The sequence below is a fragment of the Ranitomeya variabilis genome, chromosome 2 (assembly GCF_051348905.1).
Source record: "Ranitomeya variabilis isolate aRanVar5 chromosome 2, aRanVar5.hap1, whole genome shotgun sequence".
Taxonomy (NCBI): Eukaryota; Metazoa; Chordata; class Amphibia; order Anura; family Dendrobatidae; genus Ranitomeya; species Ranitomeya variabilis.
The window spans coordinates 627078063-627222241 of NC_135233.1; the positions used below are offsets into that span (position 1 = coordinate 627078063).

The following is a 144179-nucleotide window of genomic DNA, read 5'->3' on the forward strand; positions in this document are numbered from 1 at the left end:
CACCCCTCGTTATACATCCCCCCCCAAAACCACACCCCTCGTTATACATCCCCCCCCAAAACCACACCCCTCGTTATACATCCCCCCCAAACCACACCCCTCGTTATACATCCCCCCCCAAACCACACCCCTCGTTATACATCCCCCCCAAACCACACCCCTCGTTATACATCCCCCCCCCAAAACCACACCCCTCGTTATACATCCCCCCCAAAACCACACCCCTCGTTATACATCCCCCCCAAAAACCACACCCCTCGTTATACATCCCCCCCCAAAACCACACCCCTCGTTATACATCCCCCCCCAAAACCACACCCCTCGTTATACATCCCCCCCAAACCACACCCCTCGTTATACATCCCCCCCCAAAAAACCACACCCCTCGTTATACATCCCCCCCCAAAACCACACCCCTCGTTATACATCCCCCCCCAAAACCACACCCCTCGTTATACATCCCCCCCCAAAACCACACCCCTCGTTATACATCCCCCCCCAAAACCACACCCCTCGTTATACATCCCCCCCCAAAACCACACCCCTCGTTATACATCCCCCCCAAACCACACCCCTCGTTATACATCCCCCCCCAAACCACACCCCTCGTTATACATCCCCCCCAAACCACACCCCTCGTTATACATCCCCCCCCCAAAACCACACCCCTCGTTATACATCCCCCCCAAAACCACACCCCTCGTTATACATCCCCCCCAAAAACCACACCCCTCGTTATACATCCCCCCCAAAACCACACCCCTCGTTATACATCCCCCCCCAAAACCACACCCCTCGTTATACATCCCCCCCAAACCACACCCCTCGTTATACATCCCCCCCCAAAAAACCACACCCCTCGTTATACATCCCCCCCCAAAACCACACCCCTCGTTATACATCCCCCCCCAAAACCACACCCCTCGTTATACATCCCCCCCCAAAACCACACCCCTCGTTATACATCCCCCAAAACCACACCACACACCCCTAATTATACAGCCCTTGCCTCTCACTTTTGTGCGGCGTCACCGGCAGTGTCTCATCACTGACTCGCGTCGGGCGGAATCGCTACTAATACCGGCAGGAAAACGGCATCCCGCTGCCAGGATCCCATCCCTTCTAGTCCGGCCGTCCTTTCTACGGTCGCTGCTGACGTCATTTTCCGGCGACGGATGTGCGGCTGTGCTGAGCTGGAGATTTTATGCAGTCATGGCGGTGAGAACCGGAGATTTATTACAAAGGGGGTAAATGCACAGGGGACATGAACGAATATTCTTCCCATAGCTGAGGCTCTGTAACCGGGCCAGTACCCTGCCCCCACTATCCTGCCCACATCTGCCCCCACTGCTCCCAGTACCCTGACCACATCTGCCCCCACTGCTCCCAGTATCCTGCCCCCACTGCTCCCAGTATCCTGCCCACATCTGCCCCCACTGCTCCCAGTACCCTGCCCACATCTGCCCCCACTGCTCCCAGTACCCTGCCTACATCTGCCCCCACTGCTCCCAGTATCCTGTCCACATCTGCTCCCAGTATCCTGCCCACATCTGCCCCCACTGCTCCCAGTATCCTGCCCACATCTGCCCCCACTGCTCCCAGTACCCTGCCTACATCTGCCCCCACTGCTCCCAGTACCCTGCCCCCACTGCTCCCAGTACCCTGCCCACATCTGCCCCCACTGCTCCCAGTATCCTGCCCCCCACTGCTCCTAGTACCCTGTCCACATCTGCTCCCAGTACCCTGCCCTCATCTGCCCCCACTGCTCCTAGTATCTGCCCCCCACTGCTCCCAGTATCCTGCCCACATCTGCCCCCACTGCTCCCAGTATCCTACCAACTACTCCCAGTATCCTGCCCACATCTGCCCCCACTGCTCCCAGTATCCTGTCCACATCTGCTCCCAGTATCCTACCAACATCTGCCCCATTGCTCCCAGTATCCTGCACCCACTGCTCCCGGTATCCTGCCCACATCTGCCCCCACTGCTCCCGGTATCCTGCCCACATCTGCCCCCAGTGCTCCCAGTATCCTGCCCACATCTGCCCCCACTGCTCCCAGTATTCTGCCCCCACTGCTCCCAGTATTCTGCCCCCACTGCTCCCAGTATTCTGCCCCCACTGCTCCCAGTATTCTGCCCCCACTGCTCCCAGTATTCCGCCCCCACTGCTCCCAGTATCCTGCCCACATCTCCCAGTATTCTGCCCCCACTGCTCCCAGTATCCTGCCCACATCTCCCAGTATTCTGCTCACATCTGCCCCTCCACTGCTCCCAGTACCCTGCCCACATCTGCCCCCAGTATCCTACCAACATCTGCCCCCACTTCTTCCAGTATCCTGCCCACATCTGCTCCCAGTATCCTACCAACATCTGCCCCCACTGCTCCCAGTGTCCTGCCCACATCTGCTCCCAGTATCCTACCAACATCTGCCCCCACTGCTCCCAGTGTCCTGCCCACATCTGCCCCCACTGCTCCCAGTACCCTGCCCACATCTGCCCCCACTGCTCCCAGTATCCTGCCCCCCACTGCTCCCAGTACCCTGTCCACATCTGCTCCCAGTACCCTGCCCTCATCTGCCCCCACTGCTCCTAGTATCTGCCCCCCACTGCTCCCAGTATCCTGCCCACATCTGCCCCCACTGCTCCCAGTATCCTACCAACTGCTCCCAGTATCCTGCCCACATCTGCCCCCACTGCTCCCAGTATCCTGTCCACATCTGCTCCCAGTATCCTGCCCACATCTGCCCCCACTGCTCCCAGTATCCTGCCCACATCTGCTCCCAGTATCCTGCCCACATCTGCCCCCACTGCTCCCAGTACCCTGCCTATATCTGCCCCCACTGCTCCCAGTACCCTGCCTACATCTGCCGCCACTGCTCCCAGTACCCTGCCCCCACTGCTCCCAGTACCCTGCCCACATCTGCCCCCACTGCTCCCAGTATCCTGCCCCCCACAGCTCCCAGTACCCTGTCCACATCTGCTCCCAGTACCCTGCCCTCATCTGCCCCCACTGCTCCTAGTATCTGCCCCCCACTGCTCCCAGTATCCTGCCCACATCTGCCCCCACTGCTCCCAGTATCCTGCCCACATCTGCTCCCAGTATCCTGCCCACATCTGCTCCCAGTATCCTACTCACATCTGCTCCCAGTATCCTGCTCACATCTGCCCCCACTGCTCCCAGTACCGTGCCCTCATCTGCCCCCACTGCTCCCAGTATCCTACCAACTGCTCCCAGTATCCTGCCCACATCTGCCCCCACTGCACCCAGTACCCTGCCCTCTTCTGCCCCCACTGCTCCCAGTATCCTACCAACATCTGCCCCATTGCTCCCAGTATCCTGCACCGACTGCTACCGGTATCCTGCCCACATCTGCCCCCACTGCTCCCGGTATCCTGCCCACATCTGCCCCCACTGCTCCCAGTATTCCGCCCCCACTGCTCCCAGTATTCCGCCCCCACTGCTCCCAGTATTCCGCCCCCACTGCTCCCAGTATTCTGCCCCCACTGCTCCCAGTATCCTGCCCACATCTCCCAGTATTCTGCTCACATCTGCCCCTCCACTGCTCCCAGTACCCTGCCCACATCTGCCCCCAGTATCCTACCAACATCTGCCCCCACTGCTTCCAGTATCCTGCCCACATCTGCTCCCAGTATCCTACCAACATTTGCCCCCACTGCTCCCAGTGTCCTGCCCACATCTGCCCCTCCACTGCTCCCAGTACCCTGCCCACATCTGCCCCACTGCTCCCAGTATCCTGCCCACATCTGCCCCCACTGCTTTCATTATCCTGCCCACATGTGCCCCTCCACTGCTCCCAGTACCCTGCCCACATCTGCCCCCACTGCTCCCAGTACCCTGCCCACATCTGCCCCCACTGCTCCCAGTATCCTGCCCACATCTGCCCCTCCACTGCTCCGAGTACCCTGCCCACATCTGCCCCCACTGCTCCCAGTACCCTGCCCCCACTGCTCCCAGTACCCTGCCCACATCTGCCCCCACTGCTCCTAGTATCCTGCCCCCACTGCTCCCAGTATCCTGCCCACATCTGCCCCTCCACTGCTCCCAGTACCCTGCCCACATCTGCCCCCACTGCTCCCAGTAACCTGCCCCCACTGCTCCCAGTAACCTGCCCCCACTGCTCCCAGTACCCTGCCCACATCTGCCCCCACTGCTCCTAGTATCCTGCCCACATCTGCCCCCACTGCTCCCAGTATCCTGCCCACGTCTGCTCCCAGTATTCTGCTCACATCTGCCCCTCCACTGCTCCCAGTACCCTGCCCACATCTGCCCCCACTGCTTCCAGTATCCTGCCGACATCTGCCCCCACTGCTCCCAGTATCCTACCAACATCTGCCCCCACTGCTCCCAGTATCCTGCCGACATCTGCCCCCACTGCTCCCAGTATCCTGCCGACATCTGCCCTCACTGCTCCCAGTATCCTGCCCACATCTGCTTCCAGTATCCTACGAACATCTGCCCCCACTGCTCCCAGTATCCTGCCCCCAGTATCCTTCCCACATCTGCCCCCACTGCTCCCAGTATCCTGCCCACATCTGCCTCCACTGCTCCCAGTATCCTACCAACATCTGCCCCCCACTGCTTCCAGTACCCTGCCCACATCTGCCCCCACTGCTCTCAGTATCCTACTAACATCTGCCCCCACTGCTCCCAGTATCCTGCCCACATCTGGCCCTCCACTGCTCCCAGTACCCTGCCCACATCTGCCCCTCCACTGCTCCCAGTGTCCTGCCCACATCTGCCCCTCCACTGCTCCCAGTATCCTGCCCACATCTGCCCCCACTGCTCCCAGTACCCTGCCCAAATCTGCCCCCACTGCTCCCAGTATCCTGCCCACATCTGCCCCTCCACTGCTCCCAGTACCCTGCCCACATCTGCCCCCACTGCTCCCAGTATCCTGCCCACATCTGCCCCCACTGCTCATAGTATCCTGCTCCCAGTATCCTGCCCATATCTGCCCCCACTGCTCCCAGTATCCTGCCCACATCTGCCCCCACTGCTCCCAGTATCCTACCCACATCTGCCCCCACTGCTCCCAGTATCCTGCCCACATCTACCCCCCCACTGCTCCCAGTATCCTACCAACATCTGCTCCCAGTATCCTGCCCACATCTGCCCCCACTGCTCCCAGTATCCTGCCCACATCTGCTCCCAGTATCCTGCTCACATCTGCCCCCACTGCTCCCAGTACCCTGCCATCATCTGCCCCCACTGCTCCCAGTATCCTACCAACATCTGCCCCCACTGCTCCAAGTATCCTACCAACATCTGCCCCCACTGCTCCCAGTATCCTACCAACATCTTCCCCCACTGCTCCCAGTATCCTGCCCACATCTGCCCCTCCACTGCTCCCAGTATCCTGCCCACATCTGCCCCTCCACTGCTCTCAGTATCCTGCCCACATCTGCCCCTCCACTGGTCCCAGTATCCTGCCCACATCTGCCCCCACTGCTCCCAGTATCCTGCCCACATCTGCCCCCATTGCTTCCAGTATCGTGCCCACATCTGCCCCTCCACTGCTCCCAGTACCCTGCCCCCACTGCTCCCAGTACCCTTTCCACATCTGCCCCCACTGCTCCTAGTATCCTGCCCACATCTGCCCCCACTGCTCCCAGTATCCTGCCCACTTCTGCTCCCAGTATTCTGCTCACATCTGCCCCTCCACTGCTCCCAGTACCCTGCCCACATCTGCCCCCACTGCTCCTAGTATCCTGCCCACATCTGCCCCCACTGCTCCCAGTATCCTGCCCACTTCTGCTCCCAGTATTCTGCTCACATCTGCCCCTCCACTGCTCCCAGTACCCTGCCCACATCTGCCCCCACTGCTCCCAGTATCCTGCCCACATCTGCCCCCACTGCTCCTAGTATCCTGCTCTCAGTATCCTGCCCATATCTGCCCCCACTGCTCCCAGTATCCTGCCCACATCTGCCCCCACTGCTCCCAGTATCCTGCCCACATCTGCCCCCACTGCTCCCAGTATCCTGCCCACATCTACCCCCCCACTGCTCCCAGTATCCTACCAACATCTGCTCCCAGTATCCTGCCCACATCTGCCCCCACTGCTCCCAGTATCCTGCCCACATCTGCTCCCAGTATCCTGCTCATATCTGCCCCCACTGCTCCCAGTACCCTGCCATCATCTGCCCCCACTGCTCCCAGTATCCTACCAACATCTGCCCCCACTGCTCCCAGTATCCTACCAACATCTGCCCCCACTGCTCCCAGTATCCTACCAACATCTTCCCCCACTGCTCCCAGTATCCTGCCCACATCTGCCCCTCCACTGCTCCCAGTATCCTGCCCACATCTGCCCCTCCACTGCTCCCAGTATCCTGCCCACATCTGCCCCTCCACTGCTCTCAGTATCCTGCCCACATCTGCCCCCACTGCTCCCAGTATCCTGCCCACATCTGCCCCCATTGCTTCCAGTATCGTGCCCACATCTGCCCCTCCACTGCTCCCAGTACCCTGCCCCCACTGCTCCCAGTACCCTTTCCACATCTGCCCCCACTGCTCCTAGTATCCTGCCCACATCTGCCCCCACTGCTCCCAGTATCCTGCCCACTTCTGCTCCCAGTATTCTGCTCACATCTGCCCCTCCACTGCTCCCAGTACCCTGCCCACATCTGCCCCCACTGCTTCCAGTATCCTGCCGACATCTGCCCCCACTGCTCCCAGTATCCTACCAACATCTGCCCCCACTGCTCCCAGTATCCTGCCGACATCTGCCCCCACTGCTCCCAGTATCCTGCCGACATCTGCCCCCACTGCTCCCAGAATCCTGCCCACATCTGCTCCCAGTATCCGAACATCTGCCCCCACTGCTTTCAGTATCCTGCCCCCACTGCTCCCAGTATCCTTCCCACATCTGCCTCCACTGCTCCCAGTATCCTACAAACATCTGCCCCCACTGCTCCCAGTACCCTGCCCACATCTGCCCCCACTGCTCCCAGTACCCTGCCCACATCTGCCCCCACTGCTCTCAGTATCCTACTAACATCTGCCCCCACTGCTCCCAGTATCCTGCCCACATCTGCCCCTCCACTGCTCCCAGTACCCTGCCCACATCTGCCCCCACTGCTCCCAGTACCCTGCCCACATCTGCCCCCACTGCTCTCAGTATCCTACTAACATCTGCCCCCACTGCTCCCAGTGTCCTGCCCACATCTGCCCCTCCACTGCTCCCAGTACCGTGCCTTCATCTGCCCCCACTGCTCCCAGTATCCTACCAACTGCTCCCAGTATCCTGCCCACATCTGCCCCCACTGCACCCAGTACCCTGCCCTCTTCTGCCCCCACTGCTCCCAGTATCCTACCAACATCTGCCCCATTGCTCCCAGTATCCTGCACCCACTGCTCCCGGTATCCTGCCCACATCTGCCCCCACTGCTCCCGGTATCCTGCCCACATCTGCCCCCACTGCTCCCAGTATCCTGCCCACATCTGCCCCCACTGCTCCCAGTATTCCGCCCCCACTGCTCCCAGTATTCCGCCCCCACTGCTCCCAGTATTCCGCCCCCACTGCTCCCAGTATTCCGCCCCCACTGCTCCCAGTATTCTGCCCCCACTGCTCCCAGTATCCTGCCCACATCTCCCAGTATTCTGCTCACATCTGCCCCTCTACTGCTCCCAGTACCCTGCCCACATCTGCCCCCAGTATCCTACCAACATCTGCCCCTACTGCTTCCAGTATCCTGCCCACATCTGCTCCCAGTATCCTACCAACATCTGCCCCCACTGCTCCCAGTGTCCTGCCCACATCTGCCCCCACTGCTCCCAGTACCTTGCCCACATCTGCCCCCACTGCTCCCAGTACCCTGCCCACATCTGCCCCCACTGCTTCCAGTATCCTGCCCACATCTGCCCCTCCACTGCTCCCAGTACCCTGCCCACATCTGCCCCACTGCTCCCAGTATCCTGCCCACATCTGCCCCCACTGCTCCCAGTATCCTGCCCACATCTGCCCCTCCACTGCTCCGAGTACCCTGCCCACATCTGCCCCCACTGCTCCCAGTACCCTGCCCCCACTGCTCCCAGTACCCTTCCCACATCTGCCCCCACTGCTCCTAGTATCCTGCCCCCACTGCTCCCAGTATCCTGCCCATATCTGCCCCCACTGCTCCCAGTATCCTGCCCACATCTGCCCCACTGCTCCCAGTATCCTGCCCACATCTACCCCCCCACTACTCCCAGTATCCTACCAACATCTGCTCCCAGTATCCTGCCCACATCTGCCCCCACTGCTCCCAGTATCCTGCCCACATCTGCTCCCAGTATCCTGCTCACATCTGCCCCCACTGCTCCCAGTATCCTACCAACATCTGCCCCCACTGCTCCCAGTACCCTGCCCACATCTGCCCCCACTGCTCCCAGTACCCTGCCCACATCTGCCCCCACTGCTCCCAGTATCCTGCCCACATCTGCCCCTCCACTGCTCCCAGTATCCTGCCCACATCTGCCCCCACTGCTCCCAGTATCCTGCCCACATCTGCCCCCATTGCTTCCAGTATCGTGCCCACATCTGCCCCTCCACTGCTCCCAGTACCCTGCCCACATCTGCCCCCACTGCTCCCAGTATCCTACCCCCACTGCTCCCAGTATCCTGCCCTCATCTGCCCCCACTGCTCCCAGTATCCTGCCCACATCTGCCTCCACTGCTCCCAGTATCCTGCCCACATCTGCCCCCACTGCTCCCAGTACCCTGCCCACATCTGCCCCTCCACTGCTCCCAGTATCCTGCCCCCACTGCTCCCAGTTTCCTGCCCCCACTGCTCCCAGTATCCTGCCCCCACTGCTCCCAGTATCCTGCCGACTCCTGCCCCCACTGCTCCCAGTATCCTGCCCTCATCCTCCCCCACTTCTCCCAGTATCCTGCCCTCATCCTCCCCCACTGCTCCCAGTATCCTGCCCACATGTGCCCCCACTGCTCCCAGTATCCTGCCCACATCTGCCCCCACTGCTCCCAGTATCCTGCCCACATCTGCCCCCATTGCTTCCAGTATCGTGCCCACATCTGCCCCTCCGCTGCTCCCAGTACCCTGCCCACATCTGCCCCCACTGCTCCCAGTATCCTGCCCCCACTGCTCCCAGTATCCTGCCCTCATCTGCCCCCACTGCTCCCAGTATCCTGCCCACATCTGCCTCCACTGCTCCCAGTATCCTGCCCACATCTGCCCCCATTGCTCCCAGTACCCTGCCCACATCTGCCCCTCCACTGCTCCCAGTATCCTGCACACATCTGCCCCCACTGCTCCCAGTATCCTGCCCCCACTGCTCCCAGTATCCTGCCCCCACTGCTCACAGTATCCTGCCGACTCCTGCCCCCACTGCTCCCAGTATCCTGCCCTCATCCTCCCCCACTGCTCCCAGTATCCTGCCCTCATCCTCCCCCACTGCTTCCAGTATCCTGCCCACATGTGCCCCCACTGCTCCCAGTATCCTGCCCCCACTGCTGCCAGTATCCTGCTCACATCTGCCCCTCCACTGCTCCCAGTACCCTGCCCTCACTGCTCCCAGTACCTTGCCCACATCTGCCCCCACTGCTCCCAGTACCTTGCCCTCATCTGCCCCCACTGCTCCCAGTACCCTGCCCACATCTGCCCCCCACTGCTCCCAGTACCCTGCCCACATCTGCCCCGCACTGCTCCCAGTACACTGCCCACATCTGCTCCCAGTATCCTGCCCACATCTGCCCCTCCACTGCTCCCAGTATCCTGCCCTTCCACTGCTCCCAGTATCCTGCCCACATCTGCCCCCACTGCTCCCAGTATCCTGCCCACATCTGCCCCCACTGCTCCCAGTATCCTCCCCCCACTGCTCCTACTATCCTGCCCCCACTGCTCCCAGTATCCTGCCCACATCTGCCCCGCACTGCTCCCAGTACACTGCCCACATCTGCTCCCAGTATCCTGCCCACATCTGCCCCTCCACTGCTCCCAGTATCCTGCCCACATCTGCCCCTCCACTGCTCCCAGTATCCTGCCCACATCTGCCCCCACTGCTCCCAGTATCCTGCCCACATCTGCCCCCACTGCTCCCAGTATTCTCCCCCCACTGCTCCTACTATCCTGCCCCCACTGCTCCCAGTATCCTGCCCCCACTGCTCCCAGTATCCTGCCGACTCCTGCCCCCAGTGCTCCCAGTATCCTGCCCTCATCCTCCTCCACTTATCCCAGTATCCTGCCCTCATCCTCTCCCACTGCTCCCAGTATCCTGCCCTCATCCTCCCCCACTGCTCCCAGTATCCTGCCCACATGTGCCCCCACTGCTCCCAGTATCCTGCCCACATCTGCCCCCACTGCTCCCAGTATCCTGCCCACATCTGCCCCCACTGCTCCCAGTATCCTGCTCACATCTGCCCCTCCACTGCTCCCAGTACCCTGCCCTCACTGCTCCCAGTATCCTGCCAACATCTGCCCCTCCACTGCTCCCAGTACCTTGCCCACATCTGCCCCCACTGCTCCCAGTACCCTGCCCACATCTGCCCCCACTGCTCCCAGTACCCTGCCCACATCTGCCCCCCACTGCTCCCAGTACCCTGCCCACATCTGCCCCCCACTGCTCCCAGTACCCTGCCCACATCTGCCCCCCACTGCTCCCAGTACACTGCCCACATCTGCTCCCAGTATCCTGCCCACATCTGCCCCTCCACTGCTCCCAGTATCCTGCCCACATCTGCCCCTCCACTGCTCCCAGTATCCTGCCCACATCTGCCCCCACTGCTCCCAGTATCCTGCCCACATCTGCCCCCACTTCTCCCAGTATCCTCCCCCCACTGCTCCTACTATCCTGCCCCCACTGCTCCCAGTACCCTGCCCACATCTGCCCCCACTGCTCCCAGTACCCTGCCCACATCTGCCCCTCCACTCCTCCCAGTATCCTGCCCACATCTGCCCCCACTGCTCCCAGTATCCTGCCGACATCTGCCCCACTGCTCCCAGTATCCTGCCCACATCTGCCCCACTGCTCCCAGTATCCTGCCCTCATCCTTCCCCACTGCTCCCAGTATCCTGCCCACATCTGCCTCCACTGCTCCCAGTATCCTGCCCACATCTGCCTCCACTGCTCCCAGTATCCTACCAACATCTGCCCCCACTGCTCCCAGTACCCTGCCCACATCTGCCCCCACTGCTCTCAGTATCCTACTAACATCTGCCCCCACTGCTCCCAGTATCCTGCCCACATCTGCCCCTCCACTGCTCCCAGTACCCTGCCCACATATGCCCCCACTGCTCCCAGTGTCCTGCCCACATCTGCCCCTCCACTGCTCCCAGTATCCTGCCCACATCTGCCCCTCCACTGCTCCCAGTACCCTGCCCACATCTGCCCCTCCACTGCTCCCAGTACCCTGCCCACATCTGCCCCTCCACTGCTCCCAGTACCCTGCCCACATCTGCCCCCACTGCTCCCAGTACCCTGCCCAAATCTGCCCCCACTGCTCCCAGTATCCTGCCCACATCTGCCCCTCCACTGCTCCCAGTACCCTGCCCACATCTGCCCCCACTGCTCCCAATATCCTGCCCACATCTGCCCCCACTGCTCCTAGTATCCTGCCCCCACTGCTCCCAGTATCCTGCCTATATCTGCCCCCACTGCTCCCAGTATCCTGCCCACATCTGCCCCCACTGCTCCCAGTATCCTGCCCACATCTACCCCCCCACTGCTCCCAGTATCCTACCAACATCTGCTCCCAGTATCCTGCCCACATCTGCCCCCACTGCTCCCAGTATCCTGCCCACATCTGCTCCCAGTATCCTGCTCACATCTGCCCCCACTGCTCCCAGTATCCTACCAACATCTGCCCCCACTGCTCCCAGTATCCTGCCCACATCTGCCCCCACTGCTCCCAGTACCCTGCCCACATCTGCCCCCACTGCTCCCAGTATCCTGCCCACATCTGCCCCTCCACTGCTCCCAGTATCCTGCCCACATCTGCCCCCACTGCTCCCAGTATCCTGCCCACATCTGCCCCCATTGCTTCCAGTATCGTGCCCACATCTGCCCCTCCACTGCTCCCAGTACCCTGCCCACATCTGCCCCCACTGCTCCCAGTATCCTGCCCCCACTGCTCCCAGTATCCTGCCCTCATCTGCCCCCACTGCTCCCAGTACCCTGCCCACATCTGCCCCCACTGCTCCCAGTACCCTGCCCACATCTGCCCCTCCACTGCTCCGAGTACCCTGCCCACATCTGCCCCCACTGCTCCCAGTACCCTGCCCCCACTGCTCCCAGTACCCTGCCCACATCTGCCCCCACTGCTCCTAGTATCCTGCCCCCACTGCTCCCAGTATCCTGCCCTCATCTGCCCCCACTGCTCCCAGTATCCTGCCCACATCTGCCCCTCCACTGCTCCCAGTACCCTGCCCACATCTGCCCCCACTGCTCCCAGTACCCTGCCCCCACTGCTCCCAGTACCCTGCCCACATCTGCCCCCACTGCTCCTAGTATCCTGCCCACATCTGCCCCCACTGCTCCCAGTATCCTGCCCACATCTGCCCCTCCACTGCTCCCAGTACCCTGCCCACATCTGCCCCCACTGCTTCCAGTATCCTGCCGACATCTGCCCCCACTGCTCCCAGTATCCTACCAACATCTGCCCCCACTGCTCCCAGTATCCTGCCGACATCTGCCCTCACTGCTCCCAGTATCCTGCCCACATCTGCTCCCAGTATCCTACGAACATCTGCCCCCACTGCTCCCAGTATCCTGCCCCCAGTATCCTTCCCACATCTGCCCCCACTGCTCCCAGTATCCTGCCCACATCTGCCTCCACTGCTCCCAGTATCCTACCAACATCTGCCCCCCACTGCTTCCAGTACCCTGCCCACATCTGCCCCCACTGCTCTCAGTATCCTACTAACATCTGCCCCCACTGCTCCCAGTATCCTGCCCACATCTGCCCCTCCACTGCTCCCAGTACCCTGCCCACATCTGCCCCCACTGCTCCCAGTGTCCTGCCCACATCTGCCCCTCCACTGCTCCCAGTATCCTGCCCACATCTGCCCCCACTGCTCCCAGTACTTTGCCCAAATCTGCCCCCACTGCTCCCAGTATCCTGCCCACATCTGCCCCTCCACTGCTCCCAGTACCCTGCCCACATCTGCCCCACTGCTCCCAGTATCCTGCCCACATCTGCCCCCACTGCTCCTAGTATCCTGCTCCCAGTATCCTGCCCATATCTGCCCCCACTGCTCCCAGTATCCTGCCCACATCTGCCCCCACTGCTCCCAGTATCCTGCCCACATCTGCCCCCACTGCTCCCAGTATCTTGCCCACATGTACCCCCCCACTGCTCCCAGTATCCTACCAACATCTGCTCCCAGTATCCTGCCCCCACTGCTCCCAGTATCCTGCCCACATCTGCTCCCAGTATCCTGCTCACATCTGCCCCCACTGCTCCCAGTACCCTGCCATCATCTGCCCCCACTGCTCCCAGTATCCTACCAACATCTGCCCCCACTGCTCCCAGTATCCTACCAACATCTGCCCCCACTGCTCCCAGTATCCTACCAACATCTGCCCCTCCACTGCTCCAAGTATCCTGCCCACATCTGCCCCTCCACTGCTCCCAGTATCCTGCCGACATCTGCCCCACTGCTCCCAGTATCCTGCCCACATCTGCCCCACTGCTCCCAGTATCCTGCCCTCATCCTTCCCCACTGCTCCCAGTATCCTGCCCACATCTGCCTCCACTGCTCCCAGTATCCTGCCCACATCTGCCTCCACTGCTCCCAGTATCCTACCAACATCTGCCCCCACTGCTCCCAGTACCCTGCCCACATCTGCCCCCACTGCTCTCAGTATCCTACTAACATCTGCCCCCACTGCTCCCAGTATCCTGCCCACATCTGCCCCTCCACTGCTCCCAGTACCCTGCCCACATCTGCCCCCACTGCTCCCAGTGTCCTGCCCACATCTGCCCCTCCACTGCTCCCAGTATCCTGCCCACATCTGCCCCTCCACTGCTCCCAGTACCCTGCCCACATCTGCCTCTCCACTGCTCCCAGTACCCTGCCCACATCTGCCCCCACTGCTCCCAGTACCCTGCCCAAATCTGCCCCCACTGCTCCCAGTATCCTGCCCACATCTGCCCCTCCACTGCTCCCAGTACCCTGCCCCCACTGCTCCCAATATCCTGCCCACATCTGCCCCCACTGCTCCTAGTATCCTGCCCCCACTGCTCCCAGTATCCTGCCTATATCTGCCCCCAGTGCTCCCAGTATCCTGCCCACATCTGCCCCCACTGCTCCCAGTATCCTGCCCACATCTACCCCCCCATTGCTCCCAGTATCCTACCAACATCTGCTCCCAGTATCCTGCCCCCACTGCTCCCAGTATCCTGCCCACATCTGCTCCCAGTATCCTGCTCACATCTGCCCCCTCTGCTCCCAGTATCCTACCATCATCTGCCCCCACTGCTCCCAGTATCCTGCCCACATCTGCCCCCACTGCTCCCAGTACCCTGCCCACATCTGCCCCCACTGCTCCCAGTATCCTGCCCACATCTGCCCCTCCACTGCTCCCAGTATCCTGCCCACATCTGCCCCCACTGCTCCCAGTATCCTGCCCACATCTGCCCCCATTGCTTCCAGTATCGTGCCCACATCTGCCCCTCCACTGCTCCCAGTACCCTGCCCACATCTGCCCCCACTGCTCCCAGTATCCTGCCCTCATCTGCCCCCACTGCTCCCAGTACCCTGCCCACATCTGCCCCCACTGCTCCCAGTACCCTGCCCACATCTGCCCCTCCACTGCTCCGAGTACCCTGCCCACATCTGCCCCCACTGCTCCCAGTACCCTGCCCCCACTGCTCCCAGTACCCTGCCCACATCTGCCCCCACTGCTCCTAGTATCCTGCCCCCACTGCTCCCAGTATCCTGCCCTCAACTGCCCCCACTGCTCCCAGTATCCTGCCCACATCTGCCCCTCCACTGCACCCAGTACCCTGCCCACATCTGCCCCCACTGCTCCCAGTACCCTGCCCCCACTGCTCCCAGTACCCTGCCCACATCTGCCCCCACTGCTCCTAGTATCCTGCCCACATCTGCCCCCACTGCTCCCAGTATCCTGCCCACGTCTGCTCCCAGTATTCTGCTCACATCTGCCCCTCCACTGCTCCCAGTACCCTGCCCACATCTGCCCCCACTGCTTCCAGTATCCTGCCGACATCTGCCCCCACTGCTCCCAGTATCCTACCAACATCTGCCCCCACTGCTCCCAGTATCCTGCCGACATCTGCCCCCACTGCTCCCAGTATCCTGCCGACATCTGCCCTCACTGCTCCCAGTATCCTGCCCACATCTGCTCCCAGTATCCTACGAACATCTGCCCCCACTGCTCCCAGTATCCTGCCCCCAGTATCCTTCCCACATCTGCCCCCACTGCTCCCAGTATCCTGCCCACATCTGCCTCCACTGCTCCCAGTATCCTACCAACATCTGCCCCCCACTGCTTCCAGTACCCTGCCCACATCTGCCCCCACTGCTCTCAGTATCCTACTAACATCTGCCCCCACTGCTCCCAGTATCCTGCCCACATCTGCCCCCCACTGCTCCCAGTACCCTGCCCACATCTGCCCCCACTGCTCCCAGTGTCCTGCTCACATCTGCCCCTCCACTGCTCCCAGTATCCTGCCCACATCTGCCCCCACTGCTCCCAGTACTTTGCCGAAATCTGCCCCCACTGCTCCCAGTATCCTGCCCACATCTGCCCCTCCACTGCTCCCAGTACCCTGCCCACATCTGCCCCACTGCTCCCAGTATCCTGCCCACATCTGCCCCCACTGCTCCTAGTATCCTGCTCCCAGTATCCTGCCCATATCTGCCCCCACTGCTCTCAGTATCCTGCCCACATCTGCCCCTACTGCTCCCAGTATCCTGCCCACATCTGCCCCCACTGCTCCCAGTATCCTGCCCACATCTGCCCCCACTGCTCCCAGTATCTTGCCCACATCTACCCCCCCACTGCTCCCAGTATACTACCAACATCTGCTCCCAGTATCCTGCCCACATCTGCCCCCACTGCTCCCAGTATCCTGCCCACATCTGCTCCCAGTATCCTGCTCACATCTGCCCCCACTGCTCCCAGTACCCTGCCATCATCTGCCCCCACTGCTCCCAGTATCCTACCAACATCTGCTCCCAGTATCCTACCAACATCTGCCCCCACTGCTCCCAGTATCCTACCAACATCTGCCCCCACTGCTCCCAGTACCCTGCCCACATCTGCCCCTCCACTACTCCAAGTATCCTGCCCACATCTGCCCCTCCACTGCTCCCAGTATCCTGCCCACATCTGCCCCTCCACTGCTCCCAGTATCCTGCCCACATCTGCCCCCATTGCTTCCAGTATCGTGCCCACATCTGCCCCTCCACTGCTCCCAGTACCCTGCCCCCACTGCTCCCAGTACCCTTTCCACATCTGCCCCCACTGCTCCTAGTATCCTGCCCACATCTGCCCCCACTGCTCCCAGTATCCTGCCTACGTCTGCTCCCAGTATTCTGCTCACATCTTCCCCTCCACTGCTCCCAGTACCCTGCCCACATCTGCCCCCACTGCTTCCAGTATCCTGCCGACATCTGCCCCCACTGCTCCCAGTATCCTACCAACATCTGCCCCCACTGCTCCCAGTATCCTGCCGACATCTGCCCCCACTGCTCCCAGTATCCTGCCGACATCTGCCCCCACTGCTCCCTGTATCCTGCCCACATCTGCTCCCAGTATGCTACGAACATCTGCCCCCACTGCTCCCAGTATCCTGCCCCCACTGCTCCCAGTATCCTTCCCACATCTGCCCCCACTGCTCCCTGTATCCTGCCCACATCTGCCTCCACTGCTCCCAGTATCCTACCAACATCTGCCCCCACTGCTCCCAGTACCCTGCCCACATCTGCCCCCACTGCTCTCAGTATCCTGCCCACATCTGCCCCCACTGCTCTCAGTATCCTACTAACATCTGCCCCCACTGCTCCCAGTATCCTGCCCACGTCTGCCCCTCCACTGCTCCCAGTACCCTGCCCACATCTGCCCCCACTGCTCCCAGTGTCCTGCCCACATCTGCCCCTCCACTGCTCCCAGTATCCTGCCCACATCTGCCCCTCCACTGCTCCCAGTACCCTGCCTACATCTGCCCCCACTGCTCCCAGTGTCCTGCCCACATCTGCCCCTCCACTGCTCCCAGTGTCCTGCCCACATCTACCCCCACTGCTCCCAGTATCCTGCCCCCACTGCTCCCAGTATCCTGCCCACATCTGCCCCACTGCTCCCAGTATCCTGCCCACATCTACCCCCCCACTGCTCCCAGTATCCTACCAACATCTGCTCCCAGTATCCTGCCCACATCTGCCCCCACTGCTCCCAGTATCCTGCCCACATCTGCTCCCAGTATCCTGCTCACATCTGCCCCCACTGCTCCCAGTATCCTAGCAACATCTGCCCCCACTGCTCCCAGTATCCTGCCCACATCTGCCCCCACTGCTCCCAGTACCCTGCCCACATCTGCCCCCACTGCTCCCAGTGTCCTGCCCACATCTGCCCCTCCACTGCTCCCAGTATCCTGACCACATCTGCCCCCACTGCTCCCAGTATCCTGCCCACATCTGCCCCCATTGCTTCCAGTATCGTGCCCACATCTGCCCCTCCACTGCTCCCAGTACCCTGCCCACATCTGCCCCCACTGCTCCCAGTATCCTGCCCCCACTGCTCCCAGTATCCTGCCCTCATCTGCCCCCACTGCTCCCAGTATCCTGCCCACATCTGCCTCCACTGCTCCCAGTATCCTGCCCACATCTGCCCCCACTGCTCCCAGTACCCTGCCCACATCTGCCCCTCCACTGCTCCCAGTATCCTGCCCACATCTACCCCCACTGCTCCCAGTATCCTGCCCCCACTGCTCCCAGTATCCTGCCCCCACTGCTCCCAGTATCCTGCCGACTTCTGCCCCCACTGCTCCCAGTATCCTGCCCTCATCCTCCCCCACTGCTCCCAGTATCCTGCCCTCATCCTCCCCCACTGCTCCCAGTATCCTGCCCACATGTGCCCCCACTGCTCCCAGTATCCTGCCCACATCTGCCCCCATTGCTTCCAGTATCGTGCCCACATCTGCCCCTCCACTGCTCCCAGTACCCTGCCCACATCTGCCCCCACTGCTCCCAGTATCTTGCCCTCATCTGCCCCCACTGCTCCCAGTATCCTGCCCACATCTGCCTCCACTGCTCCCAGTATCCTGCCCACATCTGCCCCCACTGCTCCCAGTACCCTGCCCACATCTGCCCCCACTGCTCCCAGTACCCTGCCCACATCTGCCCCTCCACTGCTCCCAGTATCCTGCACACATCTGCCCCCACTGCTCCCAGTATCCTGCCCCCACTGCTCCCAGTATCCTGCCCCCACTGCTCACAGTATCCTGCCGACTCCTGCCCCCACTGCTCCCAGTATCCTGCCCTCATCCTCCCCCACTGCTCCCAGTATCCTGCCCTCATCCTCCCCCACTGCTTCCAGTATCCTGCCCACATGTGCCCCCACTGCTCCCAGTATCCTGCCCACATCTGCCCCCACTGCTCCCAGTATCCTGCTCACATCTGCCCCTCCACTGCTCCCAGTACCCTGCCCTCACTGCTCCCAGTACCTTGCCCACATCTGCCCCCACTGCTCCCAGTACCCTGCCCACATCTGCCCCCCACTGCTCCCAGTACCCTGCCCACATCTGCTCCCAGAATCCTGCCCACATCTGCCCCTCCACTGCTCCCAGTATCCTGCCCACATCTGCCCCCACTGCTCCCAGTATCCTCCCCCCACTGCTCCTACTATCCTGCCCCCACTGCTCCCAGTATCCTGCCCACATCTGCCCCGCACTGCTCCCAGTACACTGCCCACATCTGCTCCCAGTATCCTGCCCACATCTGCCCCTCCACTGCTCCCAGTATCCTGCCCACATCTGCCCCTCCACTGCTCCCAGTATCCTGCCCACATCTGCCCCCACTGCTCCCAGTATCCTGCCCACATCTGCCCCCCACTGCTCCCAGTATCCTCCCCCCACTGCTCCTACTATCCTACCCCCACTGCTCCCAGTACCCTGCCCACATCTGCCCCCACTGCTCCCAGTATCCTGCCCCCACTGCTCCCAGTATCCTGCCCTCTTCCTCCCCCACTGCTCCCAGTATCCTGCCCTCATCCTCCCCCACTGCTCCCAGTATCCTGCCCACATGTGCCCCCACTGCTCCCAGTATCCTGCCCACATCTGCCCCCACTGCTCCCAGTATCCTGCCCACATCTGCCCCCATTGCTTCCAGTATCGTGCCCACATCTGCCCCTCCACTGCTCCCAGTACCCTGCCCACATCTGCCCCCACTGCTCCCAGTATCCTGCCCACATCTGCCCCCACTGCTCCCAGTATCCTGCCCACATCTGCCTCCACTGCTCCCAGTATCCTGCCCACATCTGCCCCCACTGCTCCCAGTACCCTGCCCACATCTGCCCCTCCACTGCTCCCAGTATCCTGCCCACAACTGCCCCCACTGCTCCCAGTATCCTGCCCCCACTGCTCCCAGTATCCTGCCCTCATCCTCCCCCACTGCTCCCAGTATCCTGCCCTCATCCTCCCCCACTGCTCCCAGTATCCTGCCCTCATCCTCCCCCACTGCTCCCAGTATCCTGCCCTCATCTTCCCCCACTGCTCCCAGTATTCTGCCCTCATCCTCCCCCACTGCTCCCAGTATCCTGCCCACATGTGCCCCCACTGCTCCCAGTATCCTGCCCACATCTGCCCCCACTGCTCCCAGTATCCTGCCCACATCTGCCCCCACTGCTCCCAGTATCCTGCTCACATCTGCCCCTCCACTGCTCCCAGTACCCTGCCCTCACTGCTCCCAGTATCCTGCCAACATCTGCCCCTCCACTGCTCCCAGTACCTTACCCACATCTGCCCCCACTGCTCCCAGTACCCTGCCCACATCTGCCCCCACTGCTCCCAGTACCCTGCCGACATCTGCCCCCACTGCTCCCAGTACCCTGCCCACATCTGCCCCCCACTGCTCCCAGTACACTGCCCACATCTGCTCCCAGTATCCTGTCCACATCTGCCCCTCCACTGCTCCCAGTATCCTGCCCACATCTGCCCCTCCACTGCTCCCAGTATCCTGCCCACATCTGCCCCCACTGCTCCCAGTATCCTGCCCACATCTGCCCCCACTGCTCCCAGTATCCTCCCCCCACTGCTCCTACTATCCTGCCCCCACTGCTCCCAGTATCCTGCCCACATCTGCCCCCACTGCTCCCAGTACCCTGCCCACATCTGCCCCCACTGCTCCCAGTTCCCTGCCCACATCTGCCCCTCCACTTCTCCCAGTATCCTGCCCACATCTGCCCCCACTGCTCCCGGTATCCTGCCCCCACTGCTCCCGGTATCCTGCCCCCACTGCTCCCAGTATCCTGCCGACATCTGCCCCACTGCTCCCAGTATCCTGCCCACATCTGCCCCACTGCTCCCAGTATCCTGCCCTCATCCTTCCCCACTGCTCCCAGTATCCTGCCCACATCTGCCCCCACTGCTCCCAGTATCCTGCCCACATCTGCCCCCGCTGCTCCCAGTATCCTGCTCACATCTGCCCCTCCACTGCTCCCAGTACCCTGCCCCCACTGCTCCCAGTATCCTGCCAACATCTGCCCCTCCACTGCTCTGTACCTTGCCCACATCTGCCCCCACTGCTCCCAGTATCCTGCCCACATCTGCCCCTCCACTGCTCCCAGTACCCTGCCCACATCTGCCCCCACTGCTCCCAGTATCCTGCCCTCATCTGCCCCCCACTGCTCCCAGTATCCTGCCCACATCTGCCCCCCACTGCTCCCAGTATCCTGCCCACATCTGCCCCCACTGCTCCCAGTACCCTGCCCACATCTGCCCCCCACTGCTCCCAGTATCCTGCCCCCCACTGCTCCCAGTACACTGCCCACATCTGCCCCCACTGCTCCCAGTATCCTACCAACATCTGCCCCTCAACTGCTCCCAGTATCCTACCAACATCTGCCCCCACTGCTCCCAGTACCCTGCCCACATCTGCCCCCACTGCTCCCAGTATCCTGCCCTCATCTGCCCCCACTGCTTTCAGTATCCTGCTCACATCTGCCCCCACTGCTCTCAGTATCCTGCTCACATCTGCCCCCACTGCTCCCAGTATCCTGCCCACATGTGCCCCCACTGCTCCCAGTATCCTGCCCGCATCTTCCCCCCACTGCTCCCAGTATCCTGCCCCCCACTGCTCCCAGTACACTGCCCTCATCTGCTCCCAGTATCCTGCCCACATCTGCCCCCCACTGCTCCCAGTATCCTACCAACATCTTCCCCTCAACTGCTCCCAGTATCCTACCAACATCTGCCCGTCCACTGCTCCCAGTATCCTGCCCACATCTGCCCCCCACTGCTCCCAGTATCCTGCCCACATCTGCCCCCCACTGCTCCCAGTATCCTACCAACATCTGCCCCTCAACTGCTCCCAGTATCCTACCAACATCTGCCGCTCCACTGCTCCCAGTATCCTGCCCACATCTGCCGCTCCACTGCTCCCAGTATCCTACCATCTCCCCCCAGTATCCTACCAACATCTGCCCCCACTGCTCCCAGTATCCTACCAACATCTGCCGCTCTACTGCTCCTAGTATCCTACCAACATCTGCCCCCCACTGCTCCCAGTATCCTACCAACATCTGCCCCCCACTGCTCCCTCTATCCTACCAACATCTGCCCCCACTGCTCCCAGTATCCTACCAACATCTGCCGCTCCACTCCTCCCAGTATCCTACCAACATCTCCCAGTACCCTGCCCACATCTGCCCCCCACTGCTCCCAGTATCCTACCAACATCTCCTTCCAGTATCCTACCAACATCTGCCCCCCACTGCTCCCAGTATCCTACCAACATCTGCCTCCACTGCTCCCAGTATCCTACCAACATCTGCCCCCCACTGCTTCCAGTATCCTACCAACATCTGCCCCTCAACTGCTCCCAGTATCCTACCAACATCTGCCCTCCACTGCTCCCAGTATCCTACCAACATCTGCCCCCCACTGCTCCCAGTATCCTACCAACATCTGCTCCTCAACTGCTCCCAGTATCCTACCAACATCTGCCCTCCACTGTTCCCAGTATCCTGCCCACATCTGCCCCCCACTGCTCCTAGTATCCTACCAACATCTGCCCCCACTGCTCCCAGTATCCTACCAACATCTGCCCCCCACTGCTCCCAGTATCATACCAACATCTGCCGCTCCACTGCTCCCAGTATCCTACCAACATCTGCCCCCCACTGCTCCCAGTATCCTACCAACATCTGCCCCCCACTGCTCCCAGTATCCTACCAACATCTGCCCCCCACTGCTCCCTGTATACTACCAACATCTGCCCCGACTGCTCCCAGTATCCTACCAACATCTGCCGCTCCATTGCTCCCAATATCCTACCAACATCTCCCAGTATGCTACCAACATCTGCCCCCACTGCTCCCAGTATCCTACTACCATCTTCCTCCACTGCTCCCAGTATCCTACCAACATCTTCCTCCACTGCTCCCAGTATCCTACCAACATCTGCCCCTCCACTGCTCCCAGTATCCTGCCTACATCTGCGCCATCCACTGCTCCCACTTACCTGCCTCCACTGCTCCCAGTGACTTGAGATCGCGCCGTGGGTCCCCGTCTCCCGAGGTTGCATGGCGAGTTCCCCGGGCCTCCTAATCAATTATTATTTCTGTTCAGCCTAAAGGAAAGGTGGCCACTAAGGGAAAGAAGCAGATTCATGAAGAGAACAAGGAGACGCTAAGCTTCTATCTGCGCATAATTCTTGGGGCTTCGGTGAGTGCATCACATGACATGTTCCTGAGCTTCTGGTTGGATCTCTTGGTCACTCGTACTGCACCTCTTTGTATAGTGTTTTATCCGCTAGTCTCTGGGGGTCTCTGGTCCCTAGGTCCTCCGCAATGGTGCAATGTAAAATTTAGCACTATGATGTGATGTGACCTCTCTCTGTCGTCAGGTGCTGTATGGAGCCGTCACTCTGGGGATCTTCTACCGTTCGTGTACATTCTGGAGCTGGGTAAGTGTGCAGAAATTGGGGTCCACACCATATACCAGATATGTCTCTTACATATCCCGACACAGCCCACGTAATGGCCATATATACAAAGTTGTAAAGCAATTACTGATGGAAAGTCATGGATAACCCCATGGTTCCGGTGCTGTCCCATCATGTGTATCTGCGACTAGGCTCTTGTATGGGAACGTGCCTTATACTTTCTCATCATTTGGTCTCTTATCCAGTTGTGTGCCTATGTGGTTTGTCCAGGTCTTTGAGGGCCCCGTTCAGCATCCCCGGGTCTCTGAGGGCCCGTTTGACATCCCTGGGGCTCAACGGGCTCTCCAGGTGTCTTCCCCGGGGCTCGGAGGGCTCCCCAGGTGTCTTCCCCAGCCCTCGGCCGGCTCCCCAGGTGTCTTCCCCAGCCCTCGGCCGGCTCCCCAGGTGTCTTCCCCGGCCCTCGGCCGGCTCCCCAGGTGTCTTCCCCGGCCCTCGGCCGGCTCCCCAGGTGTCTTCCCCGGCCCTCGGCCGGCTCCCCAGGTGTCTTCCCCGGCCCTCGGCCGGCTCCCCAGGTGTCTTCCCCGGCCCTCGGCCGGCTCCCCAGGTGTCTTCCCCGGCCCTCGGCCGGCTCCCCAGGTGTCTTCCCCGGCCCTCGGCCGGCTCCCCAGGTGTCTTCCCCTGCCCTCGACTGGGTCGCCAGGTGTCTTCCCCGGCCCTCGGCTGGCTCCCCAGGTGTCTTCCCCGGCCCTCGGCCCACTCCCCAGGTTTCTTCCCCTGCCGGCTCCCCTGGTTTTTTCCCCAGCCGGCTCTCCAGGTGTCTTCCCCTGCCCTCGACTGGGTCGCCAGGTGTCTTCCCTTGCCCTCGGCTGGCTCCCCAGGTGTCTTCCCCTGCCCTCAGCTGGCTCCCCAGGTGTCTTCCCCTGCCCTCGGCTGGCTCCCCAGGTGTCTTCCCCTGCCCTCGGCTGGCTCCCCAGGTGTCTTCCCCTGCCCTCGGCTGGCTCCCCAGGTGTCTTCCCTGGCCCTTGGCCGGCTCCCCTGGTGTCTTCCCTGGCCCTTGGCCGGCTCCCCTGGTGTCTTCCCTGGCCCTTGGCCGGCTCCCCAGGTGTCTTCCCCGGCCCTCGGCCCGCTCCCCTGGTGTCTTACCTGGCCCTCGGCCCGCTCCCCTGGTGTCTTACCTGGCCCTCGGCCCGCTCCCCAGGTGTCTTCCCTGGCCCTCGGCTGGCTCCCCAGGTGTCTTCCCTGGCCCTCGGCTGGCTCCCCAGGTGTCTTCCCTGGCCCTCGGCTGGCTCCCCAGGTGTCTTCCCTGGCCCTCGGCTGGCTCCCCAGGTGTCTTCCCTGGCCCTCGGCCGGCTCCCCAGGTGTCAGACTATAGATATGAGAAAATAAAGTGAATTCTGAGGCATTCTTTCCATTTTCTGTTTCCACAGGCTTCCCTGGTTTTCAGCGCTGTCATCTATGCGCTGGCATACCGCTCCATGCGTGGAATGGCTAAAGCAACCTTTTCTGAAGATGGAAGTCTTTTAGATGGTGGAATTGACCTGAACATGGAGCAAGGAATGGCAGAGTGAGCATGGGAGCCCTATCAATGTCTTTTTGTGTTTCTGCTCCTGCCGGTGACCCGTACACTCTTCCTCAGAAGTAATGCGTGGATGGCTGCCGTGGAAATTTCTCATTGTCCTGAGTGGCTGGTGCTTGGCGGGGAAGCTGTGTGGGTCGGCTGGTCCTTGGCAGGAAATTATGCGGGGCTGCCAGTCCTTGGCAGGAAGCGGGGCGGGGCGGGCGTTCCTGGGCAGGAAGCGGTGCGGGGTGGCCAGTCCTTGACAGGAAGTGGTGCGGGGTGGCCGGTCCTTGACAGGAAGCTGTGCGGGGCTGTCGGTCCAGGGCAGGAAGCGATGCAGTGTGGCCGGTCCTTGACAGGAAGTGGTGCGGGGCGGCCGGTCCTTGGCAGAAAGCGGTGCGGGTCGGCCGGTCCTGGGCAGGAAGCGGTGCGGGCGGCCAGTCCTGGGCAGGAAGCGGTGCGGGGCGGCCGGTCCTGGGCAGGAAGCGGTGCGGGGCGGCCGGTGCTGGGATCTCTGATCTGCTTTTATGCCTCCTTTTTTATTACTAGGCACCTAAAGGATGTTGTGTTGCTGACAGCCATCGTCCAGGTACTCAGCTGTTTTTCGCTCTACATCTGGTCCTTCTGGCTCCTGGTGAGTTCTCACATTTCAATTTTTGGCACTATTTTTATACATGGGCAGCGGTTTATGAAAGTAATTTCGCGAGAATTCTGCCATAAATTGCTTTAACCCCTTCACCCCCGGAGCTTTTTCCGTTTTTTAGTTTTCGTTTTTTGCTCCCCTCCTTCCCAGAGCCATAACTTTTTTTATTTTTCCGTCAATATGGCCATGTGAGGGCTTATTTTTTGCGGGACGAGATGTACTTTTGAACGATACCATTGGTTTTACCATGCCCTGTAACAGAAAACGGGAAAAAAATTCCAAGTGTGATGAAATTGCAAAAAAAAGTGCAATCTCACACTTGTTTTTTGTTTGGCTTTTTTGCTAGGTTCACCAAATGCTAAAACTAACCTGCCATTATGATTCTCCAGGTCATTACGAGTTCATAGACACCTAACATGTGTAGGTTATTTTTTACCTAAGTGGTGAAAAAAAATTCCAAAGTTTGCTAAAAAAATTGCACGATTTTCCGATACCTGTAGCGTCTCCAATTTTCGTGATCTGGGGTCAGGTGAGGGCTTATTTTTTGCGCGCCAAGCTGGCGTTTTTAATGATACCATTTTGGTGTAGATACGTTCTTTTGATCGCCCATTATTGCATTTTAATGCAATGTCGCGGTGACCAAAAAAACGTAATTTTGGCGTTTTGATTTTTTTTCTCGCTACGCCATTTAGCGGTCAGGTTAATCCTTTGTTTTTATTGATAGATCGGGCGATTCTGAACGCGGCGATACCAAATATGTGTATGTTTGATTTTTTTTTTTTATTATTGTTTTATTTTGATTGGGGCGAAAGGGGGGTGATTTGAGCTTTTATATATTTTTTATTTTTTTTACATTTTTAAATACTTTTTTTTTTTCTTTATTTTGGCATGCTTCAATAGCCTCCATAGGAGGCTAGAAGCATGAACAACTCGATCGCCTTTGCTACATAGAGGTGAAGTACAGATCACCTCTATGTAGCAGAAATGCAGGTGTACTTTGAACGCCGACCACAGGGTGGCGCTCAAAGCAATCGGCCATCAACGAGGAGGCCTCTGGTTGTTATGGCAATGCACCGATGACCCCCGATCATGTGACGGGGGTCAGCGGTGCGAGCACTTGCGGCCGGGAGCGCTAGTTAAATGCCACTGTCAGCGCTTGACGGCGGCATTTAACTAGTTAATGGGCGCGGGCGGATTGCAATTACGCTCGCGCTCATTGCGCGCACATGTCAGCTGTACAAAACAGCTGACATGTCGCGGCTTTGAGGTGGGCTCACCGCCGGAGCCCACCTCAAAGCAGGGGATCTGCCAGCTGTTGTACTATTCCGTCAGCTGGCAGAAAGGGGTTAAAGAGTCTCAAAATTGTGCAACTCCGAGATGAGCAATAAAATTGCAACTTGTGGAATTTTTACTCCAGTTTCTCCAGCTCTGCCAAAATGGATAAAGATGGGGCAGGACGGGCTGCATGCATTCTTTTTTTTTTTTTTTTTTTAATCAGATCATTTTTATTGATTATTTGATTTTATAAACAATTACATTACAACAATACATTATACAATATAGTACAAACACAATAAACTTAATAAACAAGTTTAACCTTTTAAAGTTTATTTAGTCCTATACCTGCCAAGGTATTCCATGCGAAACAAAGTTATCAATTTTGTCCAAATGAAGATTTTCCCAAAAACTGGTGACACGTTATTAAATACAGGGATTATGCGAAAACTAGTATTGGTTGTATGTTCACGAGCAGAAAATAATTGGGATCTATATGTCCTCAACATACAATAAGTAAAAAGCCGAAATAGCCAGCCGGTCTAGTACAGTTATTCTGAGCAGGTCCACAGATGCCACCCCAGGGGTGACCAGCCACCGTTCCCATATATTTATGAACATTCTTATTGAGTTCCTTTTAATGTAAGTACCTGTCACGAATCCACGCCGCTGCCCCCAATTTATTATTATTATTATTTATTGTTATAGCGCCATTTATTCCATGGCGCTTTACATGTGAGGAGGGGTATACATAATAAAAACAAGTACAATAATCTTAAACAATACAAGTCATAACTGGTACAGGAGGAGAGAGGACCCTGCCCGCAAAGGCTCACAATCTACAAGGGATGGGTGAGAATACAGTAGGTGAGGATAGAGCTGGTCATGCAGCGGTTTGGTTGATCGGTGGTTACTGCAGGTTGTAGGCTTGTCGGAAGAGGTGGGTCTTCAGGTTCTTTTTGAAGATTTCGATTGTAGGCGAGAGTCTGATGTGTTGTGGTAGAGGGTTCCAGAGTAGGGGTGATACGCGAGAGAAATCTTGTATACGTTTGTGGGAAGAGGAGATAAGAGGGGAGTAGAGAAGGAGATCTTGTGAGGATCGGAGGTTGCGTGTAGGTAAGTACCGGGAGACGAGGTCACAGATGTATGGAGGAGACAGGTTGTGGATGGCTTTGTATGTCACGGTTAGGGTTTTGTACTGGAGTCTCTGGGCAATGGGGAGCCAGTGAAAGGATTGACAGAGGGGAGAGGCCGGGGAATAGCGGGGGGACAGGTGGATTAGTCGGGCAGCAGAGTTAAGAATAGATTGGAGGGGTGCGAGAGTGTTCGAGGGGAGGCCACAGAGCAGGAGGTTGCAGTAGTCAAGGCGAGAGATGATGAGGGCATGGACTAGGGTTTTTGCAGAGTCTTGGTTAAGGAATGAACGGATTCGTGAAATATTTTTGAGTTGAAGTCGGCAGGAAGTGGAAAGGGCTTGGTTATGTGGTTTGAAGGAGAGATCAGCGTCAAGGATTACCCCGAGGCAGCGAGCTTGTGGGACTAGGGAGAGTGGGCAGCCATTTACTGTAATGGTTAGGTTCGTTGGGGGGGTCGCGTGAGATGGGGGAAAGATGATGAATTCTGTTTTGTCCATGTTAAGTTTCAGAAATCTAGCGGAGAAGAAGGATGAAATAGTGGACAGACATTGAGGGATTCTGGTTAGTAGGGAGGTGATATCTGGTCCAGAGATGTAGATCTGTGTGTCATCAGCATAGAGGTGATACTGAAAGCCATGAGATTCTATGAGCTGTCCCAGGCCAAAGGTGTAAATGGAGAAGAGCAGGGGCCCAAGGACTGAACCTTGCGGGACTCCGACAGATAGGGGGCGAGGTGAGGAGGTGGTGTGTGAGTGGGAGACGCTGAATGTCCGGTCTTTTAGGTATGATGAGATCCAGGATAGGGCCAAGTCTGTGATGCCAAGGGATGAGAGGGTCTGTAATAATAGGGAATGGTCCACTGTGTCAAAGGCAGCCGACAGGTCGAGGAGGAGGAGGACAGAGTAGTGTCGCTTGCTCTTGGCGGTTAAGAGGTCGTTGGTGACCTTAGTTAGGGCAGTTTCAGTGGAATGGTGTGACCGGAAGCCAGATTGTAAGCGGTCAAAGAGGGAGCAAGAAGAGAGATGGGAGGACAGTTCAAGGTAAACGTGTTGTTCCAGTAGTTTGGAGGCATAAGGGAGAAGTGATATAGGGCGATAGCTAGATACAGAGGATGGGTCAAGAGAGGGCTTTTTGAGGATACGTGTGATGGAGGCATGTTTAAAGCTTGAGGGGAAAACACCAGTTGTTAGTGATAGGTTGAAGAGATGGGTTAGGGTTGGGATGAAGACTGTGGTGAGGTTTGGGATGAGGTGGGATGGGAGCGGGTCAAGTGCACTGGTGGTGAGATGCGATCTTGAGAGTAGAGTGGAGAGTTGATCTTCTGTAATGGTGGAGAAGTTGGTTTTGGAGATGGAGGGCTGGGAAGTCGGGAGGAAGGGCTCTGGGGGTTGTTGACCAAAACTGTCTCTGATGCTATCAATCTTTTGCTTGAAAAAGGAGGCAATTTGTCACGAATCCTGCCCCGCTGCCACCAACTTGTCACTGTTCACACCGTGACCGTCACCTCTACATCACGGATGGGGGTGACTTAAGGCCAACAGACGGATATCACATTGGCAGGGGGGCTTATCCTAGTTATCCCTCCACTGCTAGCAATGTGATAAATAAAATAAAAAACACACACACAAGGCTATTGACCTCTTGATTTACAGCAGGGGCTTATTTTAGGTATCCCACTGCTCCACAATATACCACGAACTGCAGGGATTTATGTATATCCCGCTTTACAGTTCCTCTTAAACTTGCAGCTCTCTGGCGCCCCCCTTACCCTCAGGTCAGATTAGGTACTACACCTAGGGTAATTAGTCGCCCGAAAGGCTGCCTGCTATGCACTGGCTATTGGGCACGCTGCAGCGAGGCGATTTAACTACTCCCGCTCAGGCAGGAACAATAATTATCAATGTCGCCGTCGCTACAACGACTCCCAAAGGCACAGTGCACGGTATTGCTGCCACCAGCTTCGATTAAACAGGTCCGAAGCTAACCCAAAACAGTAGCGTAATTCCCTTCAGAAGACTTAGGATATGTTTTAGAGCATGAAGAACGAATCTAGTATTAAATATTATACTCCATTAAAGTTTAGGCAGTGTTTATAGAAAAATATTGCAAGGATGTTACAAAAGAGACAATTGCAAATATGTAAAAGGTAATTATAAAACAAACCGGGATTAAATAAGAACTAACACTTACATATGTTCAGATCATTTGAGGCAACCAGGCTAGTGGGCGGAGTTCCCAAATGTCCCAATTCATCAGGGTTCTGGAGTAAGATCAGGCTCACACAGACTCCAGCAGACAGACCCCCGGCTGGGGTGAGGGTAGAAACTTATAAAGTGTAGCTCGGTGACATCACCAAAAGGGCTGGCTCCCCAGACCCTCCTATCTCTTCAGTTTAACTAAACTTAACCTAAATTTGTCTAATGCCTGTAACTCCGCTACAGCACATGTGAGAATCATAACACACCCAGCATTCATCTTGTATTAAGATTTGCTCTCTATAGATACTAAATTCAGGCTAGTAGGGACACTCCGTTCCAGAGAAATCCAAACTCTGTCTCTGTTGGAACTAGAAGCCCGCGTTTATCGTGGCTGATAGAACCGTCGATGGATATTCACAAACTGGACCCATCATTTTCCTAGACAAAACCGTTGGCCCAATATCTTCCTATAACAGAACAAAGAGCCTCATGTTTTAAAAGGGAGATCAGACCAGTTTCTGCTAGCACAACTTTCCACTGCAGCTATGCCAGTCGTAAATACCTTTCTTCAATAAAAACTCCCCCACATACATTGACAAGGCAAGCTCTTGCCTGAGTGAAAGGGAAGGGGGCTTTTTAGCCCACAGCCTGGGCTAACAAGAGAAACTAAACTTATATGATATTTCATACAATATCGTGACAGTACCTCTCTCCAGGCCTATGGTATTATTAATTTTAGCTTTCAATTCCTCCAATGTTGGGGGATTACAGTCTAGCCAGCGCAATGTTAACAATTTCCTGGCCAGAAGCAATATTCTCAGAATGGTGGTAGTCACAGGGGATCTTTAAATCTACTCCCACCCCGAGAAGGCGCAGTATGCACACCCTGGGACCAAGTTGTATGTGTATGCCGAATACTTGTTTACTCAGGGAGGTCACTCCCACCCAGTAGTGGTTGATATCAGCACATTCCCATGTGCATCAGATGGGCCCCATTCGTACCGCATCTCTGACATGAGTCTTGAGTCCGAGCCCCAATTTTAAACAATGTATTAGGTGTCTTATATACCATGTGGAGAAGGACAATTTTGGACATTCTTTGGGACTCAGAGATAGTATAGGTGTTGTTTCTAGCATTTCTTTCCATTGTTCTTCAGATATGGGGCCAACGTCTTGCATGAATGGTTTGTATGTGATGGAGCTGAATGATCCAAAAGTGAATACTAACCTGTGTAAAGATTTTCTACCAAGTCCACATGGCATCACTTAAACTCCTGTCGTGGAACATTAGAGGGTTGGGGAGTGCTAGGAAACGGAATATGGTATTTTCTCTGAGATACGCCAAACGTAAGCACAGATAATGTCTTCAGAAAACTCATTTGACACCAGACACTGTATCCAGGACGAATAAGCCTTGGATACAATGGTAGAAGCATGCTACACATACGTCCTATTCCAGGGGAGTGGTTGTTATGGTGCACGGGTCGTTGAGGTGGTCAGTCCAAGTGATTAAGAAAGATTCGGAAGGAAGATTCATTTTTTATATGCATTTATAGATCTGGTGCCTTACATACTGCTCAATATCTATAATCCCCCTCCAGCTAAGACTGAAGTACTCCACCAGGCGACCATTTTTGTATCACAATATCCTGATGCTAGGGGGCGTGGCTTAGGCACAGGTGATGTAGGTCGCAAAACGTGCGAGCTCCTGAGGTAACCCTCTAACGCGATCTTTTTTGAAAATTTATACTTCCATTCATATTTACTTTTATTCAGAAATTTATTGTTCACATTTTGAGACATTTTTTGCCTTAATCGGATAATCCTAGGATTGTTTATCCTGTTTTGAAGATGACAGACTTAAAATGGCGTCATCAAACGGCTTGTCCCTGTGAGTGACTAATTTTCTGAGGTAAAATGGACTACAGGACTACAATTTTTCTTTTTAAACGTGTTTTTTATTTTTTATATACATTTGTGTGGATTTATGACATTTTTTCTGCTGAAGACATTTTGTTAATTTCTATTAATAACACCACTGGAGGTGTTTTTTGGAGTTGCCCCAGGCCATCTGGGGGGGGTTTTTACTCTTTTTTTTTTTTTTTATTGAATTTGTACCAGGCACATCATCTTTGAGGGCCCTGTCACGGCATGTCATAAGTGCTGGTGGTCCGGCATTTTTTCTTTCAGTGAAGTCACCGCTACTCTGGCGGTGTGACAGACTACCAAAAAAAGTCCCTACCCAACGGGGTTTTTTCGCCCCCTTTTCACTACTTTTGGACCTGGCACACAGGGGGTGAAGATTCTGTCAGGGACCGCTCCAGGCACCATCTTCCTCCATCTCAGTGACGTCACTGTTAATCGGGCGGTGTCACAAACTACAACGGATCACCTTCCTTGGGTGTGCCCCTACCCTACCGGGGGGTTTCACCCCCTTTTAACTGTATTTGCACCCGGCACACCAGGGGTGAAGCTTCTACCACGGACCGCTCCAGGCGCCATCTTCCTCCGCTTCAGTGACATCATCGCTGCCTGCGATATTCTTGTAAGTGCTCAAATTGCTTCGGATCCACTTCAGAAAACTTCCTTCGGGTTGCCCCTTGTGAACCGGGGGATCTGGGATCTATTTTCTTTCTGTTTTCATTGGGCACATCGCCCGGGAAGATCCTGTCACGGACCGCTGTTTCTGTCGGTTCCCTGGCTTCTCCTCCTCTGGCGGTGACGTCACCGCTGACTGCGGCCATCTTCTGGAGGCTGCAGAAGATTACAGCTGCTCTGTCTTTGCATAATATTGACTTATTGCTTGCTTGGTTTCATTGAGGGTGGGGAAGGGGCGGGTATTTTTATTGCCTGAAAAGGTCTTTTTTGTCCATTTCCTTTTAGTAATTGCTCTTAAAAAAGTGGGAGTTAGTTCTGATTAACCCCTTCATGACCTTAGGATTTTCCATTTTTTTGTGTTCGTTTTTCGCTCCCCTCCTTCCCAGAGCCATAACTTTTTTTATTTTTCCGTCAATTTGGCCATGTGAGGGCTTATTTTTTGCGGAACGAGTTGTACTTTTGAACGACATCATTGGTTTTACCATATCGTGTACTAGAAAACGGGAAAAAAATTTCAAGTGCCGTGAAAATGCAAAAAATGTGCAGTCCCACCCTTGTTTTTTGTTTGGCTTTTTTGCTAGGTTCACTAAATGATAAAACTGACCTGCCATTATGATTTTCCAGGTCAGTACGAGTTCATAGACACCTTACATGACTAGGTTATTTTTTATCTAAGTGGTGAAAAAAAATTCCAAACTTTGCTTAAAAAATAAAATAAAATTGCGCCATTTTTCGATACTCGTAGCGACTCAATTTTTCATGAACTGGGGTCGGTTGAGGGCTTATTTTTTTGCGTGCCGAGCTGGGGTTTTTAATTATACCATTTCGGTGCAGATACGTTCTTTTGATCGCCCGTTATTGCATTTTAATGCAATGTCGCGGCAACCAAAAAAACGTAATTCTGGCGTTTCGAATTTTTTTCTCGCTACGCCGTTTAGCGATCAGGTTAATGCTTTTTTTTTTATTGATCGGGCGCTTCTGAACGCGGTGATACCAAATATGTGTAGGTTTGATTTTTTTTTTTTTTTTATTTTGATTGGGGCGAAAGGGGGGTGATTTTAAACTTTTATATTTTTTTTATTACTTTTTTTTTTACTTTTGCCATGCTTCAATAGCCTCCATGGGAGGCTAGAAGCTGGCACAACGCGATCGGCTCTGCTACATAGCAGCGATCATAAGATCGCTGCTATGCAGCAGAAATGCAGGTGTGCTATGAGTGCCGACCACAGGGTGGCGCTCACAGCTACCTGCGATCAGTAACCATAGAGGTCTCAACAGGGCTGTGGAGTCAGTAAGCCACAGTTGCGACTCCGACTCCTGGACTTTATCAGGTTCCGACTCCGGCTCCGACTCCGACTCCTTCATAAATGGCCAATTCGTAACAATAAATTTACTGTTGTAAAATATTAACATCGTGCTTATTCAGTTTCTCACCATCATATAAGTAATCAGACCACTTAGAGCAAAAACTATATTTATTAGAATACAATTAGAATATAGCAAATAACTTTTATAAACTTTTCTAAACTCTTGTAAGTAAATATGCAATAAACACTGTTATGCAGTTAATAAGAAGAAATCTATAAATTTGTCCTCAGAAAAAGTATTGCCTCTGTCAGATCCTCCTTCATGGCTGTCCTCAAATCTGATCTAATTATTTTGAGAGCAGAGAACAACCTCTCTACACTAACTTGGGTTGGTGGCAAAGCAGTAACCACTCGGGCAACATCTCTGACAATGTCAGGATACAGAGGAATCGCTTGTTGCCCTGTTATTTTTGATGAACGGTCAAATTTCTCAATTTCTTTTAGTGCACATGAAAAATTCTGCTGAAATGTACTGGCTGTGTTCTTTGATGGGGATGACTCTTCTTCTATGTGGGAACGCTTTGCACGGTCCTTGTGATCCAAATATTTTTCGAAATTAAATTCTTCATCAGTTGATGAGGGTGAAGATGTGGCAGGACGACCAAATTCTTCTTGTTCCTCCTGACTGTTCTGCAACCCTTTCATCCTTACTGCTATTTCAAACAGAGCTTCTTTTCCTTTAGTTAGCTGTTGATCATCTAGAAGAATCTGATGCATTGGGTCTACATAAACAGCTGCCAAAAGAATGTTATTTTGTAATAGTAGCTCCTCTCTCCGTTTCATTGATGTAGCAATGCCACTTGCAATTAACCCTCCTGTTTGGGACAGGCGAAGCATCAGGTTCTTCCACTCCTTTAAGAAAATACCTGGAGTTAAGTCCTCTGCTTGTAATTTTTTAGTCACTGTAAATGGGTGCTCTAGCAATTTTTCCAGCTCAGTCACCTGATTCCACTGACTTTCATTTAGCGTCAGTTGAGGGTTAGCCATGTCTACAAGAAAGGTTTTCAGTTCAACCAAGCGCTGAATCATTAAGTAAGTACTGCCCCATCGTGTGGCTTGATCAATAATTGCCCCTTTTCCAGCACGTCTCTTCAAAATTGAGTCAACTTTAGGGGTTCTGGCAACAGTAGCAAATTTTCTCACCTTGCCAATCAGTGCAGCAGCATGTCCTTCTTGCAGACTGTCTCTTATAGCCAGCTGTAGCGTATGCACAACACAGGGCATGTGATGAATGAAAGAACGTATTGACACAGTTTCATCAAGATCATCTAAACTATCATGTTGCTGTTCATCTGAAGCAACTTCAGTTTGCTCCTCAGTTACAATACTGTGTTTCTCTATTTCAAACATTTCTGTGTCTGTGGACCCAGAATGTTCTTCTAGCTGCTGGTCACCATCATTACTCTCATTCATTAGCTTAATAGTACTTATATTTGAAGCATTGTCAGTTACGACAGAAAGAACTTGCTCTTTTTTAAGTTCATAGTCTTGCAGAACCTTTTCCACCAAGACCTGGAGAAACTCACTGGTGTGATGAGCTTTGGTGTCTTTTACTGCCAATGTCTTGGTAACTATTTCATTTTTGTCACAAACAAATCGGACATTGATGGCAAAATAGTTTACTCTGTGACGTGTACAGGCATCCATTTTTAGAAACAGAAAGCGTCCCTTGAGAGTTTTTTAAGTTCTTCCTTTTGTTTAAAAGCTTCTTCGATTACTAATTTTCTAATACTCTCTCTCTCCAGAGAAACACCAAGCCTGCGGGCCATTTCCCCATTCAGACACATAAAAGCTGGTCATAAAAATAATGAAATAGGCACACTATCCTTTACAACAAGCTCTATGATCTGTTTTTTAAATGCATCTACTGTCAATGTCACAGTAACTTTGTCACTGACAAAATATCTTGCAACTGATGGCTGCAAAGTTCTCTGCTCCTTTGTTTGGCTGGAAGAGCTGGGCACTGGTTCATTGGTTTGGATGCAGTCTTTCTCTTCCACTGCTTTCAGTACTTCTGGATGAAAGTGCTGTAAATGTCTCTTTAGATTAGAAGCTCTGGTAGGAGCATTTTTATCTTTGCCTGAATATGCACTGATCTTGGCTTCACAGCATTTGTTTTCGTCTGGATCATTTGTCATACACTGACAGACATAATGTTTTCTATCTTGAGTGATGGTGAAATGTTCAAATACAGCTGATTTAATGTGACGCTTCTTTGACATTCTCAGGTTTTTAATTCTGCATTCACAATCCAAATGACAATTCTTTTTCCTAAAAACAATTGTACAAAATTATTGCCAGGTCGTACAACTGATATAGTGGTCAGTAATACTGTTATTCCTCGTACTCACAGTTATCTGATGCAAAGTTTGTTGAAAGGATAATACTTCTTACAGTCTTCCTCTTCTGAGTAGCAGCTGTGAGATGTTTGGAAGAAGCACATCTAGTAAACATCTAGTCTAGAGGAGGAGCTTTACTACTAAGAATTTGCAACACATTTTCACTTTCAGTTTCATACATTGTAAGTAGGGGGGTTGGGGCAGCATGAGGTTAACCAAGTATAAGATTAGATAAGGGCATTGGAGAACAGTGACACACAAGAAGTAAGGGTACCGTCTCACAGTGGCACTTTGGTCGCTACGACGGCACGATCCGTGACGTTCCAGCGATATACTTACGATATCGCTGTGTCTGACACGCTACTGCGATCAGGGACCCCGCTGAGAATCGTACGTCGTATCAGATCGTTTGAAACTTTCTTTCGTCGTCAAGTGTCCCGCTGTGGCGGCATGATTGCATCGTGTAACAAAGGTTGTATACGATGTGCGCACAGTAACCAACGGCTTCTACATCGCAAATACGTCATGAAATTATCGCTCCAGCGCCCTGCATTGCAAAGTGTGACCGCAGTCTACGACGCTGGAGCGATAATGGAGCGACGCTGGAGCGTCACGGATCGTGCCGTCGTAGCGACCAAAGTGCCACTGTGAGACGGTACCCTAAGAAATGTCTCTATCTCCAGCAGAACTGCTTATCACTGTTGTTCATAGTTGGATAGAACATATATATTTGAGTAACGTTTATAAAATTCATATGAAAGTTCAATTATGAAATATTAATACATTTTTTTTAAAGCTGGAGTCGGTACATTTCTACCCACTCCGACTCCAACCAAAACTAACTCCGACTCCACGACTCCGACTCCACAGCCCTGGGTCTCAAGGACCTCTATGGTTACAATGCAGAAGCATCGCTGACCCCCGATCATGTGACGGGGTCGGCGATGTGCTCATTTCCGGCCGGCCGGAAGCGCAGGTTAAATGCTGCTGTCTGCGTTTGACAGCGGCATTTAACTAGTTAATAGCGGCGGGTGAATCGCGATTTCACCCGCCGCTATTGCGGGCACACGTCAGCTGTTCAAAACAGCTGACATGTCCCGGCTTTGATGCGGGCTCACCGCCGGAGCCCGCATCAAAGCGGGGCTTCTGACCTCGGACGTACTATCCCGTCCGAGGTCAGAAAGGGTTTAATATAGAATAATAATAATTATATAAAGCTTATAATAAATTTGTATTGTATATTTATATATCTACCTATTTACATATTAGGTCACTTTTACCTGTATCTTATTGGGAGATAACATTTTAAAGTAAGAGGTTGGTAAAATATATAACAACTTTCTATGTCATAACCTATACAATATCACATTGTGGTGGGACCTTGTCTTGCCTTCAATCACTTTTTTATAATACCGCTGGACACCATGAGTCATCTCACCTCTAAATTGCCTATGGCTAAATCATCTGGTTCTTCTAGAGCTCAAAAACAAAATAAGGACCCACGGGCTAATCTTGGTTCTTCAAGGGACTCTGTTAATTTGCTGAGTCCAGTTAAGTCTCGTTCTCCTATTGAGAGAGAGCTCTCACAGTCCTCTATCAAGGCCCTTTCTCATTCCGCGTCCACGCCTAAAGCTTGCTTAGCAGAGCTCTGTGTGGAACTTCCCTCTTCACTCATTTCTACTGAGACCATGGACCTCTCTTCCTCTTCAAAGAGGAAGGGTCCCTCAAGTTGGGGGGGAACGCGGTCCTCCATTACCAATTCTTCGAAAGAGGACTCTACTAATTATTCTCCCAATCTTAGTCCAAAAAAGTCCAAACCAAGGACTGAGAAACCATCTGTGTCTTCCCTGTCTTCTTGTACTTTTCATGATGCAACATCGCTTGAGGCGTGTATGGATACTCTGGTTGATAAACTTAGCACCAGATTGCGTCTTGATATGGCCAACCAGACGAAAATATTTCAGGAGACTCTTGAGTTTTCCACTTCTCGGTTGGATAACCATGAAGTCAGACTGGGAGAATTGGAAAAGACACATGCACTGTCCTTAAAGGAACAGTCTGACTCTAAATCAGAAATTCTTCAGTTGAAGCTTAAGTTGGCAGATCTAGAGGACAGATCCCATCGTAACAACATTAAAATTAGAGGTATATCTGAAGATATCTCGCACATTAAGCTCCCTGAGTTTAAGGGGATTTTTAGGAGGATGATTCCCAATCTTTCGGATACGGATCTCATTATAGATTGTATCCATCGTCTTCCTAAGCCTCCTTCTGTCCCTAAAGACCTCGCTAGAGATGTTATCATGAAAATTCACTTTTATCATATTAAAGAGAAAATACAAAGCCTGGTCAAAATTAAAGGAGGATTCCCAGAACCCTATCACCATCTTAAGTTGTTTGCTGACCTGTCCAAAGCGACTATTGAGGGTCGGAGGCACTTTAGATCACTCACCTCCATGCTGAGAGGGAAAGGCCTTCCTTAAAAGTGGGGTTTTCCTCTGAGGCTCATCTATTAATTATAGGTGAAAAAATGCAGTTTTACTTACACCTGAGGAGGGTCTCCTATTTTTGAAATCCCACTATGCTATTTCTTCCGTTCCTGCATCTACTTCCACAGGTCCAGGCCATGTCACTTGAGCTCAATTTGTCATTTTTTGATTTGCGTACCTGGGTTTTCTAATATTGTATGATATTGTGCTTCTATTATTCATTTGTTCAATCTTAAATATTTGTTATTGGTACTAATGAGGGTCTCCTTGGCCTTGCGCTGCATGGACTTTTTCCCCCGGTACAAGAAGGAGAGCCATTTTCTTGGTTTCCCTCTAATGCTCTAGTACTGTAAAGTTTAAAGTTTGTACTTTTCATTGTCTATTTAGTCTTGGTAGTGATTTCTTTTTCTTGTTACTTTCCAGCCGGTGATGGCCTACTAATGCCAATTTTTTCTTTCTTTTTTCTCTCATGGTGCTTACTTTGGTTACCTATAATGTGAGGGGTCTTAATAGCCCGAATAGACGCTTTTCCTTTCAAAGGGAAATTAATAAATCTGTTGCGGATGTGGTGTGCCTGCATGAGACTAAATTTAAGATACATCTTCCTGCATTTGCCCTAAAACATTACCCACATGTTCTTGAAGCCTCGGGTCCCTCTAAAGGGGCAGGCGTTATGACCCTGATCAGAGACTCCTTGTCGTTTGAACTATTGGAGGAATTGGTTGCTGTGAATGGTCATTTTCATGTCCTTGTTTGCAAGATAAATTCCCAAATTCACACAATTGTAAATATTTATGCTCCTAATAAGGGTCAAATTAAATTTTTAGATAAGTTGCTGAAAAAAATTGAACCACTTAAAAAAGGCATTCTTTTAGGGGACTTTAATTTGGTCCCTGATAATATACTTGATGCCTCATCCTCAAATAGGCTTAACTTCCCCTCCTTAAATAATTGGCTTTTTACTCACGAACTTTATGACATCTTTAGATGTTTAAACTCCACTTCAAGGGAATACACATTTTTCTGACTCCCATTTGTCAGCTTCTCGCATTGATCTGATATTATTATTTTATTATTATTATTATTATTTATTTATATAGCACCATTGATTGTTCTCCCTCCCGAGATTTTCCTCTATATCCATTGGTAATAAATCCATTTCGGATCATGCCCGTCATTGCCAAATTGATTGAAGGTCGCTCTATCAATAATCAACCGTTGTGGAAGTGTAATGCTTCTATTTTTCAAAATCCTACATACCATGAGGACATTTCTAGATCTCTTAACCTTTTTATTTTTCTGAGAATATGTATGACCCAAGCCATTCCTCCAGTGGAACGCACAAAATACGGTTCTACGTGGCGCTCTCATTCATATTTCCTCCCGTATTAAAAATTTTAACCGCCAAAAGATTAAACGTTTACAAGCCTTGATTAAAAGAGAAGGAGTCGGAGCTGGCATTGGCCAATAGCCCCACCCCTTGTTCCAAAACTTTGATTTATCCCATCTTAGGAATGAATTGAGGACCACAATTTTTTCATTTTATGACTGCGGTCAATCAAAAATTAATCACTATATGTCCCTTAACAAGCCCACTCGTTTTATGTTTAATAGAATTAAAAAGGTTAGAATATGTAACCGAATCGACAAGATCATTTCTCCTGAGGGCATTTCTCTCACCCACCCACAGGACATTGCAAATGAATTTGCACAATATTTCAATCAATTATATAATTTGCGGTCTGATCCCTCTCTTCCCATTCCAGGTGCGAGATCTATTGATGACTTTTTGTCTTCTGTCAATCTTCCACAACTTGATTCCATGGATGCAGACTTTTTGGCTTCTCCTTTTACTGCAGAAGAGATTAGTGACACAATAAAACAATTGAAATCTTATAAGGCCCCTGGTCCTGATGGTTATAGCAATAATTATTATAAATCATTCCGTGAAATTCTTGTCCCACATTTAGTTCAAATTTTCAATGCCGCTGTGTCCATTAGTTCTTTCCCTAGGGAAAATTTGGATGCCACAATTATACTTATTCCCAAGCCTCATACAAGTCCTGATCAAATAGTTAATTACCGTCCCATTTCATTAATTAATACTGATCTTAAAATTTATTCCAAAGTCTTAGCTAACCGCCTTAACCTTATTTTGCCCAAATTAATTTCCACGGACCAGATTGGATTTATCAAGCATCGACAATCCATTGAAGGTACCATGAGGCTGATAAATATTATTAAATTAATTAATTCCCGAAAAATTAACTCCACTTTAATTTCCCTTGATGCAGAAAAAGCGTTTGATCGCTTAAATTGGACTTTTCTCAAATGTTCCCTACTAAAATTTGGGTTTGATTTGGACTTTATAAATAAAATTATGGATTTATAATCCGATCCTCAGGCAAAAATGTATATTAATAATCACTTTCACCCCCCATTTCCAATCTCTAATGGTACTCGGCAGGGTTGCCCCCTTTCTCCACTGCTTTTTGCCCTTGCCATAGAGCCATTAGCCCAGCTCATTAGAGATAATCCCTCCATAGAGGGAGTTCGCATGGATCTTAAGGAATTTAAAATCAGTTTACACTGTGTTCCAAATTATTATGCACAAAGAGTTTAGGAGTGATAAGGTTAGAATTTTTTTGTTTGTCATTTAAACTCATTGATGGTGATGTGTGTCAGGGCTCTTTATATCACTGAAAGCAATTGCAGATACCTGTGCAAATTAGTTTGGCAGGTGTGTCCAAATAAAAGCAAGACTACTTAAGAAGGCTGTTCCACATTATTAAGCAGCCTACATTTTTGGCCAAAATGAGGAAGAAAAAGGATGTGTCGGCTGCTGAGAAGCAACAAATTGTGGAGTATTTAGGTCAAGGCATGACTTCAATCAACATTGCCAAGACACTTCATCATGATCATCGCACAATCAAGAAGTATGTAGCTGATTCCCAGCACACACGTGTGCGTGCTGATAAGGAAAAATTGAGGACTCTTTCCAACAGGCAATTGCGTAAGGTTAAAAGAGCAGCTGCAAAAATGCCTTGTCATAGCAGCAGACAAGTTTTTGAAGCTGCTGGTGCCTCCAACGTCCCCAGAACAACAAGATGCAGGGTCCTTCAGAGGTGCGTAAGCCATCCTGTCGACCACCTCTATCCACTGCACACAAGCAGAAACAGCTCCAGTGGGCCAAACGATACATGAAGACTGACTTCCAAACTGTTTTGTTCACCGATGAGTGCCGTGCAACGCTCGATGGTCCAGATGGATGGAGTGGAGGATGGCTGGTTGATGGACACCCCATGAAAACACGGCTAAGGCGCCAACAAGGAGGAGGTGGAGTAATGTTTTGGGCTGGAATCATGGGGAGAGAGATTGTCGGCCCCTTTATGATCCCTGAAGGGGTAAAGATGAACTCCATAATCTATGTGGAGTTTCTAAAAACACTTCCTGCCTTGGTTCAAGAGGAAGAACCGTGCTTTCCGCAGCAAGATCATTTTCATGCATGATAATGCACCGTCTCATGCTGCAAAAAACACATCTGCATCTCTGGCTGCTATGGGCATAAAAGAGGACAAACTTATGGTGTGGCCACCATCTTCCCCTGACCTCAACCCCATTGAGAACCTCTGGAGCATCATCAAAAGGAGTGTCTATGATGGCGGGAGGCAGTTCACATCTAAGCAACAGCTCTGGGAGGGTATTCTGTCCAAAACAATTGAAGCAGAAACCATCCAAAAACTGACAAATTCAATGGACGAGAGAGTTCAGAAGCTTCTTTCGAACAAGGGGTCCTATGTGCAAATGTAACATCATCTAAAATAAAGTTTTCACTTGAAAACTGTTTGATTTCATTTTGTAATAAGCTGATAATGCTTATAACTTCACAATTGACCATTTTTTTGTTCAAAATAAAATAAAAAAGGTTGAAAACTCTGCTGTGCATAATAATTTGGAACATGCATTTTGAGTGTTTATTTTTTTTAAAAAGATACTGTTTTCATAGGCAGTTTGTTCCAAAACATTGCAATTATACTAGAATAGTAGATGACTGGAAAATAACAATGACTGCAATTCAGATAGGTAATTTAGAGAAAATATGAGGAAATATTATTTGCATAATAATTTAGAACACAGTGTATATGCTGATGATATTCTCCTGTCCCTTACCAATCCTTGTCGTTCTATTCCACATTTGCAAACCCTTCTTAAAAAATTTTCATTTTTTTTTTTGTATTTTAAAATAAACAAGTCCAAGTCGAAAATTTTTCAATTTAACCTCACTGATTCTCAAATCCGGAGTATAAGGCTTTGTGCACACGTTGCGGATTTTGCTGCGGATCCACAGTGGATCAGCAGTTCCGGGTCCGCAGCAGCTTTCCATGCGTTTACAGTACAATGTAAACCTATAGAAAACGCCATCCGCAGTGCTCATGCTCTGGAAAAAAAACGCGCGGAAACGCTGCGGGTTACATTCCGCAACATGTCAATTCTTTGTGCGGATTCCGCAGCGGTTTACACCTGCTCCATAATAGGAATCCGCAGGTGGAATCTGCATAAAATCCGCAGTTAAAACGCAGTGCCTTTTACCTGCGGATTTCTCAAATCCGCTGCGGAAAAATCAGCAGAGCTCCAAGCTACGTGTGCACTTACACTAAAGGATATTTCGCCCTGGAGTTGGGCGGAGACGGATATTGTTTATTTGGGTCTGAGATTTTCTAGAAACCTTAGCTCCTTGATTCCCAGCAATTTGGATTCTCTTATTGCTTCCATTTCTAAAGAGCTTAGATTTTATGATGATAAAGTATTATCGTGGTGGGGGAGGTGCCTTATTGTAAAATCAATAATTCTTCCCAAGATCCTCTATATCTTGAGGTCCCTTCCTTTACTTGTTTCTACTTCCTATTTGACCAGTTTGCAGGCACACCTCAATCTGTTTGCTTGGGGCAACAAGAGAGCTCGTATAGCCTCTAGTCAACTGTATAAACATAAATTGTGTGGATGTATGGGTCTTGGATGTATGGGTCGTCTTAATGTTTCGGCCTATTATTTCTCTAATTTAATTAAACAGTCTATATTGATGGTCTGCAGATCATACACCTTCATGGGTGGAATTGGAATTATATTTTAATAGAAATTCTCCACCTTGTAATATTATTATCAATTTATTCACCTCTAAGTCTTTGCTTTGGTCTGATCATCCGATATTTCTAGCTGTTCTTGTGGCATGACGGAAATTTCTCAAAATTAAAAGTGGTTTCACTAGGATGGAGCTTATGCTGAGACTTCCCCTCTCTTTTTTGGCTACTGTTTTCTCTTTTGATCTGCATTCAAGTTGGGCTGACTGGGGAATCTCTAAACTACATGACATCTTTGATGGTAACAAGTTTGTGTAATTTACCCACCTTAAAGATAGGTTTGGTGTTCCCTCATCGGCTTTTATGCAGTTTACTATTTTAAAGGATTTTTTGAGGCCACTGGTGACTGTTCGCCCTCCTTTATCGGAGCCGGTGATTAATATTTTATGCAACTCCTGTCATAGCATATTTTGGTCTACTCAATATATCTACCAGTGGTTTAATAACAATTTCAAAATTATAAAATCCCCATACATGAGCAAATGGGAATCTACTTTGAATCTTTCTGTAGCTCTAGATGATTGGGAACTGGCCATGTCCTTGACTAAGGGTACCGTCTCACATAACGATTTACCAACGATCACGACCAGCGATACGACCTGGCCGTGATCGTTGGTAAGTGGTTGTGTGGTCGCTGGGGAGCTGTCACACAGTCAGCTCTCCAGCAACCAACGATGCCGAAGGCCCCGGGTAACCAGGGTAAACATCGGGTTATTAAGCACAGGGCCGCGCTTAGTAACCCGATGTTTACCGTGGTTACCAGCGTAAAAGTAAAAAAAAAAAAACACTACATACTCACATTCCGGTGTCTGTCCCCCGGCTTTCTGCTTCTCTCCACTGTGTCTGTGCCAGCCGGAAAGCACAGCGGTGACGTCACCGCTGTGCTCGCTTTCCGGCCGGCGCTCACAGTGCAGAGAAGCAGAACGCCGGGGGACAGACACCGGAATGTGAGTATGTAGTGTTTGTTTTTTTTTACTTTTACGCTGGTAACCACGGTAAACATCGGGTTACTAAGCGCGGCCCTGCGCTTAGTAACCCGATGTTTACCCTGGTTACAAGCGAACGCATCGCTGGATCGCTGTCACACACAACAATCCAGCGATGACAGCGGGAGATCCAGCGACGAAAGAAAGTTCCAAACGATCTGCTACGACGTACGATTCTCAGCAGGGTCCCTGATCGCTGCTGCGTGTCAGACACAGCGATATCGTATGGATATCGCTGGAACGTCACGGATCGTACCGTCGTAGCGACAAAAGTGCCACTGTGTGATGGTACCCTTAGTCTGCCACCATGTCCATAGCTCTTCATGAGTCTTATTTTAAGCTTATCTCTAGGTGGTATTATTCACCGTCTCGCTTAGCATTTATTAATCCTTCCAATTCCCCTCTCTGCTGGAGGGATTGTGGACATTATGGTAGCCTTTCCCATTTGTTTTGGTTTTGTCCACGTATTAGACCTTTTTGGGATGAAATCTCTTCTCTTATTTCTATTATATTAAAACGTTCGGATTTTTCTCTGTCTCCTCAGTTGGCCCTGCTTTCGTTGAATGTAGATCAATTGACTCCACCTTTTAGGAAACTTGTTATACATCTGCTTTTAGTTTCTAAGAATGCTATTGTTTTTTTTTGGAAATCTTCTAAAATACCCTGTTCACAAGAAATTGACAAACTGGCTTTGCATAAATCCTATGAACAAAAACTGGCGTTACTGAATGGCTGCTTTCCTTCCTTTTTGAAAAAAATAGTCTCGCTGGCTGGAAATATTTCCATAAGAATTTACTGTATTTGTTTTATTTTATTTTACTCTATTTTTACTTTTATGCTTCATGAATGTTTCACGCCATTGCATTTATGTTAACCTTGCTCTCTCTATGTCTTGTTTTGGTTGAAAATGTTAATAAAATTGTTTGGAAAAACAATATCCTGATGCCTGGGAGATTTCAATATGATTCTTAATCTTTATTTGGATAGAATGAGTGCTGCAAAACCTAGGCCCGGCAGCCAAGACACTACCGTGTTGGGTGCTGTGATAGCGGAGATAGGCTGGATTGATTTATGGAGACAACAGCATCCTTTTAAGAAAGAATTCTCTTCTCTTCTCGCTACTCGTCGGCCGCTCGCTGTTTATCCAGAATTGATCATGCATTTGGAAATAGTGCTGTATTATCGGATCTACGTGAAATTGAGTACCTCCCTAGGGCAGTATCAGATCACTCTCCATTGATGGTGAGCCTTCATCTGGGAGGTCCTGATGGACATAAGAGATTCCGTATACATCCATTCTGGCTATCCTTTATTGGGGAGCAAGATAGAATGATAGACCAGTTGGATGTCTTTATAACAGACCGTGCTGATTTCCCTGATGGGTAAGTGTGTGGGATATGGTTAATGCATATTGGAGGGGATGTGTTAAATCCACAATTTCGTATATTAAAATAGAATCCTATGTTGGGGAACGAAGGCTTGCTGAGGAATGTAAATCACTGGAAGCCGAATATAATAACAACGCCTTTGACAATTCCTTACATAAAAAGCTCAGGAAGGGGAGGGAATATCTGTTCTTTATCGGAAAAAGCCCAGAGGAAACTCTTTTTTTTTTTTTTTTTTTTTTACCAAACAAACTTATTTTGAACCCTGGAACCAATCAAGTAAATTTCTGGCATATATATATAGTCCAACAAAATCACATGTCCCCATCCATTCTGTCCATTAACGCGAGGGAGGGAACCCCATTGCTCAAGTCTAACCAAATTGCAAACAGATTTGAAGAGCACTTTAAAGAGTTGTATAATTCTCAATTAAACCACACCGTAGAAGAAATTGATGAGTATTTAGACCAGATTGAATTTCCTAAACTTTCTTGTGAGGACCATGCATTCTTGGATAGGGATATCACTTTGGAGGAAATCCAGGAAGCCACCATGTCCCTTTCTAGTGGAAAAACTCCCGGACCTGACGGTATGCCCACAGAGCTATATAAAAGGTATTTAGACCAATTAGGGCCTATTCTGTTGCAGACCCTATCTGAAGCACTTGCAGGACACTCGCTCCCCCAATCCCTTTATGATGCCACTATTGTGGTGATTCCAAAGCCTGACAAGCCTGCTGAGAAGTGTGGTTCTTACCATCCCATATCCTTGCTCAATACTGACTATAAAATTCTTACGAAACTTATTGTTAATAGACTGAAGGCAGTAATATTGGGTATTATACATGAGGACCAAACTGGTTTTATCCCAGGAAGATCTACCTCTAATATTAGAAGGGTGCAGGTTCTGACGCAGGTAGACCATAAATATAACAGACCTTGGGCGATAGCCTCTTTAGATACCGCAAAGGCCTTTGATTCTTGCAACGGGTGGTTCTGAAATTTGGTTTCTCTGTTAAATTTTACAAATGGACTGAATTGTTATATCGCATGCTGAGAGCTAATATACTGGTAAATGGCGTGCTATCAGAATATTTCAATCTGAGCAGGGGGAGCAGACAGAGCTGCCCACTATCCACAGTGCTCTTTGCACTGGCGAATGAACCAATTGCACTTAAAATTAGACAAGATCATTTTGTGGAGGGAATCGACATAAATTCTAGGGTGGAATAAGGTAGGATTATATGCTGATGACCTGGTGCTCTTCCTGGATAAGATTGGACAGTGCCTTCCTAGAGCGATTGACCTTAATTGCTTTGGAGAATTGTCGGGTCGTAAAATTAATTGGAGCAAATTGGTAGTCATGTCAATAGTGGATAATATAACAGTACCCGTGTTGTTTGGTTTAAAAGTGTTACAAAAATTTAAGTATTTGGGCATTGTAATTAACCAAAATCCAGTTAAAGATCTTGGAGATTATATATACCTCCTCGAGGATATGATGAAGAAAAAGTTTGAGATATGGTCTCGACTCCCTCTGTCTGTAGCGGGCAGAATTGGACTAATTAACATGATAATCCTCCCAAAGTGTTTATATATGTTGGAACATACATCAATCAAAGTCCCTAAAGGTACCTTCACACTGAACAACTTAACAACGATAACGATCCGTGACGTTGCAGCATCCTGGATAGCGATATCGTTGTGTTTGACACGCAGCAGCGATCTGGATCCTGCTGTGATATCGTTGGTCGGAGCTAGAAGGCCAGCACCTTATTTTGTCTCTGGATCACCCGCTGACATCGCTGGATCGGTGTGTGTGACACCGATCCAGCGATGTCTTCACTGGTAACCAGGGTAAACATCGGGTTACTAAGCGCAGGGCCGCGCTTAGTAACCCAATATTTACCCTGGTTACCAGTGTAAATGTAAAAAAAAACTCTACATACTCACCTTCTGATGTCTGTCGCGTCCCCCGGCGTCCGCTTCCCTGCACTGTGTCAGCGCCGGACGGCCGTAAAGCAGAGCACAGCGGTGACGTCACCGCGCTGCTTTAGGGCCGGCGCTTACACAGTGCTGGGAAGCGGACGCCGGGGGACGCGATAGACACCGGAATGTAAGTATGTAGTGTTTTTTTTTTTTTTTACATTTACACTGGTAACCAGGGTAAACATCGGGTTACTAAGCGCGGCCCTGCGCTTAGTAACCCGATGTTTACCCTGGTTATCCGGGGACTTCGGCATAGTTCTCCAGCGACCACACAACGACTAAACAGCGACGCTGCAGCGATCGGCATCGTTGTCTATATCGCTGCAGCGTCGCTTAATGTGACGGTACCTTTAGGATTTCTTTAAGAAAATGCATATCTTAAAGGCAGCATTTATATGGGGCTCCTCTAGGCCTAAAGTAAATATTGATTCCTTGCAAAGGCCCAAAAGAGAGGGTGGGTATGCGGTACCTGACCTCTTTCTATATTATCTAGCTGGCCAACTACGATACTTAAAATATTGGCTAATCCATGATAAACTTAATAACACAGAGGCTCATCTCATTCATTTTCTGGGGGGGACACACACCATGGGCAGTATTGGAGGACTCATACAGACCACCTCGGGGCCTGCTGTTTGCACATAGTTTAGCAATACAGGTTTGGTGGGAAAGTAAGCGTATTTTAAAGTTTTCTGACCAGGTTAGGGAGACTTGGATATGGGATAATCCTGAATTTTCGCATCTCCAGAATTTACAAGACCCAGGTGTGGAGAAACTGGGGTCAGTGGGTGCTCTCGTCCGCTGGCCCGGCTGTCTTTAGCAAGACTGCATGGACCACGGCTCATACCACTGAACGCCTGCTCTATCTCCCCGTGGGCAATACACTACACAGACAACACTGGGTTAAGGTAAAACAGTGTGGCAATACTTTATTGAACCACAACACACAATAGCAAACAGAGCAATCCCACCATGGCTGGAATTGTTTGGTTACATGGGCGCATATAAAAGATCACTGCGTCTCCACGTATTTCCAGTATGACATGATGTCAGAGCTCCCAGGGTCGCTACTTCATCTGTGGATGCACGCACAGAGAAGAGGTAATGACAAGCATAGGGAGATGACCAAGAACTGTCCATAGAGTCCATACAAGGTCCAAAGCCAGTTGACAGGAGAGCCACCACCTGGCTTATCTGACCATCTCCATGGAACCAGGCGACCAGCGGGTCCCAAACCTGGCTTTCTCCAAGCATATCCATGGTCAGAGATGGTCACTGGATCAGATCTGTGTCCTTCCAACCGGAGCCGAAAACCCCTGGGTTGTTTCCTATAGAATCCTAGATCAGTGTCCCTCGTGATGGTGCCATGATGAATTGGCTGCAGTCCTTTCTCTTGTCTGTTGGGTGGTTTGCAGAATGTCTGGCTGATAGCTCTGTGTTACTTCAGTTTCCAGGATGATCTCTGAGTCTTTTTATACCCAAGGCATGTTAGCTATTTTTAGAATTAAAAATTCAATCCAACATCAAGATAAACTGAAAAAACACCAGAAGATACCATAGACCTATGTTGGTACAACAACTCATATATATTAATATTATCAGGAGGACAATTGAGTAAAATGTATACCACGATTCCAAATTTAACAATGATCTTTATTTGATAAATAAATAATTATAATAACATCTTCAATAAATACATAGGTCACACATTCTATTTATGTGAATCACACTAAAGTGTTAGAACCATGACACACCAAGGGAGCATGTTGGACCTAAACGTATCCGCATCTCAGAGGGTACTTCTTTCTAAATAGGTGGAAATAGGTCCATGTGGACAAGGTATATCATCACCTAAAGCTGCAGTAATTGTGCTGACAGTAAGAACGGCACGTATGCCTTTTAACAGAAACAATCAGACCATTCCCCTAAATGCATAGTTTAAAAAACGGTAATTACCCATAGTAAGGTCTAGTCTCTGGTCCAGCTCCAAACGTGTGTCACGTACCCCAACGCGCGTTTCGCGTGTACCGTTGTGTCGCTTCCTCAGGGGGCGCCCCCTGAGGAAGCGACACAACGGTACACGCGAAACGCGCGTTGGGGTACGTGACACACGTTTGGAGCTGGACCAGAGACTAGACCTTACTATGGGTAATTACCGTTTTTTAAACTATGCATTTAGGGGAATGGTCTGATTGTTTCTGTTAAAAGGCATACGTGCCGTTCTTACTGTCAGCACAATTACTGCAGCTTTAGGTGATGATATACCTTGTCCACATGGACCTATTTCCACCTATTTAGAAAGAAGTACCCTCTGAGATGCGGATACGTTTAGGTCCAACATGCTCCCTTGGTGTGTCATGGTTCTAACACTTTAGTGTGATTCACATAAATAGAATGTGTGACCTATGTATTTATTGAAGATGTTATTATAATTATTTATTTATCAAATAAAGATCATTGTTAAATTTGGAATCGTGGTATACATTTTACTCAATTGTCCTCCTGATAATATCAACATCAAGATAAGGTAAACAATGGTGATGGGATTAAGTAGCACTATTAGCATATAAGCACAAATCAATAAACAAAGCTTAACTCACTCAATGTACAGTCACTATTACAGACTTAGGGTACCGTCACACAGTGCCATTTTTCCCTTCCCCCATGACGGCACACCTGAGAGAGGGGATCCGCCCAGTCAGGACAGGAACCCTACTGAAAATAAAAGGGCGGTACCTCTCCCTCGCTTCAGTTGGGTTTCCTGTCCTGACAGGGACCCTTGTGCTGAACACGGCGGTTCGACTTACCCAGGTCCCGTCCCGGCGTGGAAGAACAGGCAGCGCCTGTGCGTCGGAGGTTCGGGTCCTGGAGGCGCCGTCCGCAGGTCCCCCCGGGTCACTGCGTCCGTGCGGGCGTTGTGCAGCATGGTTGGAGGACCGGGTTCCTTCCATGGCTGCCACGCCGCCCACCCCTCTCTGCCGGCGCGGCGGCCGCTTCCGGGTCGCTCTTCTGACGTCGCACGTCAGGCCCGCTGTGAATGGGCGTGCCCGTGTGACGTCGGAGGCAGGCGCCGGATCCAAGATGGCGGCGCCCATGAAGAAAACGCCGGCCGGTGAATGAAGACTCCGGCGGCATGGCAGAGAGGGGGAGGGATCACTATTGGGCACCGGAGAGGCGGGGAGTGCAGTGGTCGCCCCATAAAAGGGTGCTGGACCACAGAAGACGCGCTCATGTCCAAAAACTTCGCCATGGAGGTAGGACAACAAGAGCAGCTGCAGCAGTCTTCTTCACAGCAGCAGCAGCCGGAGCTCTCACCAGATGCCTTGCCGAGCCACCAACATACCAGGAGCAGCCGCTCAAGTGGTAAAAACAGTGGTCGTTCCGTCCGGCAAGATTCGTCAACGTCCAGGAGGGACGCTTCACGTGCATCTGTCCAGCCTCAAAAATCGGTACCCTTGATTGTCGGCGGTGGTGAGTGATCTACGTGAATGTATCCCTTATGGTAACAGGGTCCATTTTTCTGTTTTGATCACTAGGGGTCCAGGAAAGCTACCGGTAAAACAAAGAACCGAGAGTGTGCCCTTTGTAAAAACCCGCTCGCAGTGCAGTATCGGAAGGATCTCTGTGCTGACTGCATAAATAAGACTATTCAAGAAGAAACCCCTAATTTCACCACTAGCCTTAAAGCCATAATACAGGCTGAAATAAAAGACTCCTTAAAATTGGCCCTTAGCGAACCAAGAGGGGGAAGCCGTAGGGCGTCTACAGAGTCGGATACCTCTCAGAGACAAGGGAGTCATAAAACATCCCGATCTCCCTCTACTTCCCCAGCCTCGGTCCACTCTTCAGATTCCTCCTCGGACAGTGATTCAGGAGGTCGTCCGTGCCTTCCCACGGAGGACGTGGACAAATTAGTCAAAGCAGTTAGGTCTGCAATGGGCCTTAAAGAGGAGAAGACACCTAGGTCACTAGAGGATGTCATGTTTGGTGGCTTAGAAGAGAGGAGGAAACGCACGTTTCCAGTTAATGCAAAAATAAAAGCATTAATTGAGAAAGAGTGGAAAAGACCTGAAAAAATGGGTTCTTTGCCCTCTTCATCCAAAAGGAGATATCCCTTTGAAAATAAAGACTCTGAACCTTGGGAAAAGATCCCCAAAATTGACGGAGCGGTAGCCAAATGCTTAAAAAAATCATCCCTTCCATTAGAAGACTCGGGTGTTCTTAAAGACCCGCTTGACAAAAAAGCAGATGGTTTTCTCAGACATATCTGGGAAGCCTCAGCGGGGGGCCTGAAGCCAGCAATCGCTGGAACTTGTACGGCCCGCGCTCTGATGGTCTGGCTACAGCAGATAGAGGATCAGCTAAGGGACAAGGTACCCAGATCCGACATCCTTGCCAATATATCCTTGGTGCAAGGGGCAGCAGCCTTTTTAGCAGACTCTTCTGCGGATTCCGCAAGACTAACGGCCAGAGCAGCGAGCTTGTCTAATGCGGCAAGAAGAGCCCTCTGGCTCAAAGGTTGTCCGGGGGATTTACCATCTAAACACAAGCTGTGCTCCATCCCATGTGATGGCCAACTCCTCTTTGGGAAAAAACTTGAAGAAATCCTGGAACATGCAGGAGATAAAAAGAAAGGCTTTCCCAATATCCCTAAAGAGTCCAAAAAACCCTTTTTTCGGAGGAGAAGATTTAATAGAGGTCGCCCCCCAGGAGAAAGAAAAAACTGGGACTTTAGGGATAAGAGAGGCTCAGGCTACATGTTCAAAGGGCCCTCTACATCGGCAAAGAAATCCCCCCAATGACATTACGCCAGAAGTGGGAGGAAGACTCTCCCTCTTCTTTCCGGCCTGGGTAAACATCTCCCCCAGTACCTGGGTCATAAATATAATCAGAGACGGCCTCAAAATAAAATTCACCTGTCCACCCAGACGAAACTTTATTATAACTCCCCGAAGAAAGTCCCAGCAGGAACAATCTGCCCTAGAAGCCGAAGTCCTGGGACTTATCCACAAAAAGGTTCTTCTGGAGGTTCCGGTTCAGGAGGAGGGAGACGGGTTTTACTCCCCCCTCTTCTTAATCCAAAAACCGGATGGTTCTTGGAGAACTATTATAAACTTAAAAAAACTCAACCAATCCATAGAGAACTACTCTTTCAAGATGGAGTCTATAAATACGACCATAAAACTCCTTTTCCAACACTGCTTCATGGCAGTAATAGACTTGAAAGATGCGTATTATCATATACCAATGCATCCGGAATATCAGAAATACTTGAGAGTAGCTCTCTATGTCCAGAACCAGATGAAACATTATCAATACACAGCCCTTCCGTTCGGTCTGTCTACAGCTCCCAGGGTGTTCACCAAGGTGATGGTGGAAGTAATGTCATACCTCCGGTCCCGGGATGTAGTCATTGTCCCATATCTGGACGATTTCCTGGTAATAGGAAGATCAGAGTCCCACTGCACTCATCAAGTATCAGTGGTAACATCAACTCTAAGGGAGCTGGGTTGGATAATAAATATCCCCAAGTCCAGACTGCTGCCAGTAAAATTACAGTCCTTCCTGGGGTTAATACTGGACTCCGAACGTCAGCTCTGCCTTCTTCCAGAAAACAAGGTAGACAAAATAATAAATCTGACCGGTACAGCAATACGCCAGCCGACAATGACTCTGAGAAAGGCAATGTCCCTTCTAGGCTCGTTAACATCGTGTATTCCGGCAGTAGAATGGGCACAATTCCACCTAAGACAACTACAGTGGGAAGTTCTCTCAGCCCAAAGACTGCTAAAAGGGCATTTAGAAGGAAATCTATGTCTCTCCCTGGGCGTAAGGGATTCCCTAGTTTGGTGGACTGTGAGAAACCACCTGACAATGGGGGTCCGGTGGCAAAATCCGGTCATAGACATTATCACGACCGACGCAAGCGGTACAGGTTGGGGGGCTCACCTGAGGTCTCACTCTGTACAAGGGACCTGGTCCATACGAGAAAAGAACTATGGATCAAACGAAAAAGAGCTGTGGGCAGTGGAGAAATCCCTAAGACATTTTTTTCCTTTACTCCGGGGTCGCCATACTCGAATCCTGACGGACAATCGAGCAGTGGTGGCGTATGTCAATCATCAGGGGGGAACGAGGTCCAAAGGCCTCATGCAGGCATCAAACATACTCTTTCAACTAGCAGAACAACACCTGTCATCTCTGTCGGCATTGCACATCAAAGGCACAGAAAACACTCAAGCGGACTTCCTGAGTCGCAGAGGCTTAAGGCAGGGGGAATGGTCATTAAACCCCCAGATATTTCAACAAATAGTCCAAGCCTGGGGCACACCAGAGATAGACTTGTTCGCCAACTCCCACAACAGAAAAGTCAGGAGGTTCTGCTCCTTGAATCCGAGAGAACATCCCTTCGCAGTAGATGCCCTACTGATACCTTGGAAGTTTTCTCTGGCCTACGCATTCCCCCCGATAGTGATGATTCCAGCTGTGATCCGGAAGATCAGAGAGGATCAGGCGAATATCATCTTCATAGCTCCTTTTTGGCCAAGGAGACCTTGGTTCTCCCTTCTAAGGCAGATGTCGGTAACAGACCCATGGATCCTGCCAGAGGTTCCGGACCTGCTAACCCAGGGCCCAGTGACCCACTCTCAGGTGAAGGGCTTCCATCTCGCAGCCTGGAATTTGAGAGGGCGTTACTAAGTCGCCAAGGATTCTCTCCAGGGTTAGTCTCCACCCTGTTGAAAAGCAGAAAACCCATAACCTCTAGAATCTATGGTAGGACATGGAAAAAATTTCTCGACTTCCTGGGGGAACCATTGGGGGAGGTGGCTCCAATAGGTCCTATCCTAGAGTTTCTGCAAGCAGGATTACATCTTGGGTTAGCAACCAGCACCCTTAAAGTTCAGGTTTCTGCCTTGGGGGCCCTATATAATTGTAATCTTGCCTCAAATAAATGGGTCTCACGATTCATAAAATCTTGTAGTAGATCTCGGCCAGTTATTATCCCAAAAATCCCTCCTTGGGATCTAAATTTGGTCTTAGAAGCCCTGACTAAACAGCCCTTTGAGCCTTTGCAGGAGTTATCACCTAAGTTACTTACCCTTAAAACAGTTTTACTAGTAGCCTTAACATCGGCACGTAGGGTAAGTGATTTACAGGCCCTGTCAATATGCCCTCCTTATACTCAGGTTTTTGATGACAGGATTGTTCTAAGACCAGACCCGGCTTATCTCCCCAAGGTGGTTCAAAAGTTCCATAGGAGTCAGGAGATTACTTTACCATCTTTCTGTAGTAATCCTAAAAATCCAGGGGAACAAAGGTTCCACATGTTAGATGTGAGAAGATCTATGTTACAATACATGTCTGTGACTAATCAGTGGAGGAAAGACCAAACCCTATTCATAGCCTTTCAGGGTAGCAAAAGAGGGTGCGGGGTAGCTAAAAGTACCATTGCTAGATGGATCAGGGAGGCCATTAGTTTATCCTATTCTGCAAGTGGCACTCCGGTTCCTGACGGCATCAAGGCTCACTCCACCAGAGCCGTGGCTACCTCCTGGGCAGAGAAAGCTGAGGTATCAATTGACCAAATTTGCAAGGCCGCTACCTGGTCCTCACCCTCAACTTTTTTCAAACACTACCGGCTAGACCTTTCCTCCTCTGCTGACCTAACCTTTGGTAGAAGGGTGCTCCAAGCGGTGGTCCCTCCCTAAGGTTTCATTCTACAAAATTCTCTCAGGTGTGCCGTCATGGGGGAAGGGAAAACACCAAGGTTACTTACGGGTAGCCGGTTTTTCCGGAGCCCATGACGGCACCCGTATATTCCCCCCCTTTTTTTCACCCTTTCGGTGTGCACTATTGTTTTGGGTGTGTTTAGTTAATATAATGTGGTGTTGGATTGCCATGTATACTAACCAGGGGGGCCTCTCATGCTCTGAAAACCAACTGAAGCGAGGGAGAGGTACCGCCCTTTTATTTTCAGTAGGGTTCCTGTCCTGACTGGGCGGATCCCCTCTCTCAGGTGTGCCGTCATGGGCTCCGGAAAAACCGGCTACCCGTAAGTAACCTTGGTGTTTCATCGCTACGACGGCACGATTCGTGACGTTATAGCGATATCGCTGTGTCTGACACGCTACTGCAATCCGGATCCCCGCTGAGAATCGTACGTCGTAGCAGATCGTTTGAAACTTTCTTTCGTCGTCTAGTGTCCCGCTGTGGCGGCATGATTGCATCGTGTGACACAGGTTGTATACGATGTGCGCACAGTAACCAACGGCTTCTACATCGCAAATACGTCATGAAATTATCGCTCCAGCGCCGTGTATTGCAACGTGTGACCGCAGTCTACGACGCTGGAGCGATAATCATACGACGCTGCAACGTCACGAATCGTGCCGTCGTAGCGATGAAAATGGCACTGTGTGACGGTACCCTTAGGGTACGTTCACACAGGACTTTTTTGCTGCGTATTTTTGCTGCGTTTTTTTATGCTAATTTTCAGCTGCTTTTTACAGTACCAGCAAAGCCTATGAGATTCCAGAAATCTCATGCACACACATTGGGTTTTTGTTTGATCAGTATTTTCTGCTTTGCTGCGTTTTTTGGACATAGGGCATGTCACTTCTTTCAGCGTTTTTGCTGCGTTTTTGCAGCGTTTTTTCACCCATTGACATGAATGGGTGATGGAAATAACGCAGCAAAAACGCATGTAGCATTATTTGCTGCGTTTTTTGTGCAGAAAAATCATGGCCAGCAGGAAGTGATCTCACAGCCAAGAGCTTAGGGGTGTGGTTAGTGAGGTGTGAAGAAGAGCCATTGTGAGCCATTGTGAGGTGTGAAGAGCCATTGTGAGGTGTCCTGATTGTGATCTATTGTGAGGGAGTTCCTGGTAGTGAGGTGTGAAGATCCATTGTGAGCCACTGTGAGGTGTGAAGAGCCATTGTGAGGTGTCCTGATTGTGATCTATTGTGAGGGAGTTTCTGGTAGTGAGGTGTTAGCCATGTCTTGGTATAGGAGGATGAGCATTAATGTTTCCCAACTAATCATGGAGGTAATATTTTTTTAAATTTGTGATATATCTATCTATCTATCCGATTGTTTGCAATGGTACACTTTGCGATGCTCATGTGCTGTTATGTACATGTTCATGTGTTCTGCATGTGTATGTTTGTATCTTCCTTGTCATGAATGTTGGCTTCATTTCATCTTGCATTTGGTAATTACTTTTTCATTTATTTTTCCAAGGTGGAAACAATGCCTGTAATTTGGGATGTAGCTTGCCCAAACTACAGTGATCGTCAAAAAAAGGCCGATGCATGGCATGTAATTCGCCGTAAATTGTTCCCCCGCTGGGATGAAGGAAGCGATGCTAAGCTCCACTGGGGTCACTCAACTTTATTATCATGCACAAATAGACAAAAAAAAACACCAAAACCGCACAAAAAACGCATCTATAAGCAGCTGAAAATTGGCATAAAAAACGCAGCAAAAATACGCAGCAAAAAAGTCCTGTGTGAACTTACCCAAAAAACGCACCAAATACGCACCAAAAAAACGCACCTAAATTAGCATAAAAAAAGCAGCAAAAATACGCCGCAAAAAAGTCCTGTGTGAACTTACCCTTAAGGTACCGTCACACTCAGCGACGCTGCAGCGATATAGACAACGAGCCGATCGCTGCAGCGTCGCTGTAGAGACGTCAAACACCGCAGCTCCAGAACGATGCAGGAGCGATCCTGTGACGTAACGGTGACTCAGTTATCGTTCTCACAGGTCGTTAGCTCCATGTAAAACATTTGCTGTCAAACACGACGATACACGCCAACCTGACGACCAAATAAAGTTCTGGACTTCTAGCTCCGACCAGCGATATCACAGCGGGATCCAGATCGCTGCTGCGTGTCAAACACAACGAGATCGCTATCCAGGACGCTGCAACGTCACAGATTGTTGTCGTTCTCGTTGTAAAGTTGCTGAGTGTGAAGGTACCTTTACACAGTATGTTAGATAGTATATCAGTTGGCAAGTCTGTCTTCTTGACCCACCAGACATGAACACTTAAATTCACAAGACAATCTACTATATAATTGTCTAAGGGTCACTTCCATCTGTCCTTCTGTCTTTCTGTCACGGATATTCATTGGTCGCGGCTTCTGTCTGTCATGGAATCCAAGTCGCTGATTGGTCTCGGCAGCTGCCTGTCATGGCTGCCGCGACTAATCAGCGACGGCCACAGTCCGATTAGTCCCTCCCTACTACCCTGCAGTCAGTGCCAGGCGCCCGCTCCATACTCCCCGCAGTCACCGGTCACACAGGGTTAATGCCGGCGGTAACGGACCGCGTTATGCCTTGGGTAACTCACTCCGTTACCACCGCTATTAACCCTGTGTGACCAAGTTTTTACTATTGATGCTGCCTATGCAGCGTCAATTGTAAAAACATCTAATGATAAAAATAATAAAAAAATAATTAAAAATCATATACTCACTTTTCACACTCCTCGCGACGCTCCAGGCAGGTTCCGGTGGGAGGATGGTCTGCGAAAAGGACCTGCCATGACGTCACGGTCATGTGACCGCGACGTCATCACAGGTCTTGCGCGCCTGCGTGAGAAGGACCTGCCGTGACGTCACGGTCATGTGACCGCGACACGGTCATGTGACCGCGACGTCATCACAGTTCCTGTGCGCCTACGCAAGAAGGACCTGCCGTGATGTCACGGTCATGTGACCGCGACGTCATCACAGGTCCTGCGTACCTGCGCGAGAAGGAGGCGACAGAACTACAAGGGTACCCTCGGAAGGTGAGTATGTTTATTTTTTAACCTGTCACATATGTGGCTGGGCAATATACTACGTGACTGGCCAATATACTACGTGGCTGGGCAATATACAACATGGCTGGGCAATATACTACGTAACTGGGCAATATACGACGTGGCTCTGTGCTGTATACTACGTCACTGTGCAATATACTACGTCACTGGGCAATATACGACGTGGCTCTGTGCTGTATACTACGTCGCTGTGCAATATACTACGTGGCTCTGCTGTATACTACGTCACTGGGCAATATACTATGTAACTGGGCAATATACTATGTAACTGGGAAATATACTATGTAACTGGGCAATATACTATGTAACTGGGTAATATACTATGTAACTGGGTAATATACTATGTAACTGGGCAATATACTACGTCACTGGGCAATATACTACGTCACTGGGCAATCTACTACATAACTGGACAATATACTACGTGGCTTTGTGCTGTATACTACGTCGCTGTGCAATATACTACGTGGCTGGGCAATATACTACGTCACTGGGCAATATACTGCGTAACTGGGCAATATACTACGTGGGCTGGGCAATATACTATGTGGGCTGTGCAATGTACTGCGTGGACATGCATATTCTAGAATACCCGATACGTTAGAATCGGGCCACCATCTAGTATACAGATAAAAAGCCAGTTTTTTTTGGTTTGCAAAAATATGGTTGTCTGGGAAATTAAGATACAATCTGGTGTCTTCACACCAGGTTTTTGGAAACAATATAATATAACAACGCTCAATCAGATCTTTGAAAATCAAATTTTATCATTTGAACAATTTCACATAAAATTTGGAATCCCTCATAGGGATTATTATAGATATCAATCATGGAGTAAACGCGGCAACACTCACTGATCCTGTAATCAGAACATTTATTGAAACAAGCAGCAATACATCTTCACGGCACGGGGGAGTGAAGCCGAAGGCAGAGTGAGCAGGGAAGGATGACGGCCGTTTCGCGCTTTGAACAGCGCTTCTACAGGTCCACGCTGAGAGGAAGTGACGCCGTAGACTCCCCCGTGCCGTGAAGATGTATTGCTGCTTGTTTCAATAAAGAAAAGTTCTGATTACAGGATCGGTGAGTGTTGCCGCGTTTACTCCATGACTGCTATTTGATGTTTTCTATTTTTATACGCAAGCACCTCCCGCTTTCATATCAGGTTCTCATTCCCTGGGATTGAGTACAGATTTGGTCTCCTGATGCTACAGGCTGTGCTGCTCTACTTTTTCTTTCTTTGATTATTATAGATATCTGCAGCTGAGACATGCCATAACGTACCAATTCCCGCTTCCTAGAATGCTAATGTCTAGATATCCACTAATAGGAATATTGTCAACCCAGGGACCTACAGGAGTGATTTCCTCTCTTTATACCTTCTTGTTAAATTCCAAAATTGCTTCCACCCAGTTGGCTGTGGAGGTTAAATGGAGGCACCTAATCCTCTCTATCACTGATGACCAGTGGAATGAAGCACTGAAGGCGCATACGATGGTGTCTCCAGCAGTAAATAACAAATTAATTCAGTTATATATATTCCACCACTCCTATTTAACCCCGAGTAGGTTACATAAATTCGGCAGAAGAGTAAATGATGAATGTCATAGATGAGGGTAGGTGGGAGTGGAGTTTTGACATCTCATTTGGGATTGTAGAATCATAAGAAGATATTGGAAGGATGTGATTTTTACACTAGAAAGGATACTTGGGATACCAATTGAATGTAGTCCAGAGCTCTGTGTGTTGGGTGTTGTGGATGAAGAAATGTGGACTCATTATGACAGAATATTTCTGAGAGGCTCTTTATGCCTCGGAAAGCGATAGCGCTGAGGTGGATGGGGGGGGAAGGTCTCCTTCAACCAATCAGTGGAAAAAATTAGTGAACGATATAATTCCATATGAGAACATGTTTTACAAGAACAGAGGTTGTCCCCAGAAATTTCATAGAATTTGGGAAATGTGGTGTGACTCACTCTTGACACCTAGCCCATGGTGCCGTGATTTCCTCAACCGCGAGATCTAATCCCTGAGGTTTCTCTTTTTCAGGGCATGACCGTGATGCTCTATGTGGACTCAGGAATATTTGCTTATTATAACCTGAATTGTTACATACTCAGAACCCTGATAAAGAACTTCTTGGTTGATGGTGCAATGCTGCTGAGAATACATTGTGTTTAACCCCTTAACGACCGCCGATACGCCTTTTAACGGCGGCAGTTAAGGGTACTTTAACCACAGCGCCGTTAATTAACGGCGCTGTGGGAAAAGTGAATAGCGCCCCCCAGAGTCGGATTTTCTCTGGGGTCTCGGTTTCCGGGGGTAGCCGAGACCCCAGAGAACATGATTCGGGTTTTTTTTACCGACCCCCGGGTTGCGATCGCCGGTAATTAATAGTTTACCGGCGGTCGCAAAAACCCCCCCAAAAAACACGATTTCCCATTTAATTTCTCTGTTCTCCGATGTGATCGCACATCAGAGGACAGAGAAATGGGGTCCCCGATCGCCCCCCCGATACTCACCTGTCTCCCCCGGTGCTCCTCGTGGCTCCCGATGGGCGCCGCCATCTTGTTCCGGCCAAAAATGGGCGCACTGCGCCCGCCGGCCGGCACCCGGAAGATCTTTGGGATCTCGGCTGCCGGGGGTAGCCAAGACCCCAAAGAACATGATTGGGGTCAGGTTTTACCGACCACTGTTTTGCGATCGCCAGTAATTAACTGTTTACCGGCGACCGCAAAAGAAAAAAAAAAGCGATGTGTAATTCTCTGTCCTCTAGTGTGATCGCACATCAGAGGACAGAGAAATAGGGGGATTCAGGGACCCTGTCATACTTACCGGTGTCCCTGGGTCCTCCTGTGTCCCCTCCTGGCCGCCGGTTTCTTCCTCCGGTAAGAAAATGGCGGGCGCATGTGCAGTGCGCCCGCCATGATCGGCCGGCAGCTAGAGGAGTTGGGGCTAAATTTAGGGTTGGGGCTAAATTTAGGGTTAGGGTTGGGGCTAAATTTAGGGTTAGGGTTGGGGCTAAATTTAGGGTTAGGGCTATGGTTAGGGTTGGGGCTAAAGTTAGGGCTAGGGTTATGGTTGGGACTAAATTTAGGGTTAGGGTTGGAGCTAAAGTTAGGGTTGGGGCTAAAGTTAGGACTAGGGTTGCGGCTAAAGTTTGGGTTAGAGTTGGGATTAGGGTTGGCATTAGGGTTACGTTTGGGATTAGGGTTGGGATTAGGGTTAGGGGTGTATTGGAATTAGGGTTAGGTTTGAGGTTAGGTTTGAGATTAGGATTAGGGGTGTGTTGGATTTAGGGTTCTGATTAGGGTTATGGTTGTTTTGGGGTTAGGGTTGTGATTATCGTTAAGGTTGTGATTAGGATTATGGATCGGATTGGGGTTAGGGTTGGAGTTAGAATTGGGGGGTTTCCACTGTTTAGGTACATCAGGGGGTCTCTAAACGCCACAGCCAATTTTGCGCTCAAAAAGTCAAATGGTGCTCCCTCCCTTCTGAGCTCTGCCGTGCGCCCAAACAGTGGTTTACCCCCACATATGGGGCATCAGCATACTCGGGATAAATTGGACAACAACTTTTGGAGTCCAATTTCTCCTGTTACCCTTGTGAAAGTAAAAATTTGGGGGTGAAAAGATCATTTTTGTGGAAAACAAAATATTTTTTATTTTCACGACTCTGCATTATAAACTTCTGTGAAGCACTTGGGCATTCAAAGTTCTCACAACACATCTAGATAAGTTCCTTGGGGGGGTCTAGTTTCCAAAATGCAGTCACTTGTGGGGGGTTTCTACTGTTTAGGCACATCAGGGGCTCTCCAAACGCGACATGGTGTCCGATCTCAATTCCAGCCAATTCTACATTGAAAAAGTAAAACGGCACTCCTTCTCTTCCAAGCTCTGCGGTGCGCCCAAACAGTGGTTTACCCCCACATATGGGGTATCGACGTACTTAGGAGAAATTGCACAACAACTTTTGTGGTCTAATTTCTCCTGTTACCCTTGTGAAAATAAGAATTTGTGGGCGAAAAGATCATTTTTGTGTAAACAAATGCGATTTTTTTATTTTCACGGCTCTACTTTATAAACTTCTGTGAAGCACCTGGGGGTTTAAAGTGCTCACCACACATCTAGTTAAGTTCCTTAAGGGGTCTAGTTTCCAAAATGGTGTCACTTGTGGGGGGTTTCCACTGTTTAGGCACATCAGGGGCTGTCCAAACGCGACATGGCGTCCGATCTCAATTCCAGCCAATTCTACATTGAAAAAGTAAAACGGCGCTCCTTCTCTTCCAAGCTCTGCGGTGCGCGCAAACAGTGGTTTACCCCCACATATGGGGTATCGGCGTATTCAGGAGAAATTGCACAACAAAATTTATGGTTACATTTCTGTTTTTACACTTGTGAAAATAAAAAAAAAATGGTTCTGAAGTAAAATGTTTGCAAAAAAAAGTTAAATGTTCATTTTTTCCTTCCACATTGTTTGTTCCTGTGAAGCAGGTAAAGGGTTAATAAACTTCTTGAATGTGGTTTTGAGCACCTTGAGGGGTGCAGTTTTTAGAATGGTGTCACACTTGGTTATTTTCTATCATATAGACCCCTCAAAATGACTTCAAATGTGATGTGGTCGGGGGCGTGGCTATGTAGTCCAGGAGAGAGGACGCACCTCGGGAGAGCTCCGGTCATCCTGAACTTAATCCTGCCATAAATCCCCTAACTCACCGTCTGCATCGGCTGGAACGGTGCTCTTAGGACCCCAGGAGACTGGCGATCCCCGGAAGTGGCAATTTCAGAGCCCTGAGACGCCGGGAGGTGAAGAGGCCTGGAGGGGCGGTAAAATCCCTGAGCTGCGGCGGCCATCTTGGGGCGCGTGTTCCAGCACGTAGGACACAGCGCCGGCGGTTACCGGAGCCAGATACATCTCCCCTGGAGGAGGCAGACACCTGCGCTGAAGCGGGAGCGCTGTGGAACGCTGATATACAGGTGCTGGGTCTGAGGCAGCGGGCAGCGCCTGGGGAGACGGCAGCCATCACTGCAGCGCGCTCTCCAGCAGTAAGGAGAGCGGCGCTATACAGCATGACCTCGGTACAACTCAGGAGGTGAGCACATCACTGAAATAATAGAGGGGTAGTGCGGTGTGTGCCCTGGAAGATTGGGCCCTGCAACCCCCTTATCTGACAAGCTCCTGTCTGTGCCATAAACTTTGGAGGGATTAACCCCTCCCTCCCTGCTGTACTGCCTGTGGAAGCTGTGGGCTGCTCTGGGGCGTAGTGCCTGGGTGAATCCTGAGGTGCTGCTTCTATGAATATCTGACAATCCCCTTATCTGGCTGGTGATCTCCCTAGGATCTATTCCAGTATTTAACTTTGCCGGGTCAGCCATTGGGGAATAGACCAGCTATAACTATATGTGTGATCCATCTGAAGGGTCCCTCTGCTAACCGCCATGCAGCATTCCAAAGGAGCGGGGGCTGCTGACAAAGAAATATGCCAGAGAAGACGCCTCTGATAATGTACGCACTCTCAGAAATAATCCCACGCAGAACCAACGCAAAAATCGTCTTTCTGACAGTAATGAGGAGGGAGAGCAGGGTGAACTGACTCAAACAAGCGTCTGAGCAACTGATTCAGGCTATATCCCTCACCAGATCTTCTCTTACTGAGAAAATAGAAGACGTGCATACTGAAGTGGGTCGTTTGCGACATGATATGCAAGCTATGAGAGGGCGCATCTCGGAGGTTGAAACAAGAGTGTCTCAGATAGAAGACACCGTCACCCCTATGGAAACTAAACTGTCAAAAGCCGCTGGGTCCGTGATTGCCTGGAAACAAAAAGCAGACGACCTGGAAAATAGACTGCGCCGTAATAACATTCGAATTATTGGCTTGCCGGAGCGCTCGGAGGGTCAGCAACCTGAGCAATTCCTAGAGGATTGGCTTAAAACCTCCCTGGGAGATGGATTCTCCTCAACATTTTCTGTGGAGAGGACCCATAGGGTTCCAACGAGGCCTCTCCCCCCCCGGAACTCCACCCCGGCCCTTTTTGGCGCATCTTCTTAACTGCAGAGACAGAGATGCGATACTCCGCCTGGTGAGGCAGAAGGGCCCTATTAAATTCAACAATGCTACTATATCAATTTTCCCGGATTTCTCCATGGAGCTCCAAAAACAGCGAGTTCGATTTGTGGAAGTTAAGAAGCGGCTCAGGGATAAAAACATAATTTATTCCATGCTTTACCCAGCTCGACTCTGCGTTGTCCATGAAGGCTCCATGGGTGCAGTGGTCCCTTTACGCATTTCATACCAGCTATTCAAGAGGGGTCTCTCTGCTAATCCATAGAAATGTTAGATGGGAGGCTAGGGAGGCAAGACGAGATCCCGAAGGTCGCTTTGTTTTTGTACACGCCTTTATTAACACGCGGGAATATGTGATACTATGCGTCTATAACCCACCCCCAGCTAATATATCGGTTCTCCGCATGGCAATGGGATTCTCCCTAAATTATCCTGATGCTAGTATTATTTGTATGGGAGATTTTAACTTAGTCATGGATAATTCCTTAGATAGATTGAGACTGGAGGACGGGATGTCTGGGGGCCCTTCTACTCAATCCCCCTCTCAATTGGCACTGTTTATAAATGGTAGCGGATGGCTGGACCTATGGAGAATACGTCACCCTGAGATAAGGGATTACACTTGCCACTCATCAACTAGACGGTCTCTATCTCGTATAGACTATATATTTGGATCTAGTGACCTGGCATTATGGGTGGATAGTGTTGAGCATGGCAAAAGGGGGATATCGGACCACAGTCCAGTTATTCTTAAACTTAAATACGGTCAGTCAAATAATACTATACCCTGGAAATTGAATCCCTTTTGGCTGAAATTAATAGATTCTAGCGATAGAACGGTGGATCAGCTGAACTGCTTTATCTTTACCCACCCAGACCCCTCAAATCTTAGTCTGTTTTGGGATACTCTAAAAGCATATCTAAGGGGATGTCTGTCTTCCACAATTTCTTATATTAAAAGGATAACGGCGGGAGAGGATGACGAGATGAAGCGATGGCTGAAGGAATCCGAGGCCGCTTATGTAACCAATCAAACTAGTGGCAACAGGGTGGCATGGCTTACTTCCCAAAGCTTATATACCCAACATATAGACACAAAATCAAAACGCAAATTATTTTTTACCCGTCAATCCTATTTCGAATTGGGGAACCAGGCCAGTAAACTATTGGCTTTTTTAGTACGCCAACATAACACATCTAATACAGTATTACAGATCCGGGCACTTGATGGTTCATTGGTATCCTCTACTGAGGAGATCCTCCAGTGTTTTCACGATTACTATAAATTTTTATACAAGTCTGGTAGTGGTTTTGGTGTTCCTGAATGTGTAGACTATTTATCGGACATAACATTCCCCTCACTGAGTCCAGCTCAGCAAGCCTTTATGGAGGCTGAGTTCACTTTGGAGGAGGTGGAGCAAGCTATAATGGATATGGCCACCGGGAAGGCCCCTGGACCTGATGAGTTTCCTATTGAGCTGTATAAGAAATATCGGGGTCACCTGGCACCACTTTTATTGAAGGTACTTCGGAGTATATGGGAGGGAGAATCCATGCCTGAAACCTTTTATGGTGCAAACATTATTGTACTTAAAAAAGAAGGGAAGGATCCTCTGGAATGTGGATCGTATCGCCCCATATCACTAGTAAACGTAGATTACAAAATTTTCACTAAAATATTGGCCACTAGACTAAATACGCTCATATTAGACCTTATACACCCAGATCAAACCGGCTTTACAGTGGGGCAAAAAAGTATTTAGTCATTCAGCAATAGTGCAAGTTCCACCACTTAAAAAGTTGAGAGGCGTCTGTAATTTACATCATAGGTAGACCTCAACTATGGGAGACAAACTGAGAAAAAATTTTCCAGAAAATCACATTGTCTGTTTTTTTATCATTTTATTTGCATATTATGGTGGAAAATAAGTATTTGGTCAGAAACAAACAATCCAGATTTCTGGCTCTCACAGACCTGTAACTTCTTCTTTAAGAGTCTCCTCTTTCCTCCACTCATTACCTGTAGTAATGGCACCTCTTTAAACTTGTTATCAGTATAAAAAGACACCTGTGCACACCCTCAAAGAGTCTGACTCCAAACTCCACTATGGTGAAGACCAAAGAGCTGTCAAAGGACACCAGAAACAAAATTGTAGCCCTGCACCAGGCTGGGAAGACTGAATCTGCAATAGCCAACCAGCTTGGAGTGAAGAAATCAACAGTGGGAGCAATAATTAGAAAATGGAAGACATTCAAGACCACTGATAATCTCCCTCGATCTGGGGCTCCACGCAAAATCCCACCCCGTGGGGTCAGAATGATCACAAGAACGGTGAGCAAAAATCCCAGAACCATGCGGGGGGACCTAGTGAATGAACTGCAGAGAGCTGGGACCAATGTAACAAGGCCTACCATAAGTAACACACTACGCCACCATGGACTCAGATCCTGCAGTGCCAGACGTGTCCCACTGCTTAAGCCAGTACATGTCCGGGCCGGTCTGAAGTTTGCTAGAGAGCATTTGGATGATCCAGAGGAGTTTTGGGAGAATGTCCTATGGTCTGATGAAACCAAACTGGAACTGTTTGGTAGAAACACAACTTGTCGTGTTTGGAGGAAAAAGAATACTGAGTTGCATCCATCAAACACCATACCTACTGTAAAGCATGGTGGTGGAAACATCATGCTTTGGGGCTGTTTCTCTGCAAAGGGGCCAGGACGACTGATCCGGGTACATGAAAGAATGAATGGGGCCATGTATCGTGAGATTTTGAGTGCAAACCTCCTTCCATCAGCAAGGGCATTGAAGATGAAACGTGGCTGGGTCTTTCAACATGACAATGATCCAAAGCACACCGCCAGGGCAACGAAGGAGTGGCTTCGTAAGAAGCATTTCAAGGTCCTGGAGTGGCCTAGCCAGTCTCCAGATCTCAACCCTATAGAAAACCTTTGGAGGGAGTTGAAAGTCCGTGTTGCCAAGCGAAAAGCCAAAAACATCACTGCTCTAGAGGAGATCTGCATGGAGGAATGGGCCAACATACCAACTACAGTGTGTGGCAACCTTGTGAAGACTTACAGAAAACGTTTGACCTCTGTCATTGCCAACAAAGGATATTTTACAAAGTATTGAGATGAAATTTTGTTTCTGACCAAATACTTATTTTCCACCATAATATGCAAATAAAATGATAAAAAAACAGACAATGTGATTTTCTGGAATTTTTTTTCTCAGTTTGTCTCCCATAGTTGAGGTCTACCTATGATGTAAATTACAGACGCCTCTCATCTTTTTAAGTGGTGGAACTTGCACTATTGCTGAATGACTAAATACTTTTTTGCCCCACTGTATGCCTGGGAGAAGTACTTCTATCAATATCAGGCGGGTCCAATCGGTGATTCAATATAGCTCTCTAGAGCCGGATAATAGTTGGGCGCTGGCATCGCTGGATACGGCCAAGGCGTTCGACTCTCTCGAGTGGCCTTTCCTCTCTGCGTGTCTACAGAAATACGGTTTTGGAGAGAAATTTATTAGGGGGATAGACACGCTGTATAAGAATCCCAGGGCGCGTGTAATTGTAAATAACTCCACCTCTGATTCTTTTACCTTACACAGGGGAACCCGTCAGGGATGTCCTCTGTCCCCGACTCTCTTTGCCCTTGCGATAGAGGCTTTGGCAATACGCATAAGATCCTCCACGGATATCCAGGGAATAAATATTGCGGACCGTGTGGATACCATTGGCCTTTATGCTGATGACATGATAATATTTATGGATAAAATGGAAGAAACACTACCACAAGTGATAGCGACCATAGATAAATTTAGTAAGTTCTCCGGTCTATATATAAACTGGGATAAGTCTGCCCTGATGCCTTTATCTCATACTTCGGCTCCCTGTCTCGGGACTCTCACGTCGCTACCTGTGATTTCCAACTTCAAATATCTGGGTATTCATATGTCTCAATATAGTCGGTTAGACCTACAACTTAACATTTATCCACTGTTGGATTTGGTCAAATCTAAATTTATAACCTGGAGTAGACTCCCCCTCTCTGTTGCAGGCCGCATTAATCTAATTAAAATGATATTGCTTCCCAAACTTAATTACTGTTTTCAACATAGTGCTGTACCAATACCCAAGTCATTTTTTGCAAATTTAAACTCCTTAATCACATCCTTTATATGGGGGAAGACCAGGCCCAAACTCAAACTATCTATTCTACAGAGACCAAAAAAGGGGGTGGGGTGGCCCTACCAGACCTCTATCTGTACTACCTTGCCGGGCAGGCTAAGGCGATAGCAAGTGGATGCCTAATAGCTCCCTACCTAATTCCGAGAGTCATTTAATTCATTCTGCCCGGATTGATTGCCCACTGGGATTCTTGGAGATGGAGAAAGCTAGTGCTTGTCGTCTGTTGCCTCTGCTCCGGCTGGCAAGATTAATATGGAGACAAATTAAAAGAGTTATTACATTTGTAGATGTCATAGCCGAAATGCCACTGTGGAATAATAGTTATCTACCAGAATTACTAAATCACCCATCCACTGATTTCTGGATCTCCTGTGGTGTTCTCTCAGTGAGCGATATACATGACCAGGGGTTTTTTGTAACCTTTGAACAACTACAGAATAATTACAACATCCCGAGGTCTCAATTCTTCCGTTATTTACAACTAAGGTCAGCTTTCCAATCGCACATACGAAATGTAGGTATGGGTCGGGCGATCTCATCTTTACCTTTGATAGGCATCCTCAACTCACAGGGTCCTCAAGGACTCATTTCCTCGCTATATACATATTTACTATCCGTGGAAGATGGGTCTGTCATCGATTCTGTCAAGGGGAAGTGGGAGGGACTTCTTCCCGATGTACTGGGTGAGGAATGGGAAGATATTCTAGAATCTCCAACTAAAGTTTCCCCTTCAGTCAATAATAGGATGACCCAGTTATATATCATATATCAGACCTATTTGACCCCGACACAACTCTTTAAAATGGGTCGCCTACACTCGTCAGATTGCTTACGGTGTCATACGCATGATGCAGATTTTATCCATATGATTTGGAGGTGCCCTGTAGTTCTTCATTACTGGAAAGAGGTAACGACATTACTAACGTCTTTACTGTCGATCCCTGTCCCGCTTGAACCATTGACCTGTTTGTTCGGGGTGTGGGATACGGAGACATGGGATCATTATACTGGAATCTTTCTCCGAGAGACGCTCTTTTTGGCACGGAAGGTATTGGCGTTAAGATGGATGGGTGGCTCCCCCCGACCCTTAGAGTTTGGATTGATCTGGTGAATTCGATTATCCCACATGAAAGAACAATGTATCAAAATAGAGGTTGTCCAGTTAAATTTGAAAAGATATGGGGCAGATGGAATTCCTCTTATCGTATTCTATAGTCTGCACTGACTAGACATTTACATAGAAAGGTGGGCTTGTGGTTTTTGGGGGCATCACTTATAGAGCAGGATTTAAATCCGTTTTCCTTTTGGCGACTCACTATTAATGGTTAAAGTTGTATAATAGGTATTTTCTTATAAGGAACTAATGCTTTAACATGCACACTCCATTACCTTTGTAACCTCTGGATATGACGATACTCTGCAACTATTTGTATTCCATGGTATTATTAATGGTGATAATTGCAAATGTGTGCAATGTTTGTTTTATTCTGAACTAATAAACGAATTTTAAAAAGAAAAAGTGTGATGTGGTCCCTAAAAAAAAAAATGGTGTTGTAAAAATGAGAAATTGCTGGTCAACTTTTAACCCTTATAACTCCCTAACAAAAAAAAATTTTGTTTCCAAAATTGTGCTGATGTAAAGTAGACATGTGGGAACTGTTATTTATTAACTATTTTTTGTGACATATCTCTCTGATTTAAGGGCATAAAAATACAAAGTTTGAAAATTGCAAAATTTAAAAAATTTCGCCATATTTCTGTTTTTTTCATAAATAATCGCAAGTAATATTGAAGAAATGTTACCACTAACATGAAGTACAATATGTCACGAAAAAACAATTTCAGAATCAGCGGGATCTGTAAAGCGTTCCAGAGTTATAACCTCATAAAGTGACAGTGGTCAGAATTGTAAAAATTGGCTCGGTCATTAAGTACCAAATTGGCTCTGTCACTAAGGGGTTAATGTTCTATTTCACTTATTTTATTTGTTTACTTTGTCATTGAAAGTTTGATTTTATTATTGATATTGTGGATGATGATTTGATGGATTACTCTGATTTTACACTGCAATGTCACATGTCTGTTATATTATTTTCTGGAATCTTTCAATAAAAAGAGTTTAAAAAAAAGATATGGGGCCAACTTCCTCTTCCCACTTTGATCTGACCAACATGGGATGCTTATCTTGATACAATGGTAATAATATCCTGTAAATGGAGGAAATCAGGCCCTTCATATTAGATGCTGCAGCGATTAAATCTAAGATATAGTGATTAGTGATATCTACCTTAGTCTTAATTTGTGTCTGGGAGGCATGACGAAGCTGCAAATACTGATAGAAGGCTCTATGTGGAATGCCAAACCCAGAGCGAATCTGATCAAAACTTTGGATTGATCCATCACATATTATTTGGTTCAATAGCAATATCCTTCTGCGTTCCCACTCACCGAAGCCCTCTAGTTTAGCTATTTCGCTTAGTTTAGAATTGTTAGGGGAATAGTTTGTGAATCCCGCGATGCGGCGAATGTCCTTGCCCCTATGCCAGATTTTATTGATCAAACTTAGAGAGTGAACCATTGACCCATTTTTCCTGAGGAAACGAGCCTCAAGAGCTAATAGTGAGATCTCCCATTTAGTGCCCTCCTTTATTAGCGGACACAAAGCTCCACAGTGGTCAGTTGTACCCCAGCCCTGAAACTGCTGTAGCTGCGAGGCTCTGAAGTATAACCAAGAGTTTGGAACTGCTCGGCCCCCATTATCCCTTCTCCTTTGCAGGGTTTCAAGGTTAATTCTGGGTTGCTGTTTTTCCAGATGAGCTTCCGACACCGCCCATGTATTTTATGAAAGAAAGACATAGGAATCAAAATCGGAGTATTATGAAGAAAATAAAGGAGTTGTGGCATTAGGATCATTTTCACAAAATTACTCCTTCCCACTGGAGACATCAGGAAGCGAAACCATGTATCGACCTTAGACCTACATTTTAACAGCAGGGGGATAAATTATGTGAATGAAAGTCCTGAGGGTTAGCAGAGACTATTACCCCCAATATTTAAAGGCTTTACTATTTGAATTTGTGTATGCTCCAATGAGTATTCCTCCGGAAGAGGATCAAGAGGCATAAGTACCAATTTGCTCCAGTTAATTAGAAGGCTCGACCATTTTCCGTATGTTTTAATCATGTTCATTACTGGTCCTATAGAAGTGCCTAGGTCCCCCCAAAAAAGAAGCATATCATCCGCGTATAGAGAGATTTTTATCTCTATTGACCCACACTGAAAGCCAGAGATTGCAGGATTATTTCGTATCAAACAGGCAAGTGTGTTGTGTATCCGCTTTTTGGGCTCCCCTGGTGGTTGCTGGTGGTACTGGTGACTTGTTTGCACTTTGCTTCTTCTGTTCACCTGCTTCCATCAGTGTTTGGGAGTTTCCTATTTAGCCTTGCTCTCCAGTCATTTCCTTGCCGGTCATCATTGTAACCAGAGCCTTCGGTTGCATGTTCCTGCTACTAGTCTGCTGATCAGCTAAGTGGACTTTGTCCTTTTGTGTTGTACCTTTTGTCCAGTTTGCAGTTTTTGTAATTCTCTGTAGCTGGAAGCTCTTGCGGGCTGAAATTGCCACTCCTGTGTCATGAGTTGACACAGGAGTCTTAAAGTAATTTCAGGATGGTTTTTGAAAGGGTTTTCAGTTGACCGTGAAGTCCTCTTTTGTATCCTTCTGCTATCTAGTAAGTGGACCTCTCTTTGCTAAATCTACTTTCATACTGTGTATGTCTTTTCCTCTTAATTCACCGTTATTACATGTGGGGGGCTGCTATCATCTTTTGGGGTATTTCCCTAGAGGTAAGCCAGGTCTGTTTCTTCCTCTACCAGGCATAGTTAGTCCTCCGGCTGGCGCGTGGCATATAGGAAGCCGTAGGTATGCTCCCTGGCTACTGTTAGTTGTGTGGTAGATTTAGCTCACGGTCAACTCGAGTTTCCATCACCCGAGAGCTCGTTCGTTACTTATGTGTTTTTTACGTTCCCTTGCCATTGGGAACCACGACAGTATGACCGGCCTACAAAGTGTTAATTGTTTGGGCTGAAGCAGGAGAAAAAGTGTTGAAAGGAAATTTTTTTTTTTTTCTTTCCCTCAGAGTTTTGCTGCCTAGCCCTTAATTGCTGTCTAGCTGCTTCTTACCTCCTCTTAACCCTTGAATGGCTCTTACCTTAGTTGTTTAACATGGATGTCCAGAGTTTGGCTGCAGGTTTAAATAATCTTGCTACGAAGGTTCAAAATTTACAAGATTTTGTTATACATGCTCCTATTTCTGAACCTAAAATCCCTACACCAGAGGTGTTTTCCGGAGATAGATCTCGGTTTTTGAATTTCAAATATAATTGTAAATTATTCCTTTCTCTCAGACCTCACTCCTCAGGAGATCCTGTCCAGCAGGTTAAGATTGTAATCTCTTTGCTGCGAGGTGACCCTCAAAATTGGGCATTTTCATTGGCACCAGGGGATCCTGCGTTGCTCAATGTGGATGCGTTTTTCCTGGCTTTAGGGTTGCTTTATGAGGAACCTAATTTGGAGATTCAAGCTGAAAAAGCTTTGATAGCCCTATCTCAAGGGCAAGATGAAGCGGAGATATACTGCCAAAAATTTCGTAGGTGGTCTGTGCTTACTCAGTGGAATGAGTGCGCCTTAGCGGCAAATTTCAGAGAGGGCCTTTCTGATGCCGTTAAAGATGTTATGGTCGGGTTCCCTGTGCCTACAGGTCTGAATGTGTCCATGACAATGGCAATTCAGATTGATCGGCGTTTGCGGGAGCGCAAACCCGTGCACCATTTGGCGGTATCTTCTGAAGAGACGCCAGAGAAAATGCAATGTGACAGAGTTATGTCCAGAAGCGAGCGGCAGAATTATAGGCGTAAAAATGGGTTATGCTTCTATTGTGGTGATTCTGCTCATGTTATATCGGCATGCTCTAAGCGTACTAGGAAGGTTGACAAGTCCATTTCAATTGGCACTTTACAGTCCAAATTTATTTTGTCTGTAACCTTGATTTGTTCATTATCAGTTATTACCGTGGATGCCTATGTGGACTCGGGCGCCGCTCTGAGTCTTATGGACTGGTCCTTTGCCAGGCGCTGTGGGTTTGATTTAGAGCCTCTGGAAGTCCCTATACCTCTGAAGGGTATTGATTCTACACCTTTGGCTTGTAATAAACCACAGTTCTGGACGCAAGTGACTATGCGTATGACTCCAGACCATCAGGAGGTGATTCGCTTCCTTGTGTTGTACAATTTACATGATGTTTTGGTGCTTGGATTACCATGGTTACAGTCTCATAACCCAGTCCTTGACTGGAAGGCTATGTCTGTGTTAAGCTGGGGATGTCGGGGGGCTCATGGGGACACTCCTATGGTGTCCATTTCGTCATCTATTCCATCTGAGATTCCGGCATTTTTGTCTGATTATCGTGATATTTTTGAAGAGCCTAAGGGTACCGTCACACATTGAAATTTCCATCGCTACGACGTTACGATTCGTGACGTTCTAGCGATATCGTTACGATATCGCTGTGTCTGACACGCTACTGCGATCAGACACCCTGCTGAGAATCGTACGTCGTAGCAGATCGTTTGGAACTTTCTTTCGTCGCTTGATCACCCGCTGACATCGCTGGATCGTTGTGTGTGACAGCGATCCAGCGATGTCTTCGCTTGTAACCAGGGTAAACATCGGGTAACTAAGCGCAGGGCCGCGCTTAGTAACCCGATGTTTACCCTGGTTACAAGCGTAAACGTAAAAAAACAAACCGTACATACTCACCCGTCGGTGTCCTTCAGGTCCCTTGCCGTCTGCTTCCTGCTCTGAGTGCCGGCCGGAAAGTGAGAGCAGATCACAGCGGTGCTGCGCTCTGCTCACTGTACGGCTGCACTCAGAGCAGGAAGCAGACGGCAAGGGACCTGAAGGACACCGACGGGTGAGTATGTACTGTTTGTTTTTTTACGTTTACGCTGGTAACCAGGGTAAACATCGGGTTACTAAGCGCGGCCCTGCGCTTAGTTACCCGATGTTTACCCTGGTTACCCGGGGACTTCGGCATCGCTCCAGCGCCGTGATTGCAACGTGTGACCGCAGTCTACGACGCTGGAGCGATGATTATACGACGCTGCGACGTCACGAATCGTGCCGTCGCAGCGATGAAAATTTCAATGTGTGACGGTACCCTAAGATTGGTTCACTCCCTCCTCACAGGGATTGTGATTGCGCCATAGATCTGATTCCTGGCAGTAAATTTCCAAAGGGTCGTTTGTTTAACCTATCTGTACCTGAACATGCTGCTATGCGCGAGTATATTAAGGAGTCCCTGGAAAAGGGACATATTCGTCCTTCTTCATCACCTTTAGGAGCCGGTTTTTTCTTTGTCTCTAAAAAGGATGGCTCTCTGAGGCCTTGTATTGATTATCGTCTCCTGAATAAAATTACAGTCAAATATCAGTATCCGTTGCCTTTGCTGACTGATTTGTTTGCTCGCATAAGGGGGGCTAAGTGGTTCTCTAAGATTGATCTTCGTGGGGCGTATAATTTGGTGCGAATTAAGCAGGGGGATGAGTGGAAGACCGCATTTAATACGCCTGAGGGCCATTTTGAGTATTTGGTAATGCCTTTCGGCCTTTCTAATGCACCTTCTGTCTTTCAGTCCTTAATGCATGATATTTTCCGGGAATATTTGGATAAATTTATGATTGTGTACTTGGATGATATTTTGATTTTTTCTGATGACTGGGAGTCTCATGTTCAGCAGGTCAGGAGGGTTTTTCAGGTTTTGCGGGAGAATTCTTTGTGTGTAAAGGGTTCAAAGTGTGTTTTTGGGGTTCAAAAAATTTCATTTTTGGGGTATATTTTTTCCCCTTCTTCTATTGAGATGGACCCTGTCAAGGTTCGGGCTATTTACGACTGGACGCAGCCTACTTCTCTGAAGAGTCTCCAGAAATTCTTGGGCTTTGCTAATTTTTATCGTCGATTTATAGCTGGTTTTTCTGGCGTTGCTAAACCTCTGACGGATTTGACCAAAAAGGGTGCTGATGTTGCCAATTGGTCCCCTGCTGCCGTGGAGGCCTTTCGGGAGCTTAAGCGCCGCTTTTTGTCTGCCCCTGTGTTGCGCCAGCCTGATGTTTCTCTTCCCTTTCAGGTTGAGGTCGATGCTTCCGAGATCGGAGCGGGGGCGGTTTTGTCGCAGAAAAGTTCCGACTGCTCAGTGATGAGACCTTGTGCGTTCTTTTCGCGAAAATTTTCGGCCGCCGAGCGAAACTATGATGTTGGTAATCGGGAGCTTTTGGCCATGAAGTGGGCATTTGAGGAGTGGCGTCATTGGCTTGAGGGTGCCAGACATCAGGTGGTAGTTTTGACTGATCACAAGAATTTAATTTATTTGGAGTCTGCCAGGCGCCTGAATCCTAGACAGGCACGTTGGTCGTTGTTCTTTTCCCGGTTTAATTTTGTGGTCTCGTACTTACCGGGTTCTAGGAATGTGAAAGCAGATGCTCTTTCTAGGAGTTTTGAGCCTGACTCTCCTGGGAATTCTGAACCTGCTGGTGTCCTTAAGGATGGAGTGGTTTTGTCTGCTGTCTCTCCAGATTTGCGACGTGCTTTGCAAGAATTTCAGGCGGATAGACCTGATCGTTGTCCGTCTGGTAGACTGTTTGTTCCTGACGAGTGGACCACTAGAGTCATCTCGGAAGTTCATTCTTCTACTCTGGCAGGTCATCCGGGAATTTTTGGCACCAGAGATTTGGTGGCTAGATCCTTCTGGTGGCCTTCCCTGTCTCGAGATGTGCGTGTTTTTGTGCAGTCTTGCGATGTGTGTGCTCGGGCCAAGCCTTGTTGTTCTAGGGCTAGTGGGTTGTTGTTGCCCTTGCCTATTCCGAAGAGGCCTTGGACGCACATCTCTATGGACTTTATCTCGGATCTCCCTGTTTCTCAGAAGATGTCTGTCATCTGGGTGGTGTGTGACCGTTTTTCTAAAATGGTTCATTTGGTGCCATTGCCTAAGTTGCCTTCCTCATCTGAGTTGGTCCCTCTGTTTTTTCAAAATGTGGTTCGCTTGCATGGTATTCCGGAAAACATAGTTTCTGACAGGGGTACCCAGTTCGTGTCTAGATTTTGGCGGGCAGTCTGTGCCAGGTTGGGCATTGATTTGTCCTTTTCGTCTGCATTCCATCCTCAGACCAATGGCCAGACGGAGCGAACTAATCAAACTTTGGAGACTTATTTGAGGTGTTTTGTGTCTGCGGATCAGGATGATTGGGTTGCCTTTCTGCCGTTGGCGGAGTTTGCTCTTAATAATCGGGCTAGTTCTGCCACTTTGGTTTCTCCTTTCTTTTGCAATTCAGGGTTTCATCCGCGTTTTTCATCTGGTCAGGTTGAATCTTCGGATTGTCCTGGAGTGGATGCGGTGGTGGATCGGTTGCATCGGATTTGGGGACAAGTGGTGGATAATTTGGAATTGTCCCAGGAGAGGACTCAGCAGTTTGCTAACCGTCGTCGTCATGTTGGTCCCCACCTTCGCGTTGGGGACTTGGTGTGGTTGTCTTCCCGTTTTGTCCCTATGAGGGTTTCTTCTCCCAATTTTAAGCCTCGGTTCATCGGTTCTTATAGGATTTTGGAGATTCTTAACCCTGTTTCCTTTCGTTTGGACCTCCCGACATCTTTCGCTATCCATAATGTGTTCCATCGGTCGTTGTTGCGGAGATATGAGGTACCGGTGGTTCCTTCTACTGAACCTCCTGCTCCTGTGCTGGTGGAGGGTGAATTGGAGTACGTCGTGGAGAAGATCTTGGACTCCTGTATTTCCAGACGGAGACTTCAATATCTGGTTAAATGGAAAGGCTATGGTCAGGAAGATAATTCTTGGGTAACTGCCTCTGATGTTCATGCCTCGGATTTGGTTCGTGCCTTTCATAGGGCTCATCCAGATCGCCCTGGCGGTTCTTGTGAGGGTTCGGTGCCCCCTCCTTAAGGGGAGGGTACTGTTGTGTATCCGCTTTTTGGGCTCCCCTGGTGGTTGCTGGTGGTACTGGTGACTTGTTTGCACTTTGCTTCTTCTGTTCACCTGCTTCCATCAGTGTTTGGGAGTTTCCTATTTAGCCTTGCTCTCCAGTCATTTCCTTGCCGGTCATCATTGTAACCAGAGCCTTCGGTTGCATGTTCCTGCTACTAGTCTGCTGATCAGCTAAGTGGACTTTGTCCTTTTGTGTTGTACCTTTTGTCCAGTTTGCAGTTTTTGTAATTCTCTGTAGCTGGAAGCTCTTGCGGGCTGAAATTGCCACTCCTGTGTCATGAGTTGACACAGGAGTCTTAAAGTAATTTCAGGATGGTTTTTGAAAGGGTTTTCAGTTGACCGTGAAGTCCTCTTTTGTATCCTTCTGCTATCTAGTAAGTGGACCTCTCTTTGCTAAATCTACTTTCATACTGTGTATGTCTTTTCCTCTTAATTCACCGTTATTACATGTGGGGGGCTGCTATCATCTTTTGGGGTATTTCCCTAGAGGTAAGCCAGGTCTGTTTCTTCCTCTACCAGGCGTAGTTAGTCCTCCGGCTGGCGCGTGGCATATAGGAAGCCGTAGGTATGCTCCCTGGCTACTGTTAGTTGTGTGGTAGATTTAGCTCACGGTCAACTCGAGTTTCCATCACCCGAGAGCTCGTTCGTTACTTATGTGTTTTTTACGTTCCCTTGCCATTGGGAACCATGACACAAGTGGCTCTATGGCTATTGCAAAAAGAAGAGGGGACAATGCTGCCATATTCCCCTTCCCAGATCAAACAATCCCGATATATGACCATTAGGAGAACTAGTATAATAACGAGTCGTGTGACGAGCTGTCTCTATTGTTATTTAGTATAGAGGATTGAGGTTCTGTATGTTCCTGGGGTCGTGTGACGGGAGGCCTCTATTGTTATATAGTATGGAGGATTGAGGGTCTGTATGTTCCCGGAGTCATGTGACGGGCTGTCTCTATTATATAGTACAGAGGATTGAGGCTCTGTATGTTCCTGGAGTCATGTGACAGTAGGCCTCTATTGTTATACAGTATAGAGGATTGAGGCTCTGTATGTTCCTGGAGTCATGTGACGGGCTGTCTCTATTGTTATATAGTACAGAGGATTGAGGGTCTGTATGTTCCTGGAGTCATGTGACATAAGGCCTCTATTGTTATACAGTATAGAGGATTGAGGCTCTGTATGTTCCTGGAGTCATGTGACGGGCTGTCTCTATTGTTATATAGTACAGAGGATTGAGGGTCTGTATGTTCCTGGAGTCATGTGACATAAGGCCTCTATTGTTATACAGTATAGAGGATTGAGGCTCTGTATGTTCCTGGAGTCATGTGACGGGCTGTCTCTATTGTTATATAGTACAGAGGATTGAGGTTCTGTATGTTCCTGGAGTCATGTGACAGTAGGCCTCTATTGTTATATAGTACAGAGGATTGAGGCTCTGTATGTTCCTAGAGTCGTGTGATGAGCTGCCTCTATTGTTGTTATATAGCACGCCGTCCATTTGAATTCCAGCCACTCTGCTTATCTAAATGGGTAGTAAGTGGCTACCTGCCTGTCATGAACCATTTTTGGATTTGTGGTGGCTCTGGTTCCCCTCAGTTTAAAACTTTTTTCCTTTTTGGACTGCTGGGGTTGATGTCAGTTTTTCCCCCGCTGGCTATCTGATGTTACTGCAGAGTTGCTGGGTCAGCTGATGCAGGTGTTGACCTCTCCCACCATCCTTTAAAAGGTCACCTGATGCATCAGCTGATTGTTGGTGATAGTTTCTTTCTGGAGACCAGCATAGCAGGAGCAGCACTCTGGTGTCAGCCACATCTGGTGATTTGAGTCCAGTTGCTGTTGCGGTGTGGAGCTTAGCAGCGGTGTTCATAAGCTAAGTGTGGTGTGTTTTTTACCTTGTCCCTTTGGTGTTTGTCACTTCCCCCTGTTTGTATTATCTGCAGAGGTGAGGCTAGTGCTCCTTGCCGTCCAGTGCACTAGCCAGGGCAGTAATAGATGACCACTAGGGACAAGGTATCCTGACGGTGACGGGGGGAAAGACCCTCATAGGGCGTTAGGGGAGTGCAGGGACAGGCTCAGGTTTGAGCTCAGGTGGTGACCATCCCCCATTCCTTACGGGTAGGGCCTTCTCACCTTTTCAATCCCGTTGTTTGTGAGTTGTGCCTTCCGTTGACCGACCACCTGTTGGGTCGAGTCACTCCGTGACATTATCACCAACTGATCCAGACCCTCACTAATGAGCTTAAGAAGCTGCGGGGTCAGGTAACGCAACAGCTTCAGCAGTTGACGGGGATCTGGGCTTCGGCTCAGCGCAACCAGAACCCAAAATATCTCTCCCTGACTGTTTCTCTGGAGGGAGAGATAAGTTTATAGTATTTAAAGAAGCCTGCAAGCTGTATTTCAGGCTTTGCCCTCGTTCTTCAGGGAATGAGGAACAGCATGTGGGGATAATAATCTCACTTCTCAAGGGTGATCCCCAATCCTGGACCTTCTCCCTGCCGACCGGTTCACCATCTTTACAGTCGGTGGCGGTTTTTTGTGGCATTGGCGCTGGTATATGGGGGTCCTGATGGCGTCTCTCTGGCTGAGTCTCGACTTCACAAAATCAAGCAGGGGGGCCGGCCGGCTGAGGAGTACTGCTCAGAGTTCAGGAGGTGGGCCACTGACACGAAGTGGAATGACCCTGCTCTTAGGAGCCATTTTTGTCAGGGTCTGTCACCTAGTCTACAAGATACTCTGGTGCAGTACACTGCTCCCAGGGCGTTGAAAGCCTCCATGTCCCTTGCTATCCAGGTGGATATATGCCTTGGGAGAGACATACACCAAATCTGCCCCCTGTTGTCCTTTCTAGGGAGGATGACACAGTGGTGCAGACGGACGAACCTATGCAAGTGGGAAGAGTGTCATCTCAAACGGGGTTGCCTGCAGTTCGCCGTGGTATGGGGGCATGTTTTTACTGTGGGCAGACTGGTCGTTTTATCATTGTCTGCCCAGCTCGTGCCAAAGTACCATCACCATCTCAAAAGCCGCGTCCCCCTGATCGTGTGGAGGGAGGCGACCAGGGTGTGTATATTTCCTCCATCTTGTCGTCTGTTAGTGATGAGCGAATATACTCGTTACTCGAGATTTCTCAAGCATGCTCGGGGGTCCTCCCGAGTATTTTTTAGTGCTCGGAGATTTAATGATTTACATCTGTTAGCCAGCATAAGTACATGTGGGGGTTGCCTGGTTGCTAGGGAATCCCCACATGTACTTATGCTGGCTAAGAGATGTAAATCATTCAGCTGAGGTGATGAAAACTAAATCTCCGAGCAATAAAAAATACTCGGAGGACACCCAAGCGTGCTCGGGAAATCTCGAGTAACGAGTATATTCGCTCATCACTAGTCTGTGTACCATACCTGCTGAAGTGGTGGTTGGCGGGGTAACTGAGACTGTGTACCAGTGCTTGTGGACAATGGAGAGGTAGTCAATTTGGTAGATTCCCGCTTTGTTCTAACCCATGGTCTGAGGAGTAGTACGCTAGTGAGACACCAAAGCGTTCAAGGCCATTGACTCAGTCCCACTCAGCCAGGGGAGGGTGTCCCAAGTCGTAAATGATATACAACTGCGTATAGGGACCCATTATGAAGAGTCCCTGTCGTGCTGGGAGGTTGGAGGTTATGCCAACTCTTATCATTTTAGGCTTCCCTTGGTTGAAAAAACACAACCCAGTCATAGATTGGCGGTCCAGGGAAGTAGTCAGCTGGGACCAGTCGTGTAAGGACTGCTGCTCGGGTTCTACGATTTCTGCTGTCTTTCTGCAAGCTACCCCTTCTCTGGTGGGGGCAGCAGAGGTGCTGCCAGGGAGTAGGGGCAAGATTCAACCCTCACAACAAGTAAACCCTGTGTGCCGGAGTCCTCTTGGGAGGAGGGGTCAGGGGAGGCTGGTGGTTCCCTCTGGGCATAGTGGGGGTATGAGCATGGTGACACAGGGGGGAAGTTTCTGTTGTCGGTTCCTCAAAGAGTTCACCATTTTGTGAAAATAAACGTTCAGGTCCGGACCTGTATGTGAACAAGTACGTGTGGGTGTCCGCCAAAAACATCAGGTGGAAGTGTGCTAGGGTGATCGGGCCGTATCGGGTGTTGGCCATTCTCAGCCCGGGGACTTTCCAGCTGGAGTTACCCCCAGTAATGCACATAACTCATTACACAGGTCGGTGCTCTGTAGATTTGTGGCACCTCTGGAGCCTACGTTATCATCACCCCCATCGGGCTGCGTTCGCCATAAACCTGAGGGTCGGGTGACTGCAGAGGTGAACTCTGGTAGATCGAGGCCATGTGTCGTTTTCTGGTGAGGTCCGGTGTTGAGGGTCCAGAGGCCCCTCATTGACAGGGAAGTACCAATAAAAACAATGGCTCGTCCCACAAAAAACAAGCCCTCACATGACTCTTTTGGCCGAAATATGAAAAAATTATAGCTCTGAAAATATGGTAATGCAAAAACTAGTTTTCTCAATAAAAAGCGTCTTTTAGTGTGTGACAGCAGCCAAACTTAAAAAACCGATATAAATCTGTTATCGCTGTAATCGAACCCACCAGAAGAATAGTCACCTAATCACTTATATAAATAAAAACAATTCTTTACATGCTGTTGATTTTTTTCATTCTGCCTCCCAAAGATTGCAGTAAGGCACATTCATGCTGCGCTGAGCGCCTACATCAGGGTTTTCATGTAAATCTCTGAAATTTGTGATTCAAACAGAACCTCTAACAGAAGATTCCCTATAATGAAGCAGATGGTTTGCCTAAACAGTAGATTTGTGCCTAAACAGTAGATTTCCCCCACACATGGGGATCGACATGCTCAGGTGAAATTGCACAGCAAATTGTATGGTCCATTTTCTCCTGTTACCCTTGTGAAAGTGAAACATTCCAAAATTCCTGTGAAGCACCTGAACAGTTAATAAACTTCCTGAATGTGGCTTTGAGTACCTTGAAGGGTGCAGTTTTTAGAATGGAGTCACTTTGGGGTATTCTCTGTCATATAGACCCCTCAAAGTGATTACAAATGTGAGGTGGTCCCTAAAAAAATGTTTTTGCAAATTTTGTTGTAAAAGTCGCTGGTCAACTTTTAACCCTTATAACTCCCTAACAAAAAAAAAAATGTTTCCAAAATTGTGCTGATGTAAAGTAGACATATGGAAAATGTCATTTATTAGATATTTTGTGCAAAATTACTCTCTGATTTAAGGGCATAAAAATTAAAAGTTTCAAAAATTTCAAATTTTCTACATTTTCGCCAAATTTCCACTTTTTCATAAATAAACGTAAGTCATATCAAAGAAATTTTACTGCCATCATAAAGTACAATGTCACAAGAAAAAAATCTCAGAATCACTGGGATCCATTGAAGCGTTCAAGAGTAATTACTTCATAAAGATACAGTGGTCAGAAATGTAAAAATTGGCCTGGTCAGGAAGGTGAAAACAGGCTGGGTCCCAAAGGGGTTAAGCACTTTGTTCCTGCCTTCCCATTTATTTGACTTATTGTCTTGTCATATATAGATTTAATCCGTGTCTTGTCCGCTTCGATAGCAATCATTCTAATATGATAAGATTGGTCTTGTGCTGGGTTTTTGAAGGTGTTTTGAGGTTTGTTCGCTTCCAGCTGATGGACTTCATTAGTCTTTGCTCAGTGTTACTGCCTGTTTGTATAGGGGTTAATAAAGTGCCCATGTAAAGAAGTGCAAATGCTCCATAGGGTCTTAAGCTAAGTAATAGGTTGATAATTACAGGTAGATCCGCTCACCATATGAGGGTATGTGAGACATGACGCTATAGAGCAAGATGTGGCATCTGCCTTGAAACAGCAGACTGAGTAGCAGGATTGGACATGTTTCTGCTCTCTCCGGATACGACACAATTAATGGTATGATAATTGTAGGTTCATTGTCAACTCGTTTTAGAATCCCCCGGCTCCTTCTCCAGGACCGCCATATATAAATAACTCGGTAATATGGGCTTTATAAAATAGCAGATGGAAATACATATACCGTATATACTCGAGTATAAGCCGAGATTTTCAGCTCATATTTTGGGTCTGAAAGTCCCCCTCTCGGCTTATACTCGAGTCATACCCAGGGGTCGGCAGGGGAGGGGGGAGCGGGGGCTGTCTAATTATACTCACCTGCTCCTGGCACGGTGCAGTCCCTGCCGCTGGGGCACCGGGGAACCAGGGACTGCAAAGCGCCAGGAGCAGGTGAGTATAACTGGGAGCGCTGCGCGATATTCACCTGCTCCTTGTTCCGGGCGCGGCTCCATCTTCAGCGTCTTCTGCAGTGACGCTCAGGTCAGAGGGCTCGGTGACGTGGTTAGTGCGCGCCCGCTGCCTGAACGTCAGTGCAGAAGACACTGAAGGCGGAGCGGCGCCAGAACGAGGAGCAGGTGAATATTGAAAGTGCCGGGGGAATGAGCGTCGGAGAGGTGAATATGTGATTTTTTTTTTTACCGCAGCAACAGCAAATGGGGCAAGTGTCTGTATGGAGCATCTTATGGGGCCATAACGTTTGTGCAGCACTATATGGGGCAAGTGTCTGTATCGGGCCACAATCAACGTTTGTGCTGCACTATATGAGGCAAGTGTCTGTGTGGAGCATCTTATGGGGCCATAATGTTTGTGCAGCACTATATGAGGCAAATATCTTTATGGAGCATCTTATGGGGCCATTATTAACGTTTGTGCAGCATTGTATGGGGCAAATGTCTGTATGGAGTATCTTAAGGGGCCATAACGTTTGTGCAGCACTATATGGGGCAAATATGTTTATGGAGCATCTTATGGGGCCATAATTAACGTTTGTGGAGCATTTTATGGGGCAAGTGTCTGTATGGAGCATCTTATGCGGCCATAACAAGGTTTGTGCAGCATTATATTGGTCAAATGTGTCTATGGAGCATCTTATGGGGCCATTATTAACCTTTATACAGGATTATATGGGGCATATTTTAATATGGAGCATCTTATGGGGCATTATATGGGGCTCCTGATTCAATATGGATATTCAAAAACACTTAACCTACTGATGTCTCAATTAATTTTACTTTTATTGGCATCTATTTTTACTTTTGACATTTACCGGTAGCTGCTGCATTTCCCACCCTAGGCTTATACTTGAGTCATTAAGTTTTCCCAGTTTTTTGTGGCAAAATTAGGGGGGTGGCTTATACTCGGGTTGGCTTATACTCGAGTATATACGGTATTTAATTCTGCGGAAATTAAAAATAAACAGTGTTTTAATTAGAGAAGAGCAAATATTTCAATTTTCAATTTGGATTACGATCGCCAAATTTGCAATATTTGCAGATTTATTCGTTGAATATTCGTCGAACATAGCCGAACGTCATTGAAGTCAATGGGAGGCAAAAACAAACTCATACAGAACTCCTTTAAACGGGGCAAAAAGCTACCAAAACACATGAAATGAGGGGCAGACACCAGGAAAGTGGCCTCAATTCATCCACAGTACAAATTGTAGCATGGCACTGCAGCAATCAGCCAGACATGAGGTATCGGGGTCTGGAACAGCATTTACAGCTTTCAATTGAACATCACAGTAAGACGAGGTGGGTGAGGGATCGGTGTAGGCCTGCTCTGCTGGGAGCCCTCATACCACATGTAACACCTCTACCAGCTTTCATGCTCTGCCACACTCAGGTGGCACAAATATCAGTTTCATAAACTACTATTGTCAGAAAAATTTAAGGACAGTAACACGGGTAGTTGAGTCCAAGGAATTGGAGTCCTTGCGGAATCGGAGGCCTACTGCTACAGGCAAGACGCATGAAGGAGACCCAACCATGAGTGTTCACATTTTCAAAAGCTATTGGCAGACACCAACAAAATGGCATCAATTTCACCACAGTAGAAATACCGGTTTTTACGTACCGGTAATAGGATTTTACAGAGTCCACGACAGCACCCCTACGAGAGAGGGGATCCGCCCTCCATCCGGACAGGAACCTACAGGATTTAAAGGGGCGGTCCCCCTCACCACTCCAGTTTGTGTTTCAGAGTATAAGGGACACCGCCCATTGAGTTAGTACATAAACATATATACTTAAACATTACTAAAAACCATCACCTCGAAAGAGTGATAACTAAAGGCACACCTTTCAATAGAGTGCTGGAATCCAGTGATTAACTACGGGGGGGAATGTGCGGGTGCTGTCGTGGACTCTGTAAAATCCTATTACCGGTACGTAAAAAACGGTTTTCCTATCGCCACGACAGCACCCCTACGAGAGATTTTCAAAGATCAATCACCTGGGAGGGACTACAGTACTAAGTACTGAACGGCCAAAAACTAAATTGGCCTCTGATGATAGGTCAAGACGGTAATGTCTATAAAAGGTGGAAGGAGATGACCAAGTTGCCGCCTTACATATTACGTCTATGGAGACGTCTGCTCTTTCCGCCCAGGATGAGGCCATGGCTCGAGTAGAGTGGGCTCTGATGCCGTCTGGTGGTATCTGGCCTTTGGCAGTATAAGCAAGATATATGGCATCTCTTATCCATCTGGCGATAGACACTTTTGTTACACTCGCCCTTTTCCTTGGATTCTGAAAGGAAACAAACAGAGCCCTACTCTGCCTCCCTGGCTCTGTTTTGTGGAGGTATTCTAACAGTGTTCTTCTAACGTCTAGCATATGACATTTCTGCTCCTCAGCTGAAACCGGATTGTCACAGAATGATGGTAACACTATTTCCTAACTTCTATGAAATTTGGAAGCTACTTTTGGTAGATATGCTGGATCTGGTTTTAACACGATCCTATCCTGAAAGACCATTAAATAAGGAGGATCTACCGATAAAGCCTGTAAATCACTCACTCTCCTAGCAGAAGTTAGGGCCACTAGGAGGGCGGTTTTTAACCCCTTCATGACCTTGCCGTTTTTTGCAATTCTGACCAGTGTCCCTTTATGAGGTAATAACTCAGGAACGCTTCAACGGATCCTAGCGATTCTGAGATTGTTTTTTCGTGACATATTGGGCTTCATGTTAGTGGTAAATTTAGGTCGATAATTTCTGAGTTTATTTGTGAAAAAAACGGAAATTTGGCAAAAATTTTGAAAATTTCGCAATTTTCACATTTTGAATTTTTATTCTGTTAAACCAGAGAGTTATGTGACACAAAATAGTTAATAAATAACATTTCCCACATGTCTACTTTACATCAGCACAATTTTGGAAACAAATTTTTTTTTTGCTAGGAAGTTATAAGGGTTAAAATTTGACCAGTGATTTCTCATTTTTACAACAAAATTTACAAAACCATTTTTTTTAGGGATCACCTCACATTTGAAGTCAGTTTGAGGGTTCTATATGGCTGAAAATACCCAAAAGTGACACCATTCTAAAAACTGCACCCCTCAAGGTGCTCAAAACCACATTCAAGAAGTTTATTAACCCTTCAGGTGTTTCACAGCAGCAGAAGCAACATGGAAGTAAAAAATGAACATTTAACTTTTTAGTCACAAAAATGATATTTTAGCGAAAATTTTTTTATTTTCCCAAGGGTAAAAGGAGAAACTGGACCACGGACGTTGTTGTCCAATTTGTCCTGAGTACGCTGATACCTCATATGTGGGGGTAAACCACTGTTTGGGCGCACGGCAGGGCTCGGAAGGGAAGGAGCGCCATTTGACTTTTTCAATGAAAAATTGGCTCCAATCTTTAGCGGACACCATGTCGCGTTTGGAGAGCCCCCGTGTGCCTAAACATTGGAGCTCCCCCACAAGTGACCCCATTTTGGAAACTAGACCCCCCAAGGAACTTATCTAGAAGCATAGTGAGCACTTTAAACCCCCAGGTGCTTCACAAATTGATCCGTAAAAATGAAAAAGTACTTTTTTTTCACGAAAAAATTATTTTAGCCTCAATTTTTTCATTTTCACATGGGCAACAGGATAAAATGGATCCTAAATTTTGTTGGGCAATTTCTCCTGAGTACACCAATACCTCACATGTGGGGGTAAACCACTGTTTGGGCACATGGTAAGGCTCGGAAGGGAAGGAGCACCATTTGACTTTTTGAATGAAAAATTATCTCCATCGTTAGCGGACACCATGTCGCGTTTGGAAAGCCCCTGTGTGCCTAAACATTGGAGCTCCTCCACAAGTGACCCCATTTTGGAAAGTAGACCCCCCAAGGAACTCATCTAGAGGCATAGTGAGCACTTTAAACCCCCAGGTGCTTCACAAATTGATCCGCAAAAATGAAAAAGTACTTTTTTTTCACACAAAATTTCTTTTAGCCTCAATTCTTTCATTTTCACATGGGCAACAGGATAAAATGGATCCTAAAATTTGTTGGGCAATTTCTCCTGAGTATGCCGATACCTCATATGTGGGGGTAAACCACTGTTTGGGTGCACGGCAAGGCTCGGAAGGGGAGGCGTGCCATTTGACTTTTTGAATGGAAAATTAGCTCCAATCGTTAGCGGACACCATGTCGCGTTTGGAGAGCCCCTGTTTGCCTAAACATTGGAGCTCCCCTACAAGTGACCCCATTTTGGAAACTAGACCCCCCAAGGAACTTATCTAGATGCATAGTAAACACTTATAACCCCCAGGTGCTTCACAGAAGTTTATAACGCAGAGCCGTGAAAATAAAAAAATAATTTTTCTTTCCTCAAAAATGATTTTTAGCCCAGAATTTTTTATTTTCCCAAGGGTAATAGGAGAAATTGGACCCCAAATGTTGTTGTCCAGTTTGTCCTGAGTACGATGATACCCCATATGTGGGGGTAAACCACTGTTTGGGCGCACGGCAGGGCTCGGAAGGGAAGGCACGCCATTTGGCTTTTTGAATGGAAAATTAGCTCCAATCATTAGCGGACACCATGTCGCGTTTGGAGAGCCCCTGTGTGCCTAAACATTGGAGCTCCCGCACAAGTGGCCCCATTTTGGAAACTAGACCTCCCAAGGAACTAATCTAGATGTGTGGTGAGCACTTTGAACCCCCAAGTGCTTCACAGAAGTTTATAACGCAGAGCCGTGAAAATAAAAAAAATAATTTTTCTTTCCTCAAAAATGATTTTTAGCCCAGAATTTTTTATTTTCCCAAGGGTAATAGGAGAAATTGGACCCCAAATGTTGTTGTCCAGTTTGTCCTGAGTACGATGATACCCCATATGTGGGGGTAAACCACTGTTTGGGCGCACGGCAGGGCTCGGAAGGGAAGGCACGCCATTTGGCTTTTTGAATGGAAAATTAGCTCCAATCATTAGCGGACACCATGTCGCGTTTGGAGAGCCCCTGTGTGCCTAAACATTGGAGCTCCCGCACAAGTGGCCCCATTTTGGAAACTAGACCTCCCAAGGAACTAATCTAGATGTGTGGTGAGCACTTTGAACCCCCAAGTGCTTCACAGAAGTTTATAACGCAGAGCCATGAAAATAAAAAATAATTTTTCTTTTCTCAAAAATGATTTTTTAGCCCACAATTTTTTATTTTCCCAAGGGTAATAGGAGAAATTGGACCCCAAAAGTTGTTTTCCAGTTTCTCCTGAGTACGATGATACCCCATATGTGGGGGTAAACCACTGTTTTGGCACACGTCGGGGTTCGGAAGGGAAGTAGTGACGTTTTGAAATGCAGACTTTGATGGAATGCTCTGCGGGCGTCAGGTTGCGTTTGCAGAGCCCCTGATGTGCCTAAACAGTAGGAACTCCCCACAATTGACTCCATTTTGGAAACTAGACCCCCAAGGGAACTTATCTAGATGTGTGGTGAGCACTTTGAACCCCCAAGTGCTTCACAGAAGTTTATAACGCAGAGCCGTGAAAATAATAAATGTTTCCTTTCCTCAAAAATATTTTTTTAGCCCAGAATTTTTTATTTTTGCAAGAGTAACAGGAGAAATTGGACCCCAAAAGTTGTTGTCCAGTTTCTCCTGAGTACGCTGATACCCCATATGTGGGGGTAAACCACTGTTTGGGTACATGCCGGGGCTCGGAAAGGAAGTAGTGACGTTTTGGAATGCAGACTTTGATGGAATGGTCTGCGGGCATCATGTTACGTTTGCAGAGCCCCTGATATGCCTAAACAGTAGAAACCCCCCACAAGTGACCCCATTTTGGAAACTAGACCCCCCAAGGAACTTATCTAGATGTGTGGTGAGCACGTTCAACCCCCAAGTGCTTCACAGAAGTTTACAACGCAGAGCCATGAAAATAAAAAATCATTTTTCTTTCCTCAAAAAAGATGTTTTAGCAAGCAATTTTTTATTTTCACAAGGGTAACAGGAGAATTTGGACACCAATATTTGTTGCCCAGTTTGTTGTGAGTACGCTGATACCCCATATGTGGGGGTAAACCACTGTTTGGGCACACGTCAGGGCTCGGAAGGGAAGTAGTGACATTTGAAATGCAGACTTTGATGGAATGGTCTGCGGGCGTCACATTGCATTTGCAGAGCCCCTGATGTGCCTAAACAGTAGAAACACCCCACAAGTGACCCCATTTTGGAAACTAGACCCCCGAAGGAACTTATCTAGATGTGTGGTGAGCACTTTCAACCCCCAAGTGCTTCACAGAAGTTTATAACGCAGAGCCGTGAAAATAAAAAATAATTGTTCTTTCCTCAAAAATTATGTTTTAGCAAGTAATTTTTTATTTTTGCAAGGGTAACAGGAGAAATTGGACCCCAACAGTTGTTGCCCAGTTTGTCCTGAGTACGCTGGTACCCCAAATGTGGGGGTAAACCACTGTTTGGGCGCACGTCGGGGCTTGGAAGGGCGGGAGCACCATTTGACTTTTTGAACGCAAGATTGGCTGGAATCAATGGTGGCGCCATGTTGCGTTTGGAGACCCCTGATGTGCCTAAAACAGTGGAAACCCCTCAATTCTAACTTCAACACTAACCCCAACACACCCCTAATCCTAATCCCAACTGTAGCCATAACCCTAATCACAACCCTAACCCCAACACACCCCTAACCACAACCCTAACCGCAACACAACCGTAACCCTAATTCCAACCCTAATCCTAACCCTAATCCCAACCGTAACCCTAATCCCAACCCTAACCACAACTGTAACCCCAACACACCCCTAACCCTATCCGTAACCCTAACCACAAGCCTATTCTTAACCCTATTTCCAACCCTAGCCCTAATTCCAACCCTAACCCTAAGGGTATGTGCCCACGTTGCGGATTCGTGTGAGATTTTTCCGCACGATTTTTGAAAAATCTGCAGGTAAAAGGCACTGCGTTTTGCCTGCGGATTTACAGCAGATTTCCAGTGTTTTTTTGTGCGGATTTCACCTGCGGATTCCTATTGAGGAACAGGTGTAAACCGCTGCGGAATCCGCACAAAGAATTGACATGCTGCGGAAAATACAATGCAGCGTTTCTGCACGGAATTTTCCGCACCATGGGCACAGCAGATTTGGTTTTCCTTAGGTGTACATGGTACTGTAAACCTGATGGAAAACTGCTTCGAATTCGCAGCGGCCAATCCGCTGCGGATCCGCGGCCAATCCGCTACCAATCCGCTGCGGATCCACGGCCAATCCGCTGCCAATCCGCTGCAGATCCGCGGCCAATCCGCTGCGGATCCGCGGCCAATCCGCTGCCAATCCGCTGCAGATCCGCCGCCAATCCGCTGCGGATCCGCTGCCGATCCGCGGCCAATCCGCTGCAGATCCGCGGCCAATCTGCTGCGGATCCGCTGCCGATCCGCTGCGGATCCGCGGCCAATCCGCTGCAGATCCGCGGCCAATCCGCTGCAGATCCGCGGCCAATCCGCTGCGGATCCACTGCGGATCCGCGGCCGATCCGCTGCGGATCCGCGGCCGATCCGCTGCGGATCCGCGGCCGATCCGCTGCGGATCCGCGGCCGATCCGCTGCGGATCCGCGGCCGATACGCCTAACCCTACCCCTAGTTCTAACCCTAACCCTAGTGGTAAAAGAAAAAAAAATATTTTCTTTATTTTATTATTGTCCCTACCTATGGGGGTGATAAAGGGGGGGGTTTATTTATTATTTTTTTATTTTGATCGCTGTGGTAGAACCTACCACAGCGATCAAAATGTACCTGTAACGAATCTGCCAGCCTGCAGATTCGGCGGGCGTACTGAGCATGCGCCCGCCATTTTCCAAGATGGCGGGGCCCAGCGAGGACACGGCCGGACACCGGGAGGATCGGTAAGTATGAGGGGGTGGTGGGGGGGTGGATCGGAGCACAGGGGGGGGGGATCGGAGGACGGGGGGAGCGGACAGGAGCACGGGGGAGCGGACAGGAGCACGGGGGAGCGAACAGGGGGACGGAGGGGGGTACCGGAGAGAACGGAGGACTGGGGAGGAGATCGGGGGCGGTGGGGGGGGCCAGTACATGATTTCCAGCCATGGCAGATGCTATTGCAGCATCGGCCATGGCTGGATTGCAATATTTCACCATTTTCATAGGTGAAATATTGCAAATTGCTCTGATTGGCTGTTGCACTTTCAACAGCCAATCAGAGCGATCGTAGCCACGTGGGGGCAAAGCCACCCCCCCTAGGCTGAAGTACAACTCCCCCTCTCCCTGCAGATCGGGTAAAATAGGAATTAACCCTTTCACCCGATCTGCAGGGATGCGATCATTCCATGACGCCGCATAGGCGTCATGGGTCGGGAAGGGGTTAAAGTTAAATATTTAATTGAGACCGAATCTATTGGCTCAAAGGGGGGTTCGGTTAAGGCATCTAAAACCAAACTTAAGTCCCATGGTGGCAGATTGGGCACATATACTGGATTAGTACGTTCAGTGGCCTTAATAAATCTAGACACCCATCTGTTCCCTGCCACATCACTGTTATATAATGCCCCCAAGGCCGAAATTTGGACTCTAAGGGTATTTACTGCCAAGCCCAATTCTCGGCCTTTCTGTAAGAATTCCAGAATAGCCAGAATTGGAACCTTGCCTGAAAAGGGGTGTTGGTAGAAGGCAAGGAACTTTTTCCAAGTCTTAGCATAGATCTTAGTAGTGTCGGGGTCGTAACGACAAATACCCTTCCTTCACCAGTCATTCCAAATTAAACTATAAGCATGTGGTACCGGGTAAGAATGAGTCAGACAGGTAGCTGGTTCAATCTTAGTGCATGCTCGTGGATCCACACACATGTGTGTAACCGTCACAGCAACTGGCTTTATTCTAAAATACACAATACTATATTGAGTGTTAGGGAAAGGCGTGCATTAGGCGGGGTTTCAGCAGCATACGTCCAGTGCTCAGTCTCTCTCTCTGATTGGTCAGAACGTCTCCTGCTGGTTACTTCTTTCTTCACATTCCAGAGTTATCTTTTCAGGAGAAATATACTTAACCCTTCAAATTCTAAACTGAGGTGAAGAATGAACACTGGCAGCCATCTTTAGATACAATTACATGTGCATTAGCTAGCAGATAGGAAAAACTTATTGTTTCACAGTATAAGATATATAAAGTACAAAAAAGTATATAAGAAAGTATATTTTCACCTTGACAATCCCCCCTAAACACTAAGTTTTTTTTTTTTTTTTTCCCTTAAAGAAAGATCCTTCGAGACTGTCCATGTGATGGGAAAAGGGGAGGTGGATTTCTTCATCCAGACACCTCAGAAACTCTCCCCTAGCGAGAGGCCTCCAGGCAGCTGAACCCTTCACTAACCTCACATGGAGTTCTCCCACTGTCCCTAAACTAAATCTCTTAGCATCATCTGAGAAGGGGAATTTTGTCTACTCTCTTGAGGGGAATATACTTAGGGATCTCCCTTGGATCAGTACCATCGTACTCTGGTGGGTCTACTTCTTGATTGAGGAAGGCGCCAGTCGGAGTTGCTTTGGCAATAACCTTTTTATACAAGGGAATAACACAACAGAAAATTATCGATCCAATTATAAGGAGGGCAATTAGTACTAAACAAACTTATTGAAGGAATCCCTTGATCTCACCTAACCAACTGGAGAAGAAAGATGTGTCTACTCCAGCATACATGACACGTCGTCTTATTGTCCTAATTTGTTCAACTTCTTTAGAAACCTTCAGGTCTTTCGGATCTACATTTCGCCATTCAGGTCTGGCTGTCTATATTTCGTCTCGTAAGTCTTTGGTCATACTGTCAATGAATGTATTCACCAATACTCTAACATCAAGTTGGTTTATGGGACTGTACTCCATGTCTTTAAATTTCAGCTGTAACCGTCCAAAGTATAGCTCTACACTCTCTCCTTTGTCACATCTGTAAAAAGTCTAAATTTGCGTCCTAGCACGTCACCTGTTTTTGTGCTCACTAACTACCTAGGCCTGCCCAGGTGCACTTATACATCTATCATATTGTCATTATCTGAAAAATGAGAAAGGTTGGTTCTCAGGGTCAGCCAATTGCTTTTGCGTAGCTAGCTAGTCAGAGGGCCTCCAGGGATAATACTCCTGTATCTGTCTTACCCTACCTGATGTGGTTGGTTCTCTGGTGGTGGGGAGTGACATGACATGCTGGTCTACAGCTCCTTCCCAAAAGGATTACTGTCAGCCTACTCCCAAAAGTTAATGTCTCCACTATCCACCAACCACAATCCTGTGTCAGCTTCTTATATCACTGCATGTGATCTTGTCTGGACTGGATTCAGTGTAATTCTCTTAGGTCGGGTTGCAGCACGGGTCATACAAGTGTTAGGGCCCAAATCCTCAACTATACCCTGGAAGGCATCACAGCTATAATTGACAAACCTTTGTTCACTGTAATATATGTAATTGATCCATTCAACATTTTTATTAATCTGCACCTGTGGGATTATAGAAGCAAAGCCAGCATAGATCTGGTTCTGGGCTTTAAACTGGTCAGGCACCCCCCTTGGCACTCCAATGGCATCAATATATACTAGTGGATCTTCTTCATAACTCATATGGAGCTGATCGAGACTTCTCCTCTTTCTGGTAGGTTCATCAGGTATCTTTGGATCCCAAGGTAAAATCTTGAACTGCATGGCTAGTTTAACAAGGGTGCATTGGCCTATCCAGGCATTAGGCAACCTAGGACGGAGCTTACCATCCCCACATAACCAATAAATGTCGTACATATAATGTGTATGTTTAATTAGCAAATCAGTATCTAGAGTGCTGTTCTCCTCGCAGAAACCTGTCTCAAAGATCCCTACTGGTGTACCTGTGGTGTTATGGGAATTATAGCAGGTGTAATTGTCAGCTAATACGATTACTTCTCCTGGGACTTTTAGTTTGGGTCTCTCATGAATTAGTGGGACATAATCTGGGCAATCAGTGGGCTTCAGACCTTTCAACAAATTCATGACACAGGCAGTGGTGTTGTCATCAGGAAAAAGCAGTGCATGTGTGTATAGGTGTGTATTCGCAGCAGCACAAGCAACACATCCTACAGAGATATTCTGAACTCTTACATTGTATCTCACCCATTCTAACCACAGGTTTTTCCTTGGGGCTGTTTGTGCGTCTATGGAGAAAACCTCTTGCCAACTGAGACCTGGAATGGGGATCACTTCATTAACTACATTTTGCAAACGCTCACCTGGGCCTGTTTTAGGTGTACTGGTAACAGGGGCCTTGGTTGGTCTAGAGCTAATATCCTGGAGCTGTATATGGCCTAAATACGCATAGGGTCCAGCACTAAATACATAATTATAATGCCTTCCTAATACGAACGTCTGCAGATCAGCAGATTGGGGGTTTTCAAGATTCAGGAGGAGGGGGTGACAACTTTTACCCCATTTACAGCCCCTAAGTGGTTGCAGAAGGGCTGTTAGATGCATTCTCTCACGAAGACTCCTACCCGTCCCATCCTTGGGAACATGGCTTCGCTAGGTTTATATCCCCAATCATCCCCTGTATTCCAGGCAGCATCTGACCAATAATAACAGTTATTGTTGTAATTTCTGGTAGCACACATATAAAACTGGATGACCCCCTCTACCACCCGTTCAGTCTCGAGGTACTTGACTACATCACAGAAATCAAATCGCCAGATATTCACCGGGGCTGTCAGATTTACCCAGAGAATAGTGGGACCAGAATTCTTATTTTTGCAATAGGGGCCGAAGAAGTAGGGGCGAGGATAGCCCTCAGTTCCAGGATCAAAAACAACAGCAACATTTCCTTTCAGTCACTACTGTGACTAAACACTGGTTCGGTCTCTTTTACAGTGTGAGGCGTGGATCCAGATGCTCTTTCCTTCACGTTTTACTGCAGTGGGGGTGACCAGGATCACTGTGTGGGGTCCCCCAAATCCCGTCTGGAGACAATCTCTGCGCACAAACTTTTTCACATACACCAGGTCTCCTGGCACAAAGGGATGGTGTCCAGGAACCTTGTCTGGGTCTGGAAAAGAACTGAAAACGGTTAAATGCACTTTGGCAAGGTGTCCATGTAAGGCCTGCACATAGCTAGTCAAGTCCTGGTACTTGAGCTGCAACTGTTGTGGAAAGAAACATTCAAGATTGGGGCTCCTGCCAAACAGAATCTCATACGGTGACAGTCCTGTCTTCCTGTTTGGGGTATATCTTACTGAAAACAAAGCTAGAGGGAGGCATTCTGTCCATGGTTTATCAGTCTCTGTCATTGCCTTCTGGATTTTAAGCTTAAGAGTTCCATTTAGTCTCTCCACTTTTCCACTGCTCTACGGATGGAGTATGCAATGCTTGACTTACCCCCAGTGCTGCCATTACCTCTGACATGATCTCTCCAGTAAAATGGGAACTCCGATCGCTTTCAATGACTTCAGGAACTCCATACCTGCATATGATCTCAGCCATCAGTTTCTTCGCCATTGTCTTAGCCGTAGCTTTGGCAACTGGGTAGGCTTCTGGCCAACCTGAAAATAAATCAATGCAGACCAACACATTCTCATACGTCCCTACCCTAGGTAACTGAATTTAATCAATCTGCAGTCTCTGGAATTGGTTAAAGGGGCCGGGGAGTGTGTTTGGATGGAGTTTTCACTGTCCTACCCTGATTATGTGTGGCACATATCATGCAGCTCTGTACCTGCCTTTTTGCGCAGGTGGAAAACCCGGGGGCAATCCATTGTTTCTGTAGGGTGTCACACATGGCCGTCTTCGAGTGGTGCACATTCCCGTGCAGAACCTGTGCCATCATTGGGTACAGTACCTGTGGCAGGCAGACCTTTTCACCCCTCCCCCATAGTCCAGTGACGGTATCAGAGCAAGCCCCTATCTTTTGCCACCTATTTTTCTCCTCCTTACTTGCCTGTTCTTGTAACCGGGCTAAGATGTCTTTCAACACAAGTGGAGATGGTGGGGTGTCTAGGTGATGTACTTGAGAGGCTACAGGAGTGCTTGCTGCTTTCTTGGCAGCCTGGTCTGCCAGTGCGTTACCCTTTGTCCGTCCATCAGTGCCTTTGGTATGTGCCTTTACCTTTATGATGCCTGCTTGGGTGGGAAGCTGTAGTGCATTCATAAGTTGCTGGACTGCCTCAGCATGTCTAAAGGAGTGGCCATTTGCTGTCAGGAAAGCCCTGGCTCTCCAGATAGGCCCATAATCGTGTGCAATGCCAAAAGCATACCTGGAATCAGTGTAGATATTTACAGTCTTACCTTCTGCTAGTTTGCTCTGTTTCTTGTGCAGACATATGAGCTGGCATTGACTCTGCCTTGATTACCTCATGTTCTGAGACCACAGCATATCTGGTACAGAAGCGTCCTTGGTCATCTTGGTGACGGGATCCATCTACAAAAAGCTCAAAATCAGCATTAGAATGGGCACACTAGAGACCAGCCGTTTCCTGAAACATTAATTCTAGACAATCATGGGGTTTGGAAACCTAATCTTGTTCCTCTGGATCCATTTTAGAAAGAAAAAGAGTGTCCTTGCTCATGTCACCTACTCCTCCCCCCTTTGGATCCAGGGGAACTAGGAGAAAAGTAGCGGGGTTCAGAACAGTGCACCTTTTCAAAGTCACATTAGTAGGCATGAGAATAGCACACCGAAGTCGCAGCTGTCCAGCCATGGACATATGTGGCTAGATTGTACTTGGTTAAGGATACTATATACATCGTGTGGGGTGTGGACCATCAGTGGGTGATCCAAAACAATCTCTGAAGACTTGTGTAGCAACAGCTGGACAGACAACACGGCCCGAACACAGAAGCGGCTTCCTCTTGCCACCGTATCCAGGCGGCCGCTGTAATAAGCAACAGGTCTCTATTTGTCTCCATGAAGCTGAATCAGCACACCTGTAGCATGTCCTGCATAGGTGAGCTCTGTCTGCAAGGCAGTCTGCAATACTGTACGGCAGTGCTCGGGTGTCTTGTAATCATATATAGGGCCTGCAATGTGTAACACTATATCACAGGGCAAATTCCCTCTTTGGGTGGACATAGCGTCTCCTGGATGCAAGGGGCCATAAGTGGCAAGGTAGGCCTGACACTCTTGGGCTATGACTGGGCTTCCCTTTTTAGCTATCTGTTGGGCCAAACCACCTCTATGTGACAGGGTAGAGTTAGCTGGGTTCACTATGGCTCCTATCTGGTGGGTATTTATGTCGCCATACCCTACTGAGCAAAGAACCTGGGAGCCCTGAGGTGTGATGTAGTAACGTGAATGACAGGGAACCAAACTTCAGATTCCTGGAAAATCTAGCCTTGTAAGTGTGAAGGTTTCACGGGAAGAGGAGATGTAGGGGCCTTTCCGGGCTGGGGGGGTCTGCCATCTACATCGATTAAAACAAGCTCTTGGTCTGAAAATTGACATAAGGAAGCTGGGAGGGAGTTAGATTCCTATACAGGGTTAAAGGCGTATTGGAGTGTGAAGCTGGACTCACGTGTACAAAGGAGGGGGTAGAAATTGGAGTCTTACATGGAGATAAGAAACACTGATCTCGCAGCTGCAGCGGTGGTGGCCAGTGAGCGAGCAAGAATCACTACGGCTAGTGATTTAACCCTTGTCTTTCCTGCTGAGCTAAATTCTTTTGAAAACTCTTTAGTGGAAATCTCAATATCGGGTCTACTACAAAAAGGTATGAATGGGCTTTTTATTACAATGGGAATCCCAGATCTTTAAACACTACCATAAGACGCCCATAGAACTTCTCGGCAATCCAGTATATATTGCTGCCTTGACTGTAAGGGGCACAGGGTTTACAGTCGGGAGTAGAGGCTTAATTTCCTGGGGAGGGACCATATTATCCAGCAGGGAGCCCCCCCCCCCTTCTGTAGCCAGCACCGAAGGGAAAAATTTCAAGCAGATCGCGCAGGGACTCACTCACCCCCTCCCATCTAGTAACACGTAGATAAGAAAAATCACTGCATTCTTCAGCGCTGAAGGGAGAGCAAGAGCCCAACTCTATACCCCCCTTCCTCCAGCACGTAGCGCAGATCAGGAGAAAAGAGAACTGACAAAGAAATCTCGCAGCGGTCCGCTCCGCCCCTCCCCTACACAGCACTGATAAAAGTTCCGTATCTTCTACAAAGTAACAAATTGCAGCAGTTTTCAGACTTAATTTCTACAAAACTTTCCTATGATCCTCCGTGGTCTGGGCGGAGCCCCAAGGACGGTCCGTACGCACACACACGGCAGGTTTCCACCCAGGTTGGATTCTGCACAACACAAACAGGACACCCCTACGCTTCTGGAAAGCTCTTTCCGCCGCCATTACAGGGCGGTGGCTGGGACTACATTTTCATCATCAGTGGCACGGCGGCCATTTTACAATCTGTAAGATCACAGTTCACAGGCATTTTAAAACCAAACACGGGCTCTACATTATCTGATCCTTCCTCTCCATCAACCTATTTTCATCCTTTGTTCTTTAAGCCTCGCGCAACTCGCAGATAAGCTTCTTGACTGTCTCTTGCCCTCCCGTGACCATTGTCTTGACTTCCACAGCATCCTCATCTAACTTGTGGGGCACGGACTTCCTTTGCTTTAAGATACGCAGCTTGGCTCCCAGGATACTATGGTTTTCTGCAGTAAAACCACTGGCAGCGATCTTCAACACTGATATTCTACAATACGGAATCTCGCTCAACGTATTAGAAAAAGAAGAGCCTCGCGCTCAACATTATCTGTCCCTAACCTGAACACCAGTGATTAACAGACTATCCTGCCACGATATCCCAAACCGTTGGGAGGCGGTCTCCTAGTGAGAGCCCTCCACAAAAATTCTGGTGGTCCCGTACGGAGCGTCTTAATTACCTGTTTCTGGTGGTCCCGTTCCGGGACGTCTTAATTACCTATTTCTGGTGGCTCTGTACAGGGCGTCTTAATTACCTGTTTGTACTCAAAATTGTGGTGGTCCCCCACTCGGGACGTCTTAATTACCTGTTAGTACAATATCACAGAGGCTGCGTCTCCTATCCCTATCTCTAAGCTGCCCCACAATCTACAACTGGCTCAATTTATCACTCCACTTCACTACTAGACAATAGTCACGGGTAGGGTGGTTGAACGGAGTACAATGACCGGTGGAGGAGGTGTGGTGTACAGAGGACGCACAGAATGCGACGTCTCTCAGTTGCTGGTTCAGAGCGTGGCACAGGATCACGTTCGATCTCACCACTCGACCGGTCACTCCCCAGACCCAAAGAGACCACAGACAAACCAATAACGGCTGAGACACTAGCAAGTGTGACACATACAGTGTATTTGATCGCCACTTACCGTGTGCGGAGGGTGATCAGTCCTCGAGGTCAGCCACTACGGGTATCATCCACAGACATCCAGGCATGGGTCCAGGGGGTCTCGGATCGCTGGCCACGCCCCCCGTTGGGCTGCCAATTGTCGGGGTCGTAACGACAAATACCCTTCCTTCACCAGTCATTCCAAATTAAACTATAAGCATGTGGTACCGGGTAAGAATGAGTCAGACAGGTAGCTGGTTCAATCTTAGTGCATGCTCGTGGATCCACACACGTGTGTAACCGTCACAGCAACTGGCTTTATTCTAAAATACACAATACTATATTGAGTGTTAGGGAAAGGCGTGCATTAGGCGGGGTTTCAGCAGCATACGTCCAGTGCTCAGTCTCTCTCTCTGATTGGTCAGAACGTCTCCCGCTGGTTACTTCTTTCTTCACATTCCAGAGTTATCTTTTCAGGAGAAATATACTTAACCCTTCAAATTCTAAACTGAGGTGAAGAATGAACACTGGCAGCCATCTTTAGATACAATTACATGTGCATTAGCTAGCAGATAGGAAAAACTTATTGTTTCACAGTATAAGATATATAAAGTACAAAAAAGTATATAAGAAAGTATATTTTCACCTTGACAGTAGTAACTTCTTTCCGGCTGTTTAACAGAGTAGAAATGAGAGCCTCTGAAAACCCTCTTCTCCTTAATAACTCCCTCTCAAATTCCACGCCGTCAGATGCAGGGATTCCACACTGGGGTAACGGAATGGACCCTGAGAAAGAAGCTCCGGACTGACTGGCAATACCCAGGGGTCGGTCACAGACATTGTCCTGAGTAACGAGAACCATGCCCTCCTGGGCCAGAAGGGGGCAATCAAGATCACTCTCGCCCTCTCCTCCCTGATCTTTCTGAGGACTATAGGGATCAGACACATTGGGGGAAATGCATATGCCAGAGGGAAATCCCAGTGAATCTGAAGGGAGTCTATTAAACAGGGTTTGTCCGCCACCCGAAGCGAAGCAAACTTCCTGGTCTGTCTGTTCTCTCTCGTTGCAAATAGGTCTATAACGGGCAACCCCCATAGATCTACTATCTGTTTGAACACCCGTCGACTTAGAACCCATTCTCCTTGACTTAGAGAATGACGGCTGAGGTAATCTGCTTCTGTGTGGAGCTCTCCCCGAATGTGAACGGCCGACAGAGAGCGAAAATGAGCTTCGGCTATGTTGAGTATGTCTGTGGCGGTGTTCATTAGGGATCTTGATCTTGTACCCCCTTGATGGTTGAGATACGCCACTACTGTTGTGTTGTCTGACTGGACTCTTACATGTGAATCCTGCAGAGATGGTAGCAACCTGAGTAGGGCCTTTTTGACTGCCGTAAGCTCTTTCCAATTCGAGGACTCTTGAGCCTCTAAAAGAGACCATTGTCCCTGAGTCCAAGCATCTCCTATGTGAGCTCCCCATCCTATCGGACTGGCATCGGTTGTGACCGTGTTGTCTGGTACTATATTCCAGCTTACTCCTTTTCCTAAATGTCCCATGTCTAGCCACCATCTCAGACTGTCTAGAGTGGCAGTGGATCGCCTGAGTCTTTTGCCTAATTGTCCTTGAAGACTCTTCTCTGCAACCAAGACCTGGGCCTGCAACACTCGAGTGTGGAACTGAGCCCACTGGACGGCCGGTATGCACGATGTCAAGGATCCCAGAAGAGACATAGCGTCTCTCAAAGTCAGATCTGGCCTTTTTGTTACAGTACTGACTTTGTGCACAATCTTCTGCTTTTTCTCTTCCGGAAGGAAACATAGTTGCTCTTCCGAATTTAGCAGAATACCTAGGAAGGTCTGAGTCGATGATGGTTCCAATCTTGACTTTTCCAAATTGACTAGCCAACCCAAGTCCTGTAAGGAAGATATTACATGATTTAGGTGATTCCTACACTGAAAAAACGAATTCCCCACTACCAGGAAGTCATCCAAGTAGGGTATAACTAACGTATCGTGTTCTCTGACATAGGCCATTACTTCCGCAATGACCTTAGTAAACACTCTCGGTGCCATAGATAGACCAAATGGCATTGCAGTAAACTGAAAGTGTCTGACCTGGTCGTTTAAGCGCAACGCCATTCTGAGGAATTGTTGATGATCCTGGTGAATGGGCAGATGGTAATACGCATCCTTTAAATCCAGGACTGTCATATAACATCTGGGAAAAAGAAGTTTAGTCGCCGTTTTAATAGATTCCATCTTAAAAGCATGATATTGTAGATGCTTGTTCAATTTCCGTAAATTTATGATGGTTCGAAAGGATCCATCAGGTTTGGGGATTAAAAATAAAGGGGAATAGAACCCTTTCCCCTGTTGTTGTTTTGGAACCTCTACTATAACTGTTTTCCGTCTTAACATCTGAACCTCTTTTTCAAGGGCCTTTTGTTGGTCTAAGGAATCAGGGGTAGTCAAGATATAAAAATTTGAAGGTTTTCCCCGAAATTCTAATTTTAACCCCGATTTAATTATGCCCAAAACCCAATTGCTCGATGATATTTTGGCCCACTGAGCATAGTAGTGTTTTAACCTGCCCCCTACTGGGAGGTCACTATTAACGGTAATTTCTTCTTCTTCTTGATGAAGATGATGAGGCATTAAAGTCCGAACCTTTCTTCTTCGGGTCTGTTGATTCCCAGTCTCGGTTCTGATAAGGTCTTCGGTATTGGAAGCGTCTCCTGAAGGTATTCCTAAAAGTAGGATTAAATACTTTAGGAAACCCCTTTTTCCTATCCTCAGGTTTAGCTAGGATGTCATCCAATACCGGGCCAAACAGGTACTCACCCCTACACGGAATTGTACACAGTTTAGCTCTCGCCTGGGCGTCTCCATTCCAGGTCTTAAGCCATAGGGCTCGTCGAGCAGCCTTTGAAAGACCTGCTGATCTGGCTGCTAATTTTAAAGAATCCACAGATGCATCCGCTAAATACGCCACCCCTTCCCGTATTTGCGATAGGGAGTTCAGCATTTTGTCTCTGGACACTTTGGATTTCAGCTGTTCTTCCAGCTGGGTTACCCAAACCATGACAGATCTAGCCGTACAAGTACTGGAGATTGCCGGTTTGAAGGCACCAGCAGACGACTCCCACACCTTCTTCAAAAACATGTCCGTTTTCCTATCTGACCTTTGTCCTGTTTATCCCATTCCCGTTTTATAAGGGTCTTAACTGTATCCACTACCGGGAATGTCTTACGACTCTTCTGGCACAAGCCCGCAAACATTAAGTCTTGTGCAGATTTTGGTTCCCTGTTCTCTGCAACCCCCATGGTTGCTCGGACTCCTTTCACTAACATATCCATGTTATCAACCGAAAAACATGGCCTTCCTTCTTCCTCTGAGGAGGATGGTGATAAGGAGCGGGAACATTCACCTTCTTGCAGGGATGGACTAGATCCTGGAGATATGTCCCTGCTCGACCTTCTATGGCGGCTGCTTCTAAGGGAATAGTTTATATCTTCCCTGATGACCTCTCTAAGGTCTGAAGATCGAAGGGGAGCTTCCTCTTCTAAGGTCTGACAGATGCACGCCTGGCAAAGCCTTTTAGTATAACTGTCAGGCATTGGGGTCATGCATAACGCACATTGCTTGTGCTTAGATTTAGATGACTTTTTCCTCCAAAAACAAAGCACAAAATAACGGACCATATCAGCACCAGGAGCATTGTTAACACTCACCATAAGGCTGAATCTGTGAATACCGGTTTTGGAGGAGAACGATCCACCTGTGACGCTGGGGCGCTCACACGCTGCTGCCCCCGTACCACGCTGCTGCTGCTTCTTGAGCGGCTACCGCTCTTGCTGCGCTGCTCCGGTCCCTCTCCCTGAGGGTGCTCGGCGTCCCCTACTGAGGACATTGCTGCACGCTTCCTTCCACAGCCGCCGCTCTTTTCAAAACGCTGCAGCGCTCCTCCTCCAGCTTACCCCGGAAGTGTAAGAACTACTTCCGGGTTCACCGGCGCCGGTGAGAACGCTGAACCCGCGCCCAACAGCGGACCAGGACGGCACTGCCCGACTCCTGGGATGCCTCCGCATGGCCAGACGAAGGGGGGTCTGCACGCAGGACACCCCCGACGCTGCTTCCGGGCCCCCGATTCTGCCGTTCTCAAACGGATACCGCACAGAGGCATGGCGGACCCGGGTAAGGTTCATCCTGTAGGCTCCCGCCGTCCGGACAGGAACCCAAACTGGAGTGGTGAGGGGGACCGCCCCTTTAAATCCTGTAGGTTCCTGTCCGGATGGAGGGCGGATCCCCTCTCTCGTAGGGGTGCTGTCGTGGCGATAGGAAAAGTATAATGGGGATCGACATCTTTTCCATGACAGCCAACCCAGCAGATGGAGAGACCCAACCAGGAATGTTCACATTTCAAGCAATTAATGGCAGACACCAACAAAATGGCATCAATTTCACCAAAGTAGAAATAGAATAGGGACCAACAGGTCTTCCACTGCAGTTAACCCAGCAGATGGATACCCAACCAGGAGTGTTCACATTTCCACAAATTTGTTAACAGCAGCAGGCACAGAAGCCACACTAAAGATATAACAGACTGCAATTACGCAAGATCAAGTGCAGCACATAAAAACTTCTACATCACCTAGTCTGTAGGGTCTGATATTGGGGTGCAAAAGTCCTTGGAGATCCCTGACTTGTTCATCTTGATGAAAGTTAGGCGGTCTGCACTTTCAGGGGACAGCCGGCTGTGCTTATCCGTAAGGACACCACCAGCAGTGCTGAAGACACATTCTGAGAGAATGCTGTCTGCTGGGCACGATAAAACCTCCAAGGCATGTGAGGCGAACTCAGGCCACTCATCCATTTTGGAAGACCAAAAGGTGAAAGGGTCCAAACCCTCCCTGATGGTATGGATATTCAGTTCTAGATACTCCTGCACCATCCTCTCCATTCGTTCACTACTTGTAAGACTTGGACTCTGTTGTGCTGGTGGATGAGTTGGTCAAAAAAAAGTGTCAAAGGACTCACAGAAATTTTCTTCCATTTCCACCATTGCTGCTGCTAATGTGGCATTGACAAATTGAGGTGACGGGAGTTGGAAGTCTAGAGCTTCGATTTGAACTGTGTGCTTCACTGCTGTCTTAGAGAAAAGCTCTCTTATGGTTGTGTAAAAGCATGTTTTGATACTCCAGCATTCGCTGGTCCCTTTCAAGGGCAGGAAGCATCAGGCGAAATTTTATTTTATAATGTGGATCTAACTGTGGCAGCCCAGTAGTCAGCAGTATTCCTAATCATAACTATACGGAGATCTTGTTGCAGATAGTGCAGCAAGAAGGCACTCATATGTCGGGCTGTACCATGAGGTCCAAGCCCATGCTGTGTTGGTGGCTGGGTAACACTGATGCTTGTGTTTTCTGTCCCCTCTCGCCAACCACGAACAACAGAGAGGGATGATTATCCTCTTCATCTTCTGAAAGTTGCTCGCCCATCACCTCTTCCCCCTCAGTTTGTTCCTCGGATCTTGCACCTTCACTAACAGTTTGTCTGTTATCACCAGCCCCCCTCGATCGCAATAATCCACCATCCCTTGGCATCCCCCTGAGTGACGACAGTCTTAAATTTAGAGACAATGTTATCCCTTTCGCATTCTTCTCTGCTTTCTCTTCTTCTGGGACCACCATCTCCTCCTGCAGGCTATTCAAAGTCTGCTCCAGCATATGGATGACCGGAATAGTGATGCTGGTAATGGAGTCGTCAGCGCTAACCATCTTAGTAGCCATTTCAAAACTGTGTAGAAGGGTGCAGAGGTCCTTAATCTGTGCCCATTCTGTAAACGTGATATTCGCCACCTCCGTACTGCATTGGCCAAGGCTATACGACATGACATACTGCGTCAGGGCTCGTTGCTGCTGCCACAGTCGATGCAACATGTGCAAAGTGGAATTCCACCATGTCGGCACATCACATATCAACCTGTTAACTGTCATGGACAAAGGCCTATGTATCGATGCAAGTCGATGACCTGAGGGGTGCAAATGGCAGAAGTGAGCACACTGCTTCTGTGCCTTCTGAAACAGCTCACCCAGGCCAGGATAGTGGTGGAGAAAACGTTGTACCACCAGGTTGAGGACGTGAACAATGGGTCAAGGTACGGGTGATGTCTGCGAAATGCTATTGTAGCGCAAGCATAGCTTTCTTAGAAAAATAATGGCGACTGGGCAACTGGTACTGGGAGACAGCAATGGCCATCAGATTTCGGAAACCGTCTGTATCTACCAGGCGGAAAGGCAGCATTTCCGTGGCCATCAGATTGGAGATGGTGTAGTTCAACCTCTTAGCTCTGTCATGTGTAGGATGAAACAATCTTTTACGTGACCACAACTGCGGGACCGTGGGCTGGCTGCAGTGCTGTGAGAGGGTGGAATACGGTGAACCGGACAAACTGCTGGGCTGTGAGAGAGGTGCAGGCGGTGATGTTATGTTTGATTGAAAAAGTTGTGGTGTGCTTGTTCTCCCAGATTGGTCAAAAACAGCAGGCATGTGTCCTCTTCCATTACAGCTTCATGTCTGTTACAGCACGCATGTCTGCTTACAAGGTTTTGCGGTCGGAGACGTGCGTCACAAAACTTTGCACTTTAACCAAGAAGGAGGAAGAAGCAGCAGTTGCGATTGATTGAGTGGCTGATGGTTGTTGAGGTCCGCATTTTAGCGCAGTGGGATTCCCAGAGTAAAGCATGTTGATAGCTCATGTCAAGGTTTATACATGTAGTAGTCAAATTATTGCACTTTTTCCCCTCTATTCAATTTTTTTTTTTTTTGCAAAGTTGGCAAATTACGTGATTTTGTCTCATCCTTTGCTGTGTCAAAAAAGGCCCAGTCTAGGCAACCCTTGCCGCCACTGTGAGCTGCAGACCCACGGACGCTGCTGCCTCAGCCACAGTTGTGGCTGAGGATGCATTGCTCATCGTGGCTGCATCGCTACGTGTTTGCAACGTAACCTCCATATCTTCCTCCTCCTCCACCTCAGAAGACCTACTCAGCTGCTTGCTTCTGTGTTCACGCCAACTGCACAATAGCAGCAGTGCACAACATACTTGTAGGGCAGGTGCCCTGCTGGCTTTGTTTGTGGACCTCAGTAATGGCAAAAAAAAAAATCTGCTGCAAGGTCGATTTCACAGCTACACAGGACACTACCTTTCTAAACTAACTGCGTAATAAACAACTGCCTAGCTAACTAGCTAAAATCTAGCTGCTAACAGTGCCGGTGTCAGGAGCAGCCTCTCTGGCTGTTGTTAGTGTCAAAATGGTTCTAAAACAAGATGTCCTCTATTTATATGGAGAGAGACATATAGTTTTCGCAGCCAATGACACCAAGCCGTTGTGTCAGGACATTGTGGATGTTTCCTGCGCCCTGACTGGCTAGCGGCAATCTGGACAAATAAAGTTAGAAAAAAAAAGCATTTCCAAGAACGCCGCGCCTCTGAGCTCAGAAAACCCCCTCCCCTCATCAAACGCGAGCCAAGCGCTCAGGATACACCACCGTTATCCTAGCCAAAGTGTTCTCAATACTTTAGTAGCAACTCAAATATTTTCCCGCACTTTTTACCAAATATTTCCGATTTTTAGAAAACTTTCCTTGTGTTTCCGATCACAAATCCGAATGTGCCATATTCTTTACGATTTTATGTTTGGCCATCGTTTTTCAAACAAATTCGCTCATCACTAGTTATAATAACGTGGATATCCATATAGTGTGATTTACAGTGATGTGCTTCAGGAGGTACGATCCCAGTGCTGGGGAGCAGAAAAGGGGGGACTGTGCCACAACATATTTTTAGTTATCTATTTTTTTTATCCCCCTTCCTTTTTTACACTAAGGATTTTTATGTACTAACTAATTTATATATATTTGTTAGCTGCCCCATTATTAAATCTCTAGGGTCACTTTCAGCAAGTCACTGACATCGCCATTAAAAACCACTAGTTTACTGCAGTAAAATCACCAGCCGAATAATTCTTTGTTTTCAAACTCTTCAGGTCTTGGCGCCTGTTCTATTTTTTTCTGTATTTATTATTATTATTATTATTATTATTATTATCCCATGTACACCTGTATTACGTTGTTGTTTATATATGGTGGTCCTGAAGAAGGAGTCGGTGGACGCCTTGACAATAAACCTACAGTATTATCATACCACTTATTGTGTCGTATTCCAGAAAGCGCAGAAACACGTTCAATCCTGCTACTCAAAGAAAGTGCACATAAGTGCGTGTCCATGTCTTGTGTTATACCGCAGAGGATTATTAGCACCAGATTTATGTACAACTAGATGGTGGCCTGATTCTAACACATCGGGTATTCTAGAATATGCATGTCCACGTAGTATATTGCCCAGCCACGTAGTATATTGGCCAGCCACGTAGTATATTGGCCAGCCACGTAGTATATTGCCCAGTCACGTAGTATATTGCCCAGTCACGTAGTATATTGCCCAGTCACGTAGTATATTGCCCAGTCACGTAGTATATTGCCCAGCCACGTAGTATATTGCCCAGCCACGTAGTATATTGCCCAGCCACGTAGTATATTGCCCAGCCATGTAGTATATTGCACAGCCACGTAGTATATTGCACAGCGACGGAGTATGCAGCACAGAGCCACGTAGTATACAGACTTAAAATAAAAAAATAAACATATACTCACCTTCCGAAGTCCCGTTGAAGTCCTGGCCCTGTGTGCGGTGCACGCGGCAGCTTCCAGTCCCAGGGTTGGTATGAGCGCAGGACCTGTGATGACGTCGCGGTCACATGACCGTGACGTCATGGCAGGTCCTTCTCGCATTCCATTCTTGGCACCAGAACCTGCCACTTGCATGGAGCGGTCACCGGAGCGTCGCGAGGAGCGGGAAAGGCGGCGGAAGGTGAGTATATAATGATTTTTTATTTTTTTTATTATTTTTAACATTAGATCTTTTTACTATTGATGCTGCATAAGCAGCATCAATAGTAAAAATTTGGTCACACAGGGTTAATAGCAGCGTTAATGGGGTGCGTTACACCTCTGCATAACGCGGTCCGTTAGCGCTGCCATTAACCCTGTGTGAGCGCTGACTGGAGGGGATTATGGAGCGGGCACTGACTGCGGGGAGGAAGGAGCGGCCATTTTGGCACCGAACTGTGCCTGTCGCTGATTGGTCGTGGCAAAACAGCCACGACCAATCAGCGAGTTGGATTTCCGTGACAGACAGAGGCCGCGACCAATGAATATCTGTGACAGACAGACAGAAAGACGGAAGTACCCCTTAGACAATTATATAGTAGATGTATTACTATGTGTGATGGGCAGTATGGCTGCCAGTGGTGGCAGTGGCATTGGTGACCATTGACTTCCTTTCCTTCCTTCCGCAGGCTCCTGGACGTGCTCTGTATTTGCTTTGGGTAAATGTTCTTGGCCCTTGGTTCTCAGCAGATTCATCCTCAGCCGCTCCACAAGAACAGAATGAAAAACGACAGCGACGGCAGGAAAGGCGGCAGATGAAGCGCTTCTGAGCCCAGCAATGTGCAAACTGGAAAAGGACAATGTCTCGTTCTGCTCTTCATGTCTGACATGTGGAGGCTTTTCTATGCAAGACTTCCAGTGGTTCCTGGGCAAGGCGTGTACCTATAGCACGTCGGGCTTGTCCATTGCTGCTAATAATAAAGTTTTCACAGCACAGAACTCCAGTCACTGGTATCTTTCATCTCTTACCTGCACATTTCCAGAGAAGTGACACGTCATTCTGGAACTATTATGTTGGGAGTGTCATAAAAAGCATGGAGCATGCCCAGTTCCTGGCACTGACCTATCATTAGTATGGAACATAAGACAGAACGTTAGAGGGCTTATACTCCTTCGTGGCCACCACCCGATATACTGACCGTTCAGCAGGTGACGTGTGATCCCTTGTGGCCACAACCGATATAGTGATCGTTCATCGGGTTATGTATGATTTATAAAGCTATAAACCTAAGCTATATAATGCTATATATATTTTTATCAGAGATGTGTTCACTAAGTACCTTGTGATGTCTCCATGCACTATTGCTGTTTGTTTACTGCAGGGTATTTGCTCACTTTGTATTAGGTTTTGGAGGTTCCGTCAAAGCCTTGGACACGTATAGGTGGTGGACTATTTCAGCAAGATGGGTCACTTGGTTCCTCTACTAAAATTGCCTACAGCTAAGTGTTCAGTTCCATTGTTTCATTCAAATCATGTAGTTACATGGTCATTTGTAAAAACATTATTTCTGGTAGAGGGTTCGGTTTATGGTTGGCGTTTGGTATAGTTTTTGCTCCAGCTTAGGAATTAAGTCTTTATTCTCTTCAGATTATCATCTTGAGACTAATGGTCATATGGAGACAATGAGCCAAGATTTAGAACAATATTAAAGATGTTTTGTTTCATCTATTGAAGAGGACTGGTTGGATTTTCTTTCTCTGGCTGCGTTGACTCTCAATATCCGCACCTCTACTGCTGCCAGTGCCTCTCATTTTTTTTTTTTTTTTTTTTTTGGGGGGGGGGGGGGGTTTCATGCAGTTTTTGTAAAATTGTCTGTGTTGCAATCTATGTGCCCAGAGAAGGAAAGATACTCTTCTTGTTTGATTAAGGTCTGGAGAGATGTTGAAAAAGGTCTTTTGATAACTTGCGATTGCAGACGTTGGAGGATTCCTCTCTTTAATCCCCTACTGACCTCCGACAGAATAGTATGTCCGATGGCAGTATCCCCGCTTTGATGTGGGCTCCGGCGGTGAGCCCACATCACAGCCAGGACATGTCAGCTGTTTTGAACAGCTGACATGTGCCTGCAATAGGCGCGGGCGGAATCGCGATCTGTACGCACCTATTAACTAGTTAAATGCCGCTGTCAAACGCTGACTGTGGCATTTCACAAGCCCTTCCGGCCATTGGGCCGGAAATGCGCACACTGACGTGATTGGGGGTCAGCGGTCCATCAGCATGACAACCAGAGGTCTCCTGAAGACCTCTATGGTTGTTGATGCCAGATTGCTGTGAGCGCCATCCTGTGGTTGGCGCTCATAGGAATGCAGCAATTCTATTACATAGGAGTGTTCTGAGCATCGCTCCTATGTAGCAGAGCCGATCAGGCTATGCCAGCTTTTAGCTTCTCATGGAGGCTATTGAAGCATGGCAAAAGTAAAAAAAAATAATATATATATATATTTTTAAAAATCTAAAACAAAAAAATTGTATAAAAGTTGAAATCGCCCCTTTTTCGCTTCATTCAAAATAAAACAATGAAAAAAAATCAAACCTACACATATTTGGTATTGCCGCGTTCAGAATCGCCCGATCTATCAATAAAAAAAACAAATTAACTTGATTGATAAACAGCGTAGCGAGAAAAAAGTAGAAACCCTAGAATTACTTCTTTTGCTCGCCGCGACCTTGCATTAAAATGCAATAACGGGCGATCAAAAGATAGTATCCGCACCAGAATGGTATCATTAAAAACGTCAGCTCGGCACCCAAAAAATAAGCCCTCACCCGACCCCAGATCACGAAAAATGGAAACGCTATGGGTATCGGAAAATAGCGCAATTTTTTTACCGGCAACTGAAAAAAAATCGGTGTGTCATTCTCTGTCCTCTGATGTGATTGCACATCAGAGGACAGAGAAATAGGGGGATCGGGGACCCTGTTATACTTACCGGTGTCCCTGAGTCTTCCTGCGTCCCCGTGATCTGCCGGCCGGCAGAGGAAGATTCTTCCTCTTGTTTTATTTTGGTCACTGTGAGATCCTATCACAGTGATCAAAATAAAAAATAGTAAATAACCCCCCCCCCCCCTTTATCACTCCCTTAGGAAAAAGCAATACAATAAAAATAACATAATAAAAAATGTATGTATTTCCATTTTCCAATTAGGGTTGGGGCTAAAGTTAGGGCTAGGGTTGGGGCTAAAGTTAGGGTTAGGGTTGGGGCTAAAGTTAGGGTTGGTGCTAAAGTTAGGATTGAGGCTAAAGTTAGGGTTAGAGTTGGGATTAGGGTTAAGGTTGGGATTAGGGTTTGGATTAGGGTTGGTGCTAAAGTTAGGGATAGGGTTGGGGCTAAAGTTAGGGTTGGGCTAAAGTTAGGGTTGGGGCTAAAGTTAGGGTTGGGGCTAAAGTTAGGGTTAAGGTTGGGATTAGGGTTTGGGTTAGGGTTGGCATTAGGGTTACGTTTGGGATTAGGGTTAGGGTTGCGATTAGGGTTAGGGGTGTTTTGGGATTAGGGTTGGGATTAGGGTTAGGGTTGAGATTATGATTAGGGGTGCGTTGGGCTTAAGGATTTGATTAGGGTTAGGGGTGTTTTGGGATTAGGGTTGGGGTTAGGGTTGAGATTATGATTAGGGGTGTGTTGGGCTTAAGGATTTGATTAGGATTAAGGTTAGGGGTGTTTTGGTGTTAGGGTTTTGATTAGGGTTAGGGTTTTTTTGGGGTTAGGGTTTTGATTTAGGGTTATGGATTGGGATTAGGTTTAGGGGTGTGTTGGGGTTAGGGTTGGAGTTAGAATTGGGGGGGTTTCCACTGTTTAGGTACATCGGGGGTCTCCAAACGTGACAGCCAATTTTGCGCCTAAAAAGTCAAATGGTGCTCTCTCCCTTATGAGCTCTGCCTTGCGCCCAAACAGTGGTTTACCCCCACATATGGGGTATCAGCATATTCAGGACTAGTTGGACATCAACCTTTGGGGTCCAGTTTCTCCTGTTACCCTTGCAAAAATAAAAAAATGTGGGGCTAAAAAATCATTTTTGTGGAAAAAAAAGATTTTTTATTTTCACGGCTCTGCGTCAAACTTCTGTGAAGCACTTGGGCGTTCAAAATGCTCACCACATATCTAGATAAGTTCCTTGGGGGGTCTAGCAAATGCAACATAATTCCCGCAGACCATTCTATCAGTCTGCATTTCAAAACGGTGCCCCTTCCCTTCCAAGCTCTGCCATGCGCCAAAACAGTGGTCCCCCCCATATAAGGGGTATCAGCGTACTCCGCATACATTGCACAATAAATTTGGGGGTCCAATTTCTCCTGTTACCCTTGTGAAAGTAAAAATTTGGGGGTGAAAAGATCATTTTTGTGGAAAAAATATGATTTTTTATTTTCATGGCGCTACGTTATAAACTTCTGTGAAGCAGTTGGGGGTTCATAGTGCTCACCACACATCTAGATAAGCTCTTTGAGGGGGTCTAGTTTCCAAAATGGGGTCACTTGTGGGGGGTTTCTACTGTTTAGGTACATCAGGAGCTCTGCAAATGCAATATGACGCCTGCAGACCATTCCATCAAAGTCTGCATTTTAACACATCACTACTTTCCTTCCGAGCCCCGATGTGTGCCCAAACAGTGGTCCCCCCCACATATGGGGTATCCGCGTACTCAGGACAAACTGGACAACAAATTTTGGGGTCCAATTTCTCATGTTACCCTTGAGAAAATAAATTGCGAGCTAAAAAATCATTTTTGAGGGGAAAAAAAAGGATTTTTTATTTTCACTGCTCTGCGTTATAAATTTCTGTGAAGCACTTGGGCATTCAAAGTGCTCACCACACATCTAGATAAGTTCCTTAATGGGTCTAGTTTCCAAAATGGTGTCACTTGTTGGGTGTTTCCACTGTTTAGGCACATCAGGGGCTCTCCAAACGCGACATGGCTTCCGATCTCAATTCCAGCCAATTCTGCATTGAAAAAGTCAAACAGAACTCCTTCTCTTCAAAGCTCTGCCATGCTCCCAAACAGTGGTTTACCCCCACATATGGGGTATCGACGTACTCAGGACAAATTGTACAACAACATTTGAGGTCTAATTTCTCCTGTTACCTTGTAAAAATAAAAATTTTGGGGCGAAAAGATCATTTTTGTAGGAAAAAATGCGATTTTTTATTTTCACATCTCTACGTTATAAACTTCTGTGAAGCACTTGGGGATTCAAAGTGCTCACCACACATCTAGATAAGTTCCTTAAGGGGTCTAGTTTCCAAGATGGTGTCACTTGTGGGGGGTTTCCACTGTTTAGGCACATCAGGGGCTCTCCAAACGCGACATGGCGTCCGATCTCAATTCCAGCCAATTCTGCATTGAAAAAGTCAAACGATGCTCCTTCTCTTCCAAGCTCTGCCGTGCGCCCAAACAGCGGTTTACCCCGACATATGGGGTATCGGCGTACTCACGAGAAATTGCACAACAACTTTCGTGGTCTAATTTCTCCTGTTACCCTTGTGAAAATAAGAATTTGTGGGCGAAAAAATAATTTTTGTGTAAAAAAATGAATTTTTTTATTTTCATGGCTCTACGTTATAAACTTCTGTGAAGCACTTGGGGATTCAAAGTGCTCACCACACATCTATATAAGTTCCTTAAGGGGTCTAGTTTCCAAAATGGTGTCACTTGTGGGGGGTTAACTTTCCACTGTTTAGGCACATGAGGGGCTCTCCAAACGCGACATGGCGTCTGTTGTGATTTTGCTTTTTGCTCCCTCTAGTGGTCATTAGTGATTTGACTCTGGAGCGTCTGTCTTTTCCTATATCCTCACCTGGGCCGTTAGTACAGGGGCGTTGCTATATAAGCTCCCTGGACCTTCAGTTCAATGCCTGGCATCGTTGAAATCAGAGCTAATCTGTTGTGCTCTTGTCCTCTGATCCTGGTTCCTGTTTTTCAAGCTAAGTCTGCTTCTTTGCTTTTTGCTTTTGTTTTGTTTGGTATTTTTGTCCAGCTTGTTCCTATCTGTATCCTGACCTTTGCTGGAAGCTCTAGGGGGCTGGTGTTCTCCCCCCGGACCGTTAGACGGTTCGGGGGTTCTTGAATCTCCAGCGTGGATTTTTATAGGGTTTTTGTTGACCAGATAAGTTATCTTGCTTTATTCTGCTATTAGTAAGCTGGCCTCTCTTTGCTGAACCTGGTTCATTTCTGTGTTTGTCATTTCCTCTTACCTCACCGTTATTATTTGTAGGGGGCTTGTATCTTGCTTTGGGGTCCCTTTCTCTGGAGGCAAGAGAGGTCTTTGTTTTCTTCTCCTAGGGGTAGTTAGATTCTCCGGCTGGCGCGAGTCATCTAGCGATCACCGTAGGCATGATCCCCGGCTACTTCTAGTGTTGGCGTTAGGAGTAGCTATTTGGTCAACCCAGTTACCACAGCCCTATGAGCTGGATTTTTGTATCTTGCAGACTTACACGTTCCTCTGAGACCCTGTCCACTGGGGTCATAACAGGCGTCCAATCTCAATTCCAGCCAATTCTACATTGAAAAGTCAAACAGTGCTCCTTCTCTTCTAAGCCCTGCCGTACGCCCAAACAGTGGTTTACCCCCACATATGGGGTATCGGCGTATTCAGGAGAAATTGCACAACCAATTTTGTCGTTCTTTTTCTCTTTTTACACTTGTGAAAATAAAAAAAATTGGTTCTGAATTAAAATGTTTGCAAAAAAAAGTTATATGTTCATTTTTTCCATCCACATTGTTTCAGTTCCTGTGAAGCACGTAAAGGGTTAATAAACTTCTTGAATGTAGTTTTGAGCACCTTGAGGGGTGTAGTTTTTAGAATGGTGTCAAGTTTGAGTATTTTCTGTCATGTACACCCCTCAAAGTGACTTTAAATGTGAGATGGTCCCTAAAAAAAAATGGTTTCGTAAATTTTGTTGTAAAAATGAGAAATCGCTGGTCAACTTTTAACCCTTATAACTTCCTAACAAAAAAAAAATGTTGTTTCCAAAATTGTGCTGATGTAAAGTAGACATGTGGGAAATGTTATTTATTAACTATTTTGTGTTACATATCTCTCTGATTTAAGGGCATACAAATTCAAAGTTTGAAAATTGCAAAATTTTAAAAATTTCATAAAATAAATAAAAAGTAATATCGAAGAAATGTTACCACTAACATGAAGTATAATATGTCACGAAAAAACAATCTTAGAATCAGGGATCCGTTAAAGCGTTCCAGAGTTATAACCTCATAAAGTGACAGTGGTCAGAATTGCAAAAATTGGCTCGGTCATGAAGTATCTAATTGGCTCTGTCACTAAGGGGTTAAAAGTTATGTTTTACTAGTATCTTTCCCTGCTGCAATACTCTGTTTTTTTATAACCTATCCCTGCTTTCCTGGTATCACATAAAATCCCAATGAAATACAGTACAGACCAAAAGTTTGGACACACCTTCTCATTTAGAGATTTTTCTTTATTTTCATGACTATGAAAATTGTACATTCACACTGAAGGCATCAAAACTATGAATTAACACATGTGGAATTATATACTTAACAAAAAAGTGTGAAACAACTGAAATTATGTCTTATAGTCTAGGTTCTTCAAAGTAGCCACCTTTTGCTTTGATGACTGCTTTGCACACTCTTGGCATTCTCTTGATGAGCTTCAAGAGGTAGTCACCGGGAATGGTTTTCACTTCACAGGTGTGCCCTGTCAGGTTTAATAAGTGTGAATTCTTGCCTTATAAATGGGGTTGGGACCATCAGTTGTGTTGTGCAGAAGTCTGGTGGATACACAGCTGATAGTCCTAATGAATAGACTGTTAGAATTTGTATTATGGCAAGAAAAAAGCAGCTAAGTAAAGAAAAACGAGTGGCCATCATTACTTTAAGAAATGAAAGTCAGTCAGTCCGAAAAATTGGGAAAACGTTGAAAGTGTCCCCAAGTGCAGTGGCAAAAACCATCAAGCGCTACAAAGAAACTGGCTCACATGAGGACCGCCCCAGGAAAGGAAGACCAAGAGTCACCTCTGATTCTGAGGATAAGTTTATCCGAGTCACCAGCCTCACAAATGGCAGGTTAACAGCAGCTCAGATTAGAGACCAGGTCAATGCCACACAGAGTTCTAGCAGCAGACACATCTCTACAACAGCTGTTAAGAGGAGACTTTGTGCAGCAGGCCTTCATGGTAAAATAGCTGATAGGAAACCACTGCTAAGGACAGGCAACAAGCAGAAGAGACTTGGGCTAAAGAATACAAGGAATGGACATTAGACCAGTGGAACTCTGTGCTTTGGTCTGATGAGTCCAAATTTGAGATCTTTGGTTCCAACCACCGTGTCTTTGTGCGACGCAGAAAAGGTGAAGTGATGGACTCTACATGCCTGGTTCCCACCGTGAAGCATGGAGGAGGAGGTGTCATGGTGTAGGGGTGCTTTGCTGGTGACACTATTGGGGATTTATTCAAAATTGAAGGCATACTGAACCAGCATGGCTACCACAGCATCTTGCTATTCCATCCGGTTTGCGTTTAGTTGGACCATCATTTATTTTTCAACAGGACAATGACCCCAAACACACCTCCGGGCTGTGTAAGGGCTATTTGACCAAGAAGGAGAGTGATGGGGTGCTACTCCAGATGACCTGGCCTCCACAGTCACCAGACCTGAACCCATTCGAGATGGTTTGGGGTGAGCTGGACCACAGAGTGAAAGCAAAAGGGCCAACAAGTGCTAAGCATCTCTGGGAACTCCTTCAAGATTGTTGCAAGACCATTCCCAGTGACTACCTCTTGAAGCTCATCAAGAGAATGCCAAGAGTGTGCAAAGCAGTCATCAAAGTCATTTTCAGTTGTTTCACACTTTTTTGTTAAGTATATAATTCCACATGTGTTAATTCATAGTTTTGATGCCTTCAGTGTGAATGTACAATTTTCATAGTCATGAAAATACAGAAAAATCTTTAAATGAGAAGGTGTGTCCAAACTTTTGGTCTGTACTGTACATTAAAAGAAGTTGTCCACCACTTGGACATCTTCTCATACCCCTCTCTGATACCCACCTCCCGTGCTGATGCCGTTCCCGCTGTGCCGGCACTCGTGGTCCTGGGGCTCTTGTGCTGTTGTTGTGACATGCGATGCCGGCACTCAGTCAGCACTGGCGTCGCTGTCCCCGCCTTTGGACAAATGGAACATGAAGGGATGTCCAAGAACAACTGCAGCCCGGACTTCCTTTTTATATTCGATTTGTCAATGTAGAGACAGTGACGCCGGCGCCAATTGGGCACCAGCATCACGTGTTACAACTTCGGAGAGAGCTAATGCCAATATCGCGGGAACGGCACCAGCACGGGAGGTGAGTATAGGCTTTATTATGTTATCGGGGCCAAACATTTTGACCAAGATGATGTTCTCCTAGTAGTGGACAACCCTTTACGTTTGTGGCTGTATCATGAAAATGTGGAAAAGGTCACAGGATATGAAGTCTTTTTCAAGGCACTGTAGTTTTGTAAGAATGATTCTGTATATCCCATGTTTTCATAATTTTAGTCCTCTGCTCTTTCTGGGATCTTCGGTCATGTGGGTGGTCCGATCAGTGACTGACCTCTACCTCTGCATGCACGTTTACAAAGAAAGCTGGCAATCACTGACATGACCACCTACTGGACCAAAAAGAATATAGGATTAAATTAGTAAGGTGCAGGCTACACTGAATTTTGTCTCCCTAAACTATCTATCTGCTCAGCTCCCCCGGCAGACTGGATGGCATTTTCATGGTGATGGAAGACCGCAGGTTGATGAAAGTCAGTCGATGTAAGCAGACCCTAGGCTCATCAGTGTTGTTGGTGCCAGCAGCATTTGAAAACAATATTAATCACTATATCAAATCTTCATAAAGAAGATAAAAAATAAGCAGAAGAGGACAAAAAAAGCGCTAGTCTGCATTCCTGTCTATGTAACCCCTGAAATGGGTGGAGGAAGATGGGCACAGATGGAAGTTGTAGGCAATAGCTGCTAGGTGCAATATATCCAGGGAAGATAAGGAAGGCATATGGTATGTGCGCAGATAGTCCAGGGCTGTAAAACATTACAACACAATTGCACTAGATGTATAAGAAAAAAAGAGCTTATGGCTGAATGTTACATCCACAAAGGCGAGTCTGTGTCCCTTGTGTGACGGCTGCTCTGGATTCCTCACTGGCTCCATGTAAAATCATATAAAGTTTTCAGAAAATCCGGTGCTTCACAAAATCAATTTCTTAATTTGAAAAAATGTAAATAAGTTCATGTCATACATGTTTCCTGCATCACCAACCTTAATATTAGAGAGAATGCAGGGTTCCTCTTAACGTTCCTCTGAACGTTTTCTCCGCCTGACGGACAGCGATTTTCCGATGGATCCAGTGCACGACGGATGGCCATCCGTCACAATCCGTCGCTAATACAAGTCTATGGGAAAAAACAAGATCCAGCAGAAAAATTTGCTGGATCCCGTTTTTTCAAAAAGTCGACGGATTTTGACGGGAGCTCAAAGACGGAAGTATGAAAGAGGCCTAAGACACTATGTCCTATGTTAATTGTGTTTGAAAATACCTTGCAAAATAATAAGAGCCAAGTATTAACTTAACATTTTCAGTTAGGGTCACCGGGCCAGAACCAAGCTTGACCCAAATAACTGTATATCCTGAATGATTTTACTAAGAGAAAATGATAATAGTATGAATGGAAGGGAAAGGAGGATGGGAAGAGAAGAAAAAGAGAGAGAAGAAAAAGAGAGGGAGGAAAACAAAAGTGGGGGAAGAGCTTGTGCAGCTGATGCCACCTGCTAATATTCTTGATCAGGTAAATAATGATGGGAAGTTTGGAGAATCCCTGAATAGGATCCAGTGGCGCCAGACTTGGATACATTTGTTGTGGTCTCTGGATGCTTCTGCAGATAATTCCTCCATGTAGCATATGTGTGACCGGCCGCTCTTGCTGCCATTCAGACATAGATGGAGTTGCTATTGATCGCCAGTGTCTGGGAATCACCGAGCGTGCTGCTGTCAGGCAAAAACCTAGGAGACTGCGTTTCTGTGATCTAATGGATCCTGGTAGTACTGAAAGGAGGGCTATCTGGGGCACAGGGGAATCTTCTCTCCTGTGATCTTAAGATAGGCCAAATACACCCCCTCCCAAAAAGGCTTTATTTTGTCGCAGTTCCACCCTATATGGAGCATTGCTCCTGTCTCTATTCCGCAGCACCAGTATGGATCAGGCACAGTTGGAAACATTGTATTCAGCTTTGTCAGGTAGTTATGCCACCTTGACAGAATCTTGTAATTTCTTTCTTGGGCATATCCTGCCACTGACATTTTATGGATAAATAGATATGCTTCTTGTTTGTCTTCTTCTGACAAGGTAATGTGTAATTCATTTTCCCATGCTTGGATAAAGTTAGGGTCCATAGAGGAGGATGATTGGTTTAGGAAACTATATGAGAGAGATCAAGCGAGTCTGAGGCGAATCTCTGAGAAACAGCCCTTCAAAGGGAATCAATGTGAGCGGTAGAGCGCCATCCCTTCCGCCTCCATAAGTTTATAAAAGATCTCATCTGGTCATACTCCAGCCAGGAGAGGCTCTGTGGCGGGTTAATGTTTTGTAATTTCTCTAAGGAGGGAATGTTGGATCCTGTCAATATGTGACATAGGTGAATGTCCGAGCGTGCGCTCCAGCATAGGAATTTTGTTTTCAGATTCCCTGGCGGAAACTCTTGGTTGGAAAATATGGGGGTGAGTGGACTGTAGGTTCTGACTAATGTGTTTTGTTTTATTTGGTCCCAGAACCTCAAAGCATCTCTTACCAGGAGCCCCTGAGGTGCGATCTGTATATTATCTTTGGACTTGATTCATGGGAGGTGCTTCAGAGGGGTAGCGGAGAACCCCTGTTCAAGCGTTACCCACAGTTTTGATTTTGAATATGGCAGGCACGGTACTGATTAAGGAATGTGTCTCTCACTGCGGAGCACATAGGGTTAAAGGTAGAAGTAAACTGTACAGTGCCCAATTCCCCCTCCCACTATTCCCCCAGGTGATGCCATAATTGGGACGCCCAACTGACCAACCGGAAGAAAGAGGAAGGGGCGTCCGGCCACACCCTCAGGGGTTAAATTCAGGTGCCCGGAGTCAGCGCCTTCCTCTTTCTCCCCGGCGGACCCTTGGAAGCTGTTGTCCCGGATCTCCTGACAACCATGTCTGAAGCCATGATTGAGGCCCTGCGGCAGAGAGCAGCACAGGAAGGTGAGCAGTGGTTACGATCCCTTATGTCTGGCCTGGGTGCTCACCTTCCTGTGTCCTCTCGCGACCCCTTAGCCTCCCCATTGTCCCCGGGTCTCCGTCCTCTCGTATCCTTTCCCAGGGTCACACGGGCAGCATCTCCACCTCTCCCACGGCTCCCTCTCCTGGACCGCCAGTCCCCCCTCCCCTGCCCGTGGACGCACCTCTGTCCACTACAGTGGGCAATTCATCCTCCCCCGCTCCGCTAGGGCCCCCGTCCTCAGCCACCGGCACTCCTATCGCCGGCGGTGCAGCATTGCCACCGAGTAGACGGTCCTCCCGAGCGCCTGTGTCAGCGGGGGGCCTGCGCTTCCAAGTCACTGAGCTCCCTCTGCTGTCCCACGCTCGGCTCTGGGGGGCACGGTGGGCGACGTCGCCGCTGGTCTCAGCCGCAAGGTGCCCGGTCATTGGGCCAGTCCACTACCACCGCGTCACCGCAAAGCTCCACCCACTTCCACCACGACACAGCGAAGCTCCACCCACTTCCTGTGCCTATCCAGCGCCGTGTATCATGCTGGCATAACCGCACTGCCTGCAGGGGGGGACGGGGCACAGGACACTGTATACAGCTGCAGAGCGTACTGATCGGTCCTACCCGACTGATGAGCACGCTCTGCAGCCATCATGTTACTATGTGATTGCACCACTAAATTTAGTAGCCCTGTCTCAGTCCTCACTGTCCCTTCTGCAGGTGCATCCACACTGCCTGCATGGGGTGACGCTGAGGCAGGACTTAGATCCCACAATCTGCTGCTGAGCATGTTGATCAGTTCTGTACAACCGATCTGCACGCTTTGCGGCAGCAACAAGTCAGCATTAATATGCATTAATTGGTAATATACCACTAACAATGCCAACTGTGAGCACGCACATTGTCGCACGCAACATGAACACGCCAATAATGGCGCACCGCCAACACCCCCAAACACTGACACAAATCAATATCGATTTTCCATCAACCCCTATCCCTTCAGGCACATCCCACGTGGCTACTCTCGCCGCATTAGCGCCAACTCTTTCATCACACCCCCAGTCACAGCCCATGGCCAGCATTACAATCCCTTTAGCCCCGAAATAACCACACCCAACAGATTCTCTAACCACAACAGTCTCAGGCGCATACGCCGCAGACCTTCCCCATCTTCCGACTAAGTTCCTACCATCATCTTCGCTGTCCCTCTAATTCTCGCTTTTCCCCTTTACCGATGCAGACACAGCTCACATAGATGCCGCCACAGTCGGCCCCGGGCACACAACAAGCCTCTGATGTCACAGGCTCCATCCTTGTCTTCTGGTCAGAGAGACCCATCCCTATCTCCCAGGGTCACTCTATATCCCCGGGCTTCCGGCCAACACCAAAGCACCGCTACAGCGGGAATTGGAGATGTAACTCGCGATCAGGCACACGGCTGTCTCCAACAACCACATGCTGCGTCATTGGCTACCTGCCAGGAAACCCCCTCTCCACCCCCCTGGGCTTCCCGCCAACATCCAGTCATTGTTACGGCGGGAGCAGGAGTCCCTCCACCACTCGGGAGACACTCGGCCTGCATCTGACAGCGGCGAGGGTTTTGATATCAGCAAGTCATTGCTACAGCAGGAGTACCCCTGCCACCCGTGAGACACTCTGCCTGCGTCTGACAATGGTGAGTGTTTTGAACTCAGCGAGCACCTCACCATACACAACGTAAGAGAGCAAATTGGCATTTACTATCAGGGCGCTAGTTCAACAGTTTAACTTGCCCAGCGTTCCCCTGTCAACGGGAGTCACTCGGGCATACAACAGAGATCAGACGTCACATGCTCCATCACTGACTGACAGCCGGAGTGAATATTCACCCTGGGCTACCAGCCAGTCCAACCAACAGGAGCCGGAGTACCTCCATCAACCGGAGTAATTCGGACAGAATCAGATAGCGGTGTTTTCTTCCTAACGAACTCCCTGAGGTGGGCTCAGCGGACAGTAGAATATGGGTTCTCGAAGCTGACTCAACGGACAGTGGAAGGCGGGTCCCTGGGAAGGAGCTCAGAGGACAGGAAAACAAGTTTATTAATAGATATTCAGTAACCTAAAATCCGCATGCGAATTCCCCAAAATATTACATCAGAAGATAAGACAATAGGTTGAAATAGGTAGAATGTTGTCCCCTTTTTATTCATTGCCGTTCAAAAATATCAAGAATCCCGCCATTAGGCATAATTCTAAACCCTAAACAGTTATTCAACACCTTCAACTCTCTCCTCCGTCCCCCAGCACCTCCTCGCTCCCCACTCATCTCAGCTGAAGACTTTGCCTCATTTTTCAAGCAGAAGATTGAGAATATCAGAGACAGTTTTAGTCGACAACCCCCAGAGCCCTTCCTCCCAACTACTCAGCCCTCCACCTCCAAAACCAACTTCTCCACCATTACAGAAGATCGACTCTCCACTCTACTCTCAAGATCGCATCTCGCCACCTGTGCACTTGACCCGATCCCTTCCCACTTCATCCCAAACCTCGCCACAGTCTTCATCCCAACTCTAACCCATCTCTTCAACCTATCACTAACAACTGGTGTTTTCCCCTCAAGCTTTAAACATGCCTCCATCACACCTATCCTCAAAAAGCCCTCTCTTGACCAATCCTCTGTATCTAGCTATCGCCCTATATCACTTCTCCCCTATGCCTCAAAACTACTGGATCAACACGTCCATCTTGAACTGTCCTCCCAACTATCTTCCTGCTCCCTTTTCGACTGGTTACAATCAGGCTTCCTGTCACACCACTCCACTGAAACTGCCCTAACTAAGGTCACCAATGACCTATTAACCGCCAAGAGCAAGCGACACTACTCTATCCTCCTCCTCCTCCTGGACCTGTCCTCTGCCTTTGACACAGTGGACCATTCCCTATTACTACAGACCCTCTCATCCCTTGGCATTACAGACTTGGCCCTATCCTGGATCTCATCATACCTAGCTGACCGTACATTCAGCGTCTCCCATTCACACACCACCTCCTCACCTCGCCCCTATCTGTCGGAGTCCCGCAAGGTTCAGTTCTAGGGCCCCTGCTCTTCTCCATTTACACCTTCGGCCTGGGACAGCTCATAGAATCTCACGGTTTTCAGTATCATCTTTATGCTGATGACACACAGATCTACATCTCTGGACCAGATATCACCACCCTATTGACTAGAATCCCTCAATGTCTGTCCGCTATTTCATCCTTCTTCTCCGCTAGATTTCTAAAACTTAACATGGACAAAACAGAATTCATTGTCTTTCCCCCATCTCACGCGACCCCCCCAACGAACCTATCCATTACAGTAAACGGCTGCCCACTCTTCCCAGTCCCACAAGCTCGGTGCCTCGGGATAATCCTTGACACTGATCTCTCCTTCAAACCGCATATCCAAGCCCTTTCCATTTCCTGCCGCCTTCAACTAAAAATATTTCACGGATCCGTACATTCCTAAACCAAGAATCTGCAAAAACCCTAGTCCATGCCCTCATCATCTCCCGCCTCGACTACTGTAACCTCCTGCTCTGTGGCCTCCCCACTAACACTCTCGCACCCCTCCAATCTATTCTAAACTCAGCTGCCCGACTAATCCACCTGTCCCCCCGCTATTCCCCGGCCTCTCCCCTCTGTCAATCCCTTCACTGGCTTCCCATTACCCAGAGACTCCAGTACAAAAGCCTAACCATGACATACAAAGCCATCCACAACCTGTGTCCTCCATACATCTGTGACCTCGTCTCCCGGTACTTACCTGCACGCAACCTCCGATCCTCACAAGATCTCCTTCTCTACTCCCCTCTGGTCTCCTCTTCCCACAATCGCATACAAGATTTCTCTCGCGCATCACCCCTACTCTGGAACTCTCTGCCACAACATATCAGACTTTCACCTACCATAGAAACCTTCAAAAAGAACCTTAAGACCTACCTCTTCCGGCAAGCCTACAACCTACAGTAACCACCGATCGACCAAACCACTGCACGACCAGCTCTATCCTCACCTACTGAATCCTCACCCATCCCTTGTAGATTGTGAGCCCTCGCGGGCAGGGTCCTCTCTCCTCCTGTACCAGCTGTGACTTGTATTGTTTAAGATTATTGTACTTGTTTTTATTTTATATACCTCTCCTCGCATGTAAAGCGCCATGGAATAAATGGCGCTATAATAATAAATGATAATAATAATTCCTATAAAAGAACCTGAAAAATATTTGCTAACCCCATAATGCGAATCGGTTAACAGCGAAATCACCCAAACGAAGATTCCGTGATGTACACAAAGCTGGGCTTGGTGCCCCTCTGGCAAAGTCGACAGAGTCGGCATTCTGCCTAGTACCCGCACACCCCTAATGCTTCCACCTGTTGGGATGCAAGGTGGACCAGTGCTATTATTTTGATATCTGCCTGCCAAAGGAATGTTCCGTTTTGTGTCACTAAATCGATCTATTCAGTACTTTCCTGGACAGGGTAGTTCTTTATGAAACAGGCAGCAATGGTCTGATTCAGTACCTCGACAAATTTCTGTTTGTCAGATCCAAAAAAGTCTAAACTCTGCTCCTTCCTCCTCAAAGAATTTAAATTTGTATCTCGGCACTTCAGCGTGCTGCTATCACCCGAACAGATAGTCGGCCCATGTAACGTACCACCTCTCTTAGACATCGAAATAGACACCAATTTCCCTTACTATCAGAAAAAATACAGAAAGCATCGCTAATAGTGGAAAACTTCGGTGAAGTTAAAGTCACCCTCCCAACAGATGCAGGCCTTACTGGGTTTGCGGACATCGGCAGGGCCTTCTCTCGCTGATCACTGGCAATAAAGGGCATTGCCCAGATGGGCCTTATAATTAGAAGCACTCGCTTCATGAAAGCAGACTTACTAGCCTGGAAAACATTCCTACAATCCTACAATGGACATAATTCTATCATAGTACAAGAGACGTCACAAGGACCTAGGGCCCGCGGTAGGGAGAAGTATCAAAATCGGTTTTACATCAATCTACCAACAAAAAAAAGAAAAAAAAAAACTATCCGTAATTATGGACCACAGCAAGTTGGGGCCGTGATCCAGCCCTGTCAGAAATTTTTGCAATAGTATCTAATGCGGAGTTATGGGGTACTCTGTCAGATAACACAAACATCCAATTTTAACAAAAGCTCCGAACCTAAAGAACCTTAAACAATATGTCTTCCGTATCCCCGCCTTTATTTGCTCTTCAATGCCCACTAGCACTACTTTGCGTGAATCACAACATCCGGTGTCAAGCCAGAGTAACGTGGAACGTAGACAATAAATTTGTTAACTCAAATTTTACCTACCGATTAGCAGGTCTTCAAAGTCCGTCTCCCCAAGGTGCAAGCATTCCTCCATCCCCATGGGACACAGTGGCCAATCACTTATTCAATTAATCGACGGTTTGGTTACACCAGCTACCTGGTAGGTCTACGGTCAGGCATGAGAAGAGTGATGCTCGCTAATTCAAGGTAGACGGATTGATAAGTGCGATCTAGCGAGTTGCGAGGCGTGCGTAGAATATCTGAATCAGCTCAGGAAAGGAAGTGAATCGGGTACATCGGTGCAACGAAATTTATCGGGACTACCCCCCCCCCCCCTTTTATTTCAATTAAGGGGCTAGGCGGACGTTAATAGATCCCCCTTTTATCAAACAAGCTGTAAAAGGCTGGAGAAGGCTTCAACCAAGTCAGGAATGCCTTTGCCCTATATCATTGAGACTATTTCACGATATTATCACAACATCACACTCTCCTTATCAGTGGCAAGTCGCTCATATCAGCAGCCCTCGCTATCGCTTTGTTTCCAGCACATTAGTGTTTTGTTACAGCAGTCAAAAATCAGAGTCGGAAGGTGGTTTAATCAACAAGAACTTAGAATTAGCAGCAACGCTTCGAGCACTCACGTAATGCCATCCAGCCAGCAGAGGTACCTGGGTCCCAGTTAACTCATCCAAGGGACCAATATGCCCTCTAAAAAAAAACCCCTAAAGCTATGGGAGGCTGAAATGCAGACAGGGGGCTGCTGTAATTCTGCATTTTTCTCCAGATATATGACCTGATTTGCTCAAGTAACACATCTCGTCTCTTTCAGGCATCTGTAAGACCGCAGTTTGGGTATTAAGCCATTCTTATGTCTAAGGTGCGAGCAAACGGCCTGGTGAAAAAGATCTTGGCTGCCTGGCCTAACGTTCAACTGGAGAGGTATCAGAGGTCTACAATGGTAATGTGTTTCCAGAAATAGTCAACATCGCTAAGAGGGCAGAATGGCCGGTGATATTAGTGTTACATGCTGGAGGCAATGATCTGAGCAAGCAAAAAAGCACTGAGCTCTGTACAGTGATGTCAACAGACATGGAGCGTTTTATCTGTTTATTCAAGCAAAAGAGCCGTACTTCGGCCAGGTGAAAAGATCTAGGCTGCCCAGGCTAACGTTCAACTGAAGAGGTATCAGAGGTCTCCAATGGTAACATGTGTTCCCAGAAATAGTCTACATCGCTAAGAGGGACGAACAACCGGTGATATTAATGTTACATGCCGGAGGCAAGGACCCAGGCAAGTGGAAAAGTGCTGAGCATTGTACAGTGATGTCAGCAGACATAGAGTGTTTTTTCTGATTATTACCTGGATATGGTTGTGTTGTGGTTGGAGATAGTGCCTCGAGCAGTCTAGCATAGAGCTAAGGACGCAAAAGCAATAGAGAAATCAAGAAGAAGGATCAACGTGAGGATGACAAAATTTGATAAAGGAAAATATGGCGTTGTTCAACACCACGAGCTGGGTGGAGATAACTTGGCTCTACTGAGACCGGACGGCATTCACTTCTCGGACATTGGTCTCGACATATTTCTGTCAGATTTGCAGGATGGTGTTGAACAGGCTTTAGTGATGTTGGGTGGTAGTCGGAGTCCTGTGTAGGTCATACACATGATCCTCCGTGGCGGTAGTGTAGAGGGGGCAAAGGTTCGTAACCGCTCATCGGCTTGCTCGCCTGGCGGTCACAGACGGGGCCTTCAGCGATGAGCCCCTTGCAAAATGTAATTGCCCTTCTCTGCTTATCAAATTAATAAACTGTGACCGACCTGTTCAACCCATCAAGGCCTGTTGGTGTTTTCATTACGGGATTGGTGGGAAGGGGGAAGGCACTGTTTGACACACAGGTCTCTGCAGTCTTGCCAATCGAATAATCGAACTATCAAGGAGGCCTGATAGTATGTGTGAAGGTCTGGTAGGCCAGCTCCCCTGACGCTTTGGAGCGGGTAAGGATCCGATACTTTATTCTATGTTTATTTGGTTTCCATATGAATCTAATTATGGCGGACTTAAGTGTTTTCATAAAGTTTGCTGATGGTAAAATGGGAACTGCTTGAATAATGTATGGAAATCTGGGGAGAATATCCATTTTAAACACATTTATGAGTGTTTTTTTCTAGTAGGGTAAGGTAATTTAGACAGTAAAGCTTAATAAGTTTAGAGGGAATATGGATACCAAGGTGTTTGATATTGCCACCTGAATTAGAAATTATGTGTGGCCGATTGTATATCAGTTGGCGATAAGGAGATATTTAGCGCCTCAGGTCGACTTCTCTTCCATCCTCCCAGTGGATGGTCATGGACCAAGGAGCTTGAACAGGATTCTACAGGTGAACAACTGGCTACGTCGATGGTGCCGTGAGCAACCTTTTTGGTTTCTTGACCATGTAGTGAATTACCTGTGTGATGGACTACTTGCTAGAGATGGGTTGCATCTTACAAAAGCAGGAAAACACTTATTTGGTAGACGCCTTGCTACACTCAGGAGAGCTTTAAACTAGAGCAATATGGGATGGGAAATATATGGCCTGGAAGAAATATGCAGCTAATTAATTATTTTGAGAACCTGACATTAGAAGTGGAAATAAAGAACGAAAACAACAAACTTTGATTTAACCCTTTAGTGACAGCCAATTTGGTACTTAATGACCAAACCAATTTTTAAAATTCCGACCACTGTCACTTTATGAGGGTATAGCTCTAAACGCTTCAACGTATCCCACTGATTCTGACACTTTTTTTTTTGTTACATATTGTACTTCATGTTGGTGGTAACATTTCTTCAATATAACTTGCGTTTATTTATGAGAAAAAAGGAAATTTGGCAAACATTTTGCAATTTTCAAACTTTTAATTTTTGTACACTTAAATCAGAGAGTCATATCACACAAAATAGTTAATAAATAACATTACCCACATGTCTACTTTACATCAGCACAATTTTGGAAACATTTTTTTTTTGTTAGGAAGTTGTAAGGGTTAAAATTTGACCAGCGATTTCTCATTTTTCCAACAAAATTTACAAAACCTTTTTTTAGGGACCACCGCACATTTGAAGTGAATTTGGGGGGTCAATCTAACAGAAAATACCCAAAAGTGACAACATTCTAAAAACTGGATCCCTCAAGGTGCGCAAAACCTCATTCAAGAATTTTATTAACCCTTCAAGTGCTTCATGAGAACTAAAGCAATGTGGAAGGAAAAATTTTACGTTTTACTTTTTTCATAAAAATAATTTGGAACCATTTTTTTTATTTTCACAAGAGTATCAGGAGGTAATGGACCTCAAAATTTGTTGTGCAATTTCTCCTGAGTACACCGATACCCCATATGTGGGGAAAAGCCACTGTTTGGGAATGGCAGAGCTCAGAAGGGAGGAAGCACCGTTTAACTTTTTGAACGCAAAATTGCCTGGAATCAATGGTGGTGCCATGTCGCATTTGGAAACCCCCTGATGTACCTAAACAGTGGAACCCCCCAATTCTAACTCCAACCCTAACCATTACCCTAACACTGACAAACCCCATAACCCTAATCCCAACCCTAACCATAATCCCAACCCTAACTTTAGCCCAACCCTAACTTTAGCCCAACCCTAACTTTAGCCCAACCTTCGCACCAACCCTAACTTATGCCAACCCTAACTTTAGCCCCAACCCTAGCCCAACCCTAACTTTAGCCCAACCCTAACCTTAGCCCCAACCCTAACTTTAGCCCAACCAACTTTAACTCAACTCTAACCCTAATGGAAAATGGAAATAAATATTTTTTTATTTCATTATTTTTACCTAACTAAGGGGGTGATGATGTGGGGTTTGATTTACTATTTTTTTTTTTTAGCACTGTTATAGGGTGATCAAAATGAACCAATAGGAAAAATTTCCTATTATTGCTGGGTGCCGGCCGGCAGATCTCAGCGGGTGCACTGCGCATCATTTTCTCCCAGACGAAGATGCCAGCAGCCCAGGGGACTTCACAGGGGGTTGCAGGGACACTGGAGGTACCGTTGGAGAATTGGGAGACCCTATTTCTCTCCTCTGAGGTGCAATCACATCAGATGAGAGAGAAATTAAATGGAAAATCTGACTTTTTTTTGCGGTCGCCGTTATACTGTTAATAACGGCGATTGCAACACTGGGGTTGGTAAAAACCGACCCCAATCATGTTCTCTTGGGTCTCAGCTACCCATGACCCACTGGGAGATCCCATGAGGTGCCAGAACAGCAGAACCCCACATAAGTGACCCCATTTTATGAACAACACCTGTCAATGAATTCATCTAGGCGTGCAGTGATCATATTGTCACTATGGGTATGTCACAGAATGTTATACCATTGGGCAGTGAAGACAAAATAACTTCATTTTTACCACCAAAATTTTGTTTTAGCCAAAGATTTTACAGTTTCACGCAAGAAGTGGGTAAAAATGGCACCACATTTGTCTCACAATTTCTACTGAACGTGGCAATACCCCATATGTGGCTGTACAGTACTATTCAGCCATACAGAGAGACTCGGGAGGAACGGAGCACTATTTGCCTATTGAAGTGAATGGGTCTGTGAACATGTCAGTGTGTTTCTACGGACCGTTTGTGGGAAAAACATGCTGATATGTCCGTTTTATAATGTCAGCACGGGCCGCTCATGGTGCTTGTGGGGATCTCACCGGCGCTCAACCCGGCTGGGAACAAAGCCCAGTGACTGGAGGTAACCTCTATGACATCACCCCCGGTCACTGAGCGCTCATGGTGCTTGCGAGGATCTCACCGCAGCTCAGCCCAGTTGGGAACGGAGCCCAGTGACTGGCAGTAACCTCTATGACATCACCCCCACTCACTGACGCTGCGTTCCCAGCAGCTCATTCACCATTGGTTCTCAGCATGGACAGTCGCATCTTGGCACTGTCCAGGTTGAAAACTAATTATCCCCCAGACATGGATTACAGTGTGGGACAGAACGACGGACAGGTATGGTATATTATTATTTTTTTTCATTTTACTTTTATTACAGGAGAACGATGGCTTCGATGGAATTAGGCGAGGTTGTAAGCATGGTTTAATTAATATTATTAAAGTAGTCTGTGTCATTTTTTTCAATTAGAGGACTTTATTCTGTTTGTGTGGTTATTTACAATGCAACTATAGGATTAGTAATGGATAGGCAACTTATAGACGTTTCTCCATTGCGAAGCCCTGGGCTTGATGTCACCTGACAATACAAAGGTGACATCAACCCCACAAATATGAACCACGCTCGCCACCGCTACAGGGCAAGTGGGAAGAGCTGGGCAAAGCGCCAGAATTGGCGCATCTAATAGATGTGCCTTTTCTGGGCAGCTGCGGGCTGCTATTTTTAGGCTGGGGGGGTCAATATCCATGGCCCCTTACCAGCCTGAGAATACCAGCCTGCAGCTGTGAGCTTTAGCAAGGCTGGTTGTCAAAAATGGGGGGAACTTCACACCGTTTTTTAAATTATTTAAATAATTTAAAAAAAACACCCCCATCAGCTGCTCCTGCTGTCACGGTTATTGGCAGCAGCAGGGGTAGGCTGATGGGAGGAAAAGTCCCATCAGCTGCCACCTGCTGTCTCTTTTATCACTTAAATGTAACTCTCATCATTCTACCCTGCTCGAGCCGATCACCCGGTGCCGGGGAACTGCGCTTACTGTAACACTTCTTCCCTGGTGCCCGTCTGTGTGGTACTGATGTGGCACATGCATGCCACACGTGTGCCGCAAGTATTGGATACACGGACACTGACCTCTCCGGTACTGGAAATATGAGGACGTGTGAAAGAAACCTTATAGCGGATTTTTATGATTGGCAGCTGTCAGACACTAAAAGACTCTTTTTATTGCAAAAAATAGTTTTTGCATCACCACATTTTGAGAGCTATAATTTTTCCATAATTCAGCCGACAGAGTCATGTGAGGGCACATGACATTTTTTGATCGCTTTCTATTCCCATTTTTGGGAGACAGAATGAACAAAAACCAGCAATTCCTGAATTTCTTTTGGGGGGCGTTTATACCGTTCCGTGTGTGGTAAAATTGATAAAGCAGTTTTATTATTCGGGTTAGTGTGATTACAGCGATTCCTCGTGTATTTTTTTTATGTTTTGGCACTTTTATACAATAAAAACTATTTTATAGAAAATATAATTATTTTTGCATCGCATTATTCTGAGGTGCTATAACTTTTATTTGTTTTTCCGTGATGGAGCTGTATTGTTGGGGCTTGTATTTTGCTGGATAAGATGGCATTTTCAGGAGTACCATGTTTATTTATAGCCTTCTTTTTGATTACGTGTTATTCCACTTTTTGTTCGGCGGTATGATGATAAAGCATTGTTTTTTGCCTTGCTTTGTTTATGATGTTCACTAAAGGGGTTAACTGGTGGGAAAGTTTTATAGGTTGAGTCATTGCGGACGCAGCAATACCAAATATATGTACTTTATTATTACTTATGGTTTAGATTTTTTTTTCATTCATCTATTTAATGATAGAATAGAATAAATATAGATTTTTTTAATAATTATTTTTGATTTTTATAAAATATTTTTACAATTATTTTAACATTTTCTTTTACTTTTTTCTAACTTTTTACTTTAGTCCCACTATGGGACAATCATTTTTTGCAGGCTGATCGCTTCTATAGCATATAGATGAAGCAGCATCGCCATGTTAGATAAACTGTCGGCACTGCAGTGACAGGGAGACTTGCTGATGATGCACTGCGCATAATCAGCAAGTTTGCTAGGTCTGGTGATGCGGATGTCATCATGAGAACATCAGGTCACTATGGCAACGATCGGGAGGCCGCAGGGTCTCCGATCCAAAGGCACAGGGGCTGTCAGCCCTGTGCCAGTTTCCGGAATGATGCGATCGTGTTCGATCGCTGCATTTCGGGGGTTAAAGTGCCGGGAGCGGTCTGTGACCACTCCTGGCACCTAGTGCCGGATGTCATCTGTGAGAATCAGCTGACACCCGGTGGCGATCGCCCACGCATTCCCCATGTGCGTGGCCGATCTTGATGACGTAATATTCCGTACCTGGTCAGATAGGCCCAGGTCACATGGACGGAATATTACATCAGATGTCAGAAAGGGGTTAATACATGAAGAATATGAAAGTGAACATAAAAAGTGAAATACAATTTATTGAGCTTTGTGATGACAGCATATATATAGAAAACAAGAAAAAATATGTTTATATGCTCATATTTGTTTGCAACAAATCCTAAGGTGCATCCAACCAGGGGCGCCGCTATCATGAGGCAAATTGAGTCCTTTGCTTCAGGCGGCCGTTGTCACTGAAAGACAGGGGGCAGCAGAGCGGCAGTCAGAACACCTGGTGCCGACTCTCCATAATCCCTGACATTTGCTGAGTGTCACTAGTGCAGTGCGCGCCCCTGCTCACAACCCACAACCTAACCGTTAGGTTAGTCACAACCCATGGTGTGCAATATCAGCCGGTCATCCCTGCGCCCACAGACCAGCACACCACATATAGGCTGCTCTGTGCGCACAGAACCTGTGATGAGGTCACATGAGGGGAGGAGTCAAGGGGTCACATGATCGGGAGGACCGCCGTGGATTGCAGGACTCTGCTGTGCTGGTTGCCATGGTGCTGCTGGAGGTAAGCTGCCTTATGTCAGGGGTCAGGAGGGGTTTACAGTGTGGATGTAGCAGAGCCATGTGTGTACGAGGTGTATGGAGCGGAGCTGAATGTGTACGAGGTGTACGGAGTGGAGCCGTGTGTGTATGAGGTGTACAGAGCAGAGCCGTGAGTGTATGGCCGGCGTCACACTGGCGTGTTTTACGGACTTATGAGAGGCGCAGAAAATACGGTACAATGATTCTCTATGGCCCTGCTCCTATCTGCCGTATTTTACGGATCCGCATTATACGGTCTTGTATGGCCGTAGAAAATCGCAGCATGCTGCGTTTGTCAGCGTATTGCGCAAAAAAAATCGCCAATGAAAGTCTATGGGGGCGAGAAAATTACGGATTACACACGGACCATGCGTGTGACTTGCGAGAAATACACAGCGGTGTTCTCTAGAAAAGCCGGCAATTCAGTGTGGTGTACAGTAAAATCACACTGGCAGAATAGAATAGAATAGGTAGAATAAATGTGTACACATAGAATAGATAGATATATATATATATATCAGTGAGACATATATATATATATATATATATATATATATATATATATATATATATATATCTAATATATAAAGCTGAATGTGTGTGTGTGTGTATGTATGTATGTATGTATGTATGTCCGGGATTGGCATCTGAACCGTAGCAGCTACAGCCACAAAATTTTGCACAGTCACACGTCTGGACCCCGAGAGCGTCATAGGCTATGTTGTGAGGTGAAATTTTAACCCCGCGCTTTCCAATTCACCAAACAATTTTGCCCCTATCTACATAATGGGGAAAAAGTGAAAGGAAAAGTGTTGGAGGCGTCGCAGCTACAGGCACAAAATTTTGCACAGTCACACGTCTGGACCCTGAGAGCGTCAAAGCTATATTGTGAGGTGAAATTTTAACCCCGCGCTTTCCAAGTCACCAAACAATTTTGCCCCTATCTACATAATGGGGAAAAAATGAAAGGAAAAGTGTTGGAGGCAAATTAACAGCTGCCAGATGTGAACAAGGGGGACTTAAAGAATGACAGCGATGGCACCAAAGAGTATATACTGTACAGTTGCTAAGGTGGGGCCCCAACATGGGATAATCACACCACCACGGGGATATGAACACACACACAAAATGCGCCACACACTACCACGTGCTCGAACACATATACCACCCTCAGTGCACATTTCACCACACATACACCAACCTCGCCACATAAAAGTAGAAACACAAAAGTCGCCGCTCAAAACTCGCCACGCGCAAAACTCTCCACATGCAAAACTCGCCACACGTGCAAAACTCGCCACACGCAAAACTTGCACACGCAGAAAAATTGCCACACGCAGAAAAATTGCCACATGCACAAAAGTTGCAACACATGCAAAAGTTGCCTCACACAAAACTTGCACATACTCAAAAGGCACCACACATAAAACTCGCCACGCGCAAAACTCGCCATGCGCAAAACTTGCTGCACACAACTTGCTACACTAACCTGTCACATGCAACTCGACACACAAAAAGTTGCTACACGCATGTCGCCACACAAAACTCATCTCACAAAAGTCCCTACATGCATGTCGCCACACGCAACTCAACACACACAACTTGACACACGAAACTCGCCCTAAAACACACACAAGTCTGGTATCCTTCAAAAATAAAAATCTGATTAATAAGCAGACAAACTACAAGAGCAACAAATGTACCATATAGGAATCCGGCAGCTGTCAGTCACATGACCAGTCTATTATGTGTATGTGTGAGCTAATATATACTGCCAGGGGGTGGGCTTACTGTTGGCTGGGGATTTATCAGGCTGCCATTTTAGCTTACAAATACTGAGGTAAAAATACTGACCAAATAACGTGTGAACGAGGGCTAATACAGGAGGAGATGGCATACAGCTATATACTATATACAGGAGATGACACACAGGTATATACTATTTACAGGGGAGATGACACACAGGTATATACTATATACAGGAGGAGATGACACACAGATATATACTATATACAGGAGAGATGACACACAGGTATATACTATATAGAGGAGGAGATGACATACAGGTACATACTACATACAGGAGGAGATGACATACAGGTATATACTATATACAGGAGGAGATGACACACAGGTATATACTATATACAGGAGCAGATTACCTACAGGTATATAGTATATACAGGAGGAGATGACACAGGTATATGCTATGTATAGGAGGAGATGACATACAGGTATATACTATATACAGGAGATGACACACAGATATATACTATATATAGGTGAGATGACACACAGGTATATACTATATACAGGAGATTACATACAGGTATATCTAATATATAAAGCTGAATGTGTGTATGTATGTATGTGTGTATGTCCGGGATTGGCATCTGTACCGTCGCAGCTACAGCCACAAAATTTTGCACAGTCACACGTCTGGACCCCGAGAGCGTCATAGGCTATGTTGTGAGGTGAAATTTTAACCCCGCGCGTTCCAATTCACCAAACAATTTTGCTCCTATCTACATAATGGGGAAAAAGTGAAGGGAAAAGTGTTGGAGGAAAATTGACAGCTGCCAGATGTGAACAATGAGGACTTAAAGAATGAGAGCGATGGCGACAAAGAGTATATACCGTACAGTTGCTAAGGTGGGGCCCCGACATGGGATACTCACCACACACGGGGATATGAACACAAACACAAAATGCGCCACACACTACCACGTGCTTGAACACATATACCACCCTCAGCACACATTTCACCACACACACACACCAACCTCGCCACATAAAAGTCGAAACACAAAAGTCACCACTCAAAACTCGCTACATGCAAAACTCGCCATATGCAAAACTAGGCTCACGCAAAACTCGCCACACGTGCAAAACTCACCTCATGGAAAACTCACCTCATGCAAAACTTGCACACACAGAAAAATTGCCACATGTACAAAAGTTGCACCACATGCAAAAGTTGCCTCACACAAAACTTGCACATACTCAAAATGCACCACACATAAAACTCGCCACGCGCAAAACTCGCCATGCACAAATCTTGCTGCACACAACTTGCTACACTAACCTGTCACATGCAACTCAACACACAAAATGTTGCTACACGCATGTCGCCACACAAAACTCATCTCACAAAAGTCGCTATATGCATGTCGCCACACGCAACTCAACACACACAACTTGACACATAAAACTCGCCCTAAAACACACACAAGTCTGGTATTGTCCTTCAAAAATAAAAATCTGATTAATAAGCAAACTACAAGAGCAACAAATGTACCATATAGGAAATACGGCAGCTGTCAGTCACATGACCTGTCTATTATGTGTATGTGTGAGCTAATATATACTGCCAGGGGGGAGGGCTTCCTGTTGGCTGGGGATTTATCAGGCTGCCAATAGCAACCAATCACAGCTCAGCTTCTATTTTGCTACAGTTAATTAACCTGAGCTCTGATTGGTTAATATAGGCAACAAAGACATTCTCAGTATAACAAAGCTAATATATGTTGTGAAATGCTTCTATTTGCTTAGTTTTTGCCTTTTAATAATTACATTTCTATCTATTTGTTTTGTGGTTTTTGTGTGCAGAATAAATTTTTGATAACACATTCTATTTTGCTAACAGCAGTCATTAACCCGGGCGAAGCCGGGTAGTACAGCTAGTATCTAATATATAAAGCTGAATGTGTGTATGTGTGTATGTATGTATGTATGTGTGTATGTCCGGGATTGGCATCTGAACCGTCGCAGCTACAGCCACAAAATTTTGCACAGTCACACGTCTGGACCCTGAGAGCGTCATAGGCTATGTTGTGAGGTGAAATTTTAACCCCGCGCATTCCAATTCCCCAAACAATTTTGCCCCTATCTACATAATGGGGAAAAAGTGAAAGGAAAAGTGTTGGAGGCGTCGCAGCTACAGGCACAAAATTTTGCACAGTCACACGTCTGGACCCCCAGAGTGTCAAAGCTATGTTGTGAGGTGAAATTTTAACCCCGCGCTTTCCAATTCACCAAACAATTTTGCCCCTATCTACATAATGGGGAAAAAATGAAAGGAAAAGTGTTGGAGGCAAATTAACAGCTGCCAGATGTGAACAAGGGGGACTTAAAGAATGAGAGCTATGGCGCCAAAGAGTATATACTGTACAGTTGCTAAGGTGGGGCCCCGACATGGGATAATCACCACACCACCACGGGGATATGAACACACACACAAAATGCGCCACACACTACCACGTGCTCGAACACATATACCACCCTCAGTGCACATTTCACCACACATACACCAACCTCGCCACATAAAAGTCGAAACACAAAATTCGCCGCTCAAAACTCGCCACGCGCAAAACTCTCCACATGCAAAACTCGCCACGTGCAAAACTCACCTCATTGGAAAACTCGACACACGCAAAACTTGCACACGCGGAAAAATTGCCACATGCACAAAAGTTGCAACACATGCAAAAGTTGCCTCACACAAAACTTGCACATACTCAAAAGGCAACACACATAAAACTCGCCACGCGCAAAACTCGCCATGCGCAAAACTTGCTGCACACGACTTGCTACAGTAACCTGTCACATGCAACTCGACACACAAAAAGTTGCTACACGCATGTCGCCACACAAAACTCAACACACACAACTTGACACACGAAACTCACCCTAAAACACACACAAGTCTGGTATTATCCTTCAAAAATAAAAATCTGATTAATAATTAGACAAACTACAAGAGCAACAAATGTACCATATAGGAATCCGGCAGCTGTCAGTCACATGACCAGTCTATTATGTGTATGTGTGAGCTAATATATACTGCCAGGGGGTGGGCTTACTGTTGGCTGGGGATTTATCAGGCTGCCAATTTAGCTTACAAATACTGAGGTAAAAATACTGACCAAATAACGTGTGAACGAGGTCTAATACAGGAGGAGATGACATACAGATACATACTATATACAGGAGGAGATGACACACAGGTATATTCTATTTACAGGGGAGATGACACACAGGTATATACTATATACAGGAGGAGATGACACACAGATATATACTATATACAGGAGAGATGACACACAGGTATATACTATATAGAGGAGGAGATGACATACAGGTACATACTACATACAGGAGGAGATGACATACAGGTATATACTATATACAGGAGGAGATGACACACAGGTATATACTATATACAGGAGGAGATTACATACAGGTATATACTATATATATAGGAGGAGATGACATACAGGTATATACTATATACAGGGGAGATGACACACAGCAGGTATATACTATATACAGGGGAGATGACATACAGGTATATACTATATACAGGAGATGACATACAGGTGTATACTATATATAAGGGAGATGACAAACATGTATATACTGAGGTGAAAATGAGAGGTGTGAGGTGAAAATGAAAAGGTGTGAGTGCAAAATGAGAGGAGTGAGGGAAAATAGTGGAGTGATCGGAAAATGACAGATGTGAGGTCAAAATGACAAGTGTTAGGGGGGAATGAGAGGAGTGAGGGGGAAAATAAGAGGAGTGAGGGGGAAAATGAGAGGTGTGAGGGAGAAAATTAGAGATGTGAGGGGGAAAATGAAAGATGTGATGGGGAAAATGAGAGGCGTGATGGGAAAATAAGAGAAGTGAGGTGCTATAACTAACCACAGATATTTACTATGCCCAGGCAGCGCCGGGCTCTTCAGCTAGTATATATATATATATATATATATATATATATATATATATATATATATATATATATATTTCATATAGTGCTAGATAGCAGAAAAGCCGGTAATTCAATTGCCGGCTTTTCCTCTCTCCTTTACAAACCCGACGGGATATGAGACATGGTTTACACACAGTAAACCATCTCATATCCCTTCTTTTATTACATATTCCTCTTTACTAATGTAACAAGTGTCTCTGTGTAAAATTTGGGGTCTCTAGCTATTAAATTAATAGCTGCTGGATGAACTCATATGAACTCGAGCCTGGGAACTTTTCAGAATATTTTCCCAAGGCTTGAGTTCATATGAGTTCATCCAGCAGGGTGCACATCACCGCAACTTGAGGTAACTACAGGACATTCCCCTGCATTCCATTCATTCACAAAGTTTTACAGACAGGAGCACAGCTGCATTAGCAGAGCTCCTGGGTGTAAAATGATTTAACCCCTTCAGATGGATTTACAGCGTGGCACAAGACTGAACGACGGAAGGTATGGAATATTGTTGTTTGTTTTTTTAACTTTATTTCAGGTGACAAGGGTCTTCAGGTGGATTAAGAGTATAATAAAATATTAAAACACCATGTGTCTTTATTTCATTAAAATACTTTTTAATAATGTGTGTGTGTTTTATTAACCATTTCGTACTATTGGATTAATAATGGCTAGGTGTCATAATTGATGCCTCTCCATTATTAACCTGGCTTAATGTCACCTTACAATAGCAAGGTGACATTAACCCTTCATTACCCCATATCCCACCACTACACGGGAGTGGGAAGAGAGAGGCTAAGTGCCAGAATAGGCGCATCTTCCAGATGTGCCTTTTCTGGGGTGGCTGGGGGCAGATGTTTTTAGCCGGGGGGGGGTCCTATAACCATGGTCCCTCTCTAGGCTAATAATATCTGCCCTCAGTCACTGGCTTTCCCACTCTGGCGGAGAAAATTGCGCGGGAGCCCACGCCAATTTTTTCCAGGATTTAACCCTTTAATTTAATAGCTAGAGACCCCAAATTTTACACAGAGACACTTGTTACATTAGTAAAGAGGAATATGTAATAAAAGAAGGGATATGAGATGGTTTACTGTATGTAAACCATGTCTCATATCCTGTCGGGTTTGTGAAGGAGATAGCAAAAGCCGGTAATTGAATTACCGGCTTTTCTGCTACGTAGCGCTGAATTAAATATAAATATATATATATATGTGTCTCACTGACATATTTATATATATATATATATATATATATATATATATATATATATATATATATATATATATATAGACTGTATATATGTTTTTAAGAATATTTGAGCCTATGGATCCATGATATGTCCATTTTGCAAGCCTGCGTGAAAAAAACGCCGTACGGAAGCCATACGGATGACACACGGATAAATTTGTGCGTAAAAATCGCATCCTCGCATTGAGTACGGAACAGTGTTTTGGGACAATTTCTGCGTATTACGGCTGTAAAAAACGGACCGTATATTCATGCGCCTAGTGTTACGCCTGCCTATGAGGTGTACGGAGCAGAGCTGTGTGTGTACGAGGTGTACGGAGCAGAGCCGCATGTGTACGAGGTGTACGGAGCGGAGCCGCATGTGTACGAGGTGTACGGAGCGGAGCCGCATGTGTACGAGGTGTACGGAGCGGAGCCAAGTGTGTACGAGGTGTACGGAGTGGAGCCGTGTGTGCAAGGTGTATGGAACGGAGCCGTGCGTGTATGAGGTGTATGGAGCGGAGCCGCGTGTGTACGGAGCGGAGCCGTGTGTGCAAGGTGTACAGAGCGCAGCCAAGTGTGTAGGAGTAACTATGTGTAGCCATTATACGGTACGCAGTATCATGTACGGCCAATATACAGTATGGAGCATCATGTGTGGCCATTATACTGTAGGGAGCACTATATGGTACCCAAAATACTGTGTGTAGCAATATATTGGGCTCATTATACTGTATGGAGCAATATATGGGGCATGTTATTCTGTATGGAGCACTGTGCGGTGCCCACAATACTGTATGGAGGACTATGTGGTGCCCATAACTGTATGGAGCCATATATGGGGTTTATTATACTGTATGGAGCAATATATGGGGCATGTTATTCTGTATGGAGCGCTACGTGGTGCCCATAATACTGTATGGAGCAATATATGGGGCTCATTATACTGTATGGAGCAATATATGGGGCATGCTATTCTGAATGGAGTGCTGTGCGGTGCCCACAAATCTGTATGGAGGACTATGTGGTGCCAATAATACTGTATGGAGCAATATATGGGGCTCATTATTCTGTATGAAGCACTGTAATGCCCAGAATACTGTATGGAGGACTATACTGTCTGATTTATGACCTATTGTACAATGTACAATAGTTATCACTCATGTAATGTATGGGGGGACTGAATATGAGATGGGAGCCCTATAGGGGGGCTGTACTGTATATGTGTTTGGGGGGTCGCCGTTTTGAAGTTCGCCTCAGGCAGCAGTGTGGCTAGGTTCACCCCTGCATCCAACAGGGATATATAAAGTGTCACTGTGCTTGTGCCATCTTGTTCTGTAAACAGTGCCAGAGTATAAAGAGATAACCTGTGAAAGAAACGGAAAAAGGAAAAATTTGATAAAAATTCCTTTATTGTTAAAAAGCCAGTAATAAATTGTAAACAGAGTGAACAAAAAAGACAGCACCTTAAGGCTGTGTGCCCACGTTCTGGATTTTTAGCGTTTTTTTCATCAGTTTTCCGCTGCAAAAACACTAAAAATACGCTTACATTAAGCATCCCATTATTTGAATGCATTCCGCAATTTTTGTGCACATGCTGCGTTTTTTTCCGCAAAAAAAAAAGCATCGCGGAAAAAAAATGCAGCATGTTCATTAATTTTGTGGAAAATCTGCGGATTTGCCACTATATAAAATATATCCGGAAAAATACGCGGAAAAAACGCGAGCGGATTTCCTGTGAAAGGAGTCCAGTTTTGTTCAGGAAAATTCTGCGAACATTCTGCAATGTGGGCACATAGCCTAAGGAGCTAAACCTTTTTGTAGAACCCTGTGTACAAAAGCTCCTCATTAAGACCAACTGGTGTCAAGCTCTTCAAATCATAAATCCATCTTGCTTCACGTCTGCAGTGTCTGTGCGCATTCTAAGACCTCTCATACTTGTCTGTCGGGGGCTCTCCAACCATTGGAGATACCTTGGACTCGCTTGTCGGTAGATTTTATCACTGATCTACCCGTGTCGGCAGGGAATACTGTAATTTTGGTGGTGGTGGATAGATTCAGGAAGATGTCTCATTTTATTGCATTACCAGCTTTACCGAACACCAAGTCCTTGGCGCAAAATTTTGTCTGGGAAATTGTAAAATTACATGGGATCCCGACTGATATTGTTTCTGACCGGGGGGTACAGTTTGTTTCCAAGTTTTGGAGGGTGTTTTGCTC

General features: G+C 47.7%; 1 protein-coding gene and 1 long non-coding RNA gene across 2 annotated transcripts; both read left to right on the forward strand.

The window, feature by feature from the left end:
• Positions 1 to 1027: 1027 nt before the first annotated feature.
• Positions 1028 to 111387, forward strand: TMEM208 (transmembrane protein 208). Its single transcript, XM_077289042.1, has 6 exons — positions 1028 to 1218; positions 22768 to 22863; positions 23045 to 23104; positions 24511 to 24647; positions 25191 to 25275; positions 110348 to 111387. Exons 1-6 carry the CDS (start codon positions 1213 to 1215, stop codon positions 110486 to 110488), a joined length of 525 nt encoding a protein of 174 aa, XP_077145157.1. The 5' UTR covers positions 1028 to 1212; the 3' UTR covers positions 110489 to 111387.
• On the forward strand, positions 56906 to 57800 carry LOC143807471 (uncharacterized). Its single transcript, XR_013221737.1, has 3 exons — positions 56906 to 56978; positions 57106 to 57229; positions 57424 to 57800. It is a non-coding gene; the product is annotated as an uncharacterized LOC143807471 (long non-coding RNA).
• Positions 111388 to 144179: the final 32792 nt, after the last annotated feature.

Bases quoted from the DNA above. Each gene is read 5' to 3' on its own strand.
- TMEM208 (XM_077289042.1), top strand. The intron at 23,105-24,510 runs GTAAGTGTGCAG...CTGTTTCCACAG, and splicing joins CGTGTACATTCTGGAGCTGG to GCTTCCCTGGTTTTCAGCGC. The intron at 24,648-25,190 runs GTGAGCATGGGA...TTTTATTACTAG, and splicing joins ATGGAGCAAGGAATGGCAGA to GCACCTAAAGGATGTTGTGT.